This window comes from Trichosurus vulpecula, chromosome 8 (assembly GCF_011100635.1).
Source record: "Trichosurus vulpecula isolate mTriVul1 chromosome 8, mTriVul1.pri, whole genome shotgun sequence".
Lineage (NCBI taxonomy): Eukaryota > Metazoa > Chordata > Mammalia > Diprotodontia > Phalangeridae > Trichosurus > Trichosurus vulpecula.
Window position 1 is genome coordinate 221,855,992 of NC_050580.1, and position 120,844 is coordinate 221,976,835.

Here is a 120,844-nt window from a genome sequence, read left to right on the forward strand (position 1 = left end):
GAAAAGTAAGAAATTGAGGGGAAAAAATGTGTAACAAATTTCTCTGATAAAATTATCATTTCTCAAATATATAGGGAGCTAAGGCAAATTTGTGAGAATAATATCCATTCCCCAATTGATAAATGTTCAAGGAATATAAATAAGCAGTCTTCAGAAGAAGAAATCAAAGCTAGAAATAATGAAAAAATGCTCTAAATCACAAATAATTAGAGAAATGTAAATAAAAACAACTCTGAGGGACCACCTCATGCCCATCAGATTGGTTAAGATGACAGAAAAGGAAAATGACAAACACTGAAGAGAATGTATAAAAATAGGTGTTCCTCTGTTGATGGAGCTGTGAACTACTCTAACCACTTTGGAAATCAATTTGGAACTATGCCTCAAAAGCTATGAGCCTGTGCATACAGGTTCAAACTCAGAAATACTATCACTAGGTCTATGCCCCAAAGAGATCAAAGGGAAAGGAAAAAGATCCATATGTACAAAAAGTATTCATTATAGCTCTTTTTGTCATGGCAAAGAATTAGAAATTGAGGGGATGCCCATCAACTGGGGAATGTCTGAAAAATTATAGTACGTGAATATGACGGAATGCTATTGTGCTATATAAGATGAAGGGAATGGTTTCAGGAAAACCTGGAAAGATATTTGAATTGATGCAAAGTGAAGTGATCAGAACCAGGAGAACAATTTGTATTGTAACAACAATTCTGTAAAGATAATCAACAGTGAAAGACTTAGTAACTGATCAACACAATGGCCCACCATAGTCCCAAAGGACTCAAGGTGGAAAATGATATAATGCAGATTGAAGCAAATATTTTTTTTCTTTTTCTTCCTTTTTATTTTTTTTTCATAACATGACTAAAGCATATTTGTAATGGATATTGCTTTCTCAATGGAAAGAGGGAAGAAGAAAATTTGGAACTGAAAATAAAATTAAATTTTAAAACGAGTAGGAGGAGGTGTTTTCTCATCTCTTATTTGGGACCAAGCTTGTCTAGAATATATTATTAGAGAGACATTTTAAAATTATTTAGGAAGGAAACAGATGGTCACTAAGAGACAGCATGGGCTTATCAAGGACAGATCATGCCAAACTAATGTTTCTTGTTTAACTCAATCATTTGACTGGTAGATCTAATGCTTTGTACACACCCATGCCCTTTTCTTATCATTCATTTCCTTTATAGCAACCTTATGTCACCCCTTTGACCTTGGGTCCCCTGCATTTGGGTTCTTTGAAGACTGTAGTGAGGTCATAAACCTAGTATAACTGGAAGGAAGTAAGAAACATTTCTCTCACTATCCCTGTGGATAAGAGGAATGATAAACGTTATGTGATAGTGCAGATAGGCAGATTCTGGAACTGGGTTGACTTACCCAATTCAAACAATAATGATTAATGTTAACTTGGAAGGAATTGTCTAGTGGAATACTGTCCCAGAGAATTGTCCTTAAGTATGTAGGTATGGGGTAGGTAGGTGGCACAGTAGATAGAGTACTAGCCCTGGAATCAAGAGGATCTGAGTCTAAATTTGGCCTCAGACACTTACTAGTTGTGTGCCCTGGGGGAGTCACTTAACTCCGATTGCCTCAAAAAAAAGTATGTAGGCATAACCCATTCAATATTTGGTATACCCTGTTCAATATTTTAGTTGGTTTATCAAATTTTCAAATGCACAAATTTAGGAGAAATCTCTAACACGTTAGATGACAAAATCAGTATCCAAAAAGATCTTGACATGTTGAACATTGGGTTAAATCTAGTGGGAGAAAATGTGATAGGAACAAATATAAAGTCCTATACTTTGATTCTTTTTTTAAAATCAGCTTTACAAATAAAGTATAGGAGAAACGTGACTGGATGTTTATGTGAAAAAGAGCTGGGAGTTTTAAGTGGGCTATAGGCTCTATATGAGTCTTCAGAATGACATGACAGCAAGAAAATGAAGGTGGTCTTCCCTTAGATGGACTCATGCTAATGTAAATGTGGGTATATCTTGCCAAGGTAGAAATCACAACTCATCTATGGAAAGAGGAATATCAATGAGTCCTCTTTGATGTAGGCTAGAGTCATCCTTTCCTTTAAAAAGGAAACAATCCTTAAAGACTTAATTGCTTTAGGAGACTAAAGGCTCAAGCCATTGACCATCTGGTATCAAAAAAAAAACAGAGCATGAGGATCTCCAGCTGCTCCCTTAGACTTCTTGCCAGCAGACCATCATGGGTGACACAGAGGGAGGGAAGCCTCAAGCAACTTAATCAAGGACATATTCTCAATGACTATCTTTTCCCTTCTTTGAATATCCTTCCCCTGCTATGGTAAAGCAAGTCTCCCTTTTGTCAACTTGTGAATGTTTCATAAGAGTCTCATTTTGTCCTAATCTCAACCCTGAAGGACTAAAATGGTCTGGTAAGACCTGGACTACTATATTATCCATGACTTCTTCTTCTGTATGATTCTTATCCACGCCGTTCCAAAAATCCTCTAGAAAAGATCAACCCTATATGATGGAAAGCTTCCTCTAGGTTATTTAACATTGTGTGAGTACCACTGCAGCATTCCAGTTGTCCATGTTATCCGTTGTTCTCACTACAGGACCAACCCACAATCTTTTTCTTACTCTACATTTCCTTTGTGCCCACTGAATGTATATGTTTTGTCCTATGGGTCACCTGCAATTTTGGTTGTCCAAAGACTATAATGATGTTATATGGTGGCTTTTCATAGAACACCACCATATAACTTTAGACTGCATCAAGGGAGGCACAGTATCTAGGACAAAAGAAGTGATTGTTTCATGTACTTTCCCCTACTGATGTCTGAAGTACTGTATTCAGCTCTGTATCCTTCATTTTTAAAAAGACACTGAAAAACTGGAGTATGACCAGAATGGAAATCATGCCACATAAGTGTAATGAATGCTTTGGAGCTACTCTCCCAAACTCCTATTTGTACTAGCAGGTTAGGTGCCCAGATCAGGACTATTGCATATACACATACTCAGGGTTACAGAGTTAGCCCTGAGGGGCTGGGAGTGGTTTTCCTAATGCTCAAAAGCCACCCCCCACAAATGTGCTTCCCTACATGATTATCAATCAGTCAGCCACATTTAATTATCTTTTGGAAAGAGTTATTTACTAAAGTGTTATGGTCAGAATGGTTTGCACAAAACATCTCCACAGAAGTTTATGACACACTCTCCCACCAGCATCTACAGAGTCCAAGAGAGAGAGTACTCACAGCCCCTGTTTGCAGGAAGTCCTTTCCTTCCTTTTGTGGGGTTCTTATGAAATTCTCCTAAGGTATAGTATAGCTTTCTGCTGGGCTCCTTGGAGAGCCTTGAATCTGCCTTTCCTCATCACAGCCAGTTTATCTTTGGCTCCCAGCGCAGACATGGGCATCAACTATAGTTGTCCTGGGATTGCTGTTGGATGCATTGGATGGTAAAAATGCTTCTGTCCTCTAAAGTTCATTGGGCCCTCCTCCAGGTAAAGTGGGGAGGGCCAGAAACCAAGGCAGCATGGGTGCTCTCCTCCCACCCATGCAAGCACAAGTGATTCTTTCTCAAGAGTGGGACTGGAGACTTCTCTCCACTGCCAGATGCTCAGATCTCTGAGGTTTCAAACTGGCCTGATAGCCGATCCACAGGAAGTGACCACTCCTAACAGAATTCCCATAGCACCTAGTTAAAATTCCTTTTGATTGACTGACTATGCCCAGACAGATTTAACGAGATGTATTCTTACTTGACAATGACCCTCAGAATTAAATAGGCAGAGTCCTTACGGTTACCCTCTCTTTACAACAGCATTAATTGAAGGAATTGAAGCTGCTTGGGAGAGAACATTTAGTGACTGGAATTGTCATAGTGTTTGAAGGACAGTCAAATGGAAGAGGGATTGGATTTAGTCTTCTTGGTCCCAGTAAGCAGAACTAGGAACAAAGGGAAAAAGACGGAGAGATGCAGATCTCAGTTTTATATAAGGAAAAAATTCCTCTCAGAGCTGCCCAACCTTGGGAGTCCCTTATCATTGGGGGTCTTCAGGTAGAGGTTGGATGACGACCACTTGTGGACATGCCACAGGGAAGATTCCCATTCAGGTTAGATTGAACTAACCTAACTCTGAGGCCCCTTCAGCTCTGAGATTTTATCAAGTGCCCCTCTCATTGTAAGCTCTTTGGGGGCAGGGATTACATCTGATTTCATTTCATGTCTCTCACAGGGCCTACCCCAGTGATTTTTCACACGTCAGGCATGTAAGAAATGTTAGTGGGATAAAATGAACACGAATTGGTGTAAAAACAATGTTCATTATCTCTCAGCCAAAGGGTAAGTCCCAAAGGTGCTTACAAGGGAGCTTCTGTGCCCCAGAAGAAACAATGTAGGTTGGATTCAGGCTACTGTGGTTCTAGATACAGCCAGGATCACCCATGAGATTGCCAGTATAATGCACAGCTAAGTGACCACAAGGGGCTCTGATACTGGAAAGTCCAATAAAGGAACAAAAAAGATAATTGTATTAGCGTCTCGGATTTCCTCTGAAGAATTCAAGACTCACAGGAGGACAATATAGAATAATGTAAATGAAAAATCAGTAAATGGCAACTGAACTTCAATTAGTTGCAATGAACAACCTTGGTTCCAAAGAATGGAAGTGACTGATATGCTCCCGGGTACAGAGGTGAGTTATAATGGGTACAAAATACGGCATAAATTGCAACACTAGATTGCTTTTTCTGATTGGTTATGTTTAACTGCTTTAATTTGTGCCAAGGGAAGGGGTTTTTTTGGTTTTTTGAGGGAAGATGGAGAAGTGTTGATGAGAATGTAATTTTTTAAAAGAATTAAAATAGGGGGGAAAAGTTCAAAGCTAAAAGATGAGAACATGGGGCAGTCTGACTGTCAGATCCCTTTAAAGTGCCCCATAACTCAGGAGGCTGCTTCCATTTTTTTATTATTTCTCCATCTGTAAATTGGAGGCAGCCAAACTTTTGTGGAACACCACAGGCTTTGGGATCCTTGAGTCCACGAGTCTGTGGATCAGTTCCAAGGTTTTTTAAGACCTTTGAGAGTAGGAAATGCTTTTCATTTTTACCTTTCTATCCCAACCTAATGGTTAGAGGCTGGCCCTCAGGGTCAGAAGACCTGAGTTCAGATCCAGCCTTTGGCCTTCCTGTACTAAAAGTATAAAGCTGAGTAGCCCCTTATATCAGAGGAAACCAAGGTTTGGGTCTCTCATGGGGAAATTCTCAATTTGCCTTTTTAGAAACAGTTGGCAGTGGAGTAGATTGAGAACTGGACTTGGAGTCAGGAAGATGTGAGTTCCAATCCTGTCTCAGACACTTATTAGCCATGTGGCCTCAGGCAAATCACTTGGAGATTGGACTCAAGGGTCCCTAAGGCCCTTCCAGCTCCATATCTAAGATCCTATGATCTTATAATCTGTGACCCTGGAAAAGTTATTTAATCTATTAGTGCCCCAGTGAACTCTCCAAGGGCAGCTAGGTGGCACAATGGATAGAGTGCTGTGCTTGGAGTCAGCAAGACTTATCTTCCTGAGTTCAAATCTGCTCTCAGGTACTTACTAGCTGAGTGACCCTGGGCAAGTCACTTAACTCTGCTTGCCTCAGTTTCCTCATCTGTAAAATGAGCTGGAGAAGGAAATGGTAAGCCACTCCAGTATCTTTTCCAAGAAAACCCCAAATGGGAGCACGAAGGGTTGGACACAACTGAAAACAACACAACAACAGAACCCTCTAAATCTGTAAGTAGCAGATTTAATGATTTGCCCTGGCAGAGAATATTCTTCACCAAGAATTTTCTACACTAATGAAATCATAAGCCCAGTTTTAAAAAATCCTGCCAAGCACATAATGGGTGTTTAATAAATGTTATAATGAAATTAAATGAATTAAACCATGTTTCAGTTCTGGGGAGGAACTGAAGGTGTTCCATCCCTGCTTGAAGCCCTAGAGAGTTGACTCTTCAGAAAGGGTCTGGCCTCTTCTCTCTCTTGCAACCTGGGCCTGGCACATACCTGCCAGAAACAAGGAACCAGTTTTTCTTAAGGAAAGGATTCACTAAAGGACTTTGTCTCAATAGGAAGTATTTGTTTATTTTTGGTGTGTTTTTTTATAAGTAGGACTGGCAAGAATTGGGGGTGAGCTGTGCCCCCTACTGAGGCTGGGAAGGAGTCTCCAGAATCTCCTAATAAATCTCTCCACCCTGCAATCAAGTAATTAGTATTTGCCAGTGACAACGGGCTAAACTATAACGTGGCAAACATGCCCTGGACTTGTTTTCATGTTTTCCTAGTACTCCCTAAGGTTTTCCTGAACCTTCCATTGGCTTCTCCCGTGTAATCACCCTGCCCCAGGACCGCATGAGTTTTTAGTCCTGCTATCTCTCCCTAGGTCCCCTCATCTCTACCCTGAGCACCGTCCCTTACTAGTCTCATCCCACTTCTCAGGAAAAGCAGTTTTTCTGGTGGCAGCATAGAATTGTAAGAGTGCCGATAAACTTACAAGGCAAGATAATTCATATGACTTTCCTTTCTGGTTTAGCAGAAAAAAGCATTGGATGGAATGTAAGAGTACAAAAATTTGTTCTTCTACTTACTGTCTTTCAGACCATGAGTAACTTAAGCCTCCTTAGCTTTAGTTTTCCCATCTGTAGAGTGAAGGTAAGACTGCTTGCCCTGCCTGCTTCAAAGGACTTTTATGCAAGTAAAATAAAATAGTGTGCTTGCACTATCCAGTACTATAAACATGTAAGGTATTGGGTTATCAGTGCTCGGGCATGTGAAAGGGGGCTTAGAAATCATGTAATCCCAACCCCTCACTTACAGATGATGAGACACAGGTTCAGGTCTTGTGATCTCAAATCTAGATACACTACCTCTTTCTATTTCTGTCCCATTCCTTCCCATCTCAACCCTAAACATCCCTAGCCTCTTCAGCTTATTGAAGTATTTATAGCAGCTCTTTTTTGTGGGGGCAAAAAACCCCTGAAAACAGAGGATGCAAAATAATGAAAAACTGGGGGGGGGAGCTAGGGGGCGCAGTGAGGAGAGCACCTGCCCTGGAGTCAGGAGGACTTGAGTTCAAATCCAGCCTCAGACACTTGACACACTTACTAGCTGTGTGACCTTGGGCCCCAATTGCCCTGCCTTCCCCCCTCCAAAAAAGGGGAAAAAAACAATGAAAAACTAACGTGATGTAAGAAATGAGAGAAAAGTTGGTTTCTAAGAGACATGGAAAGACTTGTATGAACTGATGCAGAGGGAAGTGAGCAGAACCCAAAGAATAATACATACTATAGCATTGTTATTATAAAAACAAACAATTTTGAAAGACTTGAGTACTGATCAACTAACTGATCAATAATTTTCAAGAGGACCAGTAAGGAAGAATGTTTACAATCTGACTGGAAGATGATGGACTAACATGTAAAAGAATAAATGCATTTTTGGATGTGACCAATGTGGAAATGTTTTGCTTGGTTATGGGATATAAAGGTTCTTTCTTTATTTTCAGCAGGGGTGGGGGGTGGGAGTGGGGTGACAGGGTAGAAGGGAGGAGAAAAAAAAGAAGAATGCTTGATTTTTGCCTCCTCTTCCCCAAAGTATCCAATACAAAGTCAAAATGGACTCAAACAGATCATTCAGTCCCTTCTCTGCATTTCATGCAGATAGATACTGTTTTACTCCCAAACAATTAAAAATGAATATTAGTTTTAAAAGATCTTCCAGAGATGATGATAATGATAACTAAATTCCCCTGGGAACCTCTTTTAGCAAATCAATGTTGGGAAGTTCTTCCTTGTGTCTCACTCAGTTCCTATAGTTTTAGGCCCATTTCTCAAGAGAATAAGAAGAGATGTCACAGCCTTCAAAGTGGACTTCTTTGTAAGTGACGTCAGAAAGACTACAGCAGAAATCACAGTGCTGTGACTTAGGGTACCTAGACCTCTCCTTTATACCAACAACCCCAAATCCCTATTCCCCTCATTGAGACTTTCTATTCCAGGACTGCTGTGTTGCAGCCCAATTGTGATTTGAAATTACCTTTATTCTGTAAACATCCGTGTTTAAAATAGATGAGTCCCTGCTCACAGTTCATACAATGAACCCCAGACACAGGACAGAAACGTTCACAAGTCACAGAGACAGGCAGGGGCTCAGAAACCAGTGTCATTTCTGGAGTAAGGCAGGGGCAGGGATGGCAGAGATGGGCTAATAGGCAAGGGAGCCCTGCAATGGCCTATGCTTCATGCCATTCCCATGAGCCATTTCCTGGGCTTATGGAAGGGTTATGAGACACCAATGCTGTTAACCCCCCCTGCCCCAAACCAGGCTTCTCCTTTAAAACAAAACTCTATCTTCCACCAGCAGCCACCTCCCCTAACATGCCAATTGGTGATGAAGCCTTCTTTCCAGGACTCCTCCAGGGGTAGAATCTGGCCCCATCCTGCTGAGGAGGGAAATGTACATCTCTGCCTGATTTGCAGGGAAGTAGTGCCCATCACACTGTTATGGATGTGGGGAGCACTTAGTAAATGTGTGGATTAAATTTGAGGCCACCTTGATGCATACATTAGCATGAGCATCCTGTGCCCACCTTGCTTTGACCCAGTGGGGCATCCCAGTTTGAAGGCAAGATGTAGTCTGGTTTTTTCTCCACCAAGATGTTGTGATTCCTCCTGCTGGTGACGACTTTCCCCCTCATATGGAATCTGTTTTGTATTTCTATAATGCACTTATGTACCATTACATAGTATAGTCATCTCTGCTTGTGTCTTACCTTTCTACCAGACTATACACTGCATGAGGGCAGGATTCCAGTGTTTTATGTAAACTCTAACATAGCTTAGGCCCTCATCACTTCACAGCTGGACTATTGCAATAGGCTATTGGTTGGTCTGCCCACCACTTTAGTCCATCCTCTGTTCAGCTCCCAAAGTGATTTTCCAAAACGCAGGCCCAAACACGTCATCCTCATATTCAATAAACTCCAGTGACTCCCTGTCACCTCCAGGACAAAATACAAAATCCTGCTTGGCATTCAAAACCCTTTATAACCTAGCCCCACCTTTCCAGTCTTCTTATACCTCCCCACACCCACACAATACTCTTAGATCCAGTAACGCTGGCCTCCTTGCTTGCTATTGTATGAACAAGACCCTCCATCTCTCAGCTCTGAGCATTGTCCCTGGCTATTCCCCATGCCTGGAATGTTCTCCTTCCTCATTCCTGCCTCCTAGTTTCTGAGGTTTCCCTTCAAGTCCCAATTAAAACCCCACCTTCAAAGCTCTAATTCTAGGGCCTTCTCTCTGTTGATTATTTCCTATTTACCCTGTATGGAGCTTGTTGGTATGTATTTGCTTGTTGTCTCCCCAGTTACAGTGTGAGATCTTTGAACGCAGGGACTTTCTTTTGCCTTTCTTTGTATTCCCAGTGCTTGGCACTGTGCCTGGCACATAGTACTTAGTACATAGTACACAGGCACTTAAAAATGCTTATTGACTGTCAATTAAGCACCTAATAGAGGCTTAATAAATTTAACTGATTTAAGCAGAGTCCTATCTCCTTGTCTCCTCTCCCCTAACCTTAAATCTCTCATCAGTTAGAAGTGCCATATATTCCTGTTTTTTCTACCAGCCTCAACCTATTCCCACTCTTAACTTCCCTGGCCTTTCTATAACCTGAGTTATGGGGAAGAGACTGAATTGAATGATTTAGATAGCGTGTTGGAAGGTGTGTATGGTCACACACACCCTTTACTCCTTGCTATGGTACTCAATGAATTTTACTTCTAAGTTGCTGAATCCCTAATAGTTTTGTTAGGGGCCCCTATCTGAGGTATCAAGAGGCAGCAGGATAATTGACCTCTCCTCTAGGCTGCTCCTATATTGGGATGCCAGGGTGGGGTGACCCCAGAGGGGAGTTGACTATCCTGATCTCCCAAGGAGCAAGCATACTTTTAGTCTCTTTGGACTTGAGAGCAATTTGGGCCCAGCCTAGGATTATGATATGTGGAGCCTCAGGAATACAGGGGAAAGGAGGCATCTCCTTCAATTAGAGGCTCTGAATAAATATCAAGGCCTCCTTCTTTCCCACTGCCAGCCACAATACAATGAGTTTTCAGCTGGAAATATTCCATCATCATCAGCCCACTGAAGGAGCAAGATGAGCACACTTCATCCTTAAGGGTACCCAGAATGTCATTAAGAGCTTCTCACCTAGGGTCTGGCACTTCTCCCACTCCTCAGCCTCATTCCTGAAACAAAGGTAGGATATATAAGGTCTGTGACCTTCTCCTATTAATTCTTTGTCAAGCAAATTCATGGATTGGGTTAGAAGGGAGTTGAGGTCAAGAAAAGGGTGCTGAATAGGTACAGTTTCCCTCCCCAGTCCTAAGGGCTCATGGATGGGAAAATGCTTTTCTCAGTTAGACAGTGAAGGCAGAAAACTAATTCGACTTTTCCTTGAGGGTCCAGTTCAAGAGAGAATTGTTGCCATCACCTCACAGACTGCCCTGTTTTTCCATGAATTTTGTGCCAGGGCTCCCAACCAATCCCTTAAGAGTTTGTCCATATTGGTACCATGAGTCCCAAAGTCTTCCCCATAGTAGGCTCTCATCTCCCTGATCTACTTGCTCCAACTACAGGAGCCCAGAAAAATGTATGTGCTTATGAGTAGGGAGAGGATAGAAGTAAGGGAAATGAGACCAACTTGACCAAGAAGTGAGCTTCCCCCCAAACAAGGGAGTTTGTTCCCCCCCACCCTGATTCCTTTTCCTGAGCTACATTTTTCTTTTTCCCAGCCTCCTGTTGAGATATATATCTATTTTCTTCCTCCATGTTTAATTCTCTAGTAAGAGAGGGTCTTCACTAAAAGTTGGGAAGCAGCGGAAACCGCTCCCAAAATTCTAGAAGTAGTCAGGCAGGTCAGACGCCAGAGTAGGGGAGGGGCAAAGTGGGTAAGGAGGCTCTGCCAACATGCTATGGTACTGTCCAGTGGGGTACTCATTCCCTCTGCCCTGATCCCTCCTGGGGCAAATGGGATGCAAAAAAGATGGGGCACAGGAATGAATTCCATAGATAGTGGTACTCCCTGTGGCAGAGAATATGGAAATAAAAAAGACTAATGAACTTGGCTCCAACTCCATCACTTCAGGCAGAAGGGAACAGAGGGAAGAAAGGAACGGAGGATCTGACAGTGCTGATAGTAATAAAAGGCAGGAGAATCATGGGGTGTGTGTGTGTGTGCACGCGCGCGCGCTGTGAGACAGAGAGAGGCAAAAGAGTGGATGTAGCTGTGGTCTCAGGCACTCTAGGGAGGAGGGATCCAAAGAAGTAAGATGGGGGAGTAAAGAGATAGAGGTTGTAGATGCTCATCACTACACATCTTGGAAACAGGAAGCCTTGAGGCTCAGGGTAAACATTTGAGGACACCAGTGCCCGGAGGGGAACAGAAGGTCACTAACAGAGGACAGGGACCCTGCTCCAGGGGCTGGACAGGGATACCTACTGACATTCAATGAAGTTATCTGGGTGAGGGAAGAGCAGTAGGGGAGTAAGACTCAGAGCCCTTTACTGTCCCCTGGTCTGTGAAGGGGAAAATGTAGCACAGAGCAGGGGGATGCCCTGAATGGGTTCCTCAACACCAGCAGTTTTTTGAAGAGTTCCCTGTGCCCTCAGTTTTGCTGTCTTTCTCTTCCAACTCAGCCAGTGCCAACTCCTCCCTGGCATGTGCTCGGAGACCATCAAGCTCTTTCTTGTGTGCCTGCAGAACCAGCTCCGTCAGACGAGTAAAGGACTGAGGGAAAAAAAGACACAGGTTAGCCCTGATCTTCCCATGCTCTTCTAGACCCTTGCCTTTCTCATGGCCACCTGAGCTCTTGTTTCTCTGAATATTTTCCTTTGTCCTCTTTCCCTCGACTCCCCACCACGACTGGCTCTTTCCCCAGGGAAAGCTGCTACCACAGCCCCATTCTACCATCACCCTTGGCCCAATTCACTCACCTCCTTTATGTTGAGGTTGGTGCAGGCACTAGTTTCAAAGAAGTCCATGCCATACTCTTTAGCCAGCTGCAAAGAGAAGAAAACCCCTGAGAGGGGGTTGGCAAGAGAGGAAGGATGGAAAGTTGCCCTTGAGGTTCCTGGAAGCTAGTGGAGAAATCAGCCCTGCCTTGGAATTACCCATCTCTTCTACTTCCTCAGGATATTTCCCTTTTGTCCCCTAGACAGCTCCTTAACTCTATTCCCTGACCTCCCAACCCCCAACTTTCCCATGACTCTTTTTAGCTTCATTCCCAGGGAATGAGTTTTTCACTCTTTATCCTATCTTTACCCCATTCTCTGGCCCAAGGATGAGGATGATGATGAGCAAATAATAGGGAGCTGGAAAAGGAAGGGCAGTGGGACTTGGTTTCCTGGTTATTAGACAGCACTCCCCCAAGCTCCTTCAGACAGATTGCCCTAATCAGAGGCAATTTTTTTTTAATTGTGAAATCTCCTGCTGTTAGTTCAAGCTCTGAGCCCACTTAAGGAAGCCAGGAGTTCCAAGAGATGAGTGGGAAGAGCATTTCCCAGGCTAGGAGTACAGACTGTTTATGCAAGTATGGAGGGGGTATGTATAAAGAACATGTATGAAGAACAGCAGGTGAATTTGGCTGCAGAATCACCTGCCTTGGGTAAGGAAGGGAAGGTTCAATTCAATTCATCAAGCATTTATTGAATATTTTGGTTTGTGTGTGCGTGTGTCATTCTTCAGTCATGTCTGACTTCATGACCCCATTGGGAGTTTTCTTGGCAAAGATACTTGAATGGTTTGTCATTCCCTTTTCCAACTCATTTTACAGATGAGGAACTGAGGCAAACAGGGTTAAGTGACTTGCTCAGGTCACACAGCTAATAAATGTCTGAGGCTGGATTTGAACTCAGGAAGACAAGTCTTCCTGACTCTAGGCCCAGCCCTCTATGCACTATGGTGTCACTTAGCTGCCATTATTGGGTATACAAAGAAAGAATGAAAAAATGTTGCTGTCTGCCAGGAGAATCATACTTATATTGAAAATATCCATCTCTTCTACTTCCTTAGCAGAGGAGATTAATGTATAATTAGATCGGAAAAACAGGCTGAAGTTAGATTGTGAAAGACTTTAAACATCAAGTGGAGGGATTTATATTTTATTTTAGAGGCATTGGGGAGCCAATGGAAGTTCTTGAGCAATGAAATGACATGGCCAGACCATTGATTCTTTTGGAGCACTAGTGTGGTAGCTGTTTGGAAGATGGATTGGAGAGAGGAAACATGAGGCAAGAAGATGGTTAGAAGCTTCCTTACTACAACAGTTGGGGCAAGATTGGTGACGAGGTCCTAGACTACAGTGATTGTGGTATGAGGAGAAGTAGGACTGAATTGACAAGATTTCAAATCTTGCTTAACATCCCATCATCCACCAGTCACCAGGGCCTACCTCAAGCATGGGTACTTTGCCACCCAGTCTGCTCTTTCCCCCACTGGGAAAACTAACCCTCCAGATTCTTACCTCCAGAGACCACATCAACCCCCATCTCAAAGGCCCCTCCACCTAATTAATCCACTCATTTTAAGTCTACACTCTGGGGTTGATGTGTCCTGAATTTATCTAACCAAACCATGCTTCACATCTCATTCAGCTGACCTGCCTCTACACTGGTGGCCAGAAGAAGCGATACAAGGACACTCTCAAGGTCTCTCTTAAGAACTTTGGAATTGATTGTATGACATGGGAGACACTAGCACAGGACACCCAGCATGGTGTGCTCATATCAGAGAAGGTGCTGTGCTCTAAGCAAAGCAGAATTAAAATAGCCCAAAGGAAACACAGGATGGGAAAATTTAGAGTATCCACCCCAAATGTTCACATGGACTATTTGTACCCAGCCTGTGGTAAAGCATTCCGAGCTCATATTGGTCTGGTCAGTCATAGTCAGCCACATTGAAACCTGACTCTAGCATAGTGATGTCATTTTGGTCCTCTTCAAGAGTGAAGGTCAACAACCAACCAACCAACACTCCCTACATACCTTTGTACCTCACTCCCACATCCTATTCTATGACTCCACTCAAATTCTTGTGATTGCCTAGGCCAAAAGTCCCTCTTGAACCACCACTCCCTTATTAGGAAGTCATCTCCCCTATTAGAATAGAACCTCACCCATTTCCACATAGAGGGGTGGACTCAAAGTACAAATTGATTGCATATTTTCAGGGGACACAGTTAGTATAATTATGTGTTTAACTATACACGTGTGTAATAGGTTTTATTCTTGCTTTCTTGGTAGGGACATGGAAAGGTAGAAAGGAAAGAATTCAGAGATGAAAATAAAATAAAATTGATTTTTCAAAAAGAATATAAGTTTTTTAAGGGCAGGGATGGTTTAATTTTCTTTATTTATGTCCCTAGAAACTACCACAGAATCTGGTATACAGTAGGTATTTAACATATTTGTTGATTATCTGACTTGGCAGCTGAATAAATATTAGGGAGGAGATAGAGTGTGAAGAGTCAAGGAGGATTTCTACATTTCTAACCCAGGTAATAGGGAGAATGATGGTGCCCTTGATAGAAATACAAAAATGGGAATGGGGGGGGTGTTGTTTGGGGGTGGTGGGGATGACAATGAACTAGACATGTTGAATTGGGCATCACTGTGGAACATCCAGGTGGAGACATTAAACCAGCAATGGGAGAGCTAGGACTAGAGCCCAGGAGAGAAGATAGCTGGAGAGAGAGTTCTGGGAGTCTTCTGCATAGAGATGATAATGAAATCTAGAGGAACTGATGACATCACCAATATGAAGACTACATGAAGAGAAAAGAGGAGATCTGAACGGCATTCAAACATATGGGTTTGGATCTGGAAGATGACTTGTAGAAGAGTCTGAGAAGGAAAGATCTGACAGATAGGAGAAGACCCATGACAGACAGGTGTTATGAAAGCCCAGCGAAGAGAGAATATGTAGAAGGAGGGGGTGGTCCACAGTGCAAAATGCTACACAGAGGTCAAGAAAGATGAGAACTGAAAAGGCCACTGGATTCATTCATTCATTGGTTTATTTTGGGAGGGGCAAGGCTGGCAAAAGTTTATTGATGGATTGTTGTTGTTGAGTCGTTTGAGTTTGTATCTGACTCTCCATGACTCCTTTTGGGGTTTTCTTGGAAAAGATACTAGAGTGGTTTGCCATTTCCTTCTCCAGCTGATTTTACAGATGAGGAAACTGAGGCAAACAGGGTTAAGTGACTTGCTCAGAGTCAGCCTGCTAGGAAGTATCTGACACCAAATTTGAACTTAGGTCCTCTTCACTCTAGGGACAGCACTTTATCCACTGTGCCAGCTAGCTGCCTGGATGATAGGTATTTTAGTGAATTCCGAACTAATGCGAAGGCAAAGAAAAAGAAAAAGTGAGCCATTGTGTTCTTAGGATGTGCTAAAAGGATGTGTCTGGGTATAGACCTGGGAAGGGGCCCACAGCTGGCAAGAGAAATGTATCTCTAGAGGGCAACCAAACTGACCCATAGCAGAAAGTGGACTGGGGGGAAAACCATTGAATTTAGCAAAAAAGAAGAGGTTGTTGGTGAATTCTAGAAGAACAATTTCAATTGAAAGGGGAACAGAAGGATGAAACTACGCAGCAAGGGTTAAGAAATGAGTAAGAATTGAGAAAGTAGAGGCAATAAGTATAGAACACAGCATGATCAAGGTCTGGCAGGATCAAGTGAGGCTTTTTTTTTTTGAGGATGGGGGATATCTGGGGAGATTCGTAGGCAGTAGGGAAAGAGCCAGTGCATAAAGAGAGATTGAAAACTAGGGAGAGACAAAGAATGATTGAAAGTACAAACTCCCGAAGAATTCAGAAGGTCATTTCCTGAGGGAATTAGATTAAGGGCTCAAGGCTGAGTTTGGGTCTGGTCTCAGGCACTTACTAGCTGTGTGACCCCGGGCAAGTAATTTAATCTCAGTGATCTTCAATGTCCTCATCATATATACCTATCTCACAGGGTAGTCGTGAGGATCAAATTAATTTAATCAGTCAATAAATAAACATTTGTTAAGTGCCTACTATGTGCCAAGCACTACGCTAAGCATAGGAGCTTACAATCTAAGGAAGGAGACAACAGGCAAACAAATATATACAAAGCAAGCTATATACAGGATAAATAGAAAATAATTAACAGAGGGAAGGTGTGCTGTAGAAGGTGGGATTTTTAGTTTGGAGCTAAAGGAAGCCAAGGAGGTCTGCAGCTGGAGAGGAGGAGAGTACGTAAGTACTTTGCCAACCTTACAGTGTCAGGTAAATGTGACTTCTTATTTTTTTTGTTGTAACTCCCTCCATCAGGGTCTGTGGTGCTTATATTAATTTATAGTGATGATGACAATAAAATTCTTTGTAAAGCAGCTGTTCAGAAGTAGAGCTTTGTTCTTCCTCAAAGCTCCTAGATTGGCCTATTTGCCCCAGTGGCACCAAGGATTTGGTGGGGGGAGGGGTGATTAAAACAACAACAAGGAAAATAATTATTCTTATCATAGTAGCTAGCACTAGAAGAGCACTTTGCTTTAAGGTTTGCAAAGCACTTGACAAATATTACCTCATCTGATCATCACAGCAACCCAGGGAGGTAAGTACCATTATTATCCCCATTACACAGATGAGGGAACTGAGGCAGGTAGAGATCAAATGACTTATCCAAGGTGACACAGCTAGTAAGTGACTGAGGCTACAATTACAACCTATACCTTCCTGACCCCAGGTCAGGTACCCTGTCCACTACACCACAACTTTCCCCCCACTTACCTGCTGGCCTTGTTCTCTTCCTACTTGCCTCTTCTGCTCTTCATCAGCCTTATTCCCAATAAGGATTTTCTGGACTCCCTCTGGTGCATACTAGGAACAAAGAAGACAGGACCACTATTGCCTACTGCCTCTCTCCCATCTCATCCCCATTGCTGTATAGTGCAGTCATCCCCAGAGTTCTGCCACGAAACTATTTCCAAGGCCAGAAGCCACTGGGGCATTGCAGGCAGCTTGTCTGTCCAGTTCCCCTAGCAACAGTCTGGCTCAACTTAAAGGGTATCTCAGAAGGATTGACATTGTGGCAGCTTAGGATACACAATTGTCTGCCTGCAGTTGGTGCTTTAGGCATCTAGAGCCTGAGAATGTTGGAGCCAAGAGAGACTTAGATATGATATAGGGCGGAGGTGGGAAAGCCGCAGCCTCAAGGCTTTCTAGGTCCTTGGGTGTGGCCTTTTGACACAGTCCAAGTTTTACAAAACAAATCCTTTTATTAAGGGGATTTGTTCTGTGAAGTTTGGATTTAGTCAAAGGGCAGCACTTGAGGACCCAGAGGACCATATGTGGCCTAGAGGCTGCAGGTTCCCCACCCCTGATCAAGGCTAAGCCCCCTCATTTTACAGATACTCTAAGACTTCTAGGACTTTTAGATTTGGAAGGATCCCTATCAATTAGGCTCTTTACCATTTTTATGTCATGGACCTCTTTGGCAGTTCAGTGAAAACTGTGGACCTCTTTTCAGAATAATGTTATTAATGTATATAATAAATTACCTAGAATTAAAAAGGAGATTAAAGGTTAGTGAAAATAAAAAAGGAATTTTTCCCCCATTCACATTCACTGACCTCCTGAGATCAGTCCATGGACTCAAGGGTAAAAACTATTACAGATCATCTAGTCCAACACCTTCATTTTTTTTTTTGGAGGGGGGAAGGCAGGGCAATTGGGCTTAAGTGACTTGCCCAAGGTCACACAGCTAGTGTGTCAAGTGTCTGAGGCTGCATTTGAACTCAGGTCCTCCTGACTCCAGGGCCGGTGCTCTACTCACTGTGCCACCCAGCTGCCCCAACCCCTTCATTTCTTAATGAGAAAAAGAGGTCAGAGAAGCAAGATGACTTGCCCAAAGTCATCAAGCTAGTTATTAGGGGAGCCTCAATGAGAACTCAGGTATCCAGACTCCCATTTGATTCTATCCTATCCAGCCCTTGGAGGCCTATGGAAAAAAATAGTTCATAGATCAGGGTGAAGGTTGAGGCAAATCTTGACCCAAACTAAGTGGAAGAGATAAAAGGTGTGATAACTTTGAACTCTTCTTCAGGGGTTTTGCTTTGGTCCTCAGTCCATGGGAATCAGGACCTAGAATTTATTCTTCAGCTTTAGAGCTCTAAGCCCTCCCATCTCATCCCCTGCTTTCACTTAAAGGGGAGATGTGGTTTGTCTTACCTCATCCACATCACTGACCCACTTCATGATGTGCTGGTAAGATCGCTCGCTGCTGATATCATAGACTAAAAATATTCCCTGAGATAGAGACAGAGAGAATGAGGGATACACATAGACACACTCACAAAAAAATATCCTAAGAATTAGTAAGCCAAAAGAGGGCAACATAACTGCTGGGGCCCAACCTCCTTTCTTCCTGGCAGGGTATGTATACCATGCTGACTACCCATCCCCTCTTACCACCAACCCCAGCTCTTAATGTTCAAGTCATGTTGGCTTATGATAAAATTTCCTCTGGTCTTGGGAAGGTGATTTTCTGTCCTCGATTAATCTATTTATGTATATATCTTTCTGTGTAAGCCATATCCCCCTGACTCTATGTTCCGTGAGAAAGAAGGTCCTGTTCTTCACACAGTAGGAGACAAAAAATATTCATTGAATTGGACAATGCTCTAAGGATTCCCCCACCTTTTTCAGAGACCATTTCATTTTTATCTTTGTATTCCATTGCCTGGAACATAGTAGGTCCTAAATCACTGCTTGTTGATTGAATGACTTCCTGATACCCTTGATGACCTTTCCCCCCAACACCTCATTCACACTTCTCCATTTTGCACTTACACATTATTTTGTACTATAGTCACATGTGTCTGTATCCATTCCAGGGCTTAGTATAGTGCCTGGAACACAGTAGGTGCTTAATAAATGTTTAATGACTGACTGATTGACACTCTTTAAGATCATTTACTAATTCATGGAGGGACTGCAGCCTGTATCATGACCATAGTGATAAACTCGGACTGTGGGAATATATGTATCATAATCCTCTGCTAAATAGTAAGCTTCATGAACACAATAAATGAATTGATGAAAGAAAGCACTTATGAGAACTCGCTCTGGGATAATGGTGGAGATAAACGTTAGAGGCTGTGTCTTAGTTAACTTTTGTATCTCCTTCGGCACTTAGCATCACAAAAAGGAAGGGGTCTCCAATGGAATGGAAAGAGAAACTATGCCCCGAACACTCATAGGCTGTAAGCTCACAGTTCATGACCTCTGCCATCTGTCTCATAAAGCACAATGGGGTTTTTCTTAAATGTCCCCTTCCTAGTGGAATGTTAGAATGACCTTGACTTAAGCCACTCAGTTTACATTAATCCCTGAGGCCACTCATCCCCATACTGTCTAATTTCCTTGTTACCTTCAGGAAACAGACAAAACAGATAAAAACTGCACCATCCCGCACTGGAGTAGGCTGTCACAGAGGTGTTAATAAATGTTTGCTAAGGCTGCTGAAAATATGGAAACCCCCATACTCTTCTCCATAATGCAAAATAAGGGTATTTCTCCCAGCATCCTTTACCCTCCAACTTCCTGGGCAAGGGACTCACCTGGGCCCGTCTGTAGTACTGCTTGGTGATGGTCTGATATCTTTCCTGCCCTGCAGTATCCCTGAAACAGAAAGCCAGGTTCTCCAGAATAAGAACATGGTACAGCAAGAATGGGGAGGGAAGGAGGGAGAAGGAAAGGGAAGAGAATCTTATCCTGAAAGAGGACAAAACTAGAGAATTGAATGTGTAAACCAGTAGAGCTTTATGCCTCAGGACCTGGCAGGAAATAGGGACTTGATTATGAAGAGGAGAAGCCAGATCTGGCTATAAGTATGCATGAGAGAAAACACGTTAGACTAGTCTCCTTGCCCTCTGGGCAACCATGCATCTAAGCCAGAAAAGGCAATGAAACGAGGCATTTCTGGGGAAGTTGGAACATATGACTGGATGATGGGAGAGGGGACTGCTTTAATCCCTAATCTGCCACCCTCAGTTCTCCAGGGATCTCCCTGAAAGCCCCTCCTACAGTACTCCAAGATACAATTCCTACACATTCCCTAAAACAATATTGCATGGGGTTTTGGATCAGAGAGCCACAGTGACTTCTTGTGGTCACATATGGAAAGCGCACAATGGTTCTCTGGGAGGTCCCTGAAGTTGTCGAGCTTGCCTTCTTCACACAATGGTTTCCTGATCTCTCCTTCCCTTCTTCCTCCCCCCACATCCTTGGACTGTGAGACAGAGTACACCAAAAAAAAAAAAAAATTAGTTTCAATTCTGTTTGATGTTTCGGAGCTTGGGGGTGAAACTAAGATTTATATACAAAGCAGGGGCAGTTTAAGGATTGTTGCTGTTCAGTCCATCAGGTGTATCCACCTCTTATGTATCCCATGGACAAGTGTCTATGAGATTTCTTGGCAAAGATTCCCGGAGTGGTTTGTCATTTCCTTCTCCAGGGTGTCCCCATTTTAAAGATGAGGCACTAAGGCAAAAAGAGGTTAAGTAACTTGCTCAGGGTCACACATCTAGTAAGTGTCTGAGTCTGAATTTGAACTCAGAGCTTCCTGACTCGAGACCCAGTGATAGTTTAAGGGCAGTCTAACATTAAAGTTGGGCTACCACTCTATCCCCCTCTTCCCCAGGAAGCAATCCCACATGCCTGCTGCTTTCTTGTTCTTCTGCCATCTAACTCACCAAATCTGTATCCGAACTTTGATGCCATCTACTTCTATAGTCTTCATCTTAAAGTCAACTCCTGAGGGGAGAGAGGAGAGAAGGAACAGGTTAAGAGATGCCCCATCAGAACTGAGAAAGCTCAAGGAAAAACTAGGAATTTATAAAGGGATAAGGAACATGACTAGAGGACTCCCTCCTCTCTCTCTGTCCAGAAGACAGGGTCATGTGAAGCAGAGGGCTGCTGGGGAGGCAGGAAGAGGCAGAAGTAACATAAGGGAGTTTTTCATAGTTGCCTCAATTAACAGCTTTAAAACATCCAAAATCTGTCTTACTGTACTTGTGTGAAGTCTATTTATACATTCGGGAAGAACTTCTTATGTTTACCCCAGCCTAGAGTTTTAATCCTTAGAAAAAGCAACCAAACCAAATATATACCCTTGTACCACATTAATCTTGAGGAGGGGTTACCACACTCCCCCGAATACTATCAGCTCATCAGGGGGATATTTACAGAGCTGGGAGTGGGAAAGGACAGTCTTATTTTAACTCTTATCTTGGACCATTGTACATACATGTGAAAACTAGGATTGGTTGCAAAGGCTACCACGGCCCTAGGAATTTGGATAAGGAAAAAAAATAGAATATCAGGCCCTTTAGAATTATATAAATACATATGCCTAAGGTGCATGACACAGAGCAAGCCCAGTCTACTGCTAAAACCAGTCCGAAACAGAAACATATGCCCATATGTGGGGAGATTTGTGACAAAAGGAGACATTGGAGAATGTAATATGTCACCAGCAGAGATGAGGACTAAATTTGCCAAGAGGCAAAGAAATGCTTCCAGCTTCTTCAAAGGTAAGTGACTACTATATGACAGTCTCTAGGAAGACCGACCACAACACTCTTGTTACATTAAACAATCTGGGCTCTATTTCATGTGTCATTTGGGTAGTATTGCATGACTTTTCATCAGCTAGAGGGACAGGCTTAGTATTATGGATTGTGTCCTCACTTAGCTTCATATCTAGAAAAGTGGATAACCAAACAGGCACACCAATTTATTAAGGTATGTAAGCCAGACGCACCGCTGGATTTTCTAGAAGGTCTAATTATTTATGGAAACAGTCCGTGGTAAGAAAGTGGATATGGTATCTAGTTTCTGGGGACAGCAGTTGATAGGGTACCTGGTGCATAGAAGGAAGCTTGTTGCCCTGTTGTTGACTTGACTCCCTACCCTACCCTTGCCTCTCACCATTTAGGGCTTAAGCAACTACTTTGTCTTTACTCTCACACCCAGTTACTCTTCTTCCTCCTCCCTCCCCAAAACCCCTCTCAATATATCCACCTAGGTGATCTTCTTCAGGACTTTAACCTTTCACGTGTGACACATTTTTCCTCCACCCTGACCCCTAAATTGGACCCTGTCCTGTGTTAATGATCCTTGTCTCTCTCATTATCCCAAAAGTGCCAGCCTCCAACATTGGGACTGTGAAAAGAAAACAATTAATATTGCCTCTGATTTTTACTGTATTGATTTTACAATGTAAGTGACTTTATGCTATATCGATTTTTATAACTGAGTTAGTATGTACCTGAACTCACCTTGTTCAGAAATGCAATTTTCCCTCTGAGTTAGTTTAATGGTATGGTTGAAAGGGAATGTGGTTATTACTCATACAGTTAACTGCTGGGACATATGCTTATAAGCCCCAACCAGCTTAACCTTGTGCCGTTCCCCACCAAAAGACAAGTCTTCTGTCCTTGCCTGTCCTTCTGATCTCCCCCAAGGGGACAGCAAATCTGGTGGTTCCGATTTCCTAGCCAAGATTACAAGAGGCAGATGAGCCCTATAAAACAATTAATATTCCTTAATTGTCAGAGAGGGGTATGATTTACCGCACCTGAATGCCAACCCACTTTTCCTAGTGTAATCTATTGCAAGGGATCTCTCCCTCCTTTCCTATATGTAAATAAAGAGGGTTCCCCCCTTCTCACTGGGGTCACTGGCCTTACTGAGGTAGCCAGTTTGACCCACTTTGTTAATGGTTATATGCATCACTGTTAATAAACTGATTTTGCTCTGAGTATGTGCCTCAGTCCACCTTTATTGCATTTCCCTGCCACAGCTCAAAAGGACTGTTCAAACTTCCACATTCCCAAATCAAAGCCTCCTTTCACCCACCTCAGGGGTTTCTTCCCTCTTCTGTAGACCTCCCCAAGAGCCAACAATCACAGGCTAATGTGATTTAACAATGGATGAGAACTTGGAGATCAAATATGGGAGGCTAGTCTTTTCCACTCTCTCCGTGACCAGACTCTCCCTCTGAGAATGCACATACTTTGAATGGAGGGTCTTTAACTTCTAGGCTTCACTTCATAACTAGCTGTTGAAGAGGCAGTGTGGTGCAAAATAAACAATTCTGTATATGGGTTCAGAGGAGCTATCAAATCCAGGCTTTACCACTTATTACCACTGTGACTTTGGGAAGCCATCAACCCTTTAGGGAGCTCTTTCCTTATCAGTAAAATGAGGGGGTGGGACTAGAGAACTTCTAAGGCTCCTTCCAGCTCTAAATCTACGATCCTGACATCATTCTTGCTTTCTCTGAGCCTGTTTACCTGGTGAATTTGCTGATGTAATAAGATTCCTCCATCTCTTTGTTATCCTGATATGAGCATTTGCATATCTGTGATGGTCTGACCCATGACAGTAGAATTTAGGCAATAATACTTTCTATTTGTACACCACCATTACCAGCCCCTCCCAGCTAAACCCCTCTTCAGGTATTGTCCCTCTTTGTCCAACTTTTAGTGCTCCCTTGGAAGAAGGCTAAAGGATGGATACCTCTATTCTTTTCCACTTTCATTTGAGGGAAATTTATTTTTAGCAGGTAAGTTGTACCCCAGAGAAGCAGCATGGCATAATGAATAGGGAACTGTCCTTAGAAGCAGGAAAACAAGGGTTCAAGTCCTCTCTCTGATGAACACTATCTGTGTGATATGGGCTAAGTCACTTAATCTCTCTCTTTGAAAAAATTATTTTTATTCTGAATTTAACAAACATCAAACAGCATGGACGTTTACCTCTACAATGTAAAACAGAAAAGGAGGATATTATATGAAATTGCAGGTTTCTGTCACATATAGAAGAGAGCTAGGCAATACAATGAACAGACTGGACTTGGAGTCAGAAAGACTTGAGTTCAAATCTGGTCACACCTTCTAGTTATGTAACCCCGGACAAAATCACTTATCTCCCCCCCCACCTTCCTCAGTTTCCTCATCTGTAAAATGGAGATAAGAACAACACCTAACTATCAAAGTTGTTGGAAAAATAAAATGAGATAATTTGGAAAGCTCTATTTAAATGCTATCTATCACTATTCCTACTGCAGCTTGCTTTTTTTTTCAAGTACAGAAGATCAACCCATAGCTTTCAAAGTTGTCCTGCTTCTTTGGTCTTTTTCTTTGTTTTTTAATACTTTTTTTTTTTTTGAGATAATAGGGTCACATAGCTAGTAAGTATCTGAGGCTACATTTGAACTCAGGTCCTCCTGACTCCAAGTCCAGTTCTTTATTCACTGTGCCACCTAGCTGCCCTCTGGTCTTCTTTCCCTTCTTTTCTCTCTATTTTATTTTATTTTATTTTTTAATTAATTTATTTATTGTTAGTTTTCAACATTCTTTTGAGTTTTAAATTTTCTCCACCTTCCTTCCCCTCCCCCATCCAAGATGGCATGGCTCTACATATACATTCATATTAAACATATGTTCACATTAGTCATGTTGTAAAGAAGAATTAGAATGGATGAGAGGAACAATGATAAAGAAGATGCAAAATAAAACAAAAAGGAGATGTTTCGATCTGCATTCAGAATCTGTAGTTCTTTTTTTCTCCATTTAAAAAAAAGATACCTCAATGACTCTCTTTTCAGTTTTGGTTTTTTTTGTTTTGTTTTTCTGTTACCCAGTCCTTATCTTCCCTTACCTTCCAACACTCCCCCTTCTCACCCTGGGATAAGATTACTTCCATTTATTGTACGGAACAGAGACAAGAAGCAATTTTCTCAAGGTCAAACACTGAGACTATAATGTTTAAACAGAAACCAAGTAGCTAGTCGCAACATAGAACCGCCCCACCCCAAACACCAGGGGTCCCCAACTACCAAGGGAGTCTTCTTCTGCCTCTACAATGCCAACCAGTTCTTTCAATGAATTCCTCACTTGAACCTCAAATGAGAGGGTTTGTCCACTAATCTATCATTGGAACGTGTTACAAGCTTTCCAAAAAGCTAGACAGATTAAATCCATTTTCTCTCCATCCAGACCAATAATTATTTAATTAGAAAGAAAACCGAACAACCTGAACCAAATCAAGTTGGTCAGACATGATTCATTTTTCACCAGCCGGGCTGACTCATATCCATTGAGCTGTACTTTTCCAAGTGGGCAATGCCTGGCAGCCTAGAAGAACAAGAGCAAATGCATTCAAGAGGGATATTGGATGTGGGCCAGGCTGAAATGTTCAGGTTTCATCTCTCTCCCCAGGACAAACAGTTACTACGATAAATTCACATACCTGAGCACTGTACCTTGCAGGAACAACATAGTGCTGAGCCCACAGTAGCTACTCAAGAATTACTATCAATCAGCAAGCATTTATTAAGCATCTACTATGTGCCAGGCACTGTACTAGCCCCTAGGGACAGACGTAAGAAATGAAACAATCCCAATTTTCAAGGAGCTTATATTCTAATGGAGGAGACATGAAGGTTATAGTTTAGTCATTCATTCCAAGTTATAGTTTAGTCATTCATTCCAAGTCGTGTCTTGATTCCAAGAATCCATTTGGGGTTTTCTTGGGAAAGATACTAGAGTGGTTTGCCATTTCTTTTTCCAGCTTATTTGCAGATGAGGAAACTGAGGCATACAGGGTCAAGTGACTTGCCCAAGGTCACATAAACTAATAAGTGTTAGAGGCCAGATTCAAACTCATGAAGATGAGTCTTCCTGATTCCTGGCCCAACACTCTATCCACTACACCATCGAGATGCCCAGGATATAGATATTGATATAGATGCAGATGTAGATATAGAGATGAATGTAGACATATGTGTATAAATATACATACAGAATAATTACAAAATAGTTGATTAATAACAATGTATCCATATTAAAGGCTTTTAAAAATTTAATCTTCATAAGGACCATGTGAAACAATGGTGTGGACAAGAACTACCATCAACAATACATATTGGAAGACTGAGACACAGAAAGATTGAATGCCTTGTGCATGGCAAGGTCATGTGAGATCAGGCTGTCTCTTGTGGACAAGATAGTCAAGTTATACCTCACAGGCCGAGGTGGTATTGACTCCTTCTTATTTCCGTTTAGATATTTGATCCCTGGGGAGTCATTTGATGAAGGTGCAGATCCCAGAGGAAAAAGATACTTCCAGTTCTGAGTAAAGACGTTCTCTTACCCTCCCCCTAACCCTGCTCAAATTAAAAACCATAGCAGTTATGTTCCCCCAACCTATCATAGGAGGAGGGAGCAGAAAGGGAGTGAGGTGAATGGCTCTTAGGAGAATGAGTGAACAAGAGGATTGGTCAGCAACTCAGACAAGACTCAGGACTTCTAACTTTACCACTTTACCTGTGGGCCCTTGGGCCACGATCATACCTAGGTATTCTCAAGCCCATGGCTAAAGCCCTTCCCCATCATCCCTCTTATTCCTGGAACTCCTCAGCTGAGACAATACTTGCCTATATTTGTCTTAACAGTTCTTCACGCACTGTGTCATTTAAAAACAAATGAAAGCTTCAAAAAGACTCTTTATGTTCCAGTTGATGTTCCATTCATCAGTGTAATGGAAAGTTCACTGAGCCCTAGGTTCAAATCCTGACCTAACACTATGTGAATGTAGATTTTTCTGAGCCTCAATCTCTTCTTCTGTAAAACAGGAATAAGAAACATTACTTTACAAGGAATTTACCTTAAAGCACTATATAAAGATGAGTTAGTTTATAGATAACAACAGCAAAGCAATCCAAGGGTTCTAAGATGGCATCCCTTTCCTTTCCTTTCTTTCCTGCTTGCTTGATTTCTTGCCCCTTCCTCTGATCAACTGGCTCATCCTAGAACCTCAGTTTTAAAGAAAGTGTCCAGGCCAGGCACATCTTCGTCATTCTTAAGGCTGAATTCACTCCTGCCGCTCTACACTTTCTCCACCATGCCCCTGGATCCCTTCCTCAACCCAGCCCCTTTCCTTTCCAGCTTCCTTTTATGTGTTATCTTCCTCCATTAGAATGCAAACTCTCGGAGGGCAGGGACTGGTTTTTTTTTTCCTGCTTGTATTTGTATTTCCAACACAGCACAGAGGTGGGCCAGCAGTACATCATACAAGGATGTTGACTTGACTCGATTCCCTTTACCTGGCTTCCACAAAACTGGAGTCTTCACTATTCCCCAAGACACCTTTCACTTCCCCAACTCTGTTTTCACTCAAGTATTCCCTCCTCCTGGACTCTCCACTTTCAAATATCTATCAAAATCCTCCTCATTTTTCAAGAGCCAGCTCAAGTACTACCTCTTCAATGAACTATTCCCTCATTACTCCATCTTGGAGTGATGCCTCCCTCCTCCACATCCCATTGTATTTATTCCGTATCTCTATTACAGCAATTACTGCAAATTGCCTTGTTATTTTTGTATTTGTGTGTACATCTCACCTTCCCAACTAGATTGTAAAGACCGTGTCTTATTTGTCCTCATACGCCCTGCAGGACCTAGCACAGTGTCTTGTACGTAAGTGGGGGCCAACAGATATTTGTCAAATGCATGCACGCATGTATGAATGAATTCCTTCAACCCTTCATTTCCAGTACTGCCTGCTTCAAACTAGAATGGCCAAAGATAAATAGGCTTCCTTTTTCATTGGGAATGGAACACCTTGAAGCTAAGGAAGGCTAAGAGTGTAGCACGATATAAATGGCCTTGTGGTTCCAAGAAACACAGTATTATGGCCCAAGGGACCAAAAAACATAGCATTATGGCCCAACGGGAATGCTTTTCATATTTAGCAACCAACACTCCATGTGTTTCAGGTGGGGGAAGAAAGAGGAAGACAAAGAGGCTGAAAGTAAGCAAGAATCATTTTGCATGTAATCTACTTGTCATCTCCAGCGTTTCCACATTTCTGTTTACTCTCTCCCAAAAGAAATCATCTTTCAAACTCTCATCTTAGTCCAGAGTCATAGCCTTTTCTGAGAAACAGACATTCTCATCTTTCTATCATTATCCTCTCACATCTCAAATTCTTATCCCATCTGGATGAATGGTCTGTACCTGGAGACTAAGCAGACATGAAAACTCTGGAAAGCTTAAAAGTCACCTGTTCTGTCCCTTGTCTCCAGGCAAGAAGGGTAATGATACTTTATATTTATGGAGCACCTTTAATTCAGAAAACTTTCAGACATCATTACACCGGTCCTTACAACAGCCCTGTGAAACAGGTCAGAGATTATACTATTATCTGCAAACACAGACTAACTTGCCCCAGTTACTTGGTCAGTAGGGAAGCCAAAACTAGTAAACTGGTCTCAATTCCCAACCCAGTGTCCTCCCACCTCTCAGCAAATGGTCTTCCAAGATCAAAATATTTTACATCTAGAAAGACACTTAAAGAACATCTAGTACAATTCCCTAACTTTACAGATGAGGAAACTGAGGTTGAACAAGTGTTTCAGCCTAGATCACATAGCTATTTAGTGGCACAGTCCCAAGAGATGTCATGGATTATACAACATTATGGCACCAGAATGATATTACCTGTCTACATATGGCTCTGCTCCCAGAGACAGAAGAAATACCCAAGGGAGGAAAAAATAACCTAACTGGGGATAGTAATATTTTCTCCATGGCCCCAAGAAATCTTTTTTGGAGGCCTAAGAACCCAGTAGGAGGGAGAAAAAGCTCCAATTCAAATTGGTACTTGTTAAATCCTGTGACCTACATTTTTGTTTTGTTTTGTGACCATATTTTCTTAAACAAAAATCAAGACACCTGGTCTAACAGAGGATGTTGCTTTTGCAAAGCTTCATTAAAAGTATAATTTATTTTCCTGAAATTGGGACTGGTTGGCATTTGTGGGACTTGAGGTAGGACCCTAAGGCAGTGACATTTGTTATTTAAACCATTTTCATGTTTATAGGTCTTATCTCCTAGTCTAGATGCAAAGACAGAAACCATGTTTAATACTTCTTCTGAAAGCCCCTCTATGCCCAGTGCTAAAACACATAGTAGGCATTCAGCAGATTCATTTAGTCATGAATGAATGAAGGAATTCCCCACACATGCACACACAAAGGAAGATTCTGAAGGCTTATGTAATACAGTCAAGGGCAAGGTAGTTATCTTCCGCACTTCTCACCCTTTTTTTACTTTCCCTTATATTTACCATTATCTTTTAAGGTCTCTGAAGACTAAAAAAACCCTCTTTAGTTAGCAGACACGCACTAGAAGCTGAGATATAGATATATGTAGATCTGTCTCTCAGCTTCTAGTGCGTGTCTGCTAACTCTCTCTCTTTCTATATACACACATGTAGATATGTATGCATATATGTGTGTGTATGTATATATGTATGCATGTATGTATGTGTGTATATATACATATATATACATATACATATATATATATATATATATATATATATAATCTGTGTGAGTGGTACTACCTCCAGTTTGAAGATTTAGCCAGTCTCAGCAGGGCACTACCTCGGGCAGCAGCTATACCTTCTGTAACCCTGGCAGAATGCCTCCCTCCCATTATCACTGCCACTCCCTTACCCACAGCCTCCTCTCCTCCTCAGAGCCACATTCCTCCATTATTAACTGCCAGCTGCCATCAGTGTCACAGCAGGGAATGTCAGAGTGGTGCCAGCTGCTACCCACCAGAGCAGAGAAATCCCAAGGAGCTCCAGGGCTGGAGCTGAGGCATGGCTACATGCAGACAGGGGATGAAGCTGCTTATTGCTCCATTCTCAAGAACCTGACATTTTACCTATGGAACAAAAATGGGAAGAGTGCTCAGGGCCTTCTCTCCAGAGGCCAAAAGAGAACACAAAGTAAAGGAAGAACTGGGAGGCCTTAACTCAGAAGATAGAAATGCATTTCTTGGGACACTTCTTCCCAGAACTTTTTATTCAGTTGTGTCTGACTCTTTGTGACCCCATGGACTGCATACTATCCACGGGATTTTCTTGGAAAGGATACTGGAGTGGTTTGCCATTTCCTTCTCCCATGGATTAAGGCAAACAGAGGGTAAGTGACTTGCCCAGAGTCACATAGCTAATAAATAGCTATGTCTGAGGTTGGATTTGAACTCAGTCTTCCTGACTCCAGATCCAGCACTCTATCCACTGAGCCATCTAGCTGCCCCTTCCCAGCATAGTCTACCTCAAAAGACCATATGACTGCCATGGCTAAAGAGCTCAGGATTAGAGGGCAGAAATTATGGTCGAGGGAGAAACAGTGATACTGGGAGGCATTGTGCTAGGGTCACAGAAGATACAGCTGCTGCCTGTAGGTAGGAGATAGAGTGCTGGGCCTGGAGTCAGGAATCTAGATCCAGTCTGCCATATTGTAGGCACACCCAGATTTGAACTCAGGTCATTCAAATCCAACCTCAAACACTTACTAGCTGTGTGACCCTGTACAAGTTACTTAACCTCTCTTTGCCTCAGTTTCCTCATTAGTAAAATAGGGATAATAATAGCATCTACCTCCTAGAGTTGTTGTGAGGATCAAATGAGATAATATTCATAAAAAAGCACTTAGTGCCTGGCATATAGCAAGCATTATATAAATGCTTATTCCTTCCCTTCCTCCCTAGAGGAGAATGGAAATAACTCTCAGAAGCATGATAGAAAATCACTGAGGTAGGTGGGAAATGACAAACTGTAGTGGAGACAAGCGGACAGCGCTGAGTAAGTGCATTTGACTAAAGGGTAGAAAATACCTGAGGTCTGGAAGAAAGAAGGGCAGAAGCACATTCACATATGCTCCTGTCGTGCCTGTCTTCACCAGTTACTGAGCAAACTTCACTCTCTTCTCAAGCCTCAGCCAGTAGCCCATGGATTAACATCCAATATTGGGCTCTTGCTGCCAAGATACTGACACATTTCATTGGAGATGGAGCCAAACATAATCAAAGCAGCATAAGAAAGAGGCGAGGAGTGATCTTTGGATCTTTGGATCTTTTGGACTTAGCAATGGGATTCCTCCAAGAAGAACAATCCAAATTTCCTTAAACTCAAGGCAGTAATTCAATTCTCATCCAGGTATGGCTGACTTAAATTTACTCACATAAGCCCTAAGCCAGGTGCCCACTGTCCAGTAAGCCAGCCCATTGGAAGTAGGGCAAGGAGACTGAGAAAACAAGTACTGGGTTCACAGAACTCCAAGGGCTGAAGAACTCTCTATAGTAAAGTCCCTATGAAGTTGTCCAAATCCAGCTATAAGTCAAGTCAACAATTAAGCTCCTAATATGTGCCAGGCACTATGCTAAGCACTAAGGGTACAAAGAAAGGAAAAAAACCAACAAAGGAAAAGCAACAGAGGATAAAACTAAGAGTAATATGTGAAAGTTGCAAAGAACATTTGAATTTAATGTAAAACACTTCCCTACAATAAGCTGTGAGAGAAATGATTACTAATAATCAATGATTTGGGGAGATCCAGAGTTCTTCTCCTTTTCTAAAGTCCTCACTTCAAAGTTCAGTCTCTTGAAGGGCATTGCTGATGAGACTGGATTAAATTTCTTAATAATCTTGTTCAGACCCCACCCAGGTGTGGAAGCCATCGTACACTGCTCAGGTTTGGGGGAGGGGATAAATTATTTTAATAGATTGCCCAAGGCTGGGGGTAACTTAGAAGTAAATGACATAATCAAAATTCATTAGAATAGGCTCAGCCCCTTATTGTAATATTCATTCTCTCACTAATTGTTAACCAATCAGAGTTGATTGCCGCCCTCAGGAATACTCCTTATTCAAGGGCATATAAGCCATGAGCCTGCTGCCATGATTGTCTTCAGCATTCAAGAGTTCCACAGACCTCCTTTTATTAAAAATGCTGGCATCACTAATCAAATGACTAATTACCCAGAAAATACATCTCTTGAACTTTTTAAACATCACAACTATCCAAAGGTGGTAAAAGTTTTCTTGGAAAATAATGGGTTCTCCCTCACTGAAGGTCTTCAACAAAGACTGGATGATGACTTTTCATGAGAAGATTTTTGTTCAGGTCCAGGTAGGACTTGGTCTCTGAGGCCCATTCCAACCTTGTGATTCTGGCTGTAACAAGTTTCCTAGTACAGCAATTTCTGCTGGTAGTGGGCTAGGCTGGACATTACTGCTGCAGCCACACTTAGCATGAGGATAGCCCAAGATTGCTCCAGCCGGCCATACCTAAAAACCCAGCAACTCCCACTGTGAATCCTGTCCTCAGAAAAGGGTAAAAGGGTGGAATGGCCACTGACTGAGCTAAATGAACAAACCTGAAGATCCAGTAAGAGTTACATATTGGTCTCTGGTAATATAGACAGGTGCTGGTGGCCTAGATGATCTGTTTGCCTCAAACTATTAATCACTAAAATTCCAAATACAAGAAATAATGGTTAACCATTTGTTGAACACAATTTTGTCAATTTCAATATATGTTGAATCTGCCCTCATCATATTGAGTGACAATGGATTCTAAATGAATGAATTTGTGCATTCAGGATAGGAGACCCACCCAAAAGAGGCTTCAAACATGAAAGACAAACCAGAGAAGGGGAATCATTATGAAGCCCAAACCAGCAAACTCTCAAGCTTCCTCCTGCAGAATATAACTATGCCCTCCCTATTGGGTCTTCAAGAAATATAATTTTTGGATGATACCTAACATTTATCTAGAACTTTAAGATTTACAAAGCACTATTCTCACAACAAGCCTACTAGGTAAATGCAACAAGTATGATTACCTCCATTTTGTAGATAGGGAAACTGAGGCTCAAGAAGGTTAAAGTGATTTCTCCAAAGGTCACAAAACCAGTGTCAGTGCCTGGATTCCTATGATCATAGACCTAGAGCTGGAAAGGTCCTTAGAGTTCATCTAATCCAACCCAGGGTCACTCCTGACTTCAAGTTCAGAGTTCTTTACATTAGGCCATGCTGTCTCCAAAGAAGAAAGAAGTGGTGGTGATGTACACCAGATTCAATCTGCCATCTTGTGGGGACTCCCAGAGAGTTGTGTGAAAAGAAAGGGAAGTAACTACCAGCAATCCTTTTCTCCTCGCTTTCTTTTCTCTCTCTCTCTCTCTCTCAACCCCTGCTTACACATGACTTAGTAGGTCCTGAATAAGATTTAACGAGATGTACAAGGACATGCATAGAGACAGCCTGGAGCTCATAGGAAGGACAAGGCTCAAGTTTCTGTGATATTCACGCATGCTGTGAGAGTCCTAGTGGGAAGGAGAAGAGGAAGGAAATAAGTATTTATATAACACATAACACCTACTATGTGGCAGACATTGTACTAAGTGCTTTATAATATTAACCATTTATTCTCACAACAACACTGGGAGGCAGGTGCTGTTATTATTTCCTTTCTACAGTGGAGGAAACTGAGGCAAACAGGTTAAGTGACTTGCCCCGGGCCATATAGCTAAGAGTTTGAAGCTGGATTTTAACTTTCTGACTCCAGGCCCAGCACTCTACCAAATGTGCCACCTATCGGCCTAGTGCAAATCACTACCTCTCTGTGGGCCTCATTTTTCCCAGTTGGGGAATGGGATTCATGGTGACCCTTGTCTTTGTCCTATCTCATTGGAAAACTCCTGAGATCCTTTTGTGTTCTCCTGCTTGTGAAAAGGGATGGGTTTCATTTTTGTCATTGTCTCCTTGGTGCCTGGCACAGAGTAGATATTTAATAAATATTCACTGAATGAAATTGAGTTTCAGAAGTTTGGTGAGTCTCAAGAGAAACAGACTCAAACTTAGATCACAAAAGAATTTCCAGATGAGAGCCAATCACCTGGAGCTGTGAGTGGGTATAATGGGCAAATATTGACTTTCACATGGTAAAACCCATCACTATCCCATCAAGGGAGGTCAAGAGGGGATTAGAAAAGGAAGGAAGAAGCAGAGACCAGAGAAAAATGTATTGGAAGCAGAGGGGAAAAAGGAGGTAGAAATCTGATCTTGGAGAAGTGAATGCAGGAAATACTTGTCCCTAGAGCCAGCAATACAGAGTACTCAGAGGTTTGGACTGATTAATAACTATGTAATCTTAATAACACTTTGTGCTTATCTTCTCTCCAAGGACCTCAAAGCATGTTCACAGGTATTATCTCATTGCTGCTGATAATATCTCTAGGAAAGAGACGCATCGGAGGTCTGGGTCTATTTTGTCTATGTCAAAGGAGAGATCGAGGAATAGAGAAAGACAGCTTTCTATACCAACCTCCCCATTCCCTTCCCCCCCCTCAAGGGAAGGAAGCTGGTGAAAGGTGAGACTGTGGCATTGTAGGCTTGGCAGGAGAACAGAACCCCAGAGCTAGTAGTCAAACCTGACAGGAAACGTAGAGGGGCTTTCATTCATTCCCTTGGGGCTCCCCATTACCGCAAGTATAAACATGTGCTTCTAGAGTAGTCCAGCCCCCAAGGAGGCCTCTGGAAGATCAGCAAGAAGCAAAGGGAAGAAGCAAAGATCCAAGAATCTGGTCTAGGAAAGTTGAAAATTACTTGGTAGATTTAGAAACAGCATCTATTACTTCAGGCACTGTAGCAGGGGGCTTGTGTCTACTCACTGGACTTAGCAGCAGAAGTTAACATTCTGGGGATTCAAGTTAAAAGACCCAAAGGATCCTCTTTCCTTTTGTTGGCAACAAAATAAATAAGTCTTCATGTGTCCTCCTTCCTTCTTTTGGCTTCCGCCTATCTGGGGCTGTTGCTTAGGCAGCTTCTACTCCTCTAAAGGACACAGAACCCTGTGTTAAAGGCTCCCTCTTGACATGGGAGAAGATGGACAGATTGGGCATTCTCTCACATCCTCTCTAGGTTATCCATCTCTACTCAGATGGAATCTGCATACGTTGGGAGCCGGAACTCCCCAGAGGGAATGACTGTACTTGGCCAGCTGCATCAGATTTGGCAGCCACTTTGCAGCACCAGCAACAATGCCCTGTGGACTTAACTTCAGTTCTGGAACTACCTCCCCTGTGGTCTGATTGATAGACGCATGCCTCTTCATGACACTGGAATGGCCTCAGCCATCCTTCACTTTACTCCTCAGGTATATTCATGCCAGTTGCCTCTGGTCCTCTCATCATCTCATCACCTCATCATCTCCCCACACTCACCACTTTACAGAACTTTACAGTTCTTAAACCATAATCAAATCCATATTTCCACTGCTACTAGAAAATGTGTGGCAATCTACTACCTTCCACTCAGCATCTGTAACTATCCAACCCAAAATACCCCTTTCTGATCACCACTCCACTATGTGTGATGTTTCTCCCATTAGAATGTAAGCTTCTTTTGGGCAGAAACTGTCTTCGCTTTTATGTTTGTATCCCTAATGCTTAGCACACAGTAAGTGCTTAATAAATGCTTTTTCATGAATTTCTTCTTCTTCTCCCCTAATAAGATAGCCCTTGAGAATATGAGAACATGATATTCCTTTAAAAGGTGTCAACTGGTTCCCTTTACAAGCACTCAGACTTACATGGTATCAAACAAAACAGGTTTTATATACCTGGTAAAGAGCACAGAAAGGACTTATTTCTGAACCCAGAACTTTTGTCAGGACAATTCCTTTCCCCTATCTGGCATGCCTCCCTCCCCAGAATCCTGTAGAGTACCCTTCACGTATTCCCCTGAAAGGGGCCCCAGCAAAGGGGAAACTGAAAACATAGTCCTATGTTGGTTCCAGATTCTTCTTATGCATTCCAGTCCTCTGACCAATAGGACTATAGTCTCTTCAGTTGTTCTACTTCCTCTAACGCTCCACACTTCCACTTCCCTGCTCCAAGTAGTATCTTTCACTCATCTCTCCCAGACTGCCTTTCCAACTGCCAGCCCCACGCATCACTCTGTTGCTCCTCCAGCTCTCTGTAAGTCCCTCTATTCCTCAGGAAAGTGTTACAGCTCTTTAAGAATGAAATAGCCAGAGCCATAATGCCTGCAAGCTGTATCAATCTTTCTAGTTCTTTCAGCTAAGTCCAAGGTCAGAATGCCTCTAGGCCATTTAAGACTTTCTGTTCTTTGATCTAGGTCTCATGTTCCCCCACCCAATCCACACACACACACACACACACACACACACACACACACACAAATCTTCTCAGGCAACAGTGGTAAAACTTTGCTTTTTCTTAGGTTTTTCCAAGGTGTCTATATTTTTCTTTCTAAATGCATTCACATAGTCCATCTCAAGTTCCTTCCTCCTCAATTACCTGCTCAGTTTGTTCAATCATTTCAGTCATGTCTGACTCTTCATGACCCCACTTGGGGTTTCCTTCGCAAAGATACTGGAGTGGTTTGCCATCTCCTTCTTCAGCTCATTTTACAGATGAAGAAACTGAGGCAAAAAGGGTTAAGTGACTTGCCCAGGGTCACACAAATTAATAAGTGTTTGAAGCTGGATTTGAACTCATGAAGATGAGTATTCCTAACTCCAGGCCTGGCAATCTAACCACTGTGCCACCTGGTACATCCCCATTTAATCAGCCCTCCCTACTGAAATTTTGGGGACACTCAAAATGGCATTTGCCCCCTCTTTCCATTTTTTATCTTCTTTGGCAGTGGGTCAAGGCTATACAAATCACCCCATGGCTTCTCTGGGAACTTCTAGATATCTCTAAAAGGACAGGGGGAGGTGAGGAATTAGCTCATACTGGTGCAGGAACCTGCATTAAAGGAAGAAGGGACTGTATTAAGCAAGGCTGAGGACTTTCTGCATTTGCTAGTGATAGAAGCGATTCACCCTCTAGCTGCTGAGGAAACTGTTTACAATTCAAGATGCTACCTCTCACTGGGGAATGGAATTGCAGGAAAGTAAAAGCTATTATTGTACAAATATAAGTGGTCTGGTTTTGTGTTAGTGCCATGGGATGGGGTGGGAAGTAGAAAGTTCAATTCAAACATTTATGTTAGGCACTGGTATAGAAAGAAGAAAATGAAAACATATAGTCCCTGACTTCAAGGAGCTTACAATCTAATAAGGGACATAAGTCACATATATAAATAAATGTGATCAAAGTAGAATGTGATAAGAGGCTATCTAGAAAAAAATGTCATAAGACATATAAGATACAAGAGTTCACTTTTAGCTGGGGACAAGGGGAGTCAAGGTAGGCTTCATGGAAGAAGACCTGAACTGGTCTTTAAAGAAAGTGGATTTTGACAGGTGGAGATGTGGAAAGAGTGGTTTCAGGCATCTGGAATGACCCTCACCTAGATTAGTAGACCTAGCCTCCTTGTCAGTCTCTCTAACTCTAGTCTTTTCCTCCTCCAATCCACACTATACACTTATACCAGACTGATATTCCTAAAACACTGCTTTTATCCTATCAATCCCTTGATCAGAATTCATTCATGCTCCCCATCTCCACTTCATAAGATCATCAGTTTACAGGTAGAAGGGACCTTATCTAATGCAACTCTACAGGATAAAACTTCAGTTCCCTAGCCTGACATTTAAGGTTGTCTACAGATTGATTTCAAACTGCCTTTCCAACATGATCTCCCACTACTCTCTCACAAAATCAACATCCCAGCCAGACTGATCTATTTTGTCTCCTAAACATGCCATGTGAATTCCCAGATCTTGGCCTTTGTCCATCCTATTCCCCACTCTGTAATACCCATCCCCTTCCGCTCTACCATCTGTCCTTCAAAGCCTCGTGCAAGTCCCACCTTCTCCATGAAGACTTCATTAACCATTCTAGGCCAATGACCTTTCTTCTTGGAACTCCTTTTTCACTATCTATACCACTTATTCAGCACTTTATCATCTAGTACCCTATAATAGTTTTTGTACTATTATTCATTCATGTGTTGTTTAACTTTTCCTGAGTCACGGCTCCCCAACTAGATTATAAACTCAATGAAGGCAAGAATAATGTATCACATCAGCACAGTACTTTGCACACAGTAGGCATTCAACAAATTGTTGCTGAATGGTCTAGAACAGCCTTGTCACAAGGCATAGGCAAGAGGACAGAAGACACAAGGGCATCAACTTGACCATCTTTGCTCCAACTAGGGACTCTCTCACCCACCTGGATAATGCAGTCACCGCAGGAAAGAAATGCACTGGACACTTCCACAGCTGCACAGCCACACTGGCTGGCTGTCTGGAACAGAAAGGGGAGAAGAGTGTAGAAAAAAGAGTACCATTTCTACTCTGGAACTAGCTCATCATCTGATCTCTGGCTAGGCCTTGCCCTAGTTAACCTGGATCTGGACAATGGCTCAGGTTTCTGAAGTAGCTATAGTAGAGAGAAAAGAATGAAGATGCAATAATAAGAAAGCTGTCAGCAGAATTTCAAGCCCTGGCTTGGTTTTCCCATAGATTTTTCTTGTAATGAGGGAATTTTTGTTTTAGGGAACCAAAATTGGTCTAGGTTCTGAGTTTCAGTTCCAGGACAAGACTGCTCATTCCTCTTTACCTCAGTTTCCCAATCCAACAAAAGTATGCTTCTTAAAAAGTGATTATATCCATACATGGCAGTAACAAGATGGCTTCCATTCCATTCCATTATATTTTGGTTTTTCAAAGTTCGGGTTTCCATTTTTATACACTGACTCATATGATCCCTACAGTAATCTTGTAAGGTTAAGAAGGCAGAGATAATCCCCACTTTACAGATGAGATGAGGAAATGAAGGTCCAGAACAATAACTTGCCTGAGGTCACACAGAAACAGAACCAGAGCTAGAAGCTGAGTCTTCTGATTCCAAGTCCAAGGCTTTATCCATTATACCACATTCCCTTTCTTAACAGAAGCTATTATTCTTTGTCCTGGCTCCTTAATATATGCCTTGGTTTCTTTAAACTCACCACTGGTCTCCCCTGATTCCTTATGAAGTTACTTTTCAAAGCCTATAGATTACAACCCCTTGGCACTGGAGGGTAAATGTTGGGCTCAACTCTCTAGTCCCTTTCCTCCAAAGTCTCATTTAAACTTAGAACCCACACTAAAGGAGTGAGGATATAAGCCTTTTCCCATACTTTAAACTCTTGAGCATTCAAAAAGGAAAGACAAAAAACAATATAAAAAAAGATGTTTTCCTTGTCTTTCTAAATATATCAGAGGCCAAAACCCATTAAAGTTCAAAGGAAGGATGAGTAGAGTAGAGGCATATCACCTAACAATGATTTTCTAAGAACACTGCTTTACGTGAAAGAATAATACAGAGGGCAATGGGTGCAGTAGGAATAAGTTTGTGGGTGAAGAATGTGTTCCTGGATCAAGGAGGTCCCTTATAACCCTCATACACACACAAAGGGAAGGTTGAAGGCTAGTAAGGTCTAGGCCCCAGGAAGGGAGAGGCCTGGAGACAGATCTGGGTCTGAATCTGGGAATATTAGTGCCAAGCAAGGGCTGGAGTGCTGGCTGAAAAGAGTCATGGGGACTGACTCAAGGCTCAAGGCAGGTATCAGGTATAGTTCTGGGTTGGACTATGCTGAGTAGAGTAAAAGCTAGAGAGCCTAGAAACACTAGAAAAGCAGAGTAATCATTTATTCTGAAATATCATTGTTTGGGCAACTTATGAGGGGAATGCCAGTATAACTTTAAGAAAGTTCTTCCCCATTCCACTTTCCAGACTAGAAAGCATGAAACCACAGGGTGATTTTGAGAACAAGTGCTTTCAGGCCAAAGACTCCTTTTTGAAGGAATGAGAGTACAGTTGTAGAGACCAAGTCTCCTCAAATGTCCCCTCCAAAGTGTCCCAGTCTATAGTTTAACTTCCTACCTATCCTTTCTTTCTTTCTCTCTTTCTTTCTTTCCTTACTTATTTAATATTTTTAGTTTTCAGCATTGATTTTTACAAGAGTTTGAATTACAAATTTTCTCCCCATTTCTACCGTCCCCCCCACTCCAAGATGGCATATATTCTGATTGCCCCACTCCCCAGTAAGCCCTCCCTTCTGTCACCCACTCCACCCCACCCCCTTTTCCCTTACTTTCAAGTAGGGAAAGATAGATTTCTATGCCTCATTGCCTGTATATCTTATTTCCTAGTTGTATGCAAAAACTTTTTTTTGAACATCAGCTTTTAAAACTTTGAGTTCCAAATTTTCTCCCCTCTTCCCTCCCCAACCACCCTCTCTAAGAAGGCAAGCCATTCAATATAGGCCACATGTGTATCATTATGTAAAACCCTTCCACAATACTCATGTTGTGAAAGACTAACTATATTTTAGTCCTTCCGGTCCTATCCCCCTTTGTTCAATTTTCTCCCTTGACCCCGTCCCTTTTCAAAGTGTTTGCTTTTGATTACCTCCTCCCCCTATCTGCCCTCCCTTCTATTGTCCCCCCTTTTTTATCTCCTTCCTCCTTCTTTCCTGTGGGGTAAGATACCCAATTGAGCGTGTATGTTATTCCCTCCTGAGGTCAAATCTAATAAGAGCAAGATTCACTCACTCCCCCTCACCTGCCCCCTCTTCCCTTCCTACAGAACTGCTTTTACTTGCTACTTTTATGTGAGATAATTTACCCCATTCTATCTCTCCCTTTATCCCTCTTTCAATATATTCCTCTGTCATCCCTTAATTTGATCTTTTTTTTTAGATATCATCCCTTCATATTCAACTCACCCTGTGCCATCTATCTATCTATCTATCTATCTATCTATCTATCTATCTATCTATCTATCTATGTATATTCCCTTCAGCTACCCTAATACTGAGGTCTCATGAATTATACACATCATCTTTCCATGTAAGAATGTAAACAAAACAGTTCAACTTTAGTAAGTCCCTTATGATTTCCCTTTCTTGTTTACCTTTTCATGCTTCTCTTGATTCTTGTGTTTGACAGTCAAATTTTCTATTCAGCTCAGGTCTTCTCACTGAGAAAGCTTGAAAGTCCTCTATTTTATTAAAAATCCATATTTTGCCTTGGAGCATGATACTCAGTTTTGCTGGGTAGGTGATTCTTGGTTTTAATCTTAGCTCCATTGACCTCCAGAATACCATATTCCAAGCCCTTCGATCCCTTAATGTAGAAGCTGCTAGATCTTGTATTATCCTGATTGTATTTCCACAATACTCAAATTGTTTGTTTCTGGCTGCTTGCAGTATTTTCTCCTTGACCTGAGAAATCTGGAATTTGCCAACAATGTTCCTAGGAGTCTTCTTTTTGGGATCTTTTTCAGGAGGCGATCGGTGGATTCTTTCAATTTCTATTTTACCCCCTGGCTCTAGACTATCAGGGCAGTTCTCCATAATTTCTTGAAAGATTATATCTAGGCTCTTTTTCTGATCATGGCTTTCAGGTAGTCCAATAATTTTTAAATTATCTCTCCTGGATCTATTTTCCAGGTCAGTGGTTTTTCCAATGAGATATTTCACATTGCCTTTCACTTTTTCATTCCTTTGGTTCTGTCTTATAATATCTTGATTTCTCATAAAGTCACTAGCTTCCACTTGCTCCAATCTAATTTTTAAGGTAGTATTTTCTTCAGTGGTCTTTTGGACCTCCTTTTCCATTTGGCTAATTCTGCCTTTCAAGGCATTCTTCTCCTCATTGGCTTTTTGGAGCTCTTTTGCCATTTGAGTTAGTCTATTGTTTAAGGTGTTGTTTTCTTCAGTATTTTGGGGGGGTGTCCCTTAGCAAGTCATTGACTTGTTTTTCATGGTTTTCCCACATCACTCTCATTTCTCTTCCCAAATTTTCCTCTACTTCTCTAACTTGCTTTTCCAAATCCTTTTTGAGCTCTTCCATGGCCTGAGACCAGTTCATGTTTTTCTTGGAGGCTTTTTTTTTCCTTTAGAATCCTGTGTGCTTTATTTTATTTTATTTTATTTTATTTTTATTTTATTTTTATTTTTAGTTTACAACACACGGTTCTACATAATTTTGAGATCCAGATTTTCTCCCCTCCCTCCCGCCTCCCTCCCCAAGACGGCATGGAATCTCATATAACTACCATGTATAACTTCGCATTGAATTAATTTATACACTAGTCAAGTTGTGGAAAAGAATTATGACCAATGGGGTGATTCATGAGAAAGAAGAGACAGAACCAAAAAAAAAAAAACCCAAAAACAAAAACAAAAGAGAAGAAAAAAGGCAAGCATGAAGTGCGCCTCAATCTGCATTCAAACTTCACAGTTCTTTCTCTGGATGAAGATAGCATTCTCCATCGTGAGTCCCCTGGAGTTGTCCTTGCACCTTACGTTGCTGAGAAGAGCGAAGTATGTAAGGGTTGGTCCTCACAGAATCCATATATCTGTGGTTGTGTACAATGTTCTCCTGGCTCTGCTCCGCTCACTCAGCATTATATCGTGTAGGTTTTTCCAGATTGTTACGAAGTCCGTATCATCCCCATTTCTTATGGCACAATAGTATTCCATTACTTTCATATACCACAGCTTGTTCAGCCATTCCCCAATTGATGGGCATCCCTTTGATTTCCATTTCTTGGCTATCACAAAAAGAGCTGCTATAAATATCCTTGTACATATGGGTCCTTTTCCCGCTTGTGTGATTTCTTTGGGATACAACCCTAGAAGTGGTATTGCTGGGTCAAAGGGTATGAACATATCTACAGCCCTTTGGGCATAGTTCCAAATTGCTCTCCAAAATGGCTGGATCAGCTCACAACTCCACCAGCAATGTAGCAATGCTTCTTGGAGGCTTTTGATGTAGGCTCTTTGACTTTGTTGACTTCTTCTGGCTGTATGTTTTGGTCTTCTTTGTCACCAAAGAAAGATTCCAAAGTCTGAGTTTGAATCTGAGTCCATTTTCGCTGCCTGTTCATGCTCCCAGCCAACTACTTGACCCTTGAGTTTTTCGTTGGGGTATGACTGCTTGTAGAGTACAGAGTATTTTGTCCCAAGCTTGAAGGGCTGCACTGTTGTTTTCAGAGCTTTTTCTACACAGCAAGCTCTGCCACACTAGTGTTCCTCCTCCCCCAAGAACTGCCAACAAGGACTGCGACTCAGATCTGAGCAAGCTCTGCACTCCCACTCAAAGCAGCCACTTAATTCCTCCCACCAGGTGGGCCTGGGACTGGAAGGCAATTGCAGCTGTAGTTCTGTAGCTGCACCACCTCTGCTGTTCCTGGGCGGTGGCCGAACCACAAACTCCTTTCACTCTTTCCCCGAAGTTTTTTCCCACTAACCTTCTCTGTTGTGTTTGGATTTTGTGGGTTGAGAAGTCTGGTAACTGCCACAGCTCACTGATTCATGGTGCTAGGGCCTGTTCTGCCTGGCTCCTGGTCTGTTTGGTCCAGGTGCAGCCCACACTGGGCTCTGCTCTACTCCACTCCCAGCTCCATGTGATAGACCTTACCCAGCAACCATCCAGGCTGTCCTGGGCTGGAGCCCTGCTTCCCTCTGCTATTTTGTGGGTTCTACAGTTCTAGAATTTGTTCAGAGCCATTTTTATAGGTGTTTGGAGGGTCCTGGGGGAGAGCTTTAGGCATGTCCATGCTTTCTAGCCACCATCTTGGCTCCCCCCCCCCCATCTATCTTATCTACCTTACAAGGGCATTGTAAGGTACTGACCATTTTACACATGGACTTTTTATCTGTCCCAAGGAGCAGAAAAAAGGACATTCATGTGAGAAAAACAACTAGGGACCAGAGAGAAAACTGCCCCTCCAATAAATGTAACAAAGCAATCTGTTTGAAAACAGTCCAAAGCAAAAAGTCCTGACTGAGGGTGAGGATGGCTTCAGTATGTTGTCATCCATCAGTTCTTTTATATATGGCTATTTGGGGAGTTTTGGAAAACATAGCTGAGAAATTACAAGTCTAGGAACTTTTTGGAGATTATTGGACAGGTATATAAGGATTTTTGGAGATTATAGTGCCAGGAGGCAGAGTGCCAGACCCAGAGTCATGAAGACTCTAGTTCCTGAGTTCAAATCTGGCCTCATACTTCTAACTGTGTGACCCGAGCAAGTCACTTAATCCAGTTTGACTCAATTTTCTCATCTGTAAAATGAGCTGGAGAAGGAAATGACAAACCACTCTAGTACCTTTGCCAAGAAAAACCCAAAGGGGTTACAGGAGCCTGGCATGACTGAACAACAACAACAACAACATAATTATGAGAAGATAATTGGGGTCCTTCCACATTACAGTATCATGGGGAGAGAGGATCAGTGAGCATGGTGTAATATCAATTGAGTTGGGACTTTCTTATTGTTTTAAAATGATTAATTAAGTGTCTTTGAGTCTTACTAGGTGCTAAGCCCCAGGCCCAAACCCCAATTATGTGCTAAACCTATGTGGGTGTGACTTGGTAACCAAGGTGGGGCCCCAGGTGGAGCTAACTAAGGGAGGGCCTAGTTTACACATGAGTTTGAATGATAGGTTTGGGTCATCAGAGGCTCTTAGACCACGTGGGTTTAAGTCGCCTCTTTGTGACGATTCTAGGTCATGTGGGTGAGTCGCATGTGTGACACCCCTGACCCTGAAAAAGATATAAAACCAGGGGTTGGCTTTCTCTTCTTTGGAGCTCTTACCCACAGCAGTGGTGACATGTGTGACTCTGGGCCAGCCCTTGTTCTGAGCTCCTGGGCTGAACCTAGATGTTGGCAACTATGAATTGTATTGGGTCTGTCTGCTGATGTTTATACTTTGTTTGTATTTTGCTCTGAAGTTCAGGGTGCTAGTCTTTTCCCCTGAACTAAGTGAATGATGTTTGTATGCTGAATTAAAGTAAGCTTGTCAACCCCTTAACATTGCTTTCCTTACTAAAGCAAATCAAAACAACCTGTGCTTTTGCAGTGCGTTGGCAGCTTTCTGGGTGCTGGTTGTTGGTAGACCTTACACCCCCACAGAAGCTGCTAGCTGGACTGTTGAAACAAATGGCGTAGTCGGCAGGATTTGACAGCTATCTTAAGCAGACTAGCTGCCATAAACTCAGAGTTTAAACAAGGTATTAAAATCGAGTCACCCAAACTGACTTTGTGCTACTCCCCACCATGGACATCATGGGCATTGGCAGGAAAACACAATCCAGGTTTATGAGTAGACTACTAGGTTTTACTTAGTTCTCCATTTTCCTTTTCCTTTAGTGAATATTTTATGTTTATGCATTAATGATATCATTTTGAATGCTATATGTGAATGGGAAGCATACTGGTGGAGGCTTAGGAAGCTATATCCATCACACTGGTATTACCTCTAGGATCCTGAGAGTTGAATAAAAGCCACAAAGTTGTGTTCATGGCTATCCTCCAATTCTGGGAATTCTCCCCTTCCCTACCTGCCAGCATGAGTACAACTAGCCCATAGAGAGAAAAGGGGCACAGGTGCCATATTCCTCATACTGTTAGCATGCCTTGTGGGTTAAACTGGTGTGGAGCATTAATAGCCAGCGTTAAATGCCTACTATTCACCAGGCACTGTGTTAGGTGCTAAAGATACAAAGAAAAAAAGATACAATAATCCCTTCCTGCAAAAAGTTACATTCCACTGAAAGGAAACAATATACATATAGCAAATTAAACACAAAATATATACCAAATAACTTCTTGGAGGAACGAGTTAGCAACCTTGGGAGACAAGATAAGCTTCTTTTGGAATTAAGTTTAAAAAAAAAAACCTAAAGATTCTAATAGGCAAGGGTGAGGAGTGCATGGAAAGCAAAAGATGAAATGTCATGTGTGTTAGCCTCAAAATCCTAAGGTACAACGCTACCCCCTTCCCTAATGGAAGTTAGATTAGTTTTACCTTTAAAAAAATTGAAACTGTCCTCAAAAAATTAAAAAATTTTGAATTTAAAAAATTTTTGAAAAAATAAACTGTCCTCAAGATTTAATTGGCTTGGGCCATTAACCTACCTTTCTGGTTGCTTTGGTATAAAACAGCTAGGATATAAACTAGCAAGATAACCAACATCAACTTAGGATAAGTTAAAGCCCATTGAGACTGGATGAACACCTCTTTCCTGCAATGGCTAAGTAAATCTTCTGCTAACTATTAGATATTTCATTTCAATTTTAGACCTAAACTACCATGGGATGGAACCAGAATTCTGCCCAGCCCAAGATATTTGTAGATGGAGGGTGGAAAAGTTTGAGGAGAATGAGCCCCAGTTGGCTTTCATTATTTTGTTGGTACCTCTGGTATGAAACCTGAAAAAAACCTTAATTTAGAAATGCCAAAGTCACCCACTGCATCTTGGGCCATCACCAGTCATCTTGACTCTGTCTTGTCACTGAACTTGGACAACTCTGGAGGAAAGAGAGGCTGACAACTTTTCTAAGATATGCCTCACTTAAATCCAATTCAATCGAAAGTCATTGGTCACAACAACCACCTCTGGCAATGGTAGTCCATTACCATAACCTCCCCTCTCTTCCCCCCCACACCCTCCTCCTTGGAAATTACTGACTAAATTGTGGCAATTCAGTAACGAGATACTAACATGAATAGGCTGTGTCCTTGAAAACTGTATGCTGAAGATAGCTGCAGTAAAGTTATTGGATGAATTTTTAATTTTTTTTTTGTATTTGGAAACTAATAATCTCCAGGACTACTACTAGCTAAATTAGTGCTGGGCCTTCTGGTTGGAATTCAGCTTATCTTTGAAATAGCAGGGAGGGATTTAATTTGGGGGATAGGAAATTTGGGTTTTTTCCTCCTGGCTAAAAAAGACAAAGGATGAAAAAAGAAACCTAGTCAGGCCCAACAGGAACACAGAAGCTTAGTATCAATAGTTATCCCAAAGCAGTCTACTGAATATCAAGGGCATTATCTGTAATGTAAATTTGATACCTTGGTATCTTGATAGTTTAAGAGGAAAGGTTTTTCTTTCAGAAGTCTTAAGTACTCTCCTAGCCTGCTCTGTTGAGGGTTGAAGGAGATGAGGTCCAGGAACCCCAAGACTGGAGTTCCCAGATGAGGTCATTAAGGGGGAGTACAGACCCCAGTACTGAAGAGGGTTGGGACTGTCTGGAATGAATTCAGGATCTCAAACATTCTTTAAGTCAAGGTGGCAAAGATTTATTACGCTTTACAGCGGGTAAGGATTCTTAGGGAACCTGCAACCTTAGAGGGGTGCAGGGAGAGCTTTTATAAGATTTAGGGGTAAAACATGTCAATTAGGTATTTTGGGATGGGCTTAGGGAGTGGTTAAGGGGTGGTCAGTTCTTAAAGGAATGTGCACTTTCTGTATCTACTGTGAGGGTGTCTTACCCAGAATTCACTGGGAAATAGCCCAAGGCGGGGCTACCTGGGGGTGTGGTTTTGACTGTGAAACTTCACTGTCACTAAGTCAACCAATGGTCAGGGCTGGCTGGAGATATCCAGATGGCTTCCATCAAATGTCTTGTTAGACAAGATGAATGTAAGGGAGTATACATTTGACTACGTCTAGGATACATATCAGGAAGGTCAGTAAGTAGTAAATTTGTTATGGCCCAGTGTGCACATACACAGGGAATCCAAACTAATAAATTCTATAGGTGCAGCTGGCCGCACTATCAGGAGGAGAGATAAGTGTTTTGCTAATTGAACTGGAGAGAAACTGTTAGGGCCAATGCTTTGAAGGTAGGGAGAGATGTGATTTTAGACCTGGATGTGACTTTGGAATTGGGGTCCAGGCACAGGCATCCAAACAGAGGCTAAGGGGAAATGTTAGAATTAGGGTCCAAGCATAAGCACCTGAGCACCCCATCAGCCCCACAACGTTTTTTTTTTAGATGGCTAAATAACTTTAACCCCAAACAGTGCTTCAATCTCACTGAGAGATCTGTTTGTGAATGGAGTAAGAAGTTTGGTTTTCTAAGGCTTTCCTAGGAATATCAAAACAGCTAAACAGAGCTAGAATATTGTTGAGGAGGGGGAGGGAAGTTTGCCAAGTCTTTGGTGATCTGAAATTTATGTAAAGTGCTACGGAAAATGTTGTTCCAACATCAACTATTATTGTTTTAATGTTTTTTCTCCCTTGTTTGAAAACCTATTTGCTGGAGATGAGTCATCCGTTGCTGTCCCCTAGCAGGAATATTGGTATAAGACTGGTTTCCTTTGATCCTCTTTTAATCAAGGTCCCAAAGACTAGATTTAATACTTTAGAAAAGGTTTGCTAATTGAATGACTCAACAACCTGTAGCTCCCAATAGGCTGTTTTGCTGAATATTCCTGGATGGTGCCTTTGAATCTGAATCTGGCACATCTGAATATCAAACTGGTCCTAGATTTAACATCACGGAACAGCCCTTGCCACTCCACTAAAAAAGTTAAATGACCCCTTGAAAAATGTTGTTTAAACATTTACTGGGTTCTTCTTCCCCTCCTGGCTATGCTCATTTAGCCATCAACCATCATCATAAGCTATGACTCAGCTGCTTTCTCAGCAGGGAACTTTCCATGATTCGTGGGGCCTTCTTGTCCCAGGATAAACTGAGAGACTCCAGCCCCTTTCTCCCATTGGTGAATTCTTTTCTAAACCTCCATTCTGGGGAGGGGCCAAGGCTGGCCATCCTCCTTTCTCCCCTTGGCTATATTTCAGACTCCAGAATTTACCACCATTGCACTACCACTACTCCACCACTACCACCACCACTGCAAGTGCTCCTGCTCACACACACTCCTACACCACACCCCCACCCCCACCACACACACTTCAGCTTCCTGTTACACATTGCCTTCCTGTATGGAAACAACGAACATGAACTGGACCAGACTTCAAAAGATAGTGGAGAACAGAAGGGCCTGGTGTGCTATGGTCCACGGGGTCATGAACAGTTAGAAACAACCGAATGACTGAACAACATGAGAATGTTAGCTCCTGGAGAATAGGGACTTTTTTTTCTTTTCCCAGCATGTAGCACCATGCCTAACAACTAGCAAGCACTTAGTAAATTGTGTTTGTTCTTCATTCTTGAAGAGGACCATGACATTAGGGAAATGATGGCATGACTTGCAGTTGACTTTGATTTGAGTGAGGGAGAGCTGTGCAAGGTCACCAGCCTCACTTTCTCCTCCAGAGCCATCTGGGTCCAGTGGCCTGATATTCACCAGGATGACTGGAGATGACCCAGGATGCATTGGGAGACCCTGGCCCTTTCAGACTAAGGCCTTTTCACGTTCTAACTTTGAGTGAGGTAACGCCCATTCAGTGAGGGCCAGGGTCAACTGCAAGTCCTGTCATCATTTCCCTGATGTCATTGGCCTCTTCAAGAAGGAAGGACAAGCACAACCTGTGAATACTCTCTCCCTCTCCCTCTCCCTTTTGATGGCTGAAGACTGCCTCCTTAACTTCGGGTTTACTGGCTAGATTTCTTTCTCAAAAACCAAGCCTTAAACCCAGTTCACTCTAGAGCTCATAGATTGGACAATAAATAGGTCCCTGCCCTCCTAGCACGGAGTGAATGTAAATACTAAATAACAATGTAAATACTAAATAATAACTGTGTCTCTTTTGCTCAGGAACCCTGAGGGTCTTCCCCTCCCAGTTGGATTTTTTTTTTTGAGTTTTGATTAAAGGGACCATCCCTTGATTAATTTAATAAATGTTTGTTGCCTGGCTGTCCATTCAGAACCTATATGGTGTGATTGGATGCCCCCCACTCCAGCAGCTGTAGCTAGCTGTCCTATAGCCCACATAGACATATCCAGTGGTCAATAACTGTGGCCCTGGAATTTTCAGATTGTCTAAAACCTGCTCAAGGAACTGTTTGGAGGTTTTTTGTTTTGTTTTAATATAGCATACACAACCCTTAGACCTTTCCAGAATCAGCACTATGAAAAAATGTAGCTCAGACAAGGATGGATTTACACCATTATAAAGTTTTAAAAGATTTTTTGCCCTCTTTTTGACCTCTTGCCCTGGAATTGTGAACTTTCCCTTCCTCTCCATTCCTTCCTCTCCCTGTCTCTGTCTTTATCTCCCTCCTTCCCCTTTCCTCCCTTTCTCCCTCTGTCCCTTGTGAACTTGAGACACCAGCAGCTCCTGGGTCCCTTAGAAGGGTCTGACTGGCAGCAGGAAGAAGTTCCTACATAAAAGAGGATGACTAATGACAGAAAAACACCTAGATCTAGGGCAATTTCTGGCCTTAACCAACGTTTTGGCCCAGGCAGGGGTAGTAATACCAAGCTTGTAGCACCAGCAGTAAGGAGAATAGCCCTGGTATAAAGGGTAGCCCCTATGCCTCTGATGTGGTCTAGGGGTGCTGGGAACCTTGAAATGCAAAGGTACAGGCTGGGTCTGCCTCAAAAGAATTCAACCGCTCAAGCCTTCTTTCAGTCCAAGTAGCATGTTCATTATGACACCAGCTGAGTGGGTCTGCTCTTAATGGGAGTGAGAATGAAACTTTCATACAGAGAAAGGGAAAAAGAGTCAGCAAAAAGATCTGGATGGAATTAAGGAGTGGCAAGTAGCCAGGGGTGGTCCAGAGGTAACAGAGAATGAAAGGCTGGGCTGGGTCAGAGGGTCACAATGAAAGGATTATACTAGGATGGGCCAGATGCCTCCACCTGGGATCTGGGCTGCTGAAATTTGTGGGAAAGTTCAAGGATCCTTTTTAGGGGTCCCATTGCCCCACTGCCCCATAGCCTCCACAGCAGGGTGGGGGCAGTGAGGGAATCTGTGAGGGGGGTGGGGTGATGTTCAGGCACTACTGGTACTAATGCCATTGTATGGGGAGAGGGGGAGGAGCATGAGAGTAACTGGCCAAAGACAGAAGCTGTGGCAGCAGGCAGTTACACAGACCACAGCAAAGTTGGCAATGAAATGGGCAATAATAAAGGTAGGCCTATGGTAGTCCTTTCCTTATTGTAATCTGGAACTGACTGGTCCATCCACCTTGCTACCTTCATAATGTGTAGTGATCATTGGACTATTTTTCCCCAGGGAAGGCTTAAAGAACCAAGGCATGGGGGGCATGCTTACTTTCTGGAGAAAGGAGGCGATCAAAATATCTACCAAGTCCTTGCAGAATAAGGAAAAGAATTCCCTCAGAGGCCTCTAATGGAACAAAGATTTGTTATCCCCTTCAATCCCCCATGGTATTCTAAAGAAGTGGAAGGCCCTGGATGGTGGGTCAGGAAACATTAAGTCATCTAGTCAGTCAACAAGCATTTATAAACACTATGTGCAAGGTACTGTGCATAAGTACTGGGGATAGAAAGAAAAGCACAAAGACTCTCTTAAGGAGCTCGAAGTCTAATGGGGGCGGGGGGGGGAGGGGGAGGAATGGGATGAGACAACATACAAACAACTACGTACAGATAAGTTACAGAGAGAATATTGGAAATAATCAATAGAGAGAAGGCATTAGTATCAAGGGGGACTAGGAGGGCAATTCTCAGTATCAACCCTGGCACTGGAATAGGATACATACAAGAAGCTAAGAATCTTTTATTTGCCTTTCTACAGATGACCCCCCACCCCCACCTATGATGAGGATCTGTAACTCTCTAGGAAATAGCAAAATCCTCTCCATAGCCCTGATATTCCTGGTGTCATTTGTTCCAGCTTATGGGTGTCTCTTTACACAAAGAGACTCTCTCTCTCTCTCTCTCTCTCTCTCTCTCTCTCTCTCTCTCTTGCACACACACACACACACACACACACACACTCACACACCACTCACACATACACACAGTGGTTTAGATAAAAGATTTGATCTTTCAGAAGAAAAGAGGTGAAACCTAGGATTTCTGTTCTCTGGAGGCTTTTCCATTCTTTTGATTTTGGTTTTGCTGTCTTTTGTTTTTCATTTCCTCCTTCTATGTTGCCTAAATTAGGGTTCTTGCATCCTTGAGGCCAGGATTGTCCAGTAACAGCCCTAAAGTCATTTCAGTGGTAGGAAGTCCTCTAGAAGACTTTTAGTGATATGGTGTGGTAGGAAAAATATCCTAAGCCCTTCTCCCCCTAAGGTAGCTGGTTTTCCCTTGAAAGGTACTGATAGTGGTAACTGAGAAGTAGAAGTTGAGGATGCCCATCGATTGGGGAATGGCTAAACAAGCTGTGGTATATGGTTGTAATGGAATATTATTGTTCTAGTGAATTGGATGTGCAAGCGAATTGGATTTAAGTGAGGAAGGGCTGCACAGTGTCATCGTCCTCTTTGGGAATGAAGGACAAACAACAGCATTATTGTGCTATGAGAAATGACAAGCAAGATGATTTCAGATAAACCTGGAAAGACATGGACCGATGAAAAGTAAAGTGAAGAGAACCAGGAGAACATTGTATGCAGTAACAGCAATATTGTTCAATGAAGAACTGTGAATGACTTAGCTATTTCCAGTAATATGATCTAAGACAATCCCAAAGGACAAATGATGAGGCATACTATCCGTTTCTGGAGAAAGAACTGATATTGTTTAAATACAGACTGAAGCAAGCTATTTTTTACTTTCTTCCTTTTTCTTTTATTTGAGTCTTCTTGTACAAAATGACTAATATGGAAATGTTTTACATGATTGTACATGTATTAAAAAAAATCCCCCTCCCCCAAAAAAGGTATTGATACTCTCCTAAGCATATAATTGACTCAGGGGACTATTGATAGAGCTTCCTGGTCACTTGGGCACAAAACAGCCAAGACATGAGCAGATAAGAGCTCTCCCTCAGGACTCTAATCACATAACAGCAGAATGACCAACACATTTAGCTGAATCAAGGTTATATCCTGGATACACATCCTTTTGCTGCCCTAAATGTCCTTCCCCTGCTATGGCTAAGTAAATCTTTTGTTAACTCCTAGATGGACTACGAGTATCTCATTCCCTTCCATTTTTGGACTGAAACTACCCAGAGACTGATCTGAGTCAGGCCCAGGCAAATGCCATCATGTAAATTGACCAGCAAATAGGCCATTTTAGGCTAGAATATAGTGTGTGGGGTGCATGCAATAATCTGGAAAAGTATACTGGAGCCAGATTGTGATAGGTTTTAGAAGCCAATACCAGTCTGAACAGCCAGGTCCAATTAGTACAAATCATGAATTCTCCCCCACTTTATTATATTACTATTATGATATATGCTATTAAGTTGTTATACCTACATTATTCAAATTTGCATTACATGTTTCCATTGGGTTGGAGCCAATAACCGTATTTTAACTTCAAATAGTGCATGTTCAAATATATTTGACTGTATCCTATATTTCTTAAACAGATAGGTGACCATATCCTATGTCTCTTCTGCCCTTAGTAGCCAAACTCCTTGAAAGGCCATCTACAATAGATGTCTCCATTTTCTCTTCTCTCACTCTCTCCAACACTGTTTGATCATTCTATCCTGTTTTCCTCCTACCTATCTAACCGCTCCTCTCTATATCTTTTTCTGGATCCTCTTTCAGATCTCACCCTGTAACCATAGCTGTCCCTCAGGGTTCTGTCCTGGACCCTCTTCTCTTCTCCCTCTATACTACTTCACTTGGTGATCTCATCAGCTCTCAAGGATTTAACTACCATCTCAATGCTGATGATTCTCAGATCTATCTATTCTGTTGCAAACTCTCTGCTGGTCTCCAACCTCATGTCTCCAACTGCCTTTCAGATATCTCAAACTGGATGACATCTTAAACTAAGTATCTCCTAAACATTCACACACACACACACACACACACACACACACACCCCTTATTATTGTAGAGGCTAATATCATCTTCCCAGAAAAAATAACAATGCTTCATCATTTGTCCTTTGGGATTGTCTTGGATTATCGCATTACTGAGAATAGCTAAGTAATTCCCAGTTCTTCATTGAACAATGTTGCTGTTACTGTATACAATGCTCTCCTGGTTCTCTTCACTTCACTTTGTATCAGTTCATGTAAGTCTTTCCAGGTTTTTCTGAAATCATCTTGCTTGTCATTTCTTGCAACCTAGGAGACATCTTGGACTCCCCACTATCTTTCACTCCCCACTCTATCCACTCTATTGTGAGTCCCCTTCTCTCCTCCAACACTGCCACCAGGCCCTTATCACCTCACACCTGGATTATTGCAACAGCTCACTGGTGGATTCACCTGCCTCATATCGCTCCCCACTCTATTTCATGCTCCTTTTAGTCATTAAAGTCATATTCCTAAAGTGTATGTCTGATCATGTCACCCCTCACCGCCCCAACTCAATAAACTCCACTGGCACCTCATTGCCTCTAAGATCAAAGATCAAATATCAAATGCTCTATTTGGTATTCAAAGGTCTTCATAATCTAGCCCCTTCATACCTCTCAAGCTTTCTTATACCTCACTCCTCCACATATACACTTCAATAAAGTGACACTGATGTCCTTGCTGTTCTACAAACAAGACACTCCATGGCTTGTCTCTAGTTCCAAGCATTTTCTCTGGCTGTTCCCCATGCCTGGAACTCTCTCTCCTTCACTCTCACTACTGACTTTCCTGGCTTCTTTAAATCCCAACTAAAATCCCACCTTCTTCAGGAAGCTTTCCCCAATCCCTCTTAATTTTAGTGCCTTCCTTCTGTTAGTTATTTCCTATTTATCCTGTAATATAGCTTGCTTGTATATATTTGTTTGCATGTTGTCTCCCCCATTAGACTGTAACCTCCTTGAGGGCAGGGACTATCTTTAGCCTCTTTTTTGTATCCTCTGCACTTAGCACAGTATCTTGTACATAGTGGATGTTTATTGATTGATTAGTTGGTTGACCATTTTAGGTGATTCATTATCCACACTAATTGGGATCTGGGGATTTTTGAGCAAGGGAGTGACATGGTCAAATTTGTGCTTTAGGAATATCCATTTGGCATCTGTGTGGAGGACAGAAGTGGCACCTAAGACACCAATTAGGAGACTATTGCAATAGTCCAAGTGAGAAGTGATGAGGATTTGAATTAGAGTGGTAGTGGTGTGAGTAGAGAGAAACATAGTGATGTAAAATACATTGTCGAGAATAGGAGAAAAGATCTGGCAAATGATTGGATATGCTGTGGGAAGGAAAGTGAAAAATCAAGGCTAATAGTGAAGTTGTAAACCTACAAACCTAAACTATTTGGAAAGATGGTGATACCATAGACTGAAACAGTTAAATCCAAAAAGAGGATGATGTTGAGTTTGAAATCCAGTTTGAAATATCCAAAAGAATAGAGCTAGATAGGTAAAGCTGGGAGTCATGAGGAGGAAAAAGAGGAGGAGGAGATGAGGTCAGTGAGAAAGTGTAGAGGAAGAAGAAGGGAGGGAGAAGATATCCAGAGCTAGGTAAATTTTTCCTGGTCATATATAAGGTCACTGTGCATTTATACAATTACATAGAGAGTAGTGGTGGTATTGGTATATGCAGAGTGAGATAAGAAGCAACAGTTTTAAGGAGAAGAGAGAGGGAGATTCAGGAACTACAGGGTAGGGAGGAAGGATTTTGATTAAAGAAATTATCAACTCCAGAATGTCCTGCCCAGTCCCTTTCTCAGGATGCCCATATATTCTGTGCAGTGAGAGGAAACATGACATATGGAAAAGAGTGCTGGTTTTTTAATTGAGAGGGCCCTGGAATCATCTATTACCTGAGACACATATGATTTATATGCACTTAAGCTCTTTTACCTTCACTTCCATGATTAGTAAAATGGGGATAATAATATTTGTAATTCCTACCTCATGAGGCTTAAATGAATGAAATAATTTAACCATCATTTCTATGTAGATGATTTCTCAGATATGTTTATATATATATAAATTAGATATAGATATATACATGCTGCAGGTGACACAGTGGATAGAGTGCCAGGTCTAAAATCAGGAAGACTCATCTTCCTGAGTTCAAATCCAGCCTCAGGTACTTACTAGCTGTGTGACCCTGGGCAAATCACTTAATCCTGATTGCCTCAGTTTTCTCATCTGTAAAATAAGCTGGAGAAGGAAATGGCAAACCACTACAGTATTTTTGCCAAGAAAACCATAAACAGGTTATGAAGAGTCAGACATGACTGAAATGACTAAACAAAATATATAGGTGATATAGATATAATAAATAACATAGATAAATTTCTAGCTTTTAATATAGATGATATAGATAACAAAAATATAGATGATATAGATCAATTTCTAGCTCCTAATGTAGAAAATATAGATAACAAAAATATAGATGATATAGATCAATTTCTAGCTCCTAATCTCTTTCCCAAGCTACAATCCCACATTGTCAACCGCCTTTTGGAAGTCTAAAACTGGATATCCTTTGGCAAGTCAAACTCAATGTGTCCAAAATAGAACTCATTATCCCCTTCACCAACCCCTTCTCCTTTTCCCAACTTTCCCAAGCTCACAAACTTAGTATTATCCTCAACTCCTTTCTTTTGCTCATCTCCATATCCAATCTGTTATAAGTCTCATTGTTTCTACCTTTATAACATCTCTTGACTTCTCCTCTCTACTCACACAGCCACCAGTGTAACTCGGGCCCTCATCTCACTCGAACTATTCTTAACAATGTTTTGGCTGGACTCCCTGCCACAAGTCCTTCCCCTATCTAATCCAACCTCTACTCAGCTGCCAAAATTATTTTCCTAAAGCACAGGTCGGACCATGTCATCTTCCCTACTCAATAAATTCTAGTGTCTTTCTCTTACCTCCAGGAACCAATGTAAAAATCCTCGGTTTGGCATTTAAAACCTTTGCCACTTGGCCCCTCCCTACCTTTCTTATCTTAAAGAAAGACAGGGAAGCCAGGAGGGGGAGGTGAAGAGGGAAAGCATCCCAAGCATGGCTGTCAGCCAGTACAGAGACACAGACTTGGGAGATGTAGTGCTGTGTGTGTATGAGGAACAGTTAGTGCTCAAATGCAGATGGATCATAAGGATCATAATATGTATGGATAGGTGTAAAATATAAGAAGATAAGATATATTGGATTCCATGCCATCTTGGGCGGGGGGGGGGGCGGAGAGGGGGAAGGAAATCTGAACTCAAAATTATGTGGAACTGAGCGTTGTAAACTAAAAATAAAAAATCTTAATTATAAAAAAAAGAGAGCTCAAATGCAACCCTTAGCAGGACTCAGTTGTCCCTAGAAAGTTAATAGCTCCATGCTTTTGGCACCAGGCTAGTACATAATGGTCAGACCTAATCTAGAGAATGGTAGCTTCAAGATTACTTAAATGCTTGATGATAGTGTTTTGTTGCAAGTCTGCATCCTGTCCTTTGTACTCTACCTATCCATTTCTCATTTCCAAGGGAGAAAGTGGACCTTGAAGACCACAAATCCTTTTCCAGACCCTTATTTTATTATTTGAGCATAGCCCCAAAAGGAATAGCAGTCTAAAGATTGGCGAGGGGGTGGTTTCAGAAAAACCTGGGAAGTCACATGAACTGATGCAAAGTAAAGTGAACAGAACTAGGAGAACATTGTACGTATTAACAGCAATAATGTGGTGATCAGCTGTTAAAGACTTAGCTTAGTTCAAGACACTTCCAAAGGACCCATGATGAAAAATGCTATGTACTTCCAGAGAAAGAACTGAGGAACTCTGAGGGCAGAATGAAGGATACTTTTTTCCCCACTTTCTTTATTTTTCTTGGTGAGCGCGCGCGCGCGCGCGCGCGCGCGCGCGCGCGCGTGTGTGTGTGTGTGTGTGTGTGTGTGTGTGTGTGTGTGTGTGCGGTTTGTTTTGCAGCATAGCTAATAGAGAAATGTGTTTTGCATGATTTCACATCACTACCATATTGCTTACCTTCACAAGGGATGGAAGAGGCACAGGAGAAAGGGAGAGAATTTGGAACTCAATTTTAAAAGAAGAATGTTAAAAAAAAATTTTATGTAATTAGGAAAACTTAACAAAATAAAATTTTTAAAAGAAGAATAAAATAAAAATAAAAAGGAATAAAAAAGAGGAGTCATGGCCTGAAAAAGTCCCTGCCTCTAGATTTCATATATATTTTCTAGTCTTTGAGGCATTATACTATCACCTAAGCCGTGACCTACTCCAATATTGCTTGGCTAGTGATATCTGAGATTTCCTTTTAGCCAAAGAAAAGGCTGAGAGATTTCTGCTCCTTCGACACCAAGCCCAAGCAAGGGGAGATGATGCAAAGAAGCAGTCTAAATAAGGGCTGTGTAGGAAAACTATTCTATTTTCCAAAGCCTGCAGATATGCTTATCCAGTAAACTGGTATCCCAGTTAACAACAATAAACATGTATGAACTACTTACTGTGGGCCAGGCACTGCCAAGATTTGAGAGAGAGGAGGCTGTAGGCAAAACTACAGACTCAAGAACAATAGGAATGTTCTTCACTTTCTGTATCCACAGAACTTAAGAGATAGCAAACTTTCTTGGGGAGAAGTTGGGGAGGGGAAGGAGAGAGAAGAAAATGTTCTATCCTTACCACAGTCATGACACCACAGCACTGTCCTATTAGTACTACCAGAAAGCTCACTCCTTCTTTTCTATGGTCTATTTAAAAAGGTATGTCTCGACAATGATTTAAAAAAAAATTCTCAGAGATAGATCTTTCCCACCCACATCTTCTGGACCAGATAAATATTCTTGAGACTCTTTCATTCCATTCTACTGATTGACTTTTCTAATTTTTTTTTAATCAAGTACCAATCAGTTTTAATGATTACTACTTTGTAGTATAGTTTGAGATCTGGTACTTATAGGCCCCCATCCTTTCTAGTTTTTTCATTATCTCCACAAAGAATCTTGATCTTTTGTTTCTCCAGATGAATTTTATTTTTTTCTAACTCTCTAAAGTAATCTTTTCATATTTTGATATAGCATTGAACACGTAAATTAACCTAAGTAGCAATGTCATCTTATATTGGCATGGCTGAACCTTGAACAGTTACTATCTCTCCAACATTACGTTATTTACAAAAAGAAAAAAAACAAACCCACACAGAAAAACAGGGGTAACAATCATGATCTCAGACAAGGTAATTTATTTCATTGTCTATAGGGCCTTTATAGGGCTTCCTTATTTACTTTAATCATACCTATTAATACTGTTACCTTATTTGAGATCATGATTACTAGCTCTGCTTTTTAAAATTCACCTGAAGCATAATAAATGCTTCTCCAGCACCTAATTTTAACTCTCAGTGATTCTTTATGTTTGAGATGTGCTTTTGTAAATTATGAACATAATGTTGAAGAGATAGTAACTATTCATGGTTTGGTCATGCTAATATAAAATGACAATGCTACATAGATTATTTACTTGTTCAATGCCATATCAATCAAACTACAAAAGATTACATATATGTTATATATGTAAATTGAAAGTTTAAAGGAAAAAGACTTAGGGAGAGGTGGACAATAAAACTACAATACTTGTGAAACTAAATGTATCGATTTTCGGATTTAGATAAATGTAACAAAAAGACAAGTAGGAAAAAATCTAAGAACTTTAAATAGAATTTTTGAAAAGTCAGATATGATAGATCTTTGGCAATTACTGAATTGTAATAAAAAGGAAGATACATGTGTTAGGGAATAAAAAAATCTCACAAAGAAATGCAGAAAAGCAGAAATATTAAACATATCCTTTACTGGTCATAATATAATAAAGGTTATATTCAATAAAGGGCTTTTAAAGAGAAGATTAAACTTAATTGGACATTAAATAATGTAATCCTAAAGAATTCATGGATTAAGGAAGAAATTACAGAAATAGAAAATTTCATCAAAGAACAACGATGAGACAACACACCAAAACTTTTAGCATGCAGTCAAAATAATCCTGAGTACAAAATTTACACACACATAGTTTCATCAACAATATATATGTGTATATGTGTACATACATGTGTGTGTATATATGTATAAATACACACACACACACACACACACGGAGAGAGAGAAAGAGAGAGACACACAAATAAATGAATTCGGGCATGAACATTTTAAAAAGTAGAAAACCAACAACTTTTAAAACACCAAAAGAGAAATTCTGAAAAACAAATATGAAATTAACAAAGTTGAAATTTTTAAAAAAAAACCTCCACTGAACTGATAACTAAAATGAGAAACTGTCTTTTGGAGAAAAAAAAATAGAACAGAAGAGTAAAATAATTAGTCTGATTTTAAAAGACAGTAAAACCAAAATGTCAGTTTCAAAAAATAAATAAATAAGACCAATTCATAACAAAAGAAGAAGAAATAAATAATATTATTAGGAATGATTTGCTGAATTTTGTGGGGCAAAGGGGTGAGGAGCATTGGGTATCTCTTATCTTCCCCAAGCTGGAACTGCAGAGGCCACTCATGGGCCTGACCCTACCACTGAACTGTTATTAACCTGCTATTTCTGATCTGGGACAGTTTGCCAGCAGCTAACCATATGGTATAGACACCTGACTGGCTTTAGCTTACTATACCTCAGAACTCCAAAGTTCAAGCAATCCACCAGCCTCAGCCTTTCCAGCAGCATTATAGGCATACAACACCATGCCCAGCTATTTTGCTGACTGTTATGCCAACAAAATTGGCATTTTAAATGAAATGGATAAATATTACAAAAAAACCCCAAACAGTGAATTACCCAGATTATTAGAACAAATAGCGAATAAATATTAATTTCAAAAAAAGAAATTGAATAAGACATAAATGAACTGCCAAAGGGGGAAAAAACACAGAACCAGATGAATTTACAAGTGAATTTGACCAAATATTCAAAGAAAAATTAATTCTAATATTACACAAGCTGTTGCAAAAACAGGAAAATAAAAGATCCTAACAAATTCCTTCTGTAAACAAATATGGTCTTGATATCTAAACCAAGTAGGAGCAAATCAGAGAAAGAAAAATATAAAGCAATATCTCTAATGAATATTAACAGAAAAATTTTACATAAGGTATTAGCAAAGAGGTCACAGCAACACATCAAAAAAGTTGTGTATTATAACCAGGTAGGATTTATACCAGGAATACAAAGTTGGTAAATATTTTTAAAACTATGAATAGAGTAATATATTAACAGCCAAAATAATCAAAATCATATGATTATATTAATAATGAAAAACGACAAAATACAATACTCATTTTTGTTCAAAATACCAAAATACATAGGAAAAAATAGATCTTGACTTGATATGCTAAATGCTATCTACTTAAAATCAAGAGCCAATGTTACATGTAATGGAGATAAACTAAAGGCTTTTTAAATATGATTAAAGATGTCCGTTATTATTGAACATAGTGATAGAAATGCTATCAATTCAATAAAATAAAAGAAATTGAGGTTTCGCATTTTGCAGATGACATGATAATCTATATCTAAAATCCCAGAAAGTCAACTAAAAACTGACTGAAAAAAATAATTTCATAAAAGTAGCAGGATATAAAAGAAACCCAAAGAAATCATCAGTCTTTCTAAATATTACCAACCAAAACTGGCAGGAGAAATGTTAAAGGCAAATTCAATTCAAAATATCTACCAGATATATGAAATATATGAGTCCATCTACTAAAACAGTTATGAATATAATAGAATACTGTACAGAAAAGGACAAAACTCAATCATCAAAGAGATATTATACCACTTAAACTTATTTATTAAGTGCTATGTCAATTAGAGGAGGTGGCTAAGTAGCTCAATGGAGAGAGTGCTGGGCCTAGAGTCAGGAAAACCTGACTTCAAATCCAGCCTCAGCATACTTACTAGCTGTGCAACCCAAAGCAAGTCACTTAACCTCTGTTTGTTTTAATTCCCTGGAGAGGGAAATGGTAAGCCACTCCAATACCCTTGCCAAGAAAACCCCATGGGCAGTAGGATCCATGGAGTCACGAAGAGTTGGACACAACTGAACAACAACAATAAATGTCAATTAAACTTATCAAAGGATTACTTTATAGAGCTAGAAAAAAATAATAAAATTCATCTGGGTGAACAAATGAAGAATCTCCTATGAAATATCGAAAAAATTTGGAGAGAAGGGAACCTTAAAATACCAGATCCCAAACTCTACTACAAAGCAGTAATCATCAACTATTTGATACTGATTAAGTTTTGTTTTGCAACTCTGAGGTGCCACCTCACACCTATCAGATTGCCTAATATGACAAAAAAGGAAAATAACAAACGCTGGAGAAGGGAAAATGTTGAGAAAATTGGAAGATTAATGCATTGTTGGTGGAGTTGTGAACTGATGCAACCATTCTGGAGAGCAATTTGGTTGCCCAAAGAGCAACCAAACTTAGCATATCCTTTGATCCAGCAATACCACTCCTAGGTCTGTATTCCAAAGAGATCATAAAAAAGGGAAAAGGATCCACATATACAAAAATATTTCTAGTAGCCCTTTTTGTGGTGGCAAAGAATTGGAAATTGAGGGGATGCCCATCAATTAGGGAATGGCTGAACAAGTTGTGGTATATGAATGTAATGGAATACTATTGTGCTATAAGAAATGATGAGCAGGCAGATTTCAGAAAAACCTGGAAAGACTTACATAAACTTACATAAACTGATGGTGGGTAAAATGAGCAGAACCAAGAGAATATTGCACACAGTAACAGTAACATTGTGTGCTGATCGACTTTGATATATTTAGCTCTTCTCAGCAATACAACGATCTAAGACAATTCCAGAAGACTCATGATGGAAAATGCTATCCACATCCAGAGAAAGAACTGTGAAGCCTGAATGCAGCTCGAAGCATAGTATTGTCTTTTTTTTTCTTTCTCGTGGTTTTTCCCTTTTGTTCTGATACTTCTTTCACAACATGACTAATATGATTGTACATGTGTAGTCTATATTAGATCGTATGCCATCTTGGGGAGTGGGGAGAGGTGAAGGAGGGAGAAAAATATTTGGAACTCAAAATCTTATAAAAGTGAATGTTGAAAATAAATAAATAAATGAATGAATAAATAAATAAATAAGGAAACCATAAGTAGAGAACTGAAATTTTTTTTAAAAAGTTTTGTTTTGTTTTTTAAAGATCAAATCAAGATTCAACAGCAATGAATATCATAGCATAGTGTTAAAAAAAAATCAAAGGGCCCCAAATATTGAAGTTTAGGACCTACTGTTTTAAAAAAAAGCCTTCTGGGAAAACAAGAAAGTTTTCTATCAGAAATTAAGACTGGATCAACATCTTACACTATATACTAAAATAAGCTACAAATGGGTATATAACCTAGATATAAAGGGTTAGGTCAAATATAACTAAAGAAAGAAGAGATACCTTTCACAATTATAAATTGGGAAAGAATTCTTGACTAAACAAAGAGAAGATCTTAGGAGGTTAGATTCACAATTTTTAATCAAGGTTTTGTACAAGCAAAACCAATTAAGACACAATTAACTAGAGAAAAAAATCATTAGCAATTATTTCTAATAAAGGTTTGATAGCCACAGTATATAACACTATGCTATGATATTTGTTGCTTTTGGATCTTGTTTTCACTGCCTCTCTCTCATAACTGGAACACTCTCTCTCCTTATCTCAACCTCCAGGATTGCCTGCTTCCATCAAGTCTCAGTCAAAGTTCCACCTTCTGCAAGAAATCTTCCTCAGTCCTCCTAAATACAGTGCCTTCCCTCTGGGATTATCTCCAACATATTCTGTATATATCTTGTTTGTACATGGGCTATTTGCAAGTTCCCTCCTCCATTAGGCTGTGAACTCTTTGAAATCGAGGTTGTTTTTGTTTTTTTTGTTTTTTTTGTTTTTTAAACATTCTTTGTATCCTCAGTGCCTGGCATTGTCCCTGACAAATAGTAGGAGCTTAATAGATGCTTGTTAACTTATCAAAAGAAGAAATCCAAGATATTGACAGTCATATGAAAAATATGTTCTGAATCACCAATAAATGAAATGCAAATTTAAAACAGCTCTGAGGGTTCTACCTCCCACCCACCAGATTGGCAAAGATAACAAAAAAGGAAAATGTCAATTGTTGGAAAAGCTGTGGGAGGACAGGCACACTGATGCACTATTGGTGGAGCTGTGAATTGATCCAGCCATTCTGGAAAGTAAATTGGAACTATATCCAAAAAATCACTAAACTGTCCCTAAACCTTGACTTAGCCATATCACTATTAGGCATACACCCTCCAAACAAATCAAAGACAGAGCAAAAGGACCCGTATGCACAAAAGTATTTCCAGCAACACTTTCTGTTATAACAAAACCTGAAGGTGTCCATCAACAGGGGAATGGACGAACAAATTACGGCATATTATGGTGCCGTAAGAAAAGATAAAAGGGAATGATTCAGAGAATCGAGGTGAGAATAGGGATTTGTAATTTCATTAGTTTAGGGAACTCCTAGTTGAGGAAACTCCTGGTACCAATGCAGGCCAGTAGCTTCTCTGAAGCTTAGTCTTAGAGGGCTACTTAGATTACTATGAAGTTAAGTGACTTGCCTAGGGAGTCAGTATGAGTCAGAGGCAGGACTTGAACCCAGGGTTCAATATTCAAACATCATGCTTCGTCTTCTCTATCTAATGAATGGGAAAGAGGGAAAGAGGGGGAGAGAAGAGAGGGAAGGAAAGAAGGAGAGGGGGAGAACAGAAAGAGGGAGGAGGAGAGAAGGGAAGGGGGAGGAGAAAGGAAGAGATCAGTGAAATATTTTTTTAAAAAAACTTCACAGAAGAGAACAGAAGGTAGTTCAGAGGAGACAAACAGAACAGCTTTTACACTAATATATTGAGTTTTTTTATATTCTTTTTTTTAAAAGCTGTTTAGAGATTTGGGGTTTCATATACAGTCCTCTTTTTTCTGTTCTTCAATATATAAGGAAATGTTCATGTTGGTAGTATTTGTCAAGTTCAGAATGATAAAAAATTTTTAGTAACATGTATGTCCTGTGAATTCAAACTCTCTCCATTGTCCCATCCTAGCTCCACTTTCCATCTCTACTTCCCAAGTCTTCCAATCCAATTCTTTAGTTGACTCTACCATTCCCTCGAGCTACTGTGTATTTCTTCTCCCCTTCATAGCCAAAGGACTGGGAAAAGCTTACTACACTCATTATCTTTACTTCTCCTCCCAATAGTTCCTCAACCCCTTATTCCAAACCAGTGTTCTCTCCCAGGTTACCAGCGATATCTGTCTTAAATGCAACCTTTTCTCAGTCCTTATCCTACTTTACCTGACCAAGCTGACTACCATTACCTACTGAATACTTGCTCTTTTCTGGGTTTCATGACGTTATTCTCTCTTGACTCATCTCTTGCCTACTTGGCTGCTCACATTCAGTTTCCTTTGCTCAACAGTATCTCACCTCGTAACTGTGAATGTTTCCCAAGGCTCTGTTCTGGGCCCTCTTCTCTTCTCTATATATACCTTCTCAGTGATCTCATCAGCTCCTGTGGATTCAAATATTATCTCTATGCAGATGACTCCCAGATTTATATATCCAGCACTAATCTCTCTCTTGTTCCCCAATCCCACATCAATATTAGTGTTGCCAGTCTGGCATCTTAAAATGGATGTCCTGAGGATATCTCAAACATATCCAAAACAACTCATCTTTTCCCAAACACACGTCTCTTTCTAACTTTCCTGCTTCTGTTGAGGGTACCACAATCTTTCTAGTCACCCAGATTTGAAACTTGAAGTCATACTTGCTTCTTCACATTCTTTCACTCTGCCCAACCTTCAAATAGCTGCCAAATATGATAAATTCTACCTCCACAATAAATCCTAAATTTAATCCCTTCTCACATGGCCTGCACTCATTATTACCTCTTGCCTATACTTTTGGTCTCTCTGATGTCAAGCTTCTAAGTGGCACACTGGGCCTGGAGTCAGGAAGATATGAATTAAAATCTAGTCTCAGACACTAATGGACCCTTGGGCGAATCACTTAGCCTTTGCCTCAGTTTCCTCATCTGTAAAATGGTGATAATAATAGCACCTACCTTCCCAGGGCTGTGCTGAGAATCAAATGAAATAATATTCATAAAGCACCTGTCACATAGTAGGTGCTCAGTAAATGCTTGTTTCATTCCTTCCTTCTCCAATCCATCCTCCACATAGCTGCCAAAGAGATATTCCTACAGCCCAGGTCTGACCATGGCACTCCCCCACTCAGAAAAGCTCCAGTAGTTCCCTATTGCCTCTAGGTTAAAATACAAATGTCTCTGTCATTTAGAGCCCTTTACAATCTGGCTCCAGGCTTATTACTCATTACTCCCCCATTCATTTAAGGTCTGTTCCAACCAAACTGGCCTACTTGCTATTCTTCACAAGTAATACTCCATTTCCCATTTTCCTGCCTCTGCATAGGCTATCCTCAATGCCTGAAATGCACTCCTCCTCACCTCTTAGAATCCCTAGCTTCCTTCAAAGCTCAGCTCATGTATCACCTCCTACATGAGGCCTTCTTTCCTAATTCCCCAACTGTTCATGCCTCCCCCCGCCCCCATTACTTTGTATTTACTTTCCACATATTTTGTATGTGTACAGGTTGTTTCCCTGTGGTAGACTAGGTTTTGTTTTTTTCCTTTGTATACCCAAGGCCTCCTTGTAAAGTGCACTGGTACATAGTGGGCACTTAAGTAATGCTTGTTGATTGATTCTCAGTAAACCATTCAAGCATTGGATATCGCCCCCCCCCCCAACGAAACAAAGTCTCAAACTTGAGCCTCAGCATCTGTCCAGTCTCCAGAAAAACATGCTCTCTACACTGAGAATGCCACTATGGGGGGATATAAAGTTCAGGGCCCCATAAATTGCAGGCCACCCGTGGGAAAAAGGAAGCTATATACTGACTCTTTTATTCTCTTGGGTTCAAGGCATCATTGCTTGTTTCTCTACAGCAGCCCGGCTAGGGAGACACAGTCAGATCCACCAGCCCCTAATTTCCATCACTGAAGCATTTATTTCCCCAACCTCCAGCCTTCCAGTCTTAGAAGGGCTTGATCACAGCTGACCACGGGGAGGGAGGAGGAGAGGAAGCTCCTACCCAGCCTTCCATCCATTCATTCGGATGAAGCGCTTCCCGGGCTACCCGGCAGAGGGAGCAGCCCCCTTGTCGCCCCTCCTGGGGGGCCGTCTCCCCCAACTGGGGCACTGCTGCCCCTGCCATACTCTCCCACTCTTGCTCGCTCTCCCGCAGCCGCCGCCCCTTACCAATGGTGGAGATATGGGAGGAGTGGAATTCGTTGTCCGTGAAGCGGCACAGGAGGCAGGTCTTGCCGACCCCGGAATCCCCGATCAGAAGCAGCCGGAAAAGCACATCGTACTGCTTCGCCATGGCTGGGGCCGGGGGTCAGCGGGGCGGCCCCGGGAGGGGAGGGGAGGTAGGGTGGACCGGCCAGGGAAAGCAGGTTAGCCCTGCTCTGCTGGGGCTACTCCCGCCGCAGGCACGGGTAGCATCGTGGACCGCGTCCCGGGAGGATGCTTGCAGCTGCGGGCCGGGGCTGTCCTGACCCTGGGGGCCGGGTCTCTGCCTGGGCTCCGTTCTTCTCGGGGCGCCTCTGTCCTAGCTCCCCACGATGCAGGAGAATGAAGCCAGCGGAGGGGCCACGGCTGAAGCTCCGCGCTCTCGACGCTAGCCGTGGGAGGAGAAATGCCTGCCTGTCTGCCTGTCTGCCTGCCTGCCTGGCGCGGCGGTGGATGCAGCAGCAGCAGCAGCAGCAGCAGCTCCTGCCCGCCCCTTCCTCCTCTTCGCCCCGAGGAGCGCAGGGAGAGGGGGCGGGGGAGCTGAGAGAGTGGCGGGCTAGGACTGGGGGAAATGAAGGGACCATGCAGAGGGGCGCAGGCTGGATGGGAGCGGGGGTGACGAGGGAGCTAAGAGGGAAGGTGGCTTGCAGATTCACAGAATGAAGGCACCCACTGACTGCCGGCGCACCAGCCCTCTCTACTATTTTGGAGACCTTAGGGGAAACTCATTTTTGAAGAAGTGATGAGAGCACCAAGGAAGATGCAGATGTGGGATTGGGGAGAAAACCTTGGGCTTAGAACCTCTGGTTCCTACCAAATGCTGCTTTACATTTTCACCAACCATCCAACACCTACTTCCATTTCTACTATGCTAACCCTACTGGGACTGAAACCAATCTGCAAGAATCCGGCCTTTCACAGCCCCATCTGCCCCTATGGCTTGAGCAGGTATGCAGGGTGTCATCCTTACTTGGATGTCATTGTGGATTCCAACCATGGCTTAGTTGGGTTCATATCTGGTTATAAAAGGCTATGGAAAATCCAAATGCTGCTACTGGTGTTGAATACAGCCTCTGACTCTTTCTATGCTACATTATTTCCATGTTTAAAATAGGAAGGATGCTGCTCTTTGCTTCACAAGAGTGATAGATGCTCATAAAACTACAATTACAAAATATTATGGAGCTGTTTTGTTGATAACAGTCTCTGTTCCTTCTAGTTGCTTAGGAAGGCAAATGTACTATTTCAGGCTTCTAAATGTTATTGTAGTCGATGTATTGGCCACCTCTCTCTCTTTCAATGGCAGAAAAGAGTGAATTGCTTCCCTAAAAACATAATTTAGCCACAAGGAATGACTTGGGCACTTAGAAGATTGAAATAGATGTTCCAGAAACTGTTTTTTTTTCCCCAGGAACTTGTACTATAGGAGAACAGGTCTAGCTTATCAGACAAGAGAGGAATTAAATAATATACATATCTACCTAGTTGAACAGTTGGAAGAGACTCAAGGGCCAGCTAGTCCAACAATTACACTAAAAAGAATCCCTCTACAAAATAGCCAACAAATGGTCATCAAGTTTTGTTTAAATGCTTCCTGTGATGAAGGGGAACCCATTGCTTTCCAAGGCAACTCATTCTACTTTTGGATATTTCTAATTGCTTGAAAGCTTTTTCTTCCCTCAAGCCTAAAGTGGTCTTCGCAACTTTTGCCCTTTTCTCCTAGTTCTGTTCAGGGATTGAGTCAAACAAATATATTTCCTTTTCCAAGTGACAGCCCCTTAAATAGTTGAAAACAGTTTTTTGTTCCCTCTCAACCTTTCTTTCTCCAGGCTAAATATTCCTAGTTCCTTGGATGAAAGAACGCTGTGGAGACAATAAGTGATTTTGAATAGAATATTTTGTTTTGTCATGAAAGTCTGTTTTATATTTAAAACAAGTTCATCCCACTTCAGATTAATCTCACTAATTCCTGTATTCTTATTAGAAATTCTATATAAAATTTCATGATTCCCATATCTGAGTTTCTCTAGCCCATGTAATCTCAAATCTTAACATTTCATTCTAGTTATCTCCATAGGTCTACTTTGTGTTCCTTTTGGCTTTTCTACATCATTTAGATTACCACTAGAAATAGACACAGTACAGACAGTTCTTGATTTATGTAAGTGGAGCCTTCCACAGGCTTCTAGGTAAAGTGGTTTCTACATAATTTGAATTTGCCTTCTAACATTAGAAGGGAGGGAGGAAGGGGGACAGCATAGGGGACCAGCCACATGGGAACTAGCCAAAGGAGAAAAAGAACAAGAGGGGTCAGACATGTGGGGGCTTGACACAAACTCAGACAGGAAAGAACACATGGGGCATGGGGACAGAAACAGGGTACCACCCGCTGATGGAGGTAAGACAGACACAAGAGGTCTACATGTAAATAGTATGTCAAAGGTCTCTCTTCACCAGAGGTCTCAAACCAAGCTCCCGTCCAGCAGCAAGCATCTGTTCTTCTGCTTTCGTGTTGAGGGGTTTGTTTTGCTTTTGGTGGGGAGGAGGAGCAGGAGCAGAAAGAAAGAGAGCTTAGTACTGTACAGTAAATTTAACATAAGCATTTTTTAGGAATACAGATTTCTTTCAGAATTCTTTACCTAAAGTTGAATTCGTATAACGTGAATTAATGTAAAGCAAGAACTGTCTGTACTCTATAAAAATCTGTTGTATCTCTCCTCTACCACCACAACCATTCAAATTCTCACCATCCTTGGTGTGGACAACTTCATAATTTGTTTCCTTGCATCCCATCTTCCTGTTCCACTCTGTGCACTAAACTGATATTGCTAAAAAAGCAGTCCATAAACTTTTTGGTCTCAGTACCTTTAGGATAAAATAAAAGCTCTTTAGTGTTTAAAGGTCCTCACAGTCTGTCTGCAATTTATATTTCCAGAGTGATTACACATTAACCCCTTTCATGTACTCTATGTTCTAAGAAAGCTGCCTGTTTGCTGCCCAGAACATTCCACCCCATCTCCAGGTCTTTGCATAAGCTGTGCCCATGCACAGAAAACTGTCCCTCCTCACTTCCACATCTTGGAACACTTAGCTCTCTTCAAAACTCAGTCCTGCAAGACACCTTTCCTGTGGTTTCCCCCACCCCACCCCCCCAATTACTTTGCATTTGTATATTGTTGTTGTTTTTGTTTGTTGCTGTTTGTCCTTCATTCTTGAAGGACCAATGACATCAGAAAGGGCTAGATGTCTTGACTTGCAGAGGAATTGGATTTAAGTGATGCAGGGCTGTGCAAAGTCACCAGCTTCACTCTCTCCTTCGGAGCCATCTGGATCCAGTGGCAAGATATAGATCAGGATGATTGGAGATGGCCCCCAATACAGTGGGACTCCTGGGCCTTTTTAAGCATAGTTCTTTCCCAGGTCTCAGTTTTTCTGAGGCAATACCCATTCAGTGATTAAGGCTAAGTAACAAATGAGGCAAAAATAGCCTCTCACCTAGTCAAAAAAAAAAATCAATCTGGGAGGGGAAGACCAGAAACATCTCTCTGAGCCATCAAAGCCCAAAGGATGACCAGGTGGGGTGTGAGCTGGGACCTGTTCTTAACCAATCAGTGAGAACCTGAGTGACTTGGGTTTAAGGCATGGTCAAGTAGCTTGATTTGAATCTCAACAAGTTTTATGTATGTATATATGCATGCATGTATGGAGATACATGTGTATATATACTACTTACGTAGCAGCAAGCACATAATAAGTACTTAATAAATGGATGATGTTTTTGGTTAGTGTTCCCCTCACCTGCTTTTTTCTTTTTTTAATTGATTAATAAGTGTTTGATTGTTTCTTCTGGTCCTCATATGGCATTACCTTGAGATGTTTCACTTTGCTAATTGCCTTGCTCTGAATGCGTTCCACATTTAGGAATTTCACTCCAGAAAAAAAAATTTCCCGTAAATACCACCTTTCTTTCCCTTTAGTTTGTGAGAGAATTTTAAAAATCCTTCTTTTCAAATAAAATTATATTTTCCATCAGCATCTCTACTTGGCTTGACTCCATGGGAACACCATGCCCCAACCCCTTATAAGCTGATCATCAGAAATCTTATCACCATGCAGATTGACTCTGGTTTTGGTACTTAACACTTCAATTTACCTTCAGCCCCTTCCCTCTGACTAGAAGGCTAGAGGGTGGGGCACTAACCTCTTTCCAAAGCCATTTTCTATTAGCAGCTCTGTTTGTCTTCTATTCCACATACTCCATGGTACCACCCCAACCCCCTCTTTTCAGCTTCTTTTGTATGTTGTTTTCCCTGCTTAGATTGTAAGCTCCTTGAGAGGAGGGACTATATTTTTTTCTTACTTATATCTAACACAGTGCCTGGTACATAGTAAGTACTTAATAAATGTTTATTGAACTAAATATATGTAACATCCCTGCTGGACTACTTGCCCCAACTTAACTTGTGCTTTGTTAAGTCATTTTCTGTCATGCCTGACTCTTTGAGATCTCTTTTAGGGTTTTTTTGGCAAAGATACTGGAGTGGTTTGCCATTTCCTTCTCCAGCTCATTTTACAGATGAGGAAATTAAGGCAAACAGGGTGAAGTGATTTGCCCAGGATCACACAGCTAGGAAGTATCTGAGGCCAGATTTGAACTTAGGTCTTCCTGACTCCAGGCCCAGTGCTCTATCTGCTGTAATACTTAACTAACTGCCCAGCTTATACTTGCCCTTAGCTTAAGTGCTAACTTGGATTCTAGGGATAATTTTCCCAAGGGTGTTAGTGGTAGAGATGGGATACAGCTACTCTAAGAGTCGAAGGGTATTCCTTTGGGGGGACACTCTCACTGGGGACTCCTCAAACTCCCCCCTTTTTTGTAAATTATTTGATTAGAAGATTTCAATTGCTGCTACTTTACACAGAAAATGCCATGTTCACTAATTGTGAATACAGGAAAATAGCTTTTTAAGTCTCTTTGTTTAAATATAAATCAAAATTCTGTAATTTAAACTATCTGTAATTATTCTCTTCTTTCAGTTGTTATCTCAAAATTTTATTTTATGATTATCATGAATTTTAATGCTATAAAATGAAGAATAAATATCTGATATTTTCTTATGTAATAAATTTCTATAACTAATTGGGGGAAGGGGAAATAGTACTTAGTGCAAACCTCTAGTGATGCCACTGTTGGTTGGGTAGATTCTTCATGTTTTGGGAAAACATGGAGAAAAATTATAGTCTGTGAATACTAGAGGAGTTTCAATCAGATAAGGTCTATTGACACTGAGGACATCACAGTTCTTTTCAAGCACCAAAAAAACTTGCTGACAAATCACCTTACTGTTTTGCCAGATGGTCAAAATAAATCCCATACTGGAACCTTAGCTTTAATTGAATAAAAGCTGAAAAAGGAAAGGAAAATGTCTTTTCAATATTCCTTCCTATGTTTTTCCCCTTATGCCACTGATGATTTTCATTATCTTAATTTTTCCTTCCTATAATTTCCAGTGTTTAGCACTAAAGTTCTGTTTCTCCATGTTTAGTACTGAAATTTCAGAAACAGCTTCATTGGAAGGGAGATAGAAATTAAGTGTTAAGTTAGCATGCTTTTCCAGAAAAAATAAAATACTATCTATCCCTTTGTTCTGTTCCCTGACCTGAAAATAACCACCTAATTTTTATTAAATGATACAATGGGGTGGGAGGGGGGTGGGGGGAGTGGGTGTGAGTGCGTGTGTGTGTGTGTGTGTGTGTGTGTGTGTGTGTGTGTGTGTGTGTGTATCTAAGTATGTGTGCGATTGTATCATGTATGTATATATGCAAATGTGTGAGTGTGTATGTATGAGTGTGTGTGTATATATGAGTATGTGAATGTGTAAGTGTATGAGTGTGTGTATGTGAATGTGTGTGTGTGTGTGTGTGTGTGTGTGTGCATTGAGTGTATTTGTGTTTAGTATGGACCTGTGATGGCACTGATGTAGGAAATTCCTTTTTTTTTTTTGGAACTCTCCACCAAGAAGATCACGTTGACCTCAACAACTCACCTGTAATTTATAGTTTTAGTTGCCTAGGACACTGAGATATTATTAAGTGACTTGTCCATAGTCACGTAGCCAGTATGTGTTAGAGGCAGGATTTGAAGCTATGCCTTCCTGACACCAAGGCCAGGTCTCCAAGCTGCTAAGCTGATATATTTAACTCTACGTGTATAACGCATGTCTTTGTCTCTCTTTGTCTCTGTCTCTGTGTCTCTCTGTCTCTGTGTGTCTCTGTTTCTCTCTCTCTCTCTCTCTCTTTCTCTCTCTTTCTCTCTCCCTCCCTCTCTGTCTCTCTCAAAAGAGACAGAGAGTGAGTGTTTTTGTGCTAAGTAGCCGGGAATACAATTTCCCATAGTTTAGAGAAAGTGGTAACTCCATTGATTTGATGTGGAGTATTGTGTTTCAGATTCAGCTTCTAAATTTATAATAAAGAGGAAAAATCCTACTGAACTTGATAGGTACTTTCATTACATTAGAAGACAAGGAAACTGAGCCTTTGCATTCAGTTAGGATTTCCTGGTTACATTACTGCTCGTTGTTTTTATAGAGGGAGGGGGCAGGGAAAAGAAAAGATGTAGCTCACTTTGTATCTGAAAACAGAAAATTAAAAAGCTTTGTTATATTTTCTACTGTGCACTTGATTGGGCCCTGAATGTATTTCCTAGATGAATACAGTTAGATACAATTTTAGATACAATGGAGAAAGAGACAGATTTTTTAAAATTTTTCTTCTCTTTCAACATAAAGTATAATACTGAGTAGCAATTCTGCTTAATTGTCTCCATTCTGACCTCCTTTGTGCTTCCTAGCTCTATTTCTATTGATCAGAGACTAGAACGTAAGTAATATCCACATGTCTCCTTACTGGCATAATTAGCTGCTCCCCTATCAGCCCCTGTAGAAAAATGACCTAACCTCATTTCAACTGCAACAGTCCTTAATGGAATTCTTCAGTCCAGAAGGAAAATTGACTTCTCAGGGAGCTGCTCTTCCTAGTCTATCCTTCAAAAATGAGGTCTGCCATTACCTGAGGGGTACATTCTCTTATTAAAAGAATTCAGGATATTCCATCATACTGGATTGATTCCCAAAACTGATAGTTTAGGGCTGACAAGCAAAGTCTGCCATGTGAATTCTCCTCTTGTGCCTCTCATGTCACCTCAAATAGATCCATTTCCTCTCTTTGGGATAGTATCCTTCCCCCCACCCCCATCCCCGACCTTTCAAAGATGAGGAGGTGATGGACAATCAGGGACCTTACGAGGTCCATGTTAGCCACAGGACTGTGCCAGAGAAGACAGCAGACTGGCTTTGTATGTTTTAATTAGATTCCTAAATAGGACAGCTACTTCCATTTGCTTGTCTGGCTAGGATATCTTGGCATCTTCCATGGCTGAACTTGGATTTCAGTGGATTTCAGCATCCAGGGAGATGAAAGACGAACAGATAGCTGGCTGTTCCTGTCCTGTGAAAACTTCAGGAGCCTGTATTCAAGTTGTTGTCATTCTAGCTGATTCTTTTAACAGAAAAACAAGTGCCTGCCTCTGCACCCAGAGCACACAGAGCATGCTCACTCTTCAGTCAGCAAGTGATAGCACTGCCATGGAGAGCTACCATAGCAACAAAGGAAAATGCTTAGAGAGACACCAGAGGGAACACATGGCAGTACCACCTGCATGATGGGCCTTCCTTTCTCACAGACCCATATTTATATTGGCAATGCCGTGGTTACTGTGTATAATTCACCCGCCTTGCTGAAGGATTTCCCTCATATTTCAAGACCTCTTGGGAAACTGGAAAATAGAGGAAATACCAGAATGGCCATTAACCAAAATTATTATTTGTATTAACCAAATTATGGACAACCCCTGTCTAACAACCTTGGCAGTGCTATCACTATAGTATAGTAGGGAATGGAGAGAGGAAATGGAAAAAACAAGGTCTCTTAAACTCTAAAATGAGAGGGAAAGCAGAGAAGGAACATTAGTATCAAGGTCTTGCATACAAATCACAAAAAGGAAACCACCATCCAAGAAAAAAAAATGAATATATACCTTGCATTTTAAGCACATCTTTCAGAAATAATTTTATTTATTTTGACATTTGACATCTTGTTTAGAGAAATGTCCATACTGACATAGTTTGTTCCACTATGCCCAAGAAGATCTGAGGTAACATTTATAGGAATCTTGAACAAGAAAAAGAACATGTTAAAATATAATTTTGGGTTCACATTCCAAAACCACAATTGTCAATACTTGGTACCTTTCTAGACTATTCCCCACAAGGGTTAAGGCGAATATTGACAATTCTTTCTGAAGGAAGAAGAGTCATAAGCCCAATGCTTTAAGCTTTAAGAAAGAGTATACCGCACTCTTTCTTAAAGCTTAGGTTTCTATTATTGTTATTCAGTCATTTTCAGTAGTATCCAGTTCTTCATGACCTCATCTGGAGTTTTCTTGGCAATGATACAGAAGTGGTTTGCCATTTCCTTCTCCAGCTCACTTTACAGATGAGAAGACTGAGGCAAATAAGATTAACTGACTTGCCCGGAGTCACACAGCTAGTAAGAGTATGAGATCAGATTTGAACTCAGGAAGAGGAGTCCATCCATTGCATTTAAGCTGTCCTTATTTTTAAATTAAATTTTCCCTTCCCCCAAGTCTAGAAAGAACTTTTAGACCAGAGAAATATTATTTTCTTAATATTTTCAGTTGAACTAAAAGGAGGTTTGTAATAAACTTCTGCAGAACACTGACTTACTGCTAACATGATAATATAAAATAATCCTTACTCTTAACTCTCAATATTGGGTAATTAGCCAGTTTACACTATGTACTATTCACCAGCCCCTGGATCAAACTCAGAATCCCCAGCTCAGCAAAGAAGTTCATACGTACTGGTATTTTGTAGAAATACTTATTTAATACCAGGGCAAGAAATGAGGTTTAGACTCTTTTTTGTTATTACCCATTCCTATCTAGTGGGAGCATTTGACTATTAATGAAGATTGTAAGCTTCTTGAGGGCAGGGACTGGTTTTTTGCCTCTTTTTGAATCCTTGACACTTAGCACGATGCCTGGCACATAGTAGGCACTTAATAAATGTTTATCAATTGATTGATTATTGATTGAAGAGATTAAAAAGGGTTGTTTTGGGGGAAAATATTTTGTAACCCTCTAAGTCTGATAGAAATGTACATTGATATTGTTACTATTGTGATATTCTTTTTTTTTAATTTTATTTGTTTTAAACAGCCAAAACCCACCTTCTCACTCTCCTACCTCAATCTATTCCCTCACCCCCAACCCTATCCTTCCACTACCACCCCCTTGCACATTTGTAAAGTCAATCAAAACACATTTCCACATTGGCCATGTCCAAAATAAAAGGTTTTTTTTTTTTAATTCTATATTTTAAATCTTCACCTCTTTACCAGAAGGTAGGTGGCATATTTTCCACGTTAATCTGCTGAAGAATTTAGAGCCCTTCCTCAGTACATGGATACTATGCAGCTTCTCTAAGAACTAGATACTGGAAAATCAAACCTACTTTCATATAGACTGTCATATGAGACTTCACTCTATGCTGGCTCATTTCTCCCTACAAATATACTCTGGTCTTCCTTATCCTAAATAAAACAAAGACCCCTTTGATTCTACCTCCAGAATATCCTTTGCATTCATCTCTTCTCTACTCTACTGACACAAAATTGCTAATGATCCAGACTATTGTAAAATCTCCTAACTTGCCTCTATTTCCTGCCTTTCCCCTCTACATTGCATCCTCCACACAACTGAAAAAACAATTTTCTAAGGTTAACTATATGACTTCCTTGCTCAAAAATATTTAGTGGTTCTTGATCATGCAGTTCTATCTCACTTAAATCCAATTCATGCACAAGTCAAGGCATCATCTTCATGATGTCATTGGTCCTCTTTGAGAATGAAGGGCGAACAACAATGATTGCTGGTAGGACAAACTAGAGATTCCTTGGACTGGCATCTAAGGCCCTCTGCAATATGGTTCCAACTTGTATTTCCAGTCTTTTTTTTCACATTACTTTTGTCAACTCTGGTAACAAATAACCAAAGAGTCACAGAGGTTTTACAACCATTGTTAACTCCAAAAATATCAAAGAGCTCACACAGGTTAAAAGCAAAAAGCTTTCTTTATTCCGTTGGGGGAGAAAAAATGAGACAAGTGTCAGGGCCTCCTCCGGCAGGAGACCCAAGGCAGTGGAGCTAAACCTTGATTTATATATTTGTGACTAGATACAAGAATCAAACAGTGTGGTGTAGCAACAGTAGTGAGCCACAACAGCAACAGTGAGGCAAGGTTGTCCAGTGACAAAAAGTCCATTCATAGCAGGACTTTACGTCTGGGTCTGTTGGTGCTTGCCTGGGCTCAGGGACCATCAGTTCTGTGACTTAGTTTCAGCAGTGTTCAAACAGAGGGTGTGTGAAAAGGATTATTGTTATGCTAAGCTTAGGCACAACTTGCTTGCTGAGACTTAGCTCTGGAAAACAGAATGTCTCCTAATAGTAAAGAGAGAGGAGTAAAAAGAGAGGGGTGGTCTTGGATCCTGGCACTTTCTACAAACATTTGTTGAATAAATTAAATATCCTGTTGCCCCTTCTACATACTTGACCTTCCATCCCAAACTTGACTTCTATCCCAGATCTCTACTTCCTTTCACTTCTACCCTTCTGTAGATGGTTGTGTATCCCCAATGTCTCCACTTAATCACATGTTCATTTCCTAATCTTGTGAGGCATCATAGTTAATAGAAAGAGTGGACTTGAAGTCAAGTGACCTAGGTTTAAATCCTAGTTCTAACATCTAACTCTATGATCATAGGCAAATCACTTAAAAGTTCTGAGCTTTAGTTTCCTTTTCTTTAAACTGAGATTAGTAATGCTTGTATTACCCATTCCCTAGGGTTGTTTTGGGGGAAAATATTTTGTAACCCTCTAAGTCTGATAGAAATGTACCTTGCTGTTGTTGTTATTGCAATACTTTTAAAAAATTTTTTTGTTTGTTTTAATCAGCCAAAATCTACCTTCTCACTCTCCTACCCCAATCTATTCCCTCACCTCCACCCCTATCCCTCCACTGCCACCCCCTTGCACATTTGTAAAGTCAATCAAAACAAATTTTCATGTTGGCCATGTCCAAAAAAATGTTTTTTAAAAGAATTCTATATTTTAAATCTTTGCCTCTTTATCAGGAGGTGGGTGGCATATTTTCCACATTAGTCTGCTGGAATCCTAGTTTTTTATTGCACTGATGAGAGTTCAGCAAAAAAAGAATTCTATTATATCTATATACCCTAACTTGTCCATCCATTCTCCAATTTATAGGCACCCCCTCAGATTCCCATTCTTTACCATCTCAGAAAGAGTGATAAATATTTTTGTATATCCTTGTAGTTTGTTTTGTTTAGGATTGATTCTTTCCTTAATTTACCCTTTAATTCCCCCCCCCCATTCTCTTCTTTCCCTCCTATTTCCCTGTTGAATGAAATGTGTTTCTATAGCTGCGTGTGTGTATATATGTGTATGTATTCTTTCTTTTGACCAGTTCAGATGAGAGTGAGATTCAAATGTCAGCCTTTCTTCCTAACCCACCCTCCTTGTTCATATAGATTTCTACTTATAAACTCTGATTATGTGAGATAATATTTCCTAACCTTCCCTTCTCCCTCAGTGTATTCCTTTATTCCTTTTCCTCTCTTTTCTTAAGTCATTCTTAACACATAACAGAACCATTCCCAGACCTTGTTTTATTGGTATCTCCCTATGATTTTTGTGAAATTCACATAAGCCCCCAGTCACCTGAAGAAGGCCAAAAACCTGGACTAGACAATTGGAGAGGATGATTTGAGCCCTTATCAATAATCCTTTCCAATGCTTTCTGAGTGAACCCCAAAATCCTCCTGCTGTGTCAGCAACTCCAAGCCTGGATTAAGCTGCCTGGGAGAATTCTCCTGTTTACGATTGATAAAGACCAGGTGCCTTGAACCTGACACTATCTTGATTAATGGCATTTCTCTTGTTATCTTGTTGGTTTATGGTCCTTTTTTGTTAAGACACCATTTTGTTATGACACTCTTGTTTTATGACAGTCCCTTGTTTATAGCTAATAGAAACCAGACATGCTAAAGTCAGGGGCACTTCCGTGCTTATTGGGAACTACACTCTCAGCTGACAGAAGGACAGGAATGCTGAGTCTGAGGGGAAGGAGGAGGGAACACTTCCTTACTCCAGCAGTGGGAAACCTGTGGCCTCAAGGCCACATGTGGCTCTCAGGGTCCTCAAGTGCAGCCCTTTGACTGAATCCAAACTTCACAGAACAAATCCCCTTAATAAAAGGATTTGTTGATGGGAAAGGGACCCATATGTACAAAAATATTTATAGCAGCTCTTTTTGTGGTGGCAAAGAATTGGAAATTGAAGGGATGCCCATCAATTGGGGAATGGCTGAACAAGCTGTGGTATATGAATGTAATTGAATACTATTGTTCCATAAGAAATGATGATCAGGCAGACTTCAAAAAACCTGGAAAGACATATGTGAATTGTTGCTGAGTGAAGTAAGCAGAACCAGGAGAGCATTGTACACAATAACAGTAACATTGTAAGATGACTGACTTTGATAGACCTGGATCTTCTCAGCAATGCAAGTATCTAAGACAACTCTAAATGACTGTGACCTTAAACCCAGTTCACTCTGAAGCTCATAGATTAGACCACAATAAGTCCCTGCCCAACTCTACTTAACGACCGTATTTTGGGCCCTCCTGGTAACTGTCTCTCTTTGGAACACCAACCCTGAGGGTCTTCCTCTCCCAGCTTGATTTCTTTTCTTCTAATTAAAGGGGCCATCCCTTGACTCACTTCTTAAAGAGGCCTATTCACTGAATGGGCATTACCTCACTCTAACTGAGTACTTTTAGGCTTGAGCCTAAAAGGGCCAGGGTCTCCCAATTGCATCTTGGGTCATCTCCAGTCATCCTGATGAATATCTGGTCACTGCATCCAGATGGCTCTGGAGGAGAAAGTGAGGCTGGTGACCTTGCACAGCACTCCCTCGCTCAAATCAAAGTCAACTACAAGTCATGTTGATGAGGGCACAGTCTCTGGGAATCCCCTTGAACTCTCCTAAAGTCTTCCAACTGAATCTGGCCTTCCCCTAAGGCCATGGGCCTTGAATTATCATTAGGCCCAAATCTCTACCTAGCCTTGCCCTTTATTGTCCAGCTACTTCCCATCCTTGATACTATCAATATCCATGCCTTCAGCTACTTCCCACCCTTAATCCCATTCTCTTCATTCCTGGAGTCTGACCTCATCCTAGTTCCTGGAGTCTGACCTCACCTCATCTCAGTCTCCTCCTTAGACTCCTCCTCTATACCCTCCCTAAACCCCTCCTCTAGTCACCCCAGACCACCCCTCAATCCCTCCTACAATCTTTGTGTCTATAAGTTTCATCTTGCCTCCATGAAGGTGCTCAGATTCAATCGAGCTCAGTAGATTGAATCTGGCCCACTTGTGAAAACTGGCATCACAAAGGGTGGGATTTCTTAAGACAACCCATTATGGTGAATCCCTAATAAACTTTGTCTTTTCCCTTGGCTGAGAAGGCTTGAGTCGAATTCTTTCCTCAGGACCCGGCGTGTAGGTATTTTGGGGTCTCAAGCACCCCTAAAAACGTATGGTTCCCTACCACCATCATTTTTCTTAACCTCTTCATCGTTTCACTGATGTCAGGATCCTTTTAAAAAAACTCAACGACAAATGACTCATGGCAGAAAATGCTATCTACATCCAGAGAAAGAGCAACAGAGTCTGAATGCCGATCCAAGCAGACTATTTGCTCTTTTTTTGTTTGTTTATTCTTTCTTTCTCAAGGTTTCTCTCATTGGTTTTAATTCTTTACAGCATGACTTATGTGAAAATACAGCATGACTTATGTGAAAATATGTTTAATATAAGTGTACATGCATAGCCTATATCAGATTGCATGCCATCTAGAGGAGAGAGTGGGAAGGGAGGAGGAGAAAATTTAGAACTCAAAATCTTATGGAAGTGTGTGCAACAGCACAATAAAGAGCTCAGAGTCCAAGCCCGAAATCAGAAAAAGCATTTATTATTCTTCCTCATGAGAAAGGATGCCACCTAAACAGTAGAGGTTTGGGGTGCTTTAATTATATTTTACATTTATTTGGTCTGAATAAATGGGTACCTCCCCTGAACAGAGTACAGGAGAGTACAAAGGACTTAGATGGACGCCAGTCCTTTTATAGATGTGCCCATCAAATCTCCCACCAGGCTCTTCATTGGCCAGATACAACCCCCTGACTGCTTACATCATGCCCTCCTCCAGTGGCTTGTTTAAGCACGAGTACAAGCCTCTGACCTTTCACCCAACCGACCTGAGGCCTGGTTTCTGCTAGATCAGAGCTCTGATTAGAAGTAGTTCCAATCAGTCACCTGACTTACATTCTGCTAAAGCTGGGGATGGGGGGAAGAGGGGGAGAGGAACACCTTCAACTCTGTGGAAACAAGACTGTTCCCCCGTTTCTTACAGAAGTGAATGTTGAAAACTAAAAATTAATTAATAAAATAAAAAGATTTGTTTTGTAAAACTTGGACTCAGTCAATAGACTGCACTGAAGGACCTAGAAGGCTACATGTGGCCTGGAGGCTGCAGGTTCCCCATCCCATAATCTCCTTCAACTAACCTTTTTTTTTCTTTTTTTTTTTTTGAGCTCAGTTGCCACCTAGCTGCCCCAGATCATTCTATCCTTGGTTAATCTGAGATTCTATCTCACTTTCAAAATGAAGAACTCATTTACTTTTGTGTGTTTTTTCATTTACTTTAATCTCTATAATTTCTCTGGTTTCTGTTAACTGTTTGCTTTGATAAACAAGTTTGTCCACCATTTGGTTTTTTGGTACCATATATTTGGTGTGAGGGACCTAAGCTGGAAAAAGTAAGCTTACTTTTAATGTTCATCCTGAACCCTAAAAGAATTGTATGCCTAGACTACCAATATTTGATGTATGGTAAAGGGACGAAATTTTACCTCAATACTTATCTTGAATATAAGAAAATGAAAGAGTAAGCATTCAGCTACTTCTCTCCTTTCATCCCCACAAAGGTCAAAATCAAAGTGTCCCTTAAAGATGGAATAGGCCAGATGTCAGATCAAATATTATTTATGCCTCATGCAGGCCAGTTGTATTTATATTAGACAGAAGTGTCCACACATTTATATTATATCACTAGTCTTAATCAATATAATACCTTTCCAAAGCTAATCTTTCTGTGTCTCATTCTTTTAAGTTTTATTAGATCTCACTTTTACACCTATTTCCTTTTTTTCCTAATGTAGTCCTTGTTGTCCTTTCTTCTCAGGACATATAGGGTTGGGAATAAAGGTTCTGCTGACTAGAATGGAATTATTTGACTTGTTATGACTGATCAACTGACAAAGGGCTGAGTTTCAAAGAGAACTCCATTTCTCCTCAAACCTTTCCCAAAGAGAGACTGTTGTGAGAGGATTTTAGAAGGTTGATTTAAGTGATAAGTGCTTGATTAGAATGGAAGAGAAGGACTTCAAGTGAATGGAAATAATGGTGAGACATATGAGTATATGAGTAGCTGAAATTGAAATTATGTCTGCAGGCCAAAACGTGATGGGCCATATCTACAGCCAAGCCATATCTTAAAAAAAAAAAAATTCAAAGTTTTCCTTTAAAGTTACATTTATCATTTATGCTTAATTAGTTTTGAATTCCCTTTGTAGATAAAGTACTTGATAGTAAGAATTCCTTTCGTGTATAGTTTAGTCTTAAGTCCCTTCCTATGCTCTAATTCTGTGATTCTATAATTGTAATCATTTCTAGTTGTATGCTTCATTTTTTGTGATGGGCAGTTGAAGGAAAAAGAAAAAGAAGGGAGCACATACCGGCAATGTACGAGAAGGAGAGATTAAGAGACAGAGTGTTTGGGACCTGTGAATCTCTAGGATTCTATCTTGGCAGGAGGCTCCAGAACTAACGGGAGTGAATCTTATGTATTATGATATTTTGTAAACTTCCCAATAAAGAACAAAACCAGAATCTGGGATTTTCCCTTGACCAAAGTCTGATTCATGGATAAGCAGATTCAAGTGGTGAAAAGGAGGCTGAATGAAGAACAGGAGATAGTATCCCAGAGGAGTTCTCTATCCACATTGTATTCTGACCCTGAGGCCTATATCTGAATGAGGAGCAGAGTACTAAAAGTCATGATCCAGGGTACCTGAAGGGAGGAGTCGAGTGGCTCCACCTGGAGAAAGGGGTGGTCCAACTAAGAAAAATAAGCTAGATTTCCTATTAAACTAACAGCTTCTATCAATCAACATACTTAGCTTTACTAACACATAGTTATTTGCATTTTGTCACCTTCATTAGAATGTGAGCTCCTTGAGAGCAGGGGCTGGGTTGTCGACTTTGTATCTCTATTAATCAATAACTAACATATAATGAGTGCTCAATAGATGCTTCTTCACTTGATTTGAAATAGGCACCTTTCCTTCTATCTTCAAACATACTCAGGTTCTTCATATTGTTGTACCAGAAGCGAGGGAGACACACCACAGAGTATAAGTTTTAAGTGGAGAATTTATTAGCCGGTGGCCATTGGGGTACTGCACCACAAATCAATGGCAATGTGTTGAAGCAAAAGGGTAGTTTATATAGAGAATTTACATGCCAAGTCACAGGGTGGTCTGGGGGTACAGGAACGAAGGTCCTGGCTGATCAAAGATTCAGTCAGGTTATGGTACTAGTGGGATAATCTCATTTACATTCCTTGGTGGAGTCACGGAGCCCCAGGGATATCTGCTAGAAAGGGTCTGCCAGGTTATCCTTCAGTGGGATGGTCCTATCTATTGACATTCCTTGGTGGAGTCATGGAGTCCCAGGGGGTTTGCTAAATGCCAAAGATATCTGAGTCCATTCTTTCTGGGGGTGCTTGTCAGTAGCTAGGGGTTTCTCAGGGGTTCCTAATTTTCCTTGTATTACAATATCTGACAAAAATTTTTCCTTGATCCATTAAATTTTTTCTCTCTTTTTTCTACCATATTCCTAAAATGTGTCATCAGTATCCGCTGCCTGTACTTTTCCTTTCTGCAAACAATGACATCTAGTTTTTTATCACCACTCAATAAAAATTTTTATCTTGAAGATTACCATTAGCCTTTGACATAAAAATTGTCCAAGGATTCGTTAATAGGTTGTGCTATCAATCATAGTTATCACGCAGAGACATTTTAATAATCAGTTAATTGTTAATTATATGATTGGAGCATAACCCCATGGTATAAAAAAACCAACGGGTTCCAAATGATATTTTCAACAATTTTATATAGTTTTAGTTACATCAGCAGTATGAATACAGTTTGAATTTTACAAAAGACAAAGGGGAATGTAAAGATTTACTCTACTTCCTTCATTTGTCCTCTTTCTGCTCCTACAACATTAATTTGGATATTTCCCAAATTTCTTCACCTTACCCTATTTCTCTACCTGTATATCTTTTCTTTTTGGTGAATTTATCCATTCCAATAGTTTCAATGACATTCTTATTCATAGTTATACTTCTAGTTCTGACCTCTTTCTTAAGCTCCAAATTAAAATTTGTATTTCCAGAAAACTGTGTTACCAGAAAGTTAAATGGAACATGTTACCGCTACTACTCAATAAATTCACCTGTGGCTCCAAGAATCTGTATGTAGCATGTGCAGCCACCATACACTGGTAAAACCATCTCAGGAGACAGGCTAACCCAGGCTGAGGGAACCAACAGGCCTCAAACCTGTCAATGAGTTAGGAGAATGTCTATCCCAGAGGAATGTCTGAATGAGAACAATTTATTCTCATTCATCATGGTCATGGAGGTGGTTGAAGCAGGCACCATGGAGCACTTAGAGCTTGGTCAGGCATTGAAAGCATTAAAGACATCAAGAGCATCCACTGTATCTCAGACCATCACCAATCATTATTACTTTTGTCTTGCCACTGGACTTCAAACTTCCTGAGAAGGGAGAGTGAAGCTGATGACCTTGTGCAACAGTGTCTCACTTAAATCTAATCCCCCTGGCCCCCAAGTGAAGATATTACTCCTTGATGTCATTGGTATTCAAGCATCTAGTTTCTCATTGGTGAAGGGTATCAGCTTCCTAACTAGTTTTTCTGCTTTCACTCTCATTCCCTTTCCAATCCATATATCACATCATTGACAAATTAAACTTCTTTATGCATTGATTTGACCCATATCATCCCTCTACTGAAAATCTTTCAATAGTGTTTTTTTTAAATTGCCTATAGAATAAAATGCAAGCTCTTCACAATCTTTCTGCAACCTGCATTTTTGGACTGACCTCATACTTTTCTGCTCCTGGTACTTTGCAGCCAAAGGAGACTACTCTCTGTCCTTTGAACACATCCTATACTTCCTTATTCCTATGCTTTTGCTCCACATCTTTTCTTCTCATTTCCATCCTGTAAGATCCAAATAAAATCCCATCTCCTCCATGAAGGCTTTCCCTAATTTGTTGTTAGAAATTACATTTCTGTCTTTGACATTATTGCAGAACTTTGTAACTGGGTTACAATAAGATCTGAGTTAAAAATCCAACCTCAGATGCTTATTAGCTGTGTGACCCTGGACAAGTGACTTCACTGCTATGTGTCCCAGTTTCCCTCATTGTAAAATGGCTATCATAATAATAACTGCCTCCCGAGGTTGTTGTAAGGATCAAATGAGATAAAATTTGTAAAGCACTTAGCATGGTGCCTGGCACATAGTAGGATCTTGATTAACACTTGTTCCTTTCCTTTCCCCTTTACTCATATAAAATTTAGTTTCATATTTTAGTTTATGTATCTTTATTTATCTCTTTTTTATCTCCCCTATTTGATTGTTTGGAACAGGTATTTTGTCTTCTTTATTCTTCTATTTTCCCAAGCCCTAATAAAATATTTAGCAAATAATAGTACTCTGTAAATGTTTATTAAATTTTTTGCTGAATATTAGATCCAAAAATACATGTGAATCTGGCTAATCAATTAGGCATGTTATGATAAAGTTTTATTGTATATTCTAAGGTTTAGCTTTGGGAAGGAAAGAAGGAAGGAAGGAAGGGAGCACAGTTGCTAAGGCCCTAACTCAGTTTCACTTGCCCAACTCACAATGCCACTAGCAGTTTGGGTCTCCTGACATATGAATATTACTATACTCAGGATTGTAGGCATAACCGTGTGGTTGGTTATCCTTCTAAATACTAGCTCAGGAGCCCCCAGTAGTGATTTTCCTTTTGATCAACCATAGATTCAGTTCTTTTAGCAAAAGCATTTACTCAAAAGGCATAGTAAGAATAGTAGATGCAAAGGATTTCCCCCAACACCAAGAGTACAGTCTCTCAAAAATACACCGAGAGTTTGGGAGAGTGGGGGGAAAGAGTGGGAACAAATTTAAAGTACGACAGTAGGAAGGTATCTCACAGCTTTGGAACTACAGGACCTTAATGTCCTTTCTCTCCAGAGGTTCTCAGGAAGTTCATTATGCGTTGCTTCACTATTCAGTGAGCTTGTTTTTCTCCTGACACTCTTTCTAGGGTACAACATTGCTCTTCGATGGACAGCTACCATTGTTATTTTTTCTACTTTTACAACTGGCTAGGTCAGGGGCTACTGCACTCTGTTCAGCTGGAGTGTTAACCTGTTCTTTTCATCTGGAAGTCTTTCTGTTGAAGCCATAATCCTTAGCGTAAGGCTTTCAGAAGCTTCTTTCCTTTGACTTCTTCAGAGAGTGAGCTCTGGGCTTGTCTGTCACCTCTAGGTAGGAGATAAAGGAGGACTTGCCTTTCATTTCAAAAGATAAGTTCTTCCTACCTCAAAAGTCCCTTCTCTTTTCCTGACACTTGCCTTAGAGTGATTACTTTCAAGGCAGTTATTTTTACCTTCAATATCTTGTATCCTTTGGGAATATTATGTAGATAAGTGACTAGGAACAAAGGTGTGAATATGGTCTATACCCTGGAGTCACCATTCCTTGTCTTGCTGGCCTCTTCGTAGGCAGTTAAGGTATTCAAGCCTCCCACTCTTTCTAGGATGGAAAATGTCTGTTTTGCTTCTAATAGCTTTTCTTTCTTGTATCTTTCCTTTAGCCTCTGCAGACCTTTGGCTGTCACTTGCTTCACTGGAGCATTCCTTAACAAAGTTATTTATTTTACTATTTTTTAAAATCTTTTTTGTTTTACTTTATATTTTGATTTTAGTAAGTATTGAAAGGTTCAGCTGTAAAAAGATGGTGAAAAATACAGGGCTGAATTAGAGGGAAGCTATACTATGTTAGTAGGATCACCAGTTATGCACTGTACTAAGTGTGGAGGATACAAAAGAAAGCAAAAAAACCAAAAACAACCCCAGATCCTGCTGTCAAGGAGCTCACAGTCTGTGTTGGTAAGCAAAATGGGCTCCTTAGCACTTAGTTCAACAGGTGCCCTTGAATAGTTTGGCTTTTGTTCCCTTTGAGTAATTCATTGAGCCTTACTAAGTGCTAAGCCCCAGGCCCAAACCCCTATTAGGTGTAAAACCTATGTGGGTGTGGATTGGCAACTAAGGTGGGGCCCAAGGTGGGGCTAACTCCAGGGAGGGCCTAGTTTACATGTCTGGGACAGCAGAGGTTTTTAGACCACGTGGGTTTAAGTCACCTCTTTGTGATGATTCTAGGTCACTTTGATGCTGAAAAAGATATAAAAACCAGGGGCTGGCTGTCTGCTTCTTGGAGCTCTTTGGCGCAGCAGTGGTGGCACGCGTGACTCTGGGCCAGCCCTTGTTCTGAGCTCCCGGGCTGAACCTAGATGTTGGTAACTATGAATCTGTATTGGGTCTGTCTGTTGATGTTTGTACTTTGTTTGTAAATTGCTCTGAAGTTCAGGGTGCTGGCTTTTTTCCCTGAACTAAGTGAATGATATTTGTATGCTGAATTAAAGTAAGCTTGTCAAACCCCTTCACTTTGCTTTCCTTAGTTAAGCAGATCAAAAGAACCTGTGCTGTTGGCAGCTGTCTGGGTGCTGGCTGTGGGTGGATCTCATACCCCCACAGAAGCTGCTAGCCAGATTGTGGAAACACAATCTAATGGGGGAGACAACATGCAAGCAAAATAAATTGAGGATATTCTCATGGCCAGTGCATTAAGATTAACGAGGCCTGGGAAAGGCTTCTCACAGGAACTGAGACTTTAGCTGAGACTTGAAGGAAGCTAGTGTAAGGCAAGACTCCAAGTATAAAGAGTCCCACCTGTGGTGAGGGCTGTCCTTGGTGGCTCAAAGGAAGCAGAATAGACATCTCTAGCTTCCTCCCTCCATCCTTCTCCAAAGGAGACTTAAATTCCTGCCAGAGGGCCAGAGAGGAGATACCAGGATAGAATTATATCTATCTAGTCCCTCAAAAATTGTTAGTCTAGGGAATATGATGAGGTTCTGTCTAACTTTTGATTGCTTTGTCACTATTATTGGGAGGGACAAGAGAGTCCAAGCTCTATATCCATTGTTTGATCCCTTTTCCCATCCAATACCAGTTCCACAATGAACACACATAGCAAATAGCAAAGAAACCCATTTTTCAAAATCATAACAAAACAGACATCAGAGAAGGCATGACTATACGAGGATCTATATATGTGTGTATACGTGTGTATACATACATATACATACATGCATACACACATACACACACACATATATATGTGTATATATATATACACATACACATATACATACACATACACACACACAGAGACTGGGGGTCAGGACACAAATAGAAGTTTAATTTAACACCTGTAGGCAGAAACCCTGCCCCTCCCCAAGAAGGTGAGCTTAAGGCTGCTAAGGCTGGGGCCACTTATATACATGAAAGGGGTTGGCCCACAACACAATCATTCTTAGCTCTTCAGATAGTTCTCATGGTTAGCATCTCTTGGGACAATACAAGTGTTCTCGGTTCCCATAAGAACAGTCATTGTCTCAAGTCTTGGGCATCATGGCCACACAAGCAGAGTTCTGTGACAGGAACTGGAGTGCAGTACCTATCAGCAACCAGGAACAGGGATTGTAAACATGTGATGAACAGCCCTGGGAAATAAGGGGAGCTAAATTCCTTGGTGAACACCTGGTGCTTGTCTAAGCACTACACTTTGTCAGAGAGTAAGATCATTCCAGTGAGGAAAGGATTACTGTTATGCCAAACTCAGGGCATAACCTGCTTGATGGTCTTTGGCTCTGGAAAACAGGCTATCTCCAAAATATTTTGACATATATCAAACAATAAAGGGTGAAAAGCTCTCCCACTGGGAGTCAGATAACTCAACTCAACCAAGAGAGAGTGTTCTAGATCTCAAGGGGAGACTCCTGCAGTCTCTAGTATAGCAAGCTGGAGATGGGGACGTTATAGGAACTGCTAGCTCCTCTCTTGTTTTCCCAAAGATTTTTACCTTCAGCAACTTGAAGTGGAATTGAGTTCTTCCTTCTTCTCTCTCAAAGTTGGAAGTTAAGAACTATTCAAAGAGACTTGAAGTTTGAAGAGTCCCAAAAAAGACTTGAAGTTTAGAGACACCTGAAGGGGACCAAACGAGGTTGGCACTCTCCCTCTCTAGACAATTCCAACCCACCTCTCATACAGGGCAAGGCATTCACCTCCACCAATAAGGAGAAAGTCCCATTTCAATGGGTTTGGGAACCAGGGTTATACTAGGAGACAGAGATAAGGAGGAGAGAGTGCAGTGATGGGGTATAGCCAGTGAAAATGCTCATACTCAAAAATGTATTGTCACATTCTAATAACAGCAAGGAAGCCAGTATCACCAGATTAAAGAGTAGAGAATAGAAGTATGTAAGAAGATTGTAAAAGTAGGAAGGGACAAGGATATGAAAAACTTTAACAACTAAACAGAGATTTTTTATTTGATTCTAGAGGTAATAGGGAACCACTAGAGTTTTTTAAATAGGGATCGATATGGCAAGATCTGAGCTTTAGGAAGATCAGTTCGATAGCTGGCTACAGAATGGATTGAAGTAGGAATATACTTGAGGTAGAGAGGTCCAACCGGCAAGCTATTGCAACAGCCTAGGCTTGAGGTGATGAGGGCATACAGGAGATATATGAGATAAGAAATGACAGGACTAGGTAACTGATTAGATATGGGACGTGAAAGAGAGAGAGGTGTTTAGGATGCCACCTAGGTTACAATCCTGAGTGATCAGGAGGATGGTGATATTTTCCATAGTAACAAGAAAGTTAAAAATAGGAGAGAGTTTTGGGGAAAAGATGACAAGTCCAGTTTTGCACATATTAAGTTTAAGACGTCTATAGGACATCCAATTTGAGATGTTCAAAAGGCAGTTGGAAATTTGAGACTGGAGGTTGGGAGAGAGGTTAAGGCTAGACAGATAGATGTCAGAGTCTTCTGAGATGATAGAGGTGACATCTAAAAGCATGGGAGCTGACGAGATCACAATTGCAGAATCTGATTGTCAATTCTCCTGATTCAGGAATTAGATTTCTTCAGTCTACTCAGCCATAGTCAGGCTTTGGAGGACAGATTCACACTAAATTCACAAAATACTGATTAATAAATGAGAATACTAAATTATTAATTTGAAATGAGAAAAATATCTGTTAAGCAGACTAGATAATTTGGGGGGAGATTGGAGTAGAAAGAGAATTAATTCGTTCTCTTCCCAACTGGAAAGGCTACTTACAAAAAATAAATTAGTATCAGAAAAGAGTTGGAAAACCGTGATGGATGGAGGGGTCTGTCTTGCATCAGTATTAGGGCTTGTGTCAGCACTTCATCAAATAGTAATAGCCTATAGGATTTAGGGCTGGAAAGGACCTTAAAGGTCATTTAATCCAACCTTCTCATTTTACAAATGAGAAAATTAAGGCCCAGAGACATTATATAATTTACCCAAGGTCACACAGATAGTAAGTAGCAGTGAGGATTTGAATCCACATTTTCCAACTCCAAATCCAGTGCTCTATCACATCGAGTTGATTCCACAGGCTTGAATTTGTCTAGGTTTTTATTTTTCACACTTGTGAGGGAAAAGGTTACTCTGGGGCATACTCATATAAATCCACTGATTCTTATTCTAACAGAAAGAAAGATCTTTACCACCTCCTATCCAGATTAATTTATCAACTTCTTAACTGGTTTCCTTACCTCTAATTCATCCTTTACAAAGCAGCCAGATAATCTTCCTAAGGCACAGGTCGGATTATATCACTCCCTCACTTAGAAATCTTTAGTGGTTCCCTAATGCCCATAGGATAAAAATATCATTTCCTTAGCCTTGCCTCCCACTCTTTTGCTCTGGTCTGCCTTTCCAAACTTTTAAGATGACTCTCTTTTATGAACTTTTTATGAACTTGACATATGAACTGAACTCTTAGCTGTAAAGAGTACTATATTTCAAATCAGAAGTCCTGGATTCAGATCTTGGTTCTATTACTACCTATGTGACCTTGGGTAAGTCACTTAATTTATCTGAGCCTCAGTTTCCTCAACTGTAAAATTAGAAGTTTTACTAGATTCCTCAAAGGTCCCTTTCATCTCTCAGTTCATGATCCTGTGATCTTCTACCTCCTAACATTCTCATGAGATGTCCCTCAAAACTGAAAAGAAACTTCTTACCTCGACCTTTAAGAATCTTTGTCTTCCTTCACTGCTTAGATCAAGGTACCATCTATTATTTAAAACCTTTCCTGATAGTCTCCACCAGAGGGGTGATCTCTTCTTAAAATTCATGAAGGGTACTTTGGATTGCTCCTTTACAACATTCACAATTTGTCTTGTATTATACTGATCTGTAGACATGCTACACCCCACCAGTAGAATTTCCCCTTTTTGGGGGTGGGGCAAGACAGTTGGGTTTAAGTGATTTGCCCAGGGTCACACAGCTATTAAGTGTCAAGTGTCTGAGGCTGGATTTGAAATCAGGTCCTCCTGACTCCAGGGCTGGTGCCACCTAGCTGCCCCCTAGAATTACCTTCTTAAAGGAAAGGATCATGCATGTAATAGGTCTATCTCTATGGAAGGAGGGAGGGGAATTTGGGGGAGAGAAAAGAAAGAAGGAAGGAAGGAAGGAAGCAGAGAAGAAGGAGGGAGGGAGGGTAGCAAGTAAAGGGAAAAGGAAGAGAAGGAGAAAGGAAGAGAGGAAGTGCAGCACATGCTCTAGAGATACTCTTCCAATCTCCACTTGGACTGACAGACTAGATTCCAAGAGCACAGCTGCTCAATTAGTCAAGTTGTTAAAAGCTTGGAACAAGGAAAAGCTGCCAGTTCAACTGGGAATATCAAAAAACTCAAATTGCAGAGTTCAGTTCAGACTAGACAGTCATGGAAAACAAATTTGGCCAGATAAATACGGGACTATTATTGTTATTATTATTAACTATGCATGTTTATGGGGCCCTGAAGGGCTGGTGAGATATTTTTCTAATACAAAAACAATAATGCAAATTCACATCAGGGTGCTTCACCCCTTCACCCATAACTATCAGTTTATATCAATTAGTCAGAAAGATTTAATTAGCTTTAGGAAGAAGTATTTAATACAGTGCCTTAGTTGATGCAAAACATCCTTTCAAAAGGTTCTGATACTCTCCCAGCAGATCTAGAGTCCAGGAAAAAGAAGGCTCAATATTAGAAAGTATATGTGTTGTGGTTTCATGGTGTGTTGTGGCAGAACCGTCTCAAAGAATTCAGAGTCAGACTACCTCCAATCCAAGTATAAGTATTTATTGAGATTGACGCCTCTCATGAAGCAGGCTAAGTTCCAAGAGGAGCCAGCAATTTCAGAGAAAGCAAGATGGATTTTTATAGGGTAAAGATGCAATTACATAACATAAATTATGACTATGAAAAAGGCAAGAGGGGTTTCTTAAGGGATTAGGTCATAGGGGAAGGGTCCCAGCCACAGTGGAACTGCGCATACAATTATCCACAATGCACATAGAAAAACTCATGGGGGGTATGTATGTATGATAATGATATTATAGTAAGCCTCTCTACATCGTTAAGTACACCTAAAAGACAGCTTTTACTATTACTCTGCAGGTGCCTACTTAGGATAAGTCCTTGTATTGTTTAGGCATCTACAACCTGCTTGAGCATCCTGGTGGTGCTGCTTTCTGATTAGCTGAGTACTGTGGTGCTATCTGAGATTAGATGGATGTGGTTGTAGTTGAGTGCGTGGTCACACCTGCTGTTTCTGTGGGAAATATGAGGACTTGGTCTAGGGGCTGTGGCTAGCTAGAGGCAGTGGCTGGCATCCCATCACATGGGCACACCCCCTGTTCCGTGAGAAATGTGAATTCATGGACACACCTGTTGTTCTAGTGAACAGTGAGGCATATATGAAGAAGCTAAGATATTGAGTCGGGGTTGGGGAGATGGCTGGGTAGGGGCATGGGCCTGCTGTTAGCAGGGCCTATAAGGAAGTTAGAATACTGGGGGCTAGGGGCAGCTTTATTAGGATTCCATCATGTGTGGCAAAGCAGTAACTCATGATCTCTGAACCTCATTTATCTTCTTCATGGAGTACCTGTAGAGTTTCCTTTAGGTGTGCAAGGTTAAGGCACTAGGCAAAATAATGGTCTGAGTGACCCCCATATTTTAGCCTTGCTCAGACTTTGGGTACTGTACTCAGCCAGACTGCAGGAGATGGTGAAGTCATGCCCAGACTAATCCCATAACCTCATCTCATCTCCCAATGATGCTGTAATAAGGAGGAGCTGAGCTGACACTTGTCCCACCTCCTCATTAAAGTTGTCTTACATACAATTTACAATTGCAAATTGTTCCACTGCTGTCTATAAAAGCAGTCTGGAGCTTGGATTTGGCAGCTGGCCCCACTCCAACTGCTTAATGCTTAGGGGTGCCAATAAACTCCTTTTTGTCTTCTTTCCTTTTGTTGCTGTGCAGTCATTTTCAGTCATGTCCAATTCTCCTAAACTTCCTTTGGGGTTTTCTTTGCAAAGATACTGGAGTGGTTTGCCATTTCCTTCTCTAGATCATTTTACAGATGTGGAGACTGAGGCAAATAGGGTTAAATGACTTGCTCAGGGTCACATAATTAGTAAGAATCTGAGGTGAGATTTGAACTCAAGAAGAATCTTTCTGGCTCCAGGTACAGTGATCCATCCACTGCACTATCTAGCTACCTTAACTGAATATGCTTTTAGTTGACCAGGGTGAGACCCAAACAAAGATTTTTCTTTTAACAATTTTGGTAACCCAGATGGAACCTTTTATTTCCTTGGCTGTCACCGGGTAAGCCCACTGTCCAATAATACAGCTGGCATTCAGTAGGAGTGGACTCTCAGTTGTTAGTCAACAGTGAAGTGGTGAGAGAATTAAACTCCCCAAACTCAGGAAAATAAGGAGAAATAAGTCCCCAGCTCAAATTTGACTCACCATCTTGTCCACAAAGACAAGGAAAGTGGCACTTCAGTAAGAAGGCAGTGGTGAGTAGCTGGTCTTGCCTGACACTAGGTTGCCAAGGGACAGAAAGGTAATAATACTGGAATATTGGGATAGAGTAAGCTTCCTGCTGACTGATTCCAATTCGTTAAGTTGTTGAAAGCTTGGGACAAGGAAAAGCTGCCAGTTCAACTGGGAATATCAAAAAATCTAAGTTGTAGAGCTCAGTACAGACTGGAAAGTCATGGAAAACAAATTTGGCCAGATAAATATGGGACTTTATTATTAACTGTGCATGTTAAAGTAAATAAAAGACCATGCTACTCTTAAGAAATCACCTTTGTAGGGAACAATCAGAGAAAAAAGAAGGAAAGATTTTAGCAGGGCCCCAGGAAGGGGCAACCCAGGTAGTGAGATAGGCCCAAGGGAGCTTCCACTTCAGTTCTCTCATGCACACCAGACCTATTTTACCTTGGAGAACTTTGAAGAGGATGTCAGGATCCCTGTGCCAAGACCACCTGACTCTTTTCACACCTCTCTTTTTTCTGTTAGGAGTCACCTTTGTTTTCCTGAGCTTGGCGTAACAACAATCTTTTGCACTCAACCTCTGGACGTGCTCTGCTCCGGCTGAATCAGAATCGCCGCTTCTCACCAGCCGTGGTCCCTGAGTTGGACAAACACCTGCAGGATCTATGTTCTGGTTCTGAAGCTCTGCTATGAAACAAACTTGCCTTATTGTTGCTCTTACCCGCTTCTTGCCACGGCTCCAACTCACTGCACGTTTCTTTGTCGAGCTACTGGTATAGGTATTAAGGCTTGGTCTTGCTGTAGTGGGCCTTCTCCTAGAGGAGGCTCTGGCAACGCATTTCTAGTTCCCCTCCTCCAATGGAATAAAGAAAGCTTTTTGCTTCTAACCACTGTTAACTCTTTGGTTTTATTTTATTTTATTTTTCCAAGTTAACAATTGGGGTATTACCTCTGTGAGCTCTTGAGTGTTTTCAGAGTTAACGGCGGTTGTATAACCGAGGTGACACTTCGGTCACTTGTCTTCAGGGTTTGACAGGGAATGCTTCCATCACCCATAAAAAGAAAATGCCAATGAAGCAGTGCAAAAGGAAAGCTTGGAAGGTGGAAAGGCTAAGAAAGCCTCAAAACAGCTGTCCCAGCTGTTGGTAATATTAAGTAGGGATTCTCACTGACTTTTTTAAACTTTCAGTGGGAAATAAGGAGGGAGAACTGAGATTCTTTCTCTTTAACTTTACAACACTGGCCAGATTGTGGATTATAGAAAGACAGACAAGAGAAAAAAAAACTTTTCTCTCCCAGGTTTGTAGAAATGTATAGCATTATAAACTAAAGATTAAAATTTGTAACTGAAATATAGTATCTTTTACTGTAAATTTCCAAATTGTAGTGACTGCTAAAACATCTTACTGGATTTTGGAGGTTTGCAGATTAAAGTTAAATGCCAACAACCTGTCTTCCCTTCCTGGGGGACAAGCAGGATATTCAGTAGAAGTTATTTCAAACTACTAGAAACCAGAGCTAGTCTGGAGTCATGTAACTGAATTTAATTGTTTAGGTAAAGTAGTAACTAAACCACCTAAATTAAAATGGACTATGTAACTCCAGAAGTAAGAAGTAGTACGGCATGAGGAAATCGGTACAGGAGAGATTCAGTGGAATGTTAGACTAGAAAATGATTGAGAAATAAGGTGAAGTAGACTTAAGAAAGCGGTGAAAGTAAAGAGAAGTAAGGAATCATGAGAGTAAAATGAATGGTTAGCTTAAGTCAGACCTGCACAACTTGGCAGTAGGTAGGGGCTAAAATTAAAATTAGGCTAAACTTCTGGCCACAGAGAGGTATTTAACAGCTCACTTTCCAAGTAAAGGCATAATTAATGATTAAACTATTTCTCAAAAACACTTTTTTTTTAATCAGGACATAATCCAGAAACTGCAATCAGCAAACGCTTCTTTATGAAGTCACCTTCAGTAAAAGACTTGCCAGCAGCAGCAATTTCTTTAGAAATATGAAAATTCACTTTAGTAGCTGCCTCATTTTCTGAGTTTACTTACTTGAAAAACTATTGTTGCCCACTGAGATTTTTCAATAATTTGCATGCTTTAATTTATTTTTCATTGGTGTCCAATTTGCTTAAGTCAAGATGTTTTGATTCGAAAAGGCAACAAAGATTATATTCCTTTGGGACAGCTATTACTTCTGAGCAAACAAGGCACAATATTTTGTCTCTCCTGTAAGTAAACAAGTATCTGTCTGGATTAAACACTCTATGATCTGATTTGATATTCTGTTTCTTTTTATCACCTATTTTATAAAGTCACCCCCAAATCTTTAATGTTAGGACCAAAAAATCTCCATGGCAACTGCTCACATACAAAGAAATAGTGAACTGAGTGTCTGACCTTGGAGGGAGTGTTATGTCGAAAAGCGAGTGAGACCCGGATATAAATTTTGATGTGGATTTATTCAAGTGCTCTACTGTATGGAGTAAAGACTCAAATCGAATAGCCCCGAGCAGGGGTAGGGTCAGGGTATTTAAAGCGAAAAAACACAAAATGGAGATGGAACACAAACTGTAGAGCAAGCTGGGGCAGGATTATTTCCGTGGAGATGGGAGCACAAACCGTGGGGCAAGCTGGGGCAAGATGGAGGGGTAAACTGGGGGACAGGGCACAACATTCCCCAATTCCTTTTCAAAGTGTGTCAATCCATTGACAGATTCTCAGGGGATCCATCACAAGAACCAGGGACACTGGAATTTGCAAACCAGTAATGAGGATCCTAACCAATAGCAGCTTAACAGAGTTTATGCGGGACATAGCAAATTGCAGAAAACGATTAATGAGGCAGGGGCCCACAACCAGAGCTGTAATGAGGAGGAGGAGGGGGCCAGCCAGGGCCGACACCAGGGTAGTGAGCCAAGGGGATGTACGGAACAGGGACTGATACCAGTTCTCAGAGTTTTCCAGCTCTCTCTGTCTGTCGGCAATATTTTGGCATACCAACTCCAGGCTTTCCCACACCACCCCAGAGATGTTAGTGTAGAAGCAACAAGCCTCTCCAAGGGCTGCGCATAGGCCACCCTGCATGAGAAAAAGAAGGTCAAGGCCTCTGCAGTTCTGGAGGACCACCTCCACCAAAGAGTCCATTTGTTTTTCTAGGACTGAGATGGACTACTCTATGTGGGAGAGGTCAACATTTACCTGTGCACTTAAGGCCTTATAGTTGAGATCCCCTTTGACTAGGGCTGCTGTCCCAATGGCAGCAGAGCCCACAAGCCCCAGGCCCACTAAGATGGGGATGAGCACTGGTATTGCTCACCTTTGACAGTAACATGGTTGCCCTTCAGGGGAAAAATAACACCAGCCTTCCTCACCCAGGAGGAGGGAGACCTGGGGAATTATGGCCACCAAGATGCACAAGGGGCCCTCCGGGCGTTGTTGGTGCCTGAGGAACACAGTAGCAGAGACACACTGGGTAAGGCCGTCATGACATGCCCACCAGGCTCCTGGAGGGGCTGGGAAGTAGTCTGAGTTGGAGGCCTAAATCTCCTGAGTTTGTTTGTAAATGGAGCCATACTGAGAACTGGATAAAGTGGTGCTAGATGATGTGAGGCAAAGGCCTGTTCCCTGCACATCCCCAAGGGTGAGCCGTGGTTGGTCCCACTCACAGTTCTCCGTGTTGGAGATAGGGGTGACAGAGGCATTTAGTGCCACCCCTACATAGTAAGGAGGCTGGGACTTAACACAGATCCAACAATTTTTGCCCAGCATGTGGTTAGAACTGTTAAGTGTCTTATGAACAGCTGACAAAAGGGCAAGCAAGGGGACCTGATAGGTGTGGGGCTCCTGAGTAACGGGTGTTGGGGCAGGGATGGCTAAGTTCCCTAATGGGGCAGGGATGGCCAGGTCCCCTATTGGGCCAATGGGACGGGGACCTGGTAAAGACAGCTTGGTCATAGTCAGGGCCACCGTCTCTCCCATGTATGCCAACCCTACACCATCCCAAGGGATAATACTGAGTCCCAGTACCTGAGAGACCGGGGCTTTCCAGGCAAGGTTGAAAGGGTCTTGGACTTTAAGATCGAGTTCGGGGTGCCAGAAGTCAGACTCGATTGTACGGATATGGAGTAACGAATCCAAGCCCCCAGTGCTGCCCTCTGGGACACACAGGGAGCCACTAGGGTCAGTCGAGAGAAAGTTGTAGGCCGTGACACAAGGGTAGGCACATGTGGTTGGGCATCCTGAAGCAGAACAGAGCAGGTAGCCTGCATCTACCTGTGGGCCCCTAAACAGGCCTGACTGGGAAAAAGGGTCTTGAGGGGGAAATGTATGTCTTCGGGATTTTGGAAAGTCCAGAACTGTCCATTTCCTGTAGTGATTACCCAAGTAGAACTTAGCTTGGGGGCATGGGGATTGCAAGGGATTGCGCAAGAGGTTAATAGGAAAATCAAGAAGAGGGTCGGGACAGTCTTAGCCTTTGAGGGTCCTTGAGGGGCTCTGCCTTCCATTGTATGGTTGCAGCTGCCTTTACACAGCTGTGGTGGAGCCAGACGGGAATGGAGTTAACCTTGATTGTAGATGGGATGGTCAAGATGATAGTGTAAGGGCCCTTCCACTTAGGCTTGAGACCAGAGGCTATGTGTTTTCAGACTAGGACAGAGTCCCCAGGCTGGAAGCGGTGGAGGTGGTCAGAAGTTGGAATAGGCAGGGCTTCCCGGACAGATTTATGAAGCTGAGACTGGGTATGTTGCAGACCCTGTAGGAACTTAATGAGGAAAGCGTTAATAGGAGGGGGCCCCCCAAAAAGAATTTCAAAAGGGGCCAAACCTAGTTTATTAGGGGTGCATTGGCTGTGGGGTAAGGCCAGAGGGAGCAGAGTGACCCAGTTCTCCTGGGTTTCCAAGATAAATTTAGACAGAAACTCTTTAAGGGTGTGGTTTGCTTGTTCAACATGACTTGAGCTCTGGAGCCTGTAGGCACAATGCAATTTCCATTCCACTCCTAAAGCTCTGGCCACACCCTGAGAAACTTTGGGAACAAAGCTAAGGCCATTATCTGAGCCAATGCTAAGGGGAAGGCCGAAATGGGGGATCAATTCATTCAAGGGTTTCTTTACAACCACCGGGGCTGTCTCTTTCTTAGAAGGGAAGGCTTCCACCCGACCCAAGAAGGTATCAACAAAGATCAAGAGACATTTAAAACCTGCTCTGCTGGTGGTTTGACTTCAGTAAAATCTACTTCCCCATGTTCCCCAGGTTGCACTCCCCGAAGGGGCTGCCTTTACTTGTTTTTCGTTCACTTAGGCGCAGGACACGCATCTGGTGACTGTGCTGGTAACAATGTTATCTAGGTGGGGGATGTAATATCTGTCCCTGAGTAGCTCTCCAAGCTTTCTCAACCCCAGGGGCGTGATCTGATGGAGTCTTCCCACCCAATCCCTCCACAAGGCCCCAGGCACAAAAGTCCGGCCATCTCCCAAAACCCACCACCCAAACTCCTTCTTCCCCCCTTTTTCGGCCGAGAAGGAATCATCCCAGGGTAAATAGGAGGAAGGAGGGGTGGCAGAGGGGAGGGGGTCTGAAACAAAAAGAAGGAGGGCAGCGTCTGAGAGGGATGCCACCTGCCCCCCCCCCCCCCACTGTTGCCAACTGCCTCAGGAGAGTTTCACATGACTATACAAGAGTACCAATTTACCGAATTATTTGACTAAAAAATTTTTCCATTTCCCCCCATAAAGCCTTTGAGTATTACAACTTGACAATAATAGCATTTTCTGACAAATATCTTTCCTTTTTAAAGCTTTTACCAGGACCTCACAACCAAATTTTAATTTTTAAAAGAATGTCCTAAAAGCCAATTATTAAAAATTAGTCCTACTGATTTTAAAAGCCAGGTTCAGAGATCAGCTAGTTTCTGACTCCACTTTTCTCTCTCTTTCAGTAAAACTTCTTTAAAAGACATGGTCTTATAAAATAACTTAACAGTTTCCTAATCCCTTCATTATTTTAACAGTACAATTGTCAATCTAACAACACTAAGAGAAATTGCCTCTCTAACAACACAGATGAAACAGTTGTTTGCCAAACAATATAACAAAATTTTTAGAAATACAACACCATAAACATGTCATGTATTTAAACCTTTTAAAAACCATAATTAATCAATTATCTATCTGCCTGGATGTGTTTTCACCTTCATCTTATCACCATTGACATAAACTTCACATCTGAGAAAATTCACATGTGAAGCAATTATATTTAACTTAACCAAATACTTTCACAATTATGTGATTCCCATATTGTTTTACAAACAATTTTGAATCACCTGTTATAACCAGGTCAGTTTAAAGTGATATACTGGACCATATTCATATTAAATTTAATAGAACCCACTCACAGATCTAGTCCAAAGTGTGGGTGGACATAATCCCTTCCATCTCTCTATAACTTCATCTACTGGGTTTTTAATTCAGGCTATCAAGCCTTTTACTCTAAGCTGCTTGCTCAAGATTTTAATTTACTAATCTTCCACTTTTATCACAGTCTCTCCTTTCCTTTTCCCATAAACTTTAGTGACAAACAGTAAAACAAACTCTAATTTATCTTAAGCATTAAATTACGAATGACACATCTTCACTTTTTACATTTAGTTCAATTCCTTTCTGGTTGGGTCTCATTACACAAAAACTTTTCTCTTTTATGTAGGCAGAAAAAGGGTTAAAATAATTGTCTAGCCTGCCTCCCTTTCATCTGAGGGAAAAGTTCCCTCCTCTTCTTTCTTAACCGTTTCTTATCTCAAAACTACTTTTTTTAGTGCAGAGAAGTTCAAAGAAAACTTTTCCCATGTACCTTTTAAGGTTAAAGCCCTGAGAACTCGGTCTAACACTTCTCAGGCTTTCTTTCTCACATACTCTGTTTTCTCCCCGTTTTCAATATAAATCAATCCTCCCCCCCACAACTTGACTTTAACTTGTGGGTATTTCTCCTTATGATGGTAAGCTTTAACCAGACCATGGACACATAGAACAAAACTGAATTGCCTGCTCTACTCCCCCCAACCTGTTTCCTCAGGAATGCCAGTGGGATAGGGAGGGGCAAGGGGGGAGTTTACTGCCGTTGCTGCTGCTACTGCTGCTGACAGGCTACACTCACTCATTCACACAGACACACAGAAACACAGACACAAACAGACACACAGAAACACACAAACACAAAACAGAGAGACACCCCGGGACAGAAACCAGAAACCGGCATGATGTGTGCGCCTGGTTTAAATATAGTAGAACCTTGGTTTAGGAGTAACCTGGTTCATGAGTAACCTGGTTTACATATGCTTGGCTGGATGAGGAAAATTTTTCACAAAATTTGTCTTGCAGGATGAAAAAAATTCACTGTACAAACATCATGTTTGGAATGTAACAACAATTCAGCTAGCAGCAGCTGTTGAGGTGTAAGACCCAACAAGACCAGCAACAAAAGCTGCTGCCAGCATAGGTTCTTTGATCTGCTTTGCTAATGAAAATAACTTTAAGGGGTTAACAATCTCACTTTAATCAAATGTACATATATAACTCACTTAGTTCAGGAGGAAAAGCCAGCACCCTGAACTTCAGAGCAAATACAGATAGAAATTACAAACATCAATGGACAGACCTTGTCTGATTCAAATCACAATTCATAGTTACCAGGGAAGCATCAACATCTGGGTTTACAAGCTGGGGGGCTCTTAACAACTGCTGCCCAGAGTCTCTTCAAGTCACATGACACTCTTCCAGTGAGTGAGTGCCTCCAAGGAAAAAAATGCCCTGTTCAGGGTCAAAAGCTGTCACAACATGTGACTCAAACCCACATGACCTAAAAGCTTCTGGCATCACAAACATGTGACTCAAACCCACGTAAACCAGGCTTTCCCTTGAGGTAAGGAGGTTATCAAAGACTCCATGTTTAATCAAGGAAACAAAGGCCAGACTCAGCAAGGGCACTTGATTAAATAAGTTCTCCAAAAGAGAAAACAGTAAAAAAAATCCCAACTTAATTACTGTAACATGGACTTGAACAGTTCTCGAAGGGATGACACTCAACTAGTGCAATGTTTTGTTTTGTTTTGTTTTTGCTTTCATATGTCAAACAAAGGAACCTCAGGTCGGTATACCATCTAATTGGCCTCATTCTGCATTGACTCTTGGTGAAGGGATTGGAGGTGTATGCTGAAGACATTAAAGAGCTGGTGGAGGAACACAGCCAGGAGCTGACAGATGTTCCGTGAACTGATGGATCTGCATGAGGAGCAACAGTGAGAGGCTGCAGAGGACATCTCATCTGAGGAGGAGGTTGAGAGGTTGGAGGAATCCCTCACATCAAGTGAGATTAGGGAGGTTTATCAGATGTTAAGAAAAGTGCAAAATTTTGTTGAAAAACATCACCCAAATAAGGGTGTAGCAATGAGAGCCACAAATATTTTTAACAATAATGCAATGTCACATTTCCATGACATTCTGAAAAAATGTCAAAAACAAGTGTCACTAGATACATTCCTAGTCAGAAGCAAACATAAAGAAAAAATCAATGAGTCAAAACATGAAAGTGATTCTAAAAAATGAAAAATATGTGAAGGCAGTAGTGTTAGTCTTTCTTTTAGTGAAAGTAGTATAACTCCTTACTGTGTGAGACAACTCAAGTAATATTCAGAGACTTCTCAAGTTAGAAGCAAAAGGAGTTTTTATTTACGATCTGGAGAAAGGGCAGTCTCCAAACTGACAGACAATGGGTAGGGAGAAACGGTGCCCAGAGGGCAGAACCCAGCTATATACCCTAACACAAACAACCCCAACCCACCACTGACCTTTACTGTCATTGGTGGAGTTCAGGCTCACAATCTAAATCTACTCCAGGTACAAGGAACAAAGAAACGATAATTTAGCCAATACCAACTCTTAAAAACACTTTCATCCTTATTTGGCAAGGCTTGTGCTGAGGGTGGGGTCAAGCTGCTCTAAGTTTCGGATTCCTACAGGTCAAGGACACCTACACCTTCAACTCTATGGAAACAAAACCCTTCCCTCCATCTCTTACACTACGTTGAAATCCCAGATGTTCTCATGGAAGGAGATTCTCCTTCCAAGCAATAACCCTTCCTCCTCCTTCTCCCTCTAGTCTCCCTATTTTTCATTTTTTAGAATCACTTTCATCTTCTGACTCATTGATTTTTTTTCTTTATGTTTGCTTCTGACTAGGAATCTATCTAGTGACACTTGTTTTTGACATTTTTTCAGAATGTCATGGAAATGTGACATGGCATTATTATTAATCTAGCCACGATTCTTCTCAAAGGTAAAGTGCAGGTTAATTTGTTTCATTTTCCATTTGTATTCTGTACTAATCATTGCTATTGTATTTCAGGTACATTAGGGACAAAAAAACTTACTTAAAATTATAAATAATTATTTTTATAGGAATATTTTTGGGAATGTGGTACTGATCATCCAGCTTTATATTATTTCCTATGGGAAAATTTGCTTCCCAACACAAATAAATTGCATGAAGAACAGAATCTCAGAATGAATTAAATTCATAATCCAAGGTAATGGATCTGAGTTTAAAGAAAGCTTTAAGAAAGTGTTGATGCCATTGGGATAAGAAGGATTTTAGTAAACCTTTAGAGAAATGCCTGTTAGTGATTTTAGACAGACGGTGCTCTGTCCCTGAAAGACTATTCTAGGGGCATATCTTCCAATCTTTAGAACTTCATGAGCTCCAAAGAAGGGGTATGGGAATGTAAGCATGCTCCATGAAGCCCCTCCCTATTTTCCTAAGGCTTCCCGGGGGTTGCCAGATGCCTGTTTGACAAGCACTGAATGTTTTCTTCAGTATCTCCCTTCCCCTAATCAAATTTTACAAAAGAAAACTCAAGGGAATTTGAATAGGTCCAGGATCCTTTCACTGATAAGCCACTTAGTAGGAGCTTCTTTCCTTTATCTGTCCTCTTAAAATATCCAACTGGGGTCAGGTAAAGAACAACAACAACAAAAAAAAGAATTGACTTGGCTCCTTGGGAGATTTTAAAGAGAAAAGAAAAGGAAAAGTTGTGTTATGTGGGAGTACCACAACAAAATTTTTTAACTTGAGCCAACTGAAAGCAGTCAGCAGCTACACAGCACAGTGGATAGAGTGCCAGGCCTGTGCCAGGCCTGGAGTCAGGAAGACTCATCTTCCTGAGTTCAAATCTGGCCTCAGAAACATACTGGTAGTGTGACCCAGGGCAAGTCACTTAACCCTTTTTGCCTCAGTTTCCTCATCTGTATAATGGGGTGGAGAAGGAAATGGCAAACCAATCCAGTATCTTTACCAGGAAAACCTTAAATGGGGTTACAGGGTTGGACATGACTAAAAGTGACTAAACAACAAAACAATTGAAAGCAAGGAGTTTTGAAAATTGAGGGGCTGCCACCTAATGGCCTTTGGAAAAGTTGTGATTTAAATATTATCTTTTTAAATTTTTTAAAATTTTTTTATATAATATGTTTAGTTTTCAGCATTGATTTTCACAAGAGTTTGAATTACAAATTTTCTCCCCATTTCTACCTTCCCCCCCACTCCAAGATGGCATATATTCTGGTTGCCCTGTTCCCCAGTCAGCCCTCCCTTCTGTCACCCCACTAGCCTCCCATCCCCTTTTCCCTTCCTCTCTTGTAGGGCAAGATAAATTTCTATGCCACATTGCCTCTGTATCTTATTTTCTAGTTGCATGCAAAAACTTTTTTTTTTTTTGTTTTTGAACATCTGTTTTTAAAACTTTGAGTTCCAAATTCTCTCCCCTCTTTCCTTCCCACCCACCCTCCCTAAGAAGTCAAGCAATTCAACATGGGCCACATGCATATCATTATGTATAACCCTTCCATAATACTCATGTTGTGAAAGACTAACTATATTTTGCTTCTTCCTAACCTATCCCCCTTTATTGAATTTTCTCCCTTGACCCTGTCCCTTTTTGAAAGTGTTTGTTTTTGATTATCTCCACCCCCATCTGCCCTCCCTTCTATCATCCCCCCTTTTTTTTATCTTCTTCCTCCTTCTTTCCTGTGGGGTAAGATACCCAATTGAGTATGTATGGTATTCCCTCCTCAGGTCAAATCTGATGACAGCAATATTCACACATTCCCCCTCACCTGCCTTCTCTTCTCTTCCTACAGAACTGCTTTTTCTTGCCACTTTTATGCGAGATAATTTACCCCATTCTATCTCTCCCTGTCTCCCTCTCTCAATATATTCCTCTCTCATCCCTTAATTTGATTTTATGTCTTTTAGATATCTTCCCTTCATCTTCAACTCACCCTGTGCCCGTTCTCTCTCTCTCTCTCTCTCTCTCTCTCTCTCTCTATATATATATATATATATATACGTACATATATACACACTCACATATACACATAAACACACACATACACACACATACACACACACACACACACATATATATATATGCATATTCCCTTCAGCTACCCTAATACTGAGGCCTCATGAATCATACACATCATCTTTCCATGTAGGAATGTAAACAAAACAGTTCGACTTTAGTAAGTCCCTTGCAATTTCTTTTTCTTGTTCTTTTTCTTGATTACCTTTTCATGCTTCTCTTGATTCTTGTATTTGAAAGTCAAATTTTCTATTCAGCTCTGGTCTTTTCACTGAGAAAGCTTGAAAGTCCTCTATTTTATTGAAAATCCATATTTTGCCCTGGAGCATGATACTCAATTTTGCTGGGTAGGTGATTCTAGGTTTTAATCCTAGCTCCATTGACCTCCGGAATATCGTATTCCAAGCCCTTCGATCTCTTAATGTAGAAGCTGCTAGATCTTGGGATATTCTGATTGTGTTTCCACAATACTCAAATTGTTTCTTTCTGGCTGCTTGCAGTATTTTTTCCTTGACCTGGGAGCTCTGGAATTTGGTGACAATATTCCTAGGAGATTTCTTTTTGGGATCTATTTGAGGAGGTGATTGGTGGATTCTTTCCATTTCTATTTTGCCCTGTGGCTGTAGAATATCAGGGCAGTTCTCTTTGATAATTTCTTGAAAGATGATATCTAGGCTTTTTTTTTGATCATGGCTTTCAGGTAGTCCAATAATTTTTAAATTATCTCTCCTGGATCTATTTTCCAGGTCAGTGGTTTTTCCAATGAGATATTTCACATTGTCTTCCATTTTCTTATTCCTTTGGTTCTGTTTTATAATGTCTTGATTTCTCATGAAGTCACTAGCTTCCACTTGGTCCAATCTAATTTTTAAGGTAGTATTTTCTTCAGTGGTCTTTTGGACCTCCTTTTCCATTTGGCTAATTCTGCCTTTCAAGGCATTCTTCTCCTCATTGGCTTTTTGGAGCTCTTTTGCCATTTGAGTTAGTCTGTTTTTTAAGGTGTTGTTTTCTTCAGTGTATTTTTCAGTATTTTTTTGGGTCTCCTTTAGCAAGTCATTGACTTGTTTTTCATGGTTTTCTCACATCCTTCTCATTTCTCTTCTCAATTTTTCCTCTACTTCTCTAACTTGCTTTTCCGAATCTTTTTTGAGCTCTTCCATGACCTGAGACTAGTTCATGTTTTTCTTGGAGGCTTTTGTTGTAGGCTCTTTGACTTTGTTGACTTCTTCTGGCTGTATGTTTTGGTCTTCTTTGTCACTAAAGAAAGATTCCAGAGTCTGAGACTGCATCTGGGTGTGTTTTCGCTACCTGGCCATGTTTCCAGCCAACTTACTTGACCCTTGAGTTTTTCAGCGGGGTATGACTACTTGTAGAGTGAATAGTTCTATGTTCCAAGCTTGGGGGGATGCGCCAGCTCTGCCACACCACCACTCCTCCTTCCCCAAGAACCTCCAACCCGGACTGGACTTAGATCTTCAGCAGGCTGTGCACTCCTGCTCTGATCTGCCACTTAATTCCTCCCACCAGGTGGGCCTGGGGCCAGAAGCAACTGCAGCTGTACTTCTGTCGCTGCCCCACCTCTGCTGCCCCCAGGGCAGTGCCTGAACCAGCGAACTCCTTCTTTCACTCTGTCCCCAGCAGCTTTTCCCACTAACCTTCTCTGTTGTCTTTGGTGTTTGTGGGTTGAAAAGTCTGGTAACTGCTGCAGCTCACTGATTCAGGGTGCTAGGGCCTGCTCTGCCCGGCTCCTGGTCTGGTTGGTCCCCGCAGCCCATGCTGAGCTCCACTCCCCTCCGGGCTCTGCTCCCCTCCGCTCTGTGCCTGATAAACCTCATCCAGTGACCATCCAGGCTGTCCTGGGGTGGAGCCCTGCTTCCCTCTGCTACGTGGGTTCTGCAGTTCTAGAATTGGTTCAGAGTCATTTTTTATAGGTTTTTGGAGGGACTTGGCAGGGAGCTCATGCTAGTGTCTGCTTTCCAGCCACCATCTTCATCTTTTTTTATTTTTTAAAGCATGATCTGTAGATGTTTTCTTTTTAGTAGTAAAACATATACAGTGTGAACTTATGATGACTTCTTAAAAAACTTCATTTATGTAGAATCATTTCCAGGAAATTAGCATTTTAATGAGACTATGCACATATTCAGAAATACAAACAAATTTCACCACTATAGACAGATGGACCCACAGAACTGTTTTAAAAACTTTCCATTCTGGAATAAAAATACATCTTTACTAAACAACTACACCCATCATTTAATCATTTTTTTCAAAAATCTTCACATTTAGTGAAATTTTCAATTATTTTTTGAAAATCTGGTTAATAGTGCCACCAACTGGCGATAAATATTTTTGAAAGAGCAATGTTCTCCTCTCTCTCTCTCTCTCTCTCTCTCTCTCTCTCTCTCTCTCTTCATTAGAACAATTAAGCACAGTGAATGAAAAGATGACCTATACAAGATTTTTTACCAGGGTTCCATGTAGTGTTTAAAACTAGTGGAGTCTAAAGGTGTTTTTGTTTTGTTTTGCTAAATATAACTTTAAATTTACATGTAAGATTTGAAGGAAGGAAAGAAGGAATTTAAATATACTGCATGAGTGGGAGATAATTCTTGTGCAGACTTCACAGAGAAAGAAAATAAAAGAATTATTTCTGGAATAAGCAGGGGCAGTGAGAGGATGGAATAGACCTTGGGATTTAACCTTGTAGGAATGTGATTACCTAACTCTCAGGAATTCAGGGCTGGGGCAATAGGTGCCTGCCTCTCTCTCTCTCTCTCTCTCTCTCTCTCTCTCTCTCTCTCTCTCTCTCTCTTTTCATGCTAGCACAGAGTTGTTACCAAATCCAGGAAGACTCCCCCTTCCCTCCCTCATTCCTCCTCTTTACCTTAGCCATATTATTGCCACATCAGCACCTGGTTGCTAAATAAGGAGATGTGATTTGGATTGGCTGTGTTTGATTTCCTGGTTCTTTGTCTAGCTTTTCTTGTCTAGATTGTAAGCCCGCCCCCCCCACCCCCAGCCAATGGAGAGGAGGGATAGTGGTGGGCGGAATCTTTTTTGTGTTAGGATATAAATTGGTCTCTTGCCTTTTGTGATTTGCCTCCTTCCACTAGTCTGTCCTAGTGGAGGTGATGGCCAAACCTCACAGGATTTGTAAAATGAAATTAATTCCTTTTCTGTCCCTACCTGAGAAGCCTCTGTGAATTATTGGGGTACTCAGGTGGTCTCACCACCCCACACACTGCAAAAAGATTTTTTTTTTTGCTTAAGAAACTAACACAATATTTCAGCATAATTAGATATGTTTGTCAGCAGCACCAGTTGGCATTAGTAATATAAAAACATTACTAGAAAGCTAATGCCATGTTTCACAAAATGATTTTTTTTAAGGAAAAAATAAATATCAATTTCTGATTAATGCTGAAAAAATTGTGGAACCACAGCAATCTATTTTGATAACACAAAGCATTCCTTGAAAAAGCACCATTGGGGAAATTATTCCTCTTTTTAAAAGTTATTTTTATTTATTTCATTAGATGTTTCCCAAATTATGTACAAAAAATTTTTAACAACCTTTTTTTTTTAAATTTTGAGTTCTGAATTCTCACTTCCTCCTGATGAGGGTACAGTCTCTGGGAACCCCCTTGAACTCTCCTTGAATCTTCCCACCAGATCTGCCCTTTGCATAAGGCCATAAGCCTTTCATTATCTTGGCCCAAATCTCTACCTGGCCTAGCCCTCTCTTGTCCAGCTGCTTCCCACCCTTGATCCTATCAGAATGCCATTACCTTGTTTCCTGGAGTCTTGACCTCTAGTCACCCAAGTCCCATTGGGGTCTTCCTTGGAATCCTCCTCAGGACACTCCCTAAGCCCCTCCTTTAGTCACCCCAGACTACTCAACCACCCCTCAGTCCCTCCCACAATCTTTCTGTGTATAATCTTCATCTTGCCTCCTTGAAGGCGCTCAGATTCAATCTAGCTCAGATTGAATCTGGCCTGCTCGTGAAAACAAGCATCACAAATGGTAAGATTTCTTAAGACAACCTATTATGGCAAATAATCCTTAATAAACTTTTCTTTTTCCTTGGCTGAGAGGGCTTGAGTCAATTTCTTTCGGCAGAACCCAGCGCGTCTGTGTTTTGTGGTCTCAAGCACCCTTAGAAACCTATGGTTCCCAACCATCAGCATTTTTCTTTAACCTCATCACTCCTGTCCCTCCTTCCTCCTTGAGAAAGCAAGTAAATTTATTTTGATTATACATGAGAAGTTATGCAAAACATTTCCATATTAGTCATGTTTTAAAAGAAAACACAAACAAGATAAAATAAAATAAAATAAAAATAGTAAAAAGAAGTATGCTGCAATCTGCATTTTAAGTTCATCAGTTTTCTCTTTTTTTCCTGAAGCCATCCTGCTTGTTCTTTTTTATAGCACAATAGTATTCCATCACAATCACCTAACACAGCTTGGTTAGCCATTGATGGTGTCAATCCTTTCAGATTATTTGAACCCCAATAATATCCAAAGCATTCAAACTGCTTTTGCTCTATTCTAAAAATGCCTCTTTCTGTGTCAGCAACTTCAAAGACCAGTTAAGATTGACAAGAAGTATCTTTCCTGTTGGTGACAGAATGTCTGCAGCCAGAACAGCGGCATTTCTCTTATCTTGATATTCTAGATACATTTGCATCTTGTGATAATAATCTCTAAGTGACCCTACCTTGTCTTCCTTTCTTTGATATGGAGATCATAAACTGGAGTTGGAATCGTTACTTAAACCTTGTCCTTCTTCATCCAGTCAATCAGAAGTTTGCTTCTGATTCCATGATGATGTATCTGCTAGCTTTAAGGGAATAAACGATATGAATTTATATATCACCTAGCCTGTTGCCTCCTTTAACCAAACTTTCAGGTCGACAATGGTTGTTCCCTCAATTTCCAATTCTTTGTCACCATGAAAAGAGCTCCTATAAATGTTTTTGTACAAATAGGCATTTTCCCCTTTTCTTTGATCTCTTTGGGATACAAACCTGGTAGTAGTATTGCTGGGACAAAGGGCATGTACAATTTTATAGCCCTTTGGATGTAGTTCCAAATTGTCCTCAGGAATGGTTGGACTTCTTTACAACTCTAACAACAATGCATTAGTGTCCCAATTTTTCCACATTCCCTCCAGCATTTCTCATTTTCCTTTTCTGTCATGTTAGCCAACCTGACAAGAATGAGGTAGTTTCTTGGAGTTGTTATAATTTTCATTTCTCTAATTAGTGATTGAGAGCATTTTTTCATGTGACTATTGAGAGCATAAATTTCTTCTTCCAAAAACTGCCTGTTCATATCCTTTGACTATTTATCAACAGGGGAATGGCTCTTATTTTTATAAATTTGGCCCAGTCCCCTATATACTTGAGAAATGAGGCCTTTGTCAGAAAAGCTTGCTCCAAAAACTTTCCCCCAGTTCCTGTTTCCTTCTAATTTTACCTCTATAAGTTTTGTGCAAAACTTTTTAACTTCATGTATTCAAAATGATATATTTTACTTCCCACATTCTCCTCTATCTCTTGTTTCATCATAAACTCTTATCCATAGATCTGACAGGTACCTTTTCCTCTGCTTCTCTAATTTACTTAGGATATCACGCTTTCTATCTAAATCATTTATTTATTTTGACCTCTTCTTGGGATATGGTGTGAATGTTGGTTGATGCCTCGTTTCTGCCAAACTGCTTTCTAGTTTTCCTGGCAATTTTTGTCAAATGTTGAGTTCTTACCCTAAAAGCTTGGATCTTGGTTTACCAAGCATTAGATTACTGTGGTCATTTACTACTGTGTATTGTGTACCTAATCTATTCCACTGATCTAACATTCTATTTCTTAGCCACTACCAGATTGTCACTGTAAATAAGACCACATTATGATTTAATTTCAGGACAAATTTCAACCAAATCAGATCTGGATTTACAATCACCAAAGGTAACATTCAAATCTCAATTTTTCTTCTATTAGGATAATGGTGGTAAATCAGAACTTAATGTAAAATACATTTGCTATTTGGCACTAAGACAATGCCCTGGAAAATGCATGGATCAGGAAGACCTGAGTTAAAATCCAGTATCAGAAAATTTATTAGCTGTATGACTTTAAGCAAGTCACTTCATCTCTGTTTATCTTACTTTCCTAATCTGTAAATGGGATAATAATTATACCTACCTCCTAGGGTTGTTGTGAAGATCATAACTGTAAAATCCTTAGCACAGTGCTTGGCACATAGCAAGAACTACATTAATGTTAGTAAATGTAAGTGCTTTTAAAATTTTTTTTCATATTTTATTATTTAATATTTTAGTTTTCAACATTGATTCCCACAAGATTTTGAGGTATAAATTTTCTCCCCATTTATATCCTCCCCCCCCACTCCAAGATGGCATGTATTCCAATTGCCCCATTCCCCAGTCAGTCCTCCCGTCTGTCACCCCGCCCCTTCATCCCCTTTCCCCTTACTTTCTTGTAGGGCAGGATAGATTTATTTCTATGCCCCATTCCCTATATATCTTATTTCCCAGGTGCATGCAAAACCAACTTTTTTTTGATCTTTTAAAACTTTGAGTTCCAAATTCTCTCCCTTCTTCCCTTCCCATGCACCTTCCCTAAGAAAGCAAGCAATTCAACATAGGCAACACATGTATCATTATGCAAAACACTTCCACAATAATCATGTTGTGAAAGGCTAACTATATTTCCCTCCATCTGTAATATCAATTAAGTTGGGTGTCTTTGATTGCATCTTATTAGGTACTAAACCCCAGGCCCAAACCCCTATCTATTAGGTGCTAAGCCTATGTGGGCATGAAGGGGAGCTGCTAAGACCTGAGCCAATAGTAAGAGCCTAAGTACTGGTTGCTCAAATGATGTTTGATGACAGCTAAAGAGTGCATAAAAAGAGAGAACAGAGCTATTCGTTTAGGGCTCTCGCTCTTGCCAGGGGGCTGATGTGGAGACTCTGGGCAGCTGTAGTTAAGAGCCCTCTAGCTTGTAAACCCAGATGTTGGGACTTCGTTAAACTCTGGTAACTATGCATTGAGATTTGAATCAGACAAGGTCTGTCTGTTGATGTTCGTAATTTGTTTGTATTTGCTCTGAAGTTCAGGGTGCTGGATTCTTCCCTTGAACTAAGTGAATGATATTTGTATGCTAGATTAAAGTAAGATTGTTAACCCCTTAACGTTACTTTCCTTAGTAAAGCAGATCAAAAGAACCTGGGCTTGCAGTGTTCTGTGTGTTGGGTGTTGTTAGTTTTACACAGCCATGGTAGCTGCTCCTGTCCCCCTTTATTCAATTTTCTCCCTTGACCCTGCCCCTTTTCAAAAGTGTTTGCTTTTGATTACCTCCTCCCCCTATCTGTCCTCCCTTCTATCATCCCCCCTTTTTTATCCCCTTTCCCCTACTTTCCTATGGGGTAAGATACCCAATTGAGTGTGTATATTATTCCCTCCTCAAATCAAATCCGATGAGAGCAAGATTCACTCATTCCCCCTCACCTGGCCCTTTTTCCCTTCCAACAGAACTGCTTTTTCTTCCCACTTTTATGTGAAATAATTTACCCCGTTTTATCTCTCCCTTTCACCCTCTCTCAATATATTCCTCTCTCATCCTTTAATTTAATTTTATTTTTTAGATATCATTCCTCCATATTCAACTCACCCTGTGCCCTCTCTCTATATATATGTATATTCCCTTCAACTACCCTAATACTGAGAAAAGTCTCATGAATTACACACATCATCTTTCCATGTAGGAATGTAAGCAAAACAGTTCAACTTTAGTAAGTCCCTTATGATTTCTCTTTCTTGTTTACCTTTTCATGATTCTCTTGATTCTTGTATTTGAAAGTCAAATTTTCTATTCAGTTCTCATCTTTTCATTGAGAAAGTCTGAAAGTCCTCTATTTTATTGAAAATCCCATATTTTGCCTTGGAGTATTATACTCAGTAGATGATTCTTGGTTTTAATCCTAGCTCCTTTAACCTCTGGAATATCATATTCTAAGCCCTTTGATTCCTTAATATAGAAGCTGCTAGATCTTGTATTATCCTGATTGTGTTTCCACAATACTCAAATTGTTTCTTCCTGGCTGCTTGCAATATTTTCTACTTGACCTGGGAACTCTGGAATTTGGAGACAATATTCCTAGGAGTTTTCCTTTTGGGATCTTTTTCAAGAGGTGATCAGTGGATTCCTTCCATTTCTATTTTGCCCTCTGGTTGTAGAATATCAGGGCAGTTTTCCTTAATAATTTCTTGAAAGATGATGTCTAGGCTCTTTTTTTGATCATGGCTTTCAGCTAGTCCAATAATTTTTAAATTATCTCTCCTGGATCTATTCTCCAGATCAATGATTTTTTCAATGAGATATTTCACATTATCTTCTATTTTTTCATTCCTTTGGTTCTGTTTTATAATATCTTGATTTCTCATAGAGTCATTAGCTTCCATTTGCTCCATTCTAATTTTTAAGGAATTATTTTCTCCTTTTCTATTTGGACAATTCTGCCTTTTTTAAGACATTCTTCTCCTCATTGACTTTTTGGACCTCTTTTGCCATTTGAGTTAGTCTATTGTTTAAGGTGTTTTTTCTTCAGTATTTTTTGGGTCTCCTTTAGCAGGTCGTTGACTTGTTTTTCATGGTTTTCTTGCATCACTCTCATTTCTCTTCCCAATTTTTCCTCTACTTCTCTTACTTGCTTTTCCAAATCCTTTTTGAGCTCTTCCTTGGCCTGAGACCAATTCATATTTTTCTTGGAGGCTTTTGTTGTAGGCTCTTTGACTTTGTTGACTTCTTCTGGATGTATGTTTTGATCTTCTTTGTCACCAAAAAAAGATTCTACAGTCTGAGTCCATTTTTGCTGCCTGTTCATGTTCCCAGCCAACTACTTGACCCTTGAGCTTTTTTTCAGGGTATGACTGCTTATAGAGTAGAGAGTATTTTGTCCTAAGCTTTAGGGTCCAAGCACTGCTGTTTTCAGAGCTACTTCTACTCCACCATCACCACAAGCTCTGTCACACCAGCGCTCCTCTTCCCCCAAGAACCACCAACCAGAACCAAGATCCAGATCCAAGCAGGGCAAAGAAGAGAATCTGCCTCTATGCAGCAAAGTGCTCCTTGCACTCCTGCTCTGATCCACTGCTTGATTCCTCCTGCCATGTGGGCCAGGGACTCTGAAAGCAGCTGACACTGGAGGTCTGGAAGCAGCCTCAGGAGCTTTCTGCTGCTGCTGCCACCACCATGCCACCTCCATCACCCCCAGGGCTGGGGCCAGACCACTTTCCATGGTCTTTGGCATTTGTGGGTTGAGAAGTCTGGTAACTGCCACAGGTCAGTGATTCATGGCCCCAAGGCCTGCTCCACCTGACTCAGGGTCTGGTTGGTCCTGGCGCACCCCATGCTGGGCTGCACTGCACTCCCAGCACCGTGTGATAGACCCTTCCCAGCTAGCATCCAGGCTGTCGACCTTCTTCCCACTGCTATTTTGTGGGTTCCACAACTTTAGAAGTTGTTCAGAGCCATTTTTACAGGTGTTTGGAGGGATTTGGGGGAGAGCCTAAGGAAGTCCCTGCTTTCCAGCCACCATCTTAGCTCCACCCCATCAATGTAAGTACTTTATATTGGTGTTGAATGCAATCAATAGGGAATGCCAAAAATGATAAAAATGAATGATTTTCTATGTAAGGTAATTTCGGAATGCACTTGAGTAAATTGATGTCACCTGACTGATAATAGGTTTTATTTCATGTTTTAAGTATATAATATCATGTATGGTTTTGTGTTTCTAAAATTTTTTCTTATGCTGTGAAATTTGGGAAACCATTATATTAGACATGTTTCTCCAATTCCTGGCTATGATACTCTGTGAATAATGTGGAACTTCTCTTTGTGATTGATTATTTACTATGACTCTTGCCTGGAATCAAATAGGGCTAAGGGAGTTTTTCCCCTGTTACATAGCTTCTGTGCCCCTGAAGAGACAGTCTTGATATTGTCATAATTATGTCTCTCTTTTTCCTTCCATAGCAAATTTCTACTATCAGGGCAAATGAACAGTGTGAGTTTGTTATTGTGATGCTAAATCTATTAATTAATAGATTAATACTAAAATATCTGAGTTATTTTTAAGCAAACATGAACAATTTTTACTATTTTAATCTGAATTTGTGATCATCTCCATGTCTTAAGCAACTAAGTAAATGAGTTAGGTTTGCTAACAGTTTATTTAATATTCATGTATAACATTAGGTCCATAAAGTACCTTATTCCTTCAAAATGATATGAGAAATACAGATACATGCATGTGTGTGTGTGTGTGTATCCTAAAAAAAGGAGAGGATAAGACAAAGATGTAAAAGCAATAAGATTTGGCTGTTAGATTTCTAAGACTAACTTTAACTTCTTAGATTTATAATAACTAGAATGTGCGTGTCTGCGTGTGTGTGTGTGTGTGACACATTTCCTACACATGTGCCTCATTACTAGTAGGTTCCAAATTTAAGTTTACTCTTCCCAGGGATGTTGTGTGTATTTGTGGGAAGGAGTGAACCAGGTGGTTAGGGAATTTTTTATATTAACTGTCTTTACTGTGTTATCTGAGAATAGTAGTAGCTGTCCTCTGGGGACCCAACATACCAATTCAAGCAGAAGCTGGGGAATGCTGTTATATTGTCTTCTCCTTCTCCTATTTCCTCATCCTTGTCCTTGTCCTTTTCCTTTTCCTCCTCCTTGTTCCATCATAAGTTTTCAAAAAGTTGGGAAATTTTTACTTTTTGTCCTCTGCAGTTTTCATTTTTTTATTTCTCTAAATATAGCTCTGAAAAAATAGGTTTTAAAAAAGCCCATTGTGTTTTAAGTGGAGCAACTTGACTATACCTTTAAACCCAAATAATTCTGGCTTTCACTGATTGGCCAACAAAAGCCCCAACCCAACCTCTGTGGCTCACTCGTTGTTTAGATTTTGAGGCTTAGAATGACTGTAAACAGCAATGGGTTTTCTGTTCTGGGCAGAAACTCTTGAGGGCCTTTCCCAGATATTTTTGTGATGGTAAATTGGGCCATCTTTTATCTCAGTCTTACCTAGCCCTTAGTCACTAAATATGTATGGCCTCAGACAAAAAGTGACCTGGGAAAAACCTTAATTTAGAAAAGTCAAGGTCACTCACTGCATCCCAGGCCATAGCTAGACATCTTGAACTTTGTCTTGCCTTTGGACTTTGATGACCTTGGAGGAGAGAGTGAGGTGGGTGACTTTGTGCAGCTTTGCCTCACTTAAATCCAATTCAGGTGTAAGTCAAGACATCATCCTCCTGATGTCATCGGTCATCTTCAAAAATGAAGAATGCACAATAACTACACACACACACACACACACATACATATATACACGTATATATATATACATACACACCCACGCCCACATGTGTGTATGTATATATGTGTGTATACATATATGCACGTAGCTATACACACATATTTTATATATATTTGATTGGCTTCCAAATGTGTCTAATGGGAAACACAGACTTGAGTGTTTTAGTAATAAGTTCTCAAAAATTGGGTTATGATTTTAACATTTAAAATTGCATTAATAATCATGAAGAATGTTAAATCTTATTTAAAATTCCTATTCTTATTTAAAATTTTTATTTTGAAGTATCTGTGTGATAAATTAAGAAATGGGGTGCTCATTTTCCAAGTCAAGCCCTCTTCCTTAACCTGTGAATAACATTGTCCATATTAGGTACAGAGTTTGGATAAAAATAAAAAGAACAACACGTATGTAAAAAACTGAAATTCTCTGAAGTTTCAGGTGAATTATGGCTTCCTAATTTGTTGCTTTTCTTATAGCTCTATTGTCAATAGGGTTAGAGCCAAACAGTTGAGTTAGTTCTCACCACATGAACTAGTTACTAGAAAAGCAAATTTGGGAGGTTGTACTAAATTGTACTGCATCTCATTACTGGCAGATTTTAGCAGAATTACCTAAGAATGTCTGTAAGTGAGTTGGAATCAGAGAAGCAAATCTACTAGGAAGCATTCCCTTTAGAGCTGCCCTGAGAAAGAGGCCTATTCCCGAATGTCTAAGGGAAAATGTTTTCCAGGGACCAAACAACTACATGGGACATCTAGGACTCAAGACGAAATGTGCTGATTAAATGCACATTGGGAGTGGGTTACCAAGTTACAAGGAGACTTGATGTTAGACTCTATTTAACTAAGTTTGTTTAACTTTTATGACATTGAGGGAAGCATTGTGTAGGTTCTAGAATTCCCCCATCTAAAGAACTCTGTACCTTCCCCCACCTCCCTCAAACAGTGGGACAAATTTGATACCAAAGGAAGAGGCCAAAGAGTTCCAGATTGATTATAGGTAGTGATTTAATTAGTTGGATACTTACATTGGGGCAGTATGATGGATCCTTGCCAAGAGTGTAACAAATCATCAATCTGGGGCGGCAGCCAGACTACAGGTTGGATTCCTGAAAAGACATCAGGAAAGCCCAGTGGTAATTATCAAAATTAAACAAAGGGAGGTGGAGCTATAAAGCACATCACTACTGATTGGTGGATATTTTGGGTTTCTACTTAGTAATGAACTTATTTCCAAGTGTGGGTGTTAAGTCAATGTTTCTGGGTAAAATGCCCAAATACAGGTATATATATTGATCATGTACTGGTCACAAACAGGTCACTGTATTTGTGTTATGACTGTCAACTAACACATTATCTAAGTTATGGCTAGTATTGGAATTATGATTTTTAACAGGTCACCATGTCCAGACTTTCACCTTCCACAGAATTTAAGCTATGGCTTTCATTTCTTATTGTGTTTTATGGCTTTTCCCCAATAGGGGCCCCACTCATGGGATTGTGATTTTTATAATTTTCATGTCCACAGTACACTTGGGTCTTGTTGCAAATTTTCTGTTCCCTAGCTTATGGCCATGACATAAGCATCAGAGATTAGGATAATACAGTTGAGGATAGAAGAGCAATATAGCTTCAATTGTGCTTCTGCACCATGAATATGGTTAGCACCAAAGAGGGGATTATGCAAAGTTAAGCCACTGGGCAAATTATATCTGAACAACCCCCATATTTTAACCTTCCTCAACTTCCTCAAGCATAAGACTGCAGGAGAGGGCCAGGTCCCCTTGAGGACTACTCCCATCTCCCAATGATGCTGTAATAGGGAGGAGATGAGATCACACTTGACCCATATCCCCATTAAAACTTTTACCAATTGGGATTGTCTTACCCTCATATGTAAATTTTTGTACTACTTGGATCTGACAAATGGCCTCACTCCAACTGCTTGATGCCTTGGGGTGCCAATAAACTCCTCTCTGTCTCATTTCCTAAGTTTGCCTTTAATTGACCAGAGCAAGGTCCAAAGCAGGATTTTTCCTTTAATATAAGCATAGTATGGCTTTTCTGAAGGGCTTCTTGTTCAGTCCTAAAGTTAACTTTCCTCACTGTGTCTAGTTTGTCCTTGTTCACTCATGCTATCCTGCAGATACTATGGTAAGGATGACACTGATGACAAGTCCAAATCTTCTAACCCTCTGAAGTTTCAAGGTCTTCCTCTGGCCAAGCAGTAGGAGAAGAGACTGAGTCTGAACCTAAGACTGGGACTTCTATAGGCACCTAAGTGGACAGGCAGGGACTCAGGAAGACCTGAGTTCAAATGTGGCCTCAGACTCTTACTAGCTGTTTGATGCTGGACAAGTTATTTAACCTTGGTAGACCTCAGTTTTTTTTTTTAACCGTAAAATGGGGATAATAATAGCACCTACTTTCCGGTTTTGTTGTGAGGATTAAATGAGATAATATTTGTAAAGCACAGTGCCTACCCTAAATCCCACAGGTAGTAAATAGCAGTCAAAGCCTAGGCTCTTCCTATAATTTCACATGCTTAATTTAGAAAATATCAGCATTTAAATGTTATCTCAAATGTAGCATAAGACATAGTTACTGTTATTTATTGATACTAATATCCCTAGAGAAAAAAGTAAATAGGTTTTTGAACTGCAGGAAGCTTGTCTTGATTTATTTCTAGTATTTGATATTTTTTTTTTTTGCAGGAGGGAAGGTAGTAGAAAGAGACAACACCCAGTTTGGAAATTCTCTCCATTTATGCAGATCAGCAACTTACCTGTAATTGATAGTCTTGAGAATTTTCTGGGGGAAATGAGAGGCTGTGAGTTGCTTACGATCACATAACTAGTAGGTTTTGCAGAATCAAGATTTGAACCTAGGATTTCCTCTTTCCAAGTCCAATATTCTAGCCATTATTACAAAACCCGGGGGAAGGATGAATACTTTAGTTGTATAGCTAAGTATTCAATGGAGCAACAACCTTTCTGTGAAAATCTAGAGTACCTATTTACTATGGTATCCATAATTTATTACACTCAATTTTGGGTTTTTACCAGAGTAAATCCAATCCTATGGATGAATAGCAATTTATTTAAGATCTCCTTTTTATGACTTGGACAAGATGGTGGCTAACATCCCCTCTAACTCTAGTATTCTACAGCATAAATTCAAATCCAGCCTCAGATACTTTGTAGCCATATGGTCCTGGGCAAATCACTTAACCTCTGATTGCCTTAGTTTCCTCATTTGCAAAATGAGGATAGCAATAGCAAGTACCTCCCACAGCTTTTGGAAGCATCAAATGAGATAATATTTA

General features: G+C 40.9%; 1 protein-coding gene across 1 annotated transcript; it reads right to left on the reverse strand.

Moving 5' to 3' along the window:
* Positions 1-5,768: 5,768 nt before the first annotated feature.
* RAB15 (RAB15, member RAS oncogene family) lies at positions 5,769-67,615 on the reverse strand. The gene is made up of 7 exons (XM_036734341.1): positions 67,050-67,615; positions 20,820-20,880; positions 19,686-19,746; positions 18,295-18,372; positions 16,855-16,944; positions 12,036-12,101; positions 5,769-11,829 (listed from the first exon to the last, which is right to left on the reverse strand). Exons 1-7 carry the CDS (start codon positions 67,171-67,173, stop codon positions 11,671-11,673), a joined length of 639 nt encoding a protein of 212 aa, XP_036590236.1. The 5' UTR covers positions 67,174-67,615; the 3' UTR covers positions 5,769-11,670.
* Positions 67,616-120,844: the final 53,229 nt, after the last annotated feature.

Bases quoted from the DNA above. Each gene is read 5' to 3' on its own strand.
- RAB15 (XM_036734341.1), bottom strand. From the start codon at position 67,173: ATGGCGAAGCAGTACGATGTGCTTTTCCGGCTGCTTCTGATCGGGGAT. The intron at 16,945-18,294 runs GTAAGACAAACC...CTTTGTTCCTAG, and splicing joins GGGTCAGTGATGTGGATGAG to TATGCACCAGAGGGAGTCCA. The intron at 11,830-12,035 runs GTGAGTGAATTG...TTTTTCCCTCAG, and splicing joins CCAACCTCAACATAAAGGAG to TCCTTTACTCGTCTGACGGA.